Source organism: Pararge aegeria, chromosome 20 (assembly GCF_905163445.1).
Source record: "Pararge aegeria chromosome 20, ilParAegt1.1, whole genome shotgun sequence".
Taxonomy (NCBI): Eukaryota; Metazoa; Arthropoda; class Insecta; order Lepidoptera; family Nymphalidae; genus Pararge; species Pararge aegeria.
The window spans coordinates 2,935,495-3,051,397 of record NC_053199.1 but is presented as its reverse complement, the minus strand read 5'-3'; the positions used below and the strand labels follow the sequence as shown (position 1 = coordinate 3,051,397).

General features: G+C 36.0%; 7 protein-coding genes across 15 annotated transcripts; 3 read left to right on the top strand and 4 right to left on the bottom strand.

Moving 5' to 3' along the window:
* Positions 1–1,075: 1,075 nt before the first annotated feature.
* On the bottom strand, positions 1,076–11,820 carry LOC120632726 (histone H4 transcription factor). 2 transcript variants are annotated; one of them, XM_039902710.1, is made up of 7 exons: positions 11,370–11,820; positions 10,174–10,318; positions 9,379–9,620; positions 8,616–8,819; positions 7,533–7,753; positions 2,000–2,254; positions 1,076–1,506 (listed from the first exon to the last, which is right to left on the bottom strand). In XM_039902710.1, the coding sequence occupies exons 1-7, from the start codon at positions 11,610–11,612 to the stop codon at positions 1,149–1,151; spliced, it is 1,668 nt and encodes a 555-aa protein (XP_039758644.1). In that variant the 5' UTR covers positions 11,613–11,820; the 3' UTR covers positions 1,076–1,148. The 2 variants fall into 2 exon arrangements, with proteins under 2 accessions (XP_039758644.1, XP_039758645.1); XM_039902711.1 differs by having other exon boundaries at positions 9,379–9,617.
* Positions 11,821–14,392: 2,572 nt separating this feature from the next.
* Positions 14,393–67,321, bottom strand: LOC120632778 (spermine oxidase-like). Of its 3 annotated transcripts, none has more exons than XM_039902782.1 (7): positions 67,194–67,321; positions 17,075–17,245; positions 16,675–16,887; positions 16,276–16,483; positions 15,974–16,170; positions 15,150–15,524; positions 14,393–14,967 (listed from the first exon to the last, which is right to left on the bottom strand). In XM_039902782.1, exons 2-7 carry the CDS (start codon positions 17,236–17,238, stop codon positions 14,721–14,723), a joined length of 1,404 nt encoding a protein of 467 aa, XP_039758716.1. In that variant the 5' UTR covers positions 17,239–17,245; positions 67,194–67,321; the 3' UTR covers positions 14,393–14,720. The 3 variants fall into 3 exon arrangements, with proteins under 3 accessions (XP_039758716.1, XP_039758714.1, XP_039758715.1); XM_039902780.1 differs by lacking the exon at positions 67,194–67,321 and adding an exon at positions 18,028–18,082; XM_039902781.1 differs by lacking the exon at positions 67,194–67,321 and adding an exon at positions 17,353–17,561.
* Positions 22,494–25,126, top strand: LOC120632779 (protein ALP1-like). The gene is made up of 2 exons (XM_039902784.1): positions 22,494–23,024; positions 23,934–25,126. Exons 1-2 carry the CDS (start codon positions 22,720–22,722, stop codon positions 24,805–24,807), a joined length of 1,179 nt encoding a protein of 392 aa, XP_039758718.1. The 5' UTR covers positions 22,494–22,719; the 3' UTR covers positions 24,808–25,126.
* Positions 23,018–25,570, bottom strand: LOC120632781. Its single transcript, XM_039902786.1, has 2 exons — positions 25,170–25,570; positions 23,018–23,757 (listed from the first exon to the last, which is right to left on the bottom strand). The coding sequence occupies exons 1-2, from the start codon at positions 25,336–25,338 to the stop codon at positions 23,087–23,089; spliced, it is 840 nt and encodes a 279-aa protein (XP_039758720.1). The 5' UTR covers positions 25,339–25,570; the 3' UTR covers positions 23,018–23,086.
* LOC120632780 lies at positions 31,193–73,321 on the top strand. Its single transcript, XM_039902785.1, has 4 exons — positions 31,193–32,015; positions 69,326–69,411; positions 70,967–71,306; positions 73,111–73,321. The coding sequence occupies exons 1-4, from the start codon at positions 31,462–31,464 to the stop codon at positions 73,214–73,216; spliced, it is 1,086 nt and encodes a 361-aa protein (XP_039758719.1). The 5' UTR covers positions 31,193–31,461; the 3' UTR covers positions 73,217–73,321.
* A 3,729-nt stretch (positions 73,322–77,050) lies between these two features.
* LOC120632776 (survival motor neuron protein) lies at positions 77,051–83,560 on the bottom strand. Of its 3 annotated transcripts, none has more exons than XM_039902777.1 (7): positions 83,368–83,560; positions 82,020–82,161; positions 81,145–81,324; positions 80,542–80,721; positions 79,839–79,948; positions 78,057–78,208; positions 77,051–77,134 (listed from the first exon to the last, which is right to left on the bottom strand). In XM_039902777.1, the coding sequence occupies exons 1-7, from the start codon at positions 83,407–83,409 to the stop codon at positions 77,104–77,106; spliced, it is 837 nt and encodes a 278-aa protein (XP_039758711.1). In that variant the 5' UTR covers positions 83,410–83,560; the 3' UTR covers positions 77,051–77,103. The 3 variants fall into 3 exon arrangements, with proteins under 3 accessions (XP_039758711.1, XP_039758712.1, XP_039758713.1); XM_039902778.1 differs by lacking the exon at positions 83,368–83,560 and adding an exon at positions 82,942–83,204; XM_039902779.1 differs by lacking the exon at positions 83,368–83,560 and adding an exon at positions 83,013–83,198.
* An 880-nt stretch (positions 83,561–84,440) lies between these two features.
* On the top strand, positions 84,441–93,821 carry LOC120632825. 4 transcript variants are annotated; one of them, XM_039902850.1, is made up of 9 exons: positions 84,441–84,535; positions 84,813–85,185; positions 87,745–87,895; positions 88,738–88,801; positions 88,959–89,106; positions 89,905–90,030; positions 90,775–91,647; positions 92,481–92,616; positions 93,763–93,821. In XM_039902850.1, the coding sequence occupies exons 2-9, from the start codon at positions 84,997–84,999 to the stop codon at positions 93,786–93,788; spliced, it is 1,713 nt and encodes a 570-aa protein (XP_039758784.1). In that variant the 5' UTR covers positions 84,441–84,535; positions 84,813–84,996; the 3' UTR covers positions 93,789–93,821. The 4 variants fall into 4 exon arrangements, with proteins under 4 accessions (XP_039758784.1, XP_039758782.1, XP_039758783.1 ...); XM_039902848.1 differs by having other exon boundaries at positions 84,441–84,712; XM_039902849.1 differs by lacking the exon at positions 84,441–84,535 and adding an exon at positions 84,633–84,654.
* The last annotated feature ends 22,082 nt before the right edge of the window (positions 93,822–115,903 follow it).

Genomic DNA, 115,903 nt, shown 5'->3' with positions numbered 1-115,903 from the left:
ACCATTTATTTTCCGCAGAAAAAACAAAGTCTACATCACCCGCAGCCTTTCAATTAACGTTCCACTGTTTGGCAAAGGCCTTCTCTCTCATAGGACGGCTTTAGAGGATAGACTTCTCCAATGCAGGTTGGTGGGCTTTAACTTGCAATACCTAAGTTAATACAGTTTTAATCTCTTATCTTATCTTTAGGGAAAATTAACAGAAATTGTCCATCCAAAAGTGTCCATAATATAAAGAGAGTTTTTTGTTTCAAGGCAAACCACACCATTTCCGGTTGTATAATGTTGCCATCTTTCGTTAAAGCCTAATTACCCTACTCACAAGAGACTACTCCTAAGTAAGGCCATCATTTTCTTTCAAATAAATTACCCATCCATCCGGGAATTTAGCCTGCAATGGCTTGCTTGTTAAGGTGTCTTCATACGCTTGGCAAAAAATTTCAAACAGCGAACACCAAACAACATGCACGAACGTGTGGGACCTTGTTTGTGTTTGCGTGTTCGGCGTCGTTAGCAGTTTTTGTGCACAAATAAAAGGAAGTTCGGCAAACACGTTTGCGATGTATCCACACGGCTTTAAAATGTTGTAGAGAATACTTACCTCTTGCTTTTTAATTTTTTGTCGTTGTTTTGATGTCAAAAATAAGAGATCTATTTATGTTTGAGGAGTCCTCCCGGTCCTTCCCCATGTGCTCCTTTATTATGATGAGCGTGAAATGCTTACCAACCATGTACCGAAATCGAATTGCAACCCATGTATTGTGTAGTTCCAGTGGCCATCCGGGGTCTTCATCATTAGCGACTTTTTTTAAATCATTTTTTTCATAATACTTGTAGGTCAACCAGCAAGTAATTGCTTCCACAAACTCGTCCGCCATTTTTGCCCATCTGCAATAAACCTACGTGTTCACCAAGCATGTGAATGCCATTTTAGTGTTTGTTGATTTTGACAAACAGCAAGCATGTGGATGGGCTATTATATATAACGCACACGTATTTGTCACACAATAAAACAAATATCTTAAAAATTTGCGGGCAGTTTATAGGTTTAATAATATAAAAATAAAACTAGTAGTCAGTAAAAATAAAATATAATGTAAAAATATTTATTTCATTTAATATAATATCATCGTACATGTATATTTCACTTATAATAACAATGGGTACGATTGTATAGTCTCCGTATTTATAATGTTTCCGTCATCGTCGACGTCGCACATCATAATTTCCACTGCATTTTGATCTATTTCATGGTCTTCTTTCTCATTTTTCACGTTTTCCCCCCCTGTTTTAATATCTCTCTGTAAATCGTTATTTTTAAGTGATATTTCGAAACGCTTCGGCGTTGTCTTAGTGGCTTCGGCTATTGCTGTGACGTCGAATTCTAATGTGTTATTTAAAGATTCCTTCGGGCCGCTGTAACCGTCTACAATTTTTTTTGAAATGTCTTCGTATTCAAATCTGGTTGTTGTCAATCTGTACATACCATCTTCGCTTATTTGGTATCTGAAAATGAAAAATTGGTGCTGTGAAAAATTGTGTGTGTTTGTGCAAGTGCTTTAGTTTTTAGCCCATTCCCATATAACTAAACCTAACACAAACTTTAATGTTTAAACAAGGACTAAGAACTGGTCTGTGTACGTAAAAAACTTCTTAGCGTGCATACAGTACACGTCAGCCTGAGTACTTTTTTTTATGGTAGTCACTTTTTTTAAGCCTTCAAATATTGTAATATTTTTTTATCTGTGTAAGACAATAGGCGACTTTAGAAACTACAAATAACAATGCAAAGGAGGCCCGCACAGTTTAATTATGCACAATTCTGTGTAATTAATTAATTTTGCTTCACTTATATGAATCTCTGACGAAATTCAGCTGTCATTAACTCAACTATTAGAAAAATTTCAGGCTGATCTGCATTTTATGAGGCTCCAAAAGAAATAAGCGGGAAACTTCAATAACGTCAAGGGATTGTGACACCCAAAATTTATTTTCTCACCTAAATCTACTATGGCCAAAAGGCCACCGGGCTCCATGCACTTTGACCAAATGAGTGGTCAAACGACCACCTCTTGAGAAAACTTTTACTTCTTTTTCTGGACACATGTGACAGGCATACTTCTTTTTAACTACTTTCTTCTTTTTTTTAACTTCTTCCTCTGAACTATCTTCATCGGAGATTTTGTTTTTTTCCTTCTTTCTCTTTTTTTTGTGAATGGGTATGTGTTTTCGGAGATCGCTCTTTGTGACAGCCCTGTAAAAATTATAAAAGAATGAATAATGTTTTTCCATTGGTGAAAAATAAATACCATCCCTTTTGCAAACAAAAATGTACCTTTTTATGAAAGCACCTCAGTAGTACTTAGAAGGCATAAGAAATAATGAATTTCCTTTCCTTGCCTGGTTCTACTGATTATGTAGTATAACCAAGACAGCTTGGCCAAAATAAAAAAGACCCTTCTTTTAGACCTCAGTACCAAACTCGCATAAGAGACACTTTTAAATCACATGCGATATATACAGAATTCACATAAAAGACACATTCAAATCACATGCAACACAGACAGAACTCTCATGAAAGACTCTTGCAACTCATATGCGAAACATACAGAACTAGCATGGAAGACACTTGCAACTCACATGCAAGACATACAGAAATCGCAAAAAAGACACTTGTAATTCATTCATGCCAGAGATACAGATCATAAAAGACACTCGCAACATAAATGCAAAGCATACCGAACTCTCATTAAAGACACTTGCAACTCACATAGAATGCATACAGAACTCGCATAAAAGACACTTGCAACTGACATGCAATACATACAGAAGTGGCATAAAAGACACTTGCAACTCGCATGCAATGCATACAGAAGTTGCATAGAAGACACTTGCAACTCATATGCAATGCATACTGAACTCTAATAAAAGAAACTTGCAACTCACATGGAATGCATACCGAACTCGCATATAAGACACTTGAAACTGACATGCAATACATTCAGAAGTGGCATAAAAGACACTTGCAACTGGCATGCAATGCATACAGAAGTGGCATATAAGACACTTGCAACTCACATGCAATGCATACCGAACTCTAATAATAGACATTTGCAACTCACATGGAAAGCATACCGAACTCGCATATAAGACACTTGAAACTGACATGCAATAATATTCAGAAGTGGCATAAAAGACACTTGCAACTGGCATGCAATGCATACAGAAGTGGCATATAAGACACTTGCAACTCACATGCAATGCATACCGAACTCTAATAAAAGACATTTGCAACTCACATGGAAAGCATACCAAACTCGCATATAAGACACTTGAAACTCACATGCAATGCATACCGAACTCTAATAAAACACACTTGCAACTCACATGGAATGTATACAGTACTCGCATATAAGAGACTTGCAACCACATGCAATGCATACCGAACTCTAATAAATGACAGTTTCAACTCACATGGAATGTATACAGAACTCGCATATAAGAGAATTGCAACCACTTGCAATGCATACAGTAGTGGCATATAAGACACTTGCAACTCACATGCAATGCATACCGAACTCTAATAAATGACAGTTTCAACTCACATGGAATGCATACCGAACTCGCATATAAGAGACTTGCAACTCACACGCAATGCATACAGTAGTAGCATATAAGACACTTGCAACTCACATGCAATGCATACCGAACTCTAATAAATTAGTTTCAACTCACATGGAATGCATACCGAACTCGCATATAAGAGACTTGCAACTCACATGCAATGCATACAGTAGTGGCATATAAGACACTTGCAACTCAGATGCAATGCATACCTACCTCTAATAAATGACAGTTTCAACTCACATGGAATGTATACAGAACTCGCATATGAGACACTTGCAACTCACATGCAATGTATACATAACTCATGAGAGTTATGTATACTCGCATAAAAGACACTTGCAACTCACATGGAATGCATACAGAACTCGTATAAAAGACACTTGCAACTCACATGGAATGCATACAGAACTCGTATAAAAGACACTTGCAACTCAAATGCAATGTATTCCTAACTCTAATAAAAGAAACTTGCAACTCACATGGAATGCATACCGAACTCGCATATAAGACACTTGCAACTGACATGCAATACATTCAGAAGTGGCATAAAAGACACTTGCAACTCGCATGCAATGCATACAGAAGTGGCATAAAAGACACTTGCAACTCAAATGCAATGCATACCGAACTCTAATTAAGACACTTGCAACTCACATGGAATGCATACCGAACTCGCATATAAGACACTTGCAACTCACATGCAATGCATACCGAACTCTAATAAAACACACTTGCAACTCACATGGAATGTATACAGAACTCGCATATAAGAGACTTGCAACCACATGCAATGCATACCGAACTCTAATAAATGACAGTTTCAACTCACATGGAATGTATACAGAACTCGCATATAAGAGACTTGCAACCACATGCAATGCATACAGTAGTGGCATATAAGACACTTGCAACTCACATGGAATGCATACCTACCTCTAATAAATGACAGTTTCAACTCACATGGAATGTATACAGAACTCGCATATGAGACACTTGCAACTCACATGCAATGTATACATAACTCTCATAAAAGACACTTGCAACACACATGGAATGCATACAGAACTCGTATAAAAGACACTTGCAACTCAAATGCAATGTATTCCTAACTCTAATAAAAGAAACTTGCAACTCACATGGAATGCATACCGAACTCGCATATAAGACACTTGCAACTGACATGCAATACATTCAGAAGTGGCATAAAAGACACTTGCAACTCGCATGCAATGCATACAGAAGTGGCATAAAAGACACTTGCAACTCAAATGCAATGCATACCGAACTCTAATTAAGACACTTGCAACTCAAATGGAATGCATACCGAACTCGCATATAAGACACTTGCAACTCACATGGAATGCATACCGAACTCGCATATAAGAGACTTGCAACTCACATGCAATGCATACAGTAGTGGCATATAAGACACTTGCAACTCAGATGCAATGCATACCTACCTCTAATAAATGACAGTTTCAACTCACATGGAATGTATACAGAACTCGCATATGAGACACTTGCAACTCACATGGAATGCATACAGAACTCGTATAAAAGACACTTGCAACTCAAATGCAATGTATTCCTAACTCTAATAAAAGAAACTTGCAACTCACATGGAATGCATACCGAACTCGCATATAAGACACTTGCAACTGACATGCAATACATTCAGAAGTGGCATAAAAGACACTTGCAACTCGCATGCAATGCATACAGAAGTGGCATAAAAGACACTTGCAACTCAAATGCAATGCATACCGAACTCTAATTAAGACACTTGCAACTCACATGGAATGCATACCGAACTCGCATATAAGACACTTGCAACTCACATGCAATGCATACCGAACTCTAATAAAACACACTTGCAACTCACATGGAATGTATACAGAACTCGCATATAAGAGACTTGCAACCACATGCAATGCATACCGAACTCTAATAAATGACAGTTTCAACTCACATGGAATGTATACAGAACTCGCATATAAGAGACTTGCAACCACATGCAATGCATACAGTAGTGGCATATAAGACACTTGCAACTCACATGGAATGCATACCTACCTCTAATAAATGACAGTTTCAACTCACATGGAATGTATACAGAACTCGCATATGAGACACTTGCAACTCACATGCAATGTATACATAACTCTCATAAAAGACACTTGCAACACACATGGAATGCATACAGAACTCGTATAAAAGACACTTGCAACTCAAATGCAATGTATTCCTAACTCTAATAAAAGAAACTTGCAACTCACATGGAATGCATACCGAACTCGCATATAAGACACTTGCAACTGACATGCAATACATTCAGAAGTGGCATAAAAGACACTTGCAACTCGCATGCAATGCATACAGAAGTGGCATAAAAGACACTTGCAACTCAAATGCAATGCATACCGAACTCTAATTAAGACACTTGCAACTCAAATGGAATGCATACCGAACTCGCATATAAGACACTTGCAACTCACATGGAATGCATACCGAACTCGCATATAAGAGACTTGCAACTCACATGCAATGCATACAGTAGTGGCATATAAGACACTTGCAACTCAGATGCAATGCATACCTACCTCTAATAAATGACAGTTTCAACTCACATGGAATGTATACAGAACTCGCATATGAGACACTTGCAACTCACATGGAATGCATACAGAACTCGTATAAAAGACACTTGCAACTCAAATGCAATGTATTCCTAACTCTAATAAAAGAAACTTGCAACTCACATGGAATGCATACCGAACTCGCATATAAGACACTTGCAACTGACATGCAATACATTCAGAAGTGGCATAAAAGACACTTGCAACTCGCATGCAATGCATACAGAAGTGGCATAAAAGACACTTGCAACTCAAATGCAATGCATACCGAACTCTAATTAAGACACTTGCAACTCACATGGAATGCATACCGAACTCGCATATAAGACACTTGCAACTCACATGCAATGCATACCGAACTCTAATAAAACACACTTGCAACTCACATGGAATGTATACAGAACTCGCATATAAGAGACTTGCAACCACATGCAATGCATACCGAACTCTAATAAATGACAGTTTCAACTCACATGGAATGTATACAGAACTCGGATATAAGAGACTTGCAACCACATGCAATGCATACAGTAGTGGCATATAAGACACTTGCAACTCACATGCAATGCATACCTACCTCTAATAAATGACAGTTTCAACTCACATGGAATGTATACAGAACTCGCATATGAGACACTTGCAACTCACATGCAATGTATACAGAACTCGTATAAAAGACACTTGCAACTCACATGCAATGTATACAGAACTCTCATAAAAGACACTTGCAACTCACATGGAATGCATACCGAACTCGCATATAAGACACTTGCAACTCACATGCAATGCATACCGAACTCTTATAAAAGACACTTGCAACTCACATGGAATGCATACCGAACTCGCATATAAGACACTTGCAACTCACATGCAATGCATACCGAACTCTAATTAATGACACTTGCAACTCACATGGAATGCATACCGAACTTGCATATAAGACACTTGCAACTCACATGCAATGCATACAAAAGTTGCATAGAAGACACTTTTCATGGTAGGAGCATGCCTAACGGTTCCCTATCTGTATTCTAGAAGGACGCCAACTGATTTATTTTCTGACTTGGCTATCGCAGATACATAATATACTATCAAAAAATAAATAAAAGAGCTTGTTGAACAATTTGTACACGTGTGGCATCTCATGCAGCTAAAAGATAAATATCTACACTACAAAGGTAGCATGCTTGAGATTTTCCAAGCTGTATTCCGTATCGGCTTGACTCCCGCAGATACATACTAGGGCATCAAAACGATAAAAGAGCTTACTTATATGAACACTGTGGACACGCGTGGGTCCTCGTGCCACTGGAGGACAGATGTCTATAGCGCATGTGATACGCAAGCGCGGCCGGGGACGGAGCGGACATATCGCACATGGCGCATGCATATGCGGAGATGTGCTGTCTTTCGTGTTCACGCTTGAGATACTCCGAGGCGCAGAGTATGCCGCACATCCCGCATGGTATTCCCGTGTCTGGATCGACGTTCTAAAACAATTTAACTTTTTTTTTTTTTTTTTGATAGACTAAAAAGTATAAGTTTGAACCTATTTTTGCCTTAATATTAGGAATATATAAGGTAATTTTAAAAGAGGGATACGTATGGATATTTATGGCTTTTATGTTATAAAAGTGAAAGCCGTGACTACATTTTTGATCTCAAATGTAAACTAATCATGGTATGGTTGTCACCGCGTATGTAATACAAAAACTGTTTAAAATATATATTTTTTAAAGAACGTGCTAGCCACTAGTGTCTAGTGACTAGACCAATGAGCCCATACTAAATAAAAATAAATAAAATAGTACATACCTATTCTTTAGAACTAGAACAGCGATGATAGCTTTGTGGCTAAGGCTTTGGTACTATTTTATTGTTATGTATTACTTTTCGGAGTTATGTGCGTTTTAAGCAATAAAAATATCACTTGCTTCAACAGTGATTGAAAACATCGCGAGGAAACCTGCATGCCTGAGAGTTCTCCATAATGTTCTCAAGCCACCCAATCCGAATTGGGTCAGCGTGGTGGACAGTCTAAACCATTCTCATTATAAGAGACCCAAGCCTGTAATGGGCCCGTAATGGGTCTATAATGATAATGAGTACTAGGATTCCATGAAGCGGTGATGGCCTTCACGGGGGCCGACTACGTAATCCGGCAGGAATCTCGAAGCCATGTGCGTTTTTACGGACAAGAGAAACATGGTGAAGTAACATGCATGCCTGAGAGTTCTACATAATTTTCTTATAGATGTGTGAATGTTGGACTCTTCTTATTCTGAGAGGAAACCCGTCCTGGTAATAATGATAAGTACTAGGAATCCATAAGGCCATAGGATAAACACAAACCTGCCTCATAAGATGATCGCTGAGCTTCCTGTTGCAGGCGAAGTGCTGCCCGCAGTGGTAGCAGGCGATGAGACGTTCTTGTGTGTGCGAGCGCACATGCATGGTGAGCAGCGGGCGGCGAGGGAAAATGGCGCCACAGCCGGCCCAAGAGCACAGATACCTGTCCGAGTATATTATGTGCTGCTTCACGTGATCGAAGAACGACTGGAAGAAAAAACAAAGTAGTGAACATTTTGTAGTCGGTTTACAGAGTGAAACTGGGTAAATGACTGAAACACGTTGGAATTTTTTATCAAGTCCCGACTTACTCTCAAGGACAATAACTATGTTGAGAGCTTCTGCAGGACTATGTTTGCGACACTGTAATATTTATCAAAAGAGGTTACTTATCCATATATATATACTAGCTGACCCCAGCGCTATCTGTCGGGCTGATTTGTGAATCTAAACCATCCAGGGTGCCACCCAAACGCATACGGAAAAATTAATTCAAATCGGTCCAGCCGTTTAGGAGGAGTTCAGTGACATATACACGCACACAATATATATATAAAGATATATATAACAGAGAGTTGTGTTAGTTAGACCATTTATAACTCAAGAATAGCTGGACCAATTTTTAGGATATTTGATTTTTTGGATTTATCTTAGTCCGGTATAGGATAATAAGTATTAAAATATAACAATCATAAAAAAAAAAAAAAAATCGGGTCAGGCCAGGACAGCTAGTAATGTATAAATACAAGTGGACACAAAATCTTACCTGTATAGAATTATAGCTCTGTGAACATTCCACCCACATGCAACAGTGTTTATGCTTTAATGGCGGCAGCTGGTTTCGTTTGCTAGAGTCTTTTCTGCATTGTTCCAACTTCAACGTAGCCCTGGCGTTTAAGCCAATGGCCAAAAGTCGAGCATGGTACGCGTGGTAGTTTATATGGCGTACCATTTCAGACAAATCTGTTGTGCTATGCCCGCAAACATCCCATAGACAGATGTAATCCACTGAAAACAAATGTATAATATGGACTGTATTTTTGAGGATAAAAAGCTGTATATGACTATAAATGTCTTTATAAACTAAAAGTGGATATAAATAATCAACTTACTAGAAACGGTAATAAACTAGTGACAACTGCGCATTGTCTTTGATAGGTACAGATTTGTTTTCATAACTTGATTCCCAGGGTAATTTTGGACCTACCAATGCAAATACAAGTGATGAATTTAACAAGAGAAAAAACAAAAAGGTTGCTAGAAACAAACCGCTGTTTTCAACTCTTGCGAATCAGAATAATTACTGTTAAAATGATTAACTTGAAAAAAGAGCAACTAGTGAGTTTCTTGCCTGCTTAGTCTCAAGAATTTTGCCTTCGGAACTGGTGGCAGTCACAGATTTTAAAAGTCCTTATACTTGGAATAAGTAAATTTTGAATTGTGACAAATTTTAAGCTGCCATTTGTATGAGTAAAGCAATTCATGAGCGATTAAGAGAGATCAGTGAAAAAAATGCATAACATCTACAACATATTTATTTTCCTACTTATGTTTTACTTACCATTTGCCTTCTTATCAAGGGTGTGAAGCTCGGAACAATGATTTGTGATATGTTGTTGAAAAAGTTCATAATCTGAGAAATGACTCCTGCACAATTGCCATTCGCATTGCATATCCAGATCCTTCACACGTAAGTATCTTAAAGGCTGTAATAAATAGAATTGTTAGGAAACTTTGAGGATTCATCAGTCTATACCAGCAGTAAGCAATAGGCAGACCAGTGTCCACATCTGTGTTGCTCCTTTGTTGAAATATATTCAGTTAATGATATTACTTTATAACCAGCCCAACTGGTAAATATATGCAAAAACATTTAAAAAACAAAATTAAACACAAATGAGATCTTTTGAGAACTAAACTAACTAACAATTGATTAGTTATGTTAATGTTTAAGAAGTAATACATAAAGCAGATGTAATGTAGTTATGCAAACAAGGTACAACCCATAAAATGATCGCTATGTAGCGATAAGGCCGCCAAATTGTATACCTTTTGTTAAATTTTTACTGTTAATTTGTTATGTTTATGTGGTGTACAATAAAAGTGTATTCATTCATTCATTCATTCAATGATGTTTGACACAATGATTATAATCTCATTAACACTATAAAGGAAAGTTTTAAGGTGAGTGTGTACATTTTGTAACCCTTCTGAAGGATCTACTGAACCATTTTGACTGGAATGCTAGGTATATTTTACGGTTTATTCTTAAGCAAATTTGTCACACAATAAATAGAAATAATTTTTAACTATTTCATATAATTTTTGAAAAAGTAAATCATGCATTTGTAAAATAATGTTGTTTTCTCAGATTTAAGAAACTCATCTATACTAACTAAATAAAGCTAAAGACTTCACTTGTGTTTATATGTGTCAACTATACCTAGTTCTCTCAGGAAAAAAAAATTGTTACAGCATGGAAATTTATTTAGAAAAACCAACCAATATATTGGTTGTGTTTTAGAGTTCATAAAACAATCACAATGTTTTAGAGTCTACGTTATATTACACATACGTCTTAGCTTGAAAGATATATTTGGAGTAATGAACAGAGTGAGTCTACATAATATCTCAACATCGTTAATAAGAATCCACGACGTAAGAAATCGCGAGCCTCGTCTTCGCCAGCGAAAAGACTGCAGAGATTGAACAAATGTGTACCCTATTGGGGATAAAATAATGAATGAAGATATTTACCACAGCCTTTGGTTCAATAGCAAGTTCATCCACCCCAGCTAGCACCGTCGTGTCATCGTCTCCACTACATAATATGATTTTTTTAAGGGAATTCGAGTCTGTAGTTAACGAGATATCGTCTTTATTGTACTTCGAAACCTTCGTCAGTTCATTTTGGGTTTGCAGCCATTCCATACAACGAAGCAGATTCGTTTTTGGAACAGTTTCCACTGGATTTTCAACGCATTCTATCGACTCTTCCATTGTTCAGTTTAATTTGTGTTTTAAGTGATAAATACTCATAATAATTCCGCTAGGTTAATCGTTACAGTAACATTCAGAGTAAATGTTATGCATTATAGGTCAATATTTTAGGTATATTGTTGCGAAATTACAATAAAACAATATAAAATTTAAATAATCCCACGTCCTGTAGTCCATAAATTTGACATAAAGATAAACTTTCAACTTTTTGACAGGAGTTTACTTTGTTTCTAATATGGAGGGTAGAGGTAAGGAGGATCATCTGTGTATATGAAAAAGTGTCGTCAAAATGTATTAAATTAGGATGGCGCCACATTTGCATCAAGGTAACTATTAAAAGAAGCGCGAAATATAAATATTGTTAGAGTAGGCTTGAAAAATAAACAAGGAAGTAAGGTTATATTTACCACAATATTTTGTACAACGTAAGTTGTTGAAATTCTCAATAATTAACTACTTTAGTCGATAATGACATCAAATTTTTTAACTCGGCATACTTCAATTCATCTACGATTGCTACATTCATACCATACCCTGTGCATCCACCAGCGCCATTGTGGAGGATTTTTGAACTGTTATTTAGCGCATACAACTGGACACTTTTTCAACTTTTCTCCCATATAAGATGACTCTCCTTACCTCTACCCTCCATAGTTTCTAAGCTTTGATTTAACTGTGGAGGGTAGAGGTAAGGAGAGTCATCTTATATGGGAGAAAAGTTGAAAAAGTGTCCAGTGTATGCGCTAAATAACAGTTCAAAAATCCTCCACAATGGCGCTGGTGGATGCACAGGGTATGGTATGAATGTAGCAATCGAATTGAAGTAGGCCGAGTTAAAAAATTTAATGTCATTATCGACTAAAGTAGTTAATTATTGAGAATTTCAACAACTTACGTTGTACAAAATATTGTGGTAAATATAACCTTACTTCCTTGTATCTCCATACTTCCTTGTTTATTTTTCAAGCCTACTCTAACAATATTTATATTTGGCGCTTCTTTTAAGAGTTACCCTGATGCAAATGTGGCGCCATCCTAATTTAATACATTTTGACGACACTTTTTCATATACACAGATGACTCTCCTTACCTCTACCCTCCATAGATTTAACAAATGAAAATTGACATATGTCTTCCACAGATTAGAAAATGATTCTTGATTTAATTATACTCTTTATTTCCCTGTAAAATGTTTTAGAAACTACTCATTTTTAGGGTTCCGTATAAAAAAGGTAAAAAGGGAACCTAAAGGACTTCACACACGCCAGCTATAATATAAAGATGTATATTATAGCACAATACATCACAACTTTCCATAGAAATCGTCAGGAGTCCACACGCGACAACTATAATGTATATTTTTACATCTTCGTATCTTAAGATCCAGAACGATACGAAAATATACATTTATATTTCGATAGATCTTAATACATCTCAATAAATTTCCGTTTATTACTAAACATCTCTCTTCGAAAAGGGTGTTCAAAGTGTTTATGTGATAGACAGAGACACGAATAGGACAGTCCTTAGTTACAGCCATTCAATCTTTTGTTGTGTTCATTAGACCATGAATTTTAGAAAACGTTGATATTAACTCCCGGAAATAATCACAAAATTTTTCCTCTGATAATTCATCATATGATTTAATTTAGTAATAAGTATCTCGACAGATCCATATTATTATTACATTGGACAACCGAATGGAACAGTGGGCAGCGAACCTGCTTTCAGAGTCCAAGGCCGTGGGTTCGATTCCCAAAACTGGAAAATGATTTTTTGATGAACATGAATGTTTTTCAGTGGCTGGGTGTTTATCTGTAAATTATAAGTATTAATGTATATTATTCATAAATATAATCGTCAGTCATCTTAGTACCCATAACACAAGCACCTCTTACTTTGGGTCTAGATGGCGATGTGTGTATTGTCGTAGTATATTTATTTATTTATTAAAAATACCAACACCTGTATAACACCTTTGCATCTGGACAGTGCGCCAATCGAGACGTATACCAATGGAATGAAGGGAAAGATACATTACATTACCTGTTGTCTGTGAGATACGTTAATTTAAAGCTATACATCCCAGGATTAATCATTAATCATTAATATACATTATAGCTGCCGTGTGTGAAGTCCTTAAGACTCAGCTGTCTGTCCTTCCGTCACCAGGCTGACATACAACAATTATTAACGTTTTTGCTCGATATTGATAACGGCAACAGGTGGTTTAAAGCGCCTTTAAATATTCGCAGAATCTTAGATATATATTCACCTTAAAAATACAAAAATAAATTAAAATGTCACAAATGGGTTAGGAGACACCTTATACAACAGACATGACTTGTGCGCGAGTCCATCTCGCACTTGTCTAGTTTATTAAAGTTGTATTACAAAGACCAAACATTAAGATTTTAGATTAGAATACAAAAACTAACCTTAGGACGTAGCCTCGATACACATCATTCACTCACACTCACCTATCAAAGTTGATGTAAATCTAAAGCAATCGAATTCGAAAGTGTTTGTATGTCCTTACTTCACGACCTAACTGAGCAACCAATAGACTGGGATTTTTGGCAGAGGTAGTTGAATAGAAGTAGAGTATCATAGGCTACATAATATAACAATTAAAAACATTCTCCATGCCACTGGCTTTGTAGAAAACTGCAGTGGAAGAACCAGGGTAACATCTATAAAACAGACCACCTCAGACATTTTTGGATAGGAATAACCAGTAATTGCTTAATAACAAGGGGAAATTGAATTAAAGACATAAAAAAACAAAGAATGAAAAATATTTATTTTTATTCATATAATTTTAGTAAACTATAATTATTCCTAATTGACGATTTAGCAGGAAATTGTAAAAGAAAGCTAGAAACAGACAATAATTAGTGCTTGTATTTTATATATACTATGTATTTACCTTCTTATTAACAAGTTTTTAGTTTACCTGCATGACATATCAAGAAATAACGTTAATGTGTTCCATCATCAATAGCATTGCAGCATTAAGTGCTTTTATTTCAACTGTTATTATAATAAAAAATGTAATAAACTGTGACAAAAGACCAGATAAGATTATTATTTTAATCCTTATAAACATTATTTTGTCCCTTTTTTGAAGCTGTCAATAAATCTATCTGCTTCCCTAAATCCCGCTTCAACTGCACCATGGACACCATTGTGCCTGTGATATGATGTGGCTTCACCTGCAAAGCCAACCACAGGGAAACTATCACCGTGATATAAAGGCTCGCTTAATGCTTTTGCACTAGCATCATTTTCTTCAGTGTAAACACTACGGTAGGAGTATGATCCTCTAATGAGAGGATTAGATGCCCACTGTGACCTGAAATAATTAAAAAGATAACTTGACTTTAGATTAAACAAACTATAACTTTACTTAATGTTATCATATAATGCAATCCAAAAAGTGCAATTTGAGCACCTCTTGTTATATTTTAGTCGAATTTATTTTCTGACTGAATGAATATATTTTTCTTTGGAAGCATAATAACCATTAAAAATTACCTTAAAATAGATTTCACAGGATTCAGTTTAAATTGTTTACTAAACAAAACTTGCAACAGTTTCTCAATACCAGCTTTGACTTGTTCATAGCTGGCTCTCTCCATTTCCATAGCCCCTGCTCCATAAATCCATGCAACAAGCGAATTTGGGTGATATTCTACAGTATTAAATCCAAAAATTTCTGTAATCCATGTCTCCTGTTCATTAAACCTTGCTTTGTCTTCATCTTTCCATAAAATAGTAAAATTTGATGGGAATTCAGGCCACCAGGGTTGGGTAAATTCGATGTAAATTTTATCGAGAACACAGAATTGGAGGTTGTTTATTGAGTTGATTTTCTCTGTAGGTAGCGGTGGGCTGAACAACTGGCTATGTCTGAAAAGATAAGAGATTAGTAACAACCCCATACCAGGCTAATATACAGAATTCTCCTCACAGTATGAGAAGAGTTTCGGCAGGGGTCTACCAAGTGCCAGTGACTTTCACACCTTTTAGAATATTATGGATAACCCTCTTGTATGCAAGTTTCCTCACAATGTTTTCCTTTTCCATTAAAACAAAATATGATTTTTAGTTTATATTAAAAAATGCACATTACTCCAAAAAGTTACAGGTGCATCGAACTCTGTCATCCCTAAAGCGGAATACTATTCACTTGACGATCACCGCTATCTAATAAAAATATCTTATAAAACAGTTACTTTGAGAGTTAAGGAACAAAATAATTTCACCCAAGTTTCTTATCATGTCTTATAATGTAGTATCTTATACAGGGTGTAAAAAGTACTTACAATAATTTGGAAAGAAGAATTATAAGTAGTTACCTTTCTTTCAACACTCCAAGAGAAAGGGTAATGATAACGCTTTTAGCTGTATATAAGCTTCCATCTTTGCACTTTATCTGCACCAGAGGATTACCACGTTCTAAGCCTGGTTTACTCGTGCACCACTTTATATTCTCCACTTCCTTGTTTAAATGGATGGGAATTGGAAGTCCTTTCGAGGCATCAGGGTATCTATTCTGGAATTAATTTTTCTTTATGTCTTCTAGATCTTTAAAACTGGAATTATCACCAATCTTATTTTTTTTATATACCTAGGTACTTGTAATGCACCTCTATCTTACCAGTAAAATATCCAAGACAGTCTTATATCCTTTTCCTTTCCAATTGATAAAGGGCTCTCCTTCACATACCCACCATTCCTCTAATCCTTTTAGCGATTTTCCCATCTTAGGATCGCCCTGACCTCCTAAATGATTGTTTCTTTCATACCATTCAGCAAGAGATTTCACTAGTTCTTCATCAAATTGAAGATCTGGATTCGTTTTTATCCTTAAATGCCAATATTAAATTACGTTAGGTACCTCATAGAAGTATTTAGAATCTAAAAAACTATTTTTCTATTATAATTCATTATAAACTTCAGATATTATTTAATTCTTTTTACTTAGGTTGATGGACTTGACTTGACACTTAATATAAATTCTGAAACATTACTTATGTAATTACAAGTAGGTACTTACGCATTACGTACACATTCAGATATTGATCTAGTATTATTCTTTTCAGCCTTTCCCACTTCTTCATCTAAAATCTGGAGAATCTTATCACCTGTCTCGTTTGATATTAATTTGCCATCAGACATTAGGAAATATTTATGATCAGGTTTTGGTTTGGCAAGGAGACCAAGTGGATTGGCCATATCATATACTATGTTGTCCTTTTCGCCATGGCACCTGTAAACATATCATAATAATAGTGATTAAATTATAAAGAGGAGATCTGTAGAAGTAACAGAGTTCAACTTGCTCAATAGGTTGGACAATGGTGCTGGACGACCCACCACCAGTGACCAGTAAGTTGGCTCGAGTTAGCTACATCGCACAGCTCTGGTGGAAGGGCGCTATAAGAGGCAGAACTTACCATGCACCTCCTAAATCAAGATAGCAATCCCCATACTCCACACTGCATATCCTCCCACCAATTCTGTCCGCAGCTTCTAGACCGATAACTTTCAGACCAGCGTCATAAAGGCGTCTTAAGGCAGCGATACCGGATGCACCGCACCCGATAACTATAACATCCATTGCTGGTCTGTAAATAAAATAAATGGTCACAGTAATGGGTATCAGGAAAAAAGTACGTTACACCATATTATATTCGGAAAGATGAGTGTTATAAAATCGTTAAAGCCTGCTAACCTGCAATGGAGTAACTTTGGTTCTGCTTCTGCATGCTACTTTAATACTAAGTTTATTATCAGCCGTCCGCATGATGATAATGATTTGGATGATGTACGTATGTACGTAACATATACATCGATATTCTTAATAATACTTCGTTGTGGTTTATAAATAAATACAAGTAATTCAATGTATTAGACATTCGAATAGGTATACACATTAAAATTTTCCGAGACGTAAAACTAAAAGTATTAGTAGAACTAAAAGTATGAGTAACTATTTACTATAAAGGTATCAAACTCAAAATTTTAAAAATACGCCGTGCAGCTAGAATAGAACTACAATACACTTGTATTGTCTTTGCCGTGCAGTTTTAATCTGTGGTCTGCAATATTCAACAGTGACGGACCACAGATTAAAACCGAGAACGTCGTGTCAGTCGTCATACAACAAAATAATTAAATTTTCAAGATCACTTTTACAAGCCAACGAAGTTCAAGGTGAACAATTTTGATCAAAATATTATAATTCACTAACTGCAAATACTAGAAGTAGTGACTGCCTAAACTAGAAGTAGTGACCCCTTGTGGAGGATACCGTTTTGTTTGCCTGAATTAAGAATATATATCGACATAAACACAAAACAGAAATTTAAAATTTTCTTAGTAATATTATAAAATCATTGATACTTACGCAACCATTTTGAGCTAACTGAAACGACTAAATGGACTCGGTCACTCGGGTGAACGGGTCCGAGAACATCCACTTAGCAGGAATTCCAAACCTTTTTATAATACTCGTTTTTTTTTTTTAATGTTTGATCCTAGTCGGTGTAGTGGTTTTGAAAAATAATATAGACATTTAATTACTAATAATAACGCTATGTATAATAATAATAATATACGCCATGTTTTATAAAAATTTCAAACTTATCAAGAGATAACTATGTCATGTTTAATCTAAAGCGTGTCTTTTCCACCCCATGAAACATTGGCAAATTAAATTGTAAACAGTAGATACAAACGCAAGTCAAAAAACTAAAATTGAAATGCAACGGTTGTACTAGCAAGAATGAGAGGAAACGGCCGGTAAGGAAGCATTGGTATGCACTCAACCTTTTATTTCTGTAGAGTATAGAGATCAGTTTAAGTGAACGGTGGAATTAACGAGTCCCAAATAAGGTTTCGGGATGCGTAAATGAATTTCCCAACACACGAAAAAGCGTCTAGAATAAAAGCTTAAGGTGTGACGCCAGTTATGGTTCTGTGTGCCACAGGTTCGCCACCCCTGACAGGGTTTATCTGCAGTTGTGACCTCTCTTTTATACCCAATACTATTATTGATTATACTGGAATTGATACACACTGTCATCATCTTGGGTGCGGGCTTCCTCTTTGATTGACGGGTTTTTTTATAGTACCACGCTGCTCTTATGACAGTTGACGGGCTTTAGAAGGGATTGCCAACAATTGCCAACTACTCGCTTGGCATTTTTACGCAGCAACTTTCGCAGCAGTAAGTACCATATTTTTTCGCGTACTTAAGTACCCTTCTGTTTGCACTAAGCTCTACAGTCCCCTAATTTTATCAAGGCTATACCTACTTATTATTGTTTTAACTTTCACCCCTTAAATAGGCGATGAAAGTTCCTTCCCTATTTAAAGGGGGATTGCGATGAAAATTAGTATATAGATTGATAAATAAAATAGTAAAATGCATTCTAAAAAATCTTCCTAAGCTAAATTCAGATATAATTTTGTTTCATAAAATCTTTTTTGCATTTCATAGCCCAATCCTTGAAAAAGTCAGGCGGACAGTACGATCAGAAATTTATAATTTCTCTTTATAATTTCAGAATTTTCTCTGGTCTGGTCTGGTGGGCGGCTTCTGCCGTGGCTAGTTACCACCTTACCGACAAAGACGTGCCGCTAAGCGATTAAGGGATATGAGCTTAATATAACTGCCACACCCCTAGGTTACTAACTGGTTAGCCCGTTACCATCTTAGACTGCATCATCACTTACCAGCAGGTGAGATTGCAGTCAAGAGCTAACTGTTAAAGCTAAAAATTAAATCCCCCTTGACAAGGGATAAAATTAACGTGCCCACTTCTTAAACACGGTAACAGGGAATTTGAGAAGTGTATCTCCGTTTATTACACGTATATTATTTAGATAATATTTCCACTTGTGCGCTGAGAGTTGATAAAGCTGTGGAGGAAGATACAATTTTATCCTTTCTCGCGGAGAGAAATGTTACCGGCCCATGTTAGCAATGGCCTTTTTTACTCTTCCTCCTTTCAACCAACTCTATGCCAAAAATCTGAATGGTCGCTTAGTTAGGACGTAAAGAGAGAACAGATAAACAAACAAAAGGATTACCGGCGCGGCACGGGTCTCAGAATGAAAATAGTTTAGGCTGAAGTGCAAACGCAGTGCAGTTTAGTAGACTTTTCAAAGTTGAGACTGCAACTTGAGAATGCATGCAGGTTTCCCACGTTTTTCGTGACTGTTAAAGCAAGTAATAACCCCGAAAAGTTAGAGGTGAGTGCGTGATCTAATTCGGTTCCCCGTAAGGAAGCCAGAAGCCCACACATAGAGGGTATGCAGATAAATATTCTACTATACTACTACGACAATACACACATGACCATCTAGCCCCAAAGTAAGCGTAGCTTGTATTATGGGTACTAAGATGACTAATAAATATTTTTGTGAATAATATACATAAATACTTATAATATACAGATAAACACCCAGACACTGAAAAACATTTATGTTCATCACACAAACATGTAACAGTTGTGGGAATCGAACCCACGGCCATGGACTCAGAAAGCAGGGTCGCTGCCCACCGCGCCAGTCGGCCGTCAATGATGTCAAGATGGTATGAAATGAAGAAAATCTCCAGAACGACTTATAAATACTTAAGGGCAGTGGCGTGCACAGGGTTTTTGACCAGGGTATGCATAAAGAAGGAAGATGGCATAAAATTGAAGAATCCTTCCCCTATATGAGTTATACAAAAACTTTAGGGTATGCAGTGCTTTTGTGCATGTATGAAGTGCACGCCACTGAAGTGGATGTATTAACTAGCAGTCCCCGCTGCTTCGCTCTACTATTCTGCCGAGCTAATGAAAAAGGCGACTTTTTGACATTTTGCTCAAACTGAGTTTTAGACTTTTCGGTTGACGGTAGAGTTACTTTTGGAGATGCAGATCTCCAAAAATAACTCCCTACTTTATAAACTTAAAATGCATATAAAAACTTTCTGAACCGACAGGATTTGAACCTGCGACTTTCTGGCAATCGCGGACTGATGTAAAAGGCTACTAGGATACTTATTTTCGGCATCGACGGTAGGAGAGCCGTAGCTTTATTGGTTAAGGCGCTCAGGCTGCGATTGCCAGAGAGTCGCAGGTTCAAATCCTTTCAGTTCCGAATTTTTTATATAATTGAAAATTACTCCTCCTTCAATTTTAAAACCCTAATAAGCAATATAAAACGCCACCTACGTGTCTAACCCGCCGTATTTCCGTTTCCGATTTGCGAAAAACAAAGTTAGAAAAATCAATGCTGTCGGACTAGGTATTTAGGAAGTAGAGAGTGAATTAGAGCTTTAACCCACCACGCTACTCCATATCGGGCTTTACCGTCCATTTACCATTTTACAATAATTGTAGCGTACTTCCGAGGCAAGAGTGTAATGAACGCCCATTAAGTTAAGGGTAGACTTTTCATAACTCTTACAATGCCTATCCTTAAGTTTTTTTACAACTCGTACTGGAGATTTTTTCAATTTCATACCATCTGCATACCCTGTGCATACCCTCTACGCACGCCACTGCAACTAAGCTATCAACCTCATTTTGTAGTACTTAGTAATTAAGTGTTTATTACACTACTCAATATAAAAACTTATAAGAGATAGAGAAAACATATAAGAGGAGTGTGGACTAGTCTCAGACCTCAGTATGTAGTCGCTGCGGCGTGAACTAGACAAGCAGCATTCTTTGACATCCCGCCAGCCAGTCCTGTGACATGCGACGGCAACCTACGAACTCCATGGTTTATATCTTCTGCGGACATAGCGACATATGTACTTTTTAGCTTCACCTGTATGTATGTTTGTATGTAACCGACCCCTTTGAGCTCGATTTTGTCCCACTTTGAACGGTAAGATTTCTTTCAAACTTTGTAGACATATCGAGGACCGATGACAATACACTAATCTGAGATTATTCCAATTTTCAATATAAAAAATTTATCACATGACATTTTCAGTTAGAAGTTAGGATAGAAGGTAGGAGCTTAACTATACCTTGTCACATAAACCTGTGTGGTTTGAGACGAGGTGAGTTACTTTGTTGTCGTTAATACTCTGAAGTTAATACTCACTACAAAAAAAAAAAACTAGTAAGGGGGTGAGACGACCGCAATCTCAGAATAAGAATGGTTTGGGTCCACCACGCTGGCCAGGTACGTTTGGTAGATTTTACACGACCTTGAGAGAATTATGGAGATCTCTCAGGCATGCAGGTTTCCTCTCGGTGTTTTTCCTGCACTGTTAAAGCAAGTGATATTTTAATGCTAAAATTAAAAACGCCCGTAACTCCAAAAAGGTTAGAGGTTTTTTCAAATACCAATAGGTGTTTGAAAAAAGGTTAAATAAAATTGCTAATTACAACGTCATTTACTGAAGTCTGAGAGAAGGGAAGCAATCTAGAGTAAGGCAGAGAATTATGTGGAGGTATTGTTTTTTTTTTTAATTATGGGAACGACGCGGCCTAGGCTGACGCGTGATAGAGATAGGTACATGGAAATTAATGTATAAGGCCTTCGTCCAAAATGCGGCGTACTGAAAGCGAGAAAATGTAATCTAATACTAATAAAATGATATAAAACTGAAGAGTTTGTTTGTTTTTTTACTTGAACGCGATGATCTCAGTAACTACTGGTCAGGTTTGAAAAAACTTTCAGAGTTGGATAGCACATTTATCGAGGAAGGCTATAGGCGCTAAGACTAATAGGTGTATAGAGCCAATGACGAATGTTTCAAAAACTGGGTTTTTTCCTTTTGAGAGCTTTCGCCACGTGCGCTGCGTAAACGGTTAAAGTTTCGGTAAAATCATGTATGACAAAAAGATTGACTTAGGGCGCTTGTACACGCTAAGAAAATTTGCCGTTCCTGCGACAGACAAGACAAATTTTTCGTGTAGACGACAAGAATTTTGTCTGTTCCACACACGAAAACTTTTCGTGTCTTCCGCAGACAAGACCAATGGAAACGTGTACACGACACGATTCTTTTCGTGCAGTCGACAGTCGGGCGTAGGGCGCGCAAGTAATAACAAGTGTAATCAGTGAGTTTCGTTTATTTATATAAATGTTAACTACAAAGCAAAAAAGAATGATAATTGCATATTATTATTATAACAAAATAAAAAAGGAAACAAAAAACAAGAGACTTTACTGGGTTCATCCAATTATACAAGAGAAAAATGGGTTTGGCGGGTTCATTACCCTTTACCGTGTCATGCGACAACATGAGGAAAAATTTGTGGATTATTTTCGCATGAAAATGTCTACGTTTGACAAGCTTTTGACAACAATAGAAAATAATATACGACATGAAAATACCAAAATGCGAGAAAGTATTCCTCCATACATTAGATTGGCCGTAACATTAAGGTAAGTAATTTTTTTAAGCATATTGATTTGAACGTTATACAATAATAAATGTCTTTGAAGTGTTACATGTTTCCAAATTCAACAGACTCCACATGTTCATATTCTTCAGAAAAGTCAAAGTGAAATTCATCTGTATGCGATGTTTCCACACTACTAATAGTTTCGGTGTCAAATTCAATGGATGTAGATTTTTGAGTACTGTAACCTGGTCGAGTCGAGTATGATGGGCCGGGTACGTTAAATGACGACGTAGAAGGCTGCGTTGTTTTGTAATACTCAGTACTCCATTGATGCTGAACATCACTTCCCTTTCGTTGTTGCGTAGAACGCACAAGTTTTAAAACTTCAAACTGGAAATCCACCATTTCCTCATCACTGAACTTATCAACACTCGGAGCTATACTTTTAAAAAATGACATGGCACGGCTCTCTTCTTCTTTGGTAACAGCCTTTATAAATTCTGCCATATTTTTGTCCACCTCGCTAACATCCTGTTTCTTTTTTTTCGCGATCGGTGTATGTTCTACGGGACTTTTTTCCACGTTTGTTGTTTCGGGTATATTTGACTCAGTGTCTCGGCGTGTTACAATTTTTGTCAAAAATAACATTTCGTCGTAAAAATCACATTTACGAATCTTCTTAGCACCCGATCCCGATTTCATTTCTTTAAGTCTTCTGTGACATTTCATCCACCTATCTCGCAAACTTGTCCATTTTTTTGCTGTAGACTTTGCTGAAACAAAAAACGAACTACCGTTAGAAAGTAGGTACCATCTATTGCAAGTAGACATAAACTTCATATAAAAAAGGAAATGACCTCATTGTAAGAGTAAGAACACACTTGCAATTAATCGCACTGCAAGTTGCAAGTGTGTTCTTGCTCTAAGACATTGTTACAATTTTTTACAGATACATGGCAACTGGAGATACCTTCGCACGTCTTCATTTCGATTTTCGAATCGGAATAAAAACAATAGCGAACATTGTACGTGAAGTTACTCATCATATTTGGTCAGAATTATCTACAGTTTATATGCGGATGCCAACACAAGAAGAATGGTTGAATATAGCACAAAGATATGAAATAAATGCCAATTTTCCACACTGTCTTGGAGCACTGGACGGGAAACATATTAGAATAATTAAACCCGAAGAAAGTGGATCAATGTTTTTAAATTATAAACATTTCTTTTCTATTGTTCTCATGGCTATTGTGGATTCCAACTACAATTACATTTTTATTGATGTAGGGTCGTATGGTAAAGAATGTGATTCAAATGTTTTCAAAGAAACACAGTTTTGGAAAAAACTTGTTGACAATACGTTAAACATACCATCCCCATGCTCTATAATAAATACTAACTATATATTACCATATGTTTTTGTAGCTGATGAAGCTTTCGCACTTCATGCTAACGTACTTCGACCCTACGGTGGTAACGAACTCACAAAAGAACAAAAGATATTTAATTATCGCTTGACAAGGGCAAGAAGATACGTCGAGTGTGCATTTGGAATAATGGCCAACAAATGGAGAATTCTGCACCGATCTTTAAACTTAAGTCTCGATTTAACAGTTGCTATTGTAAAAACTACTTGCGTTTTGCAAAATTTTATTCATACAGAAGAAGGTCACGTTGAGCCTTTAATCAATCGAGACCGATTAAATAGTCCATTGCATTTAGAAGGCAATAATCTCACAGCAGACGAAATTCGTCAAAAATATACTGAATATTTTTCCTCTGATGAAGGATCACTGCCATGGCAAGATAAATACACATAAAAAATAAGTTCTAAAACTAAAACCCGACTACTAAATTTTAATCCAAAAAGTGTGAAACAAGGAATTATTCTTACCTGCCATATTGTTTAAATAAACAATTACATGTTATATTTTTTTTCATGTTTATACGTATTTTATTATAAGTATTAGTCATTATCGTTTTTAGCAAAGCCGTGTCCGTATGCTACTTAGCGCTATTGAACTTATGATTGCTTGCAACTTAAATCTTTTATTGTAGATGTATTTAATGTGGGTAACGACAATGATTAATATTTATAATAATATATAGCTATATAGAATATATCTAGTAATCTGTATTTTTGAAAATTGTAAAAAGATAGTAATATGTTGTATGTACTTACCATATTCATTTTTTTTGACATTTGTCATTTCGTCGAAGTCTTTGTTTAAGATAGTAAATATTTCTCTCCATGCTTCGTATGTGAGTCTTTTATCTTTATATATGTCTAAAGTTTTGTCCCACAATACCGGTCGTCCTTCTACTAAAGTTATAAGTAACTCATCAGCCATTTTGTACTCTACGCTGCAATACACGTCCACACCAAACGCACAACGCACAACAAAAACTGGGCTGGCTCAACCCTACTACACCGCCCCCCCGCCGCTCCGCAACAACGTTCGCCGCGTCGTGTCTTGCGCAGACAAGATTTTTTTTCGTGCACCGCTGCGAGCAGTGTACACAGTTATTTTCTAGTTACGACACGAATTCTTAGGTACGCCCGGCGTTTTTTCTTAGCGTGTACAAGCGCCCTTACACGCGGACGAAGTCGAGAGGGACTAGTATTAAATTAGACTTCAGTAAACGACGTTGTAATTTTATTTATATTATAATTTTATAATTATACTAGCGCACCCGTATTTTGCTATTTTGCTTTATTTTATTTAAACAATAAACTTACATCATTAAATTTTTAATTTAAGTCTATTTAAAAACTAAATAAAATCTAAAACGTCCTCGAAACCACCGCAGCGAGGCACAGTTCCTAAGATGCTGGCAGCATTTCCCCTCTGGATGGCCAAACTAATTCGTTGGCCAAAGTAACTGCCCGCTCTAGGATCACCGGTAGACTCGATAACCCTTTTCGATAATTCTTTGAAAAGGGCTCTTGCCTCCGGACCCCACGGTCCCAAAGTCTACACCAAAAGGCACAAAAATGAAGCTGCTATCCAGGTTTTTTTTTTTTTTTTTTCTCGCCAGGTCAATCCGGAGATTCCCTGAAAGTTTCATTGAAATCCGTCCAGCCGTTTCGGAGCCCATACGGAACATACCCACACACTTTCTCTTTGATATATATATAAATAGATTATATAACCTTTTCAATAGGTATTTGATTTCTGTCGATTCAGTATTAAATTAAATTGTTTCTGTTTATCAAATGTAAAGGTTAAGTGAAATTGTAAACGGTATATGTACTTGGTTTAAAAGTAAGTTTGAATATTTATGTTTTAAAGGTTTTCAGTAATAAAGAGCTTTATTGCTATTATTATTATTATTATATTAATCGAGTCCGGTCGTCTTAATTATTAAGAACCTATCTTCTTTAACTGAAAATTATAGTCATCTCAGCGAAGATGCAACCTAATACTGATGCCGTTTGTTCAATGATGGCTTATGTATAGTTTTTTAGGTTCACTGCGAGCGGAAGTGTTCGGTAGCGCAAGTTACAGCACTTTATAAATCATAACTTTTAGTTATCTTAGGATAAGGTGAGTATGGTCATAAAAATTGATTAGTCCTATCTGACTCCCAGCTCAGTCCCCTTGGGCGGACAGATAGGAATAAAAAGTGTGGTCTGTCCCCCACTGTTTTCTTAGGGCGTTGGCTGTTTAAGTTTGACCGCTTCGTCTACTTTTGTGTTTCTGTCCTCATTACTCTTATGTTTGTGTTCTCAGGTATTTTTAAATAATTTTCAGTTCGTTTTATTGGGATGGAAAGTGTGTTTATATGCTTGTCCTGCTTCAACGCCTTAACTAAGCCAGCAATCAAGTAATTTATTTGCATAGAATCGCAGGAAACATAAGGTTCGCATGGGATTCGTAAAAAACGGTAATAAACGCAGACGAATCTGCCGGGCAACTTATCCCGCAGTAGATAGACCTCGAATCTGACGAGTCAGGAATCTGTCCATCATCAAAAGAAAACTGTTCATCAACAAATAAGAAGGAAAGAGGGTCGGTCAAAATAACGTGTACCTATATATATTTTAACGTCTTAATCTTTTTATTTTATTCCACAACCTAACCTGTTATGGCAGTTATATCAAACCAATACCCCTAGTCGGTTTCTGCGCTGCATCGTACTGAAACGTTAAATTACTTGGAGGTACGGCTATGTCGGGAAGGTAGTAACTAGTCTGCCGAAGCCTCCCACCATACCAGAACAGAAAAAAACAGTAATTATATATATTACCAAATTTACTGTCGGGGATCGAACACGGGACATTCCACTTATAAGACCACAGCGGACCCTTAAGAAACTGACCCACCTTATCCCATTTTTTTAACGTTTTTATATCGATACCACAGAATTAAGAAAAATACAGAACCCTCAGACAGTACCTATTATTGCGTGCACTGCATTATGTCCAAAAACAGTGAAAACGTCCTGCGTACGTCTCAATTCACACCCGCGGAATGTTGCTAGATCACAAACTTTATCCCATTTTCCCATCTTATACTACTACTACTGCGGGTTAAGGTTTTGAACATCTTTACTTCATACCATTTAGTAGTCGCCACCTGACTAACCACCTGTTCGAGAAACACTACTGAAGTGGAGTGATATCTGATGCTTCCATATTAATCGTGTACATGGTTTCTGTACGTTCTTAATTCTGTGATCAAAACATCTGCCAGACAGGTGGCAAAGTCTGCACGCGTGGCCAACCTAAATGTAAGAGTACAGGTAGGTGGTAACTGGTAACACGTGAATGGACATATATTGGTGTAAGGTTACTAACTTCCACTTAATACATTTTTTGTATAGTACCTAATTAATTTAGCGATGCTCGAAGTGTATTTCTATGTGATCAAATCAGAAATAAAATATTCTACAACAATACAGAAATCGCCATCTAGACCCAAAGTAAGCGTAGCATTGATATAAATTTAAACTATTGAAGTCGTTGAAGCGTAGCTTGTGTTATGGGTACAAAGATGACTGATGAATAGTTTAAGAATTATGTACATAAACACCCAAACACTGAGAAACATTCATGTTCATCACACAAACATTTTCCAGTTGTCGGAATCGAACCCACAGCCTTGGACTAAGAAAGCAGGGTCGTTGCCCACTGCGCCAATCGGCCGTCTAAAAAAGAACGACATAAGTAAGTACAAATTAAGGGTATATAATGTTAGTATAAGATTATAACTAAATAATTGTTAAAACTGCTATAACTAAAGAATAAATAAAATAAAAATTAAAAATCACTGCATCTTACCGGCTACATTTTAGTCATACTATTCCTACTACAATATTTTGAGTACTTTATTTTAAGATTTTACTGAGTGTTGCTTAGATGTCGGACACAATTTTATTTCTACAGTTTATTTGGACACTCCTGAATGTTCTGGACACTAATGTATCCAGATCGCCGCTTATTTATCAGGACCCCATTAAGGGAAGTCCTATGTTCTTAATAACAAATAAATTACAAGTTTTATTTGAAAAAAAAAGGCTAAGTGCGACCAGTGCACTGTAATGGTTCCGTTGTAGAGCAGAGACCGCGACCAAGTATAATGAACTGTTATAAATTACTCGTTAATTTGTCACTACTTTCGGTCAGTTAATTTTCTTTGTCAATGGTCGTGTAATTTTTTTTATATGAATAAATAAATATACTACGACAATAAACACATCGCCCTTAAGTGAGCGTAGTTTGTGTTATGGGTACTAAGATGACTGATGAATATTTTATAAATAACATAATATATAAATACTTATAATATACAGATAGACACCCAGCCACTAAAAAACATTCATGTTCATCACACAAACATTTTCCAGTTGTGTAAATCGAACCCACAGCTTGGGCTAGCTCAACATTAACTAGACTGTGAGATGGTGATAACAAAAAAAAACCTGGCAAAGTTTGTTGTGTAGCTTTAGGTTTAAGTTAACGAATCCCGATATCACCATCACTAACATTAGTGTAACATGTTAAATGTATAGTGCCTTTAATAAAGGTCTACATGATTTTTTTTTTAATTTGAATTTGAATTGACTCCGAAAGGTGGGTCACTGCTCACTGCGCTAATCGGCCTTCAAAAATGAATAGTTTCTCTAAAGGTAAAGTTTCTCTAAATAGTTTCTCGTTTCTAGAAAACAAAGGTTTTAACAGTGTAAAAAAACATCGTGAGGAAACCTCCATGGCTGTTCTCCATTATGCGAACGCAAAAAAGGCTTGTAAAGTCTACCAATACGCACTTGGTCAGCGCGGTGAGTCCATCTCATTCTAATGATATACCACCCAACTGCAATCGCACATGATGGCTGATGACGTGTTGAAGTGATAACTGATGACGCAGCCGAAGGTTGAGATTCCAGCAAGTTTGCCTAGGAATATAAACTGCTTAATTTAAATATAGCTAATTGTGACACCTGCCGACCTGATGTGTATTTAGCTATACTATTCATTTATATTTCTATGAATGTGATAAGAATCAAAATCATTTTAGGAGTGTGGCACGCAAAAAATCTAATAAAAGCCCACGAAATTAATTTAAGCTACCTTAGGTAGTTGTTGGCCTCTTGGAATTATTTGGAATTGAAAAAGCACACCTTGACCTTTTTCAAAACACACTTACTTATTGAGTTATTTAAATTTAGTATTAGAGTAATCGGCTGTCATATCGTGAGGTTCACTAAAGGTAGGTTAGGACACTGGTAGGTTTCAGGGGTAGAAGCTGCCGGGACACCAGTACACCTGTGTCTCAAACATGGGGAATAGGGTGGAATAGTCATTACAGAGGACTGATCACCCGTGTGGCAATGGCAGGCGTCCACTCTTTATATATATATATATATAAATATATATTCATATATATTCAGGTGTCATCTAAATAACGCTGGTAAAGATAAAGTACAGAAGCTTTTCTTTACCTCGCTTTTGTTTTTCCTTTAGTAATAATGCGCAAGATGCGCGTACTGCGGTACTTAATTTCTTTTATCGTATATAGTCGTATGGGCTCACAAGTTTGTAATACAATATGTATATAAAATTCTCGATTTTAGAAGAATCTTGGACCTATAAGGATAAATATTACATTATGAGATTTTTTTATGACTGCATCCTAAAATACTTTTTCTTAAACTTTGGGTTTTTAAAAAAAATATTTTAGGATGCTGTCATAAAAAAACACGTGCTGTCGAAGTCGCGGGCAACAACTAGTATATATTTGATTAAACCCTTTTAGTTATAATTATTTCCTACTGGCTCTTTTCTATTAGTGTCGCTGTCGTATTATTTCAATGTTGACGTTCGTGGTTGTGAACGTCAACATTACAATGTTGACGTTCTTGGTTAAGAATTATAATACGTAGTAACGTAAAGGTATGCTAAGCACCTTGGAAGTTTAATGTCGCAAAATTTCAGCGATGCTTTTTGCTTGGCAAGATACCCTTACAGCATTGGCTAATAATTTTATCTGTTAGACCAAGAGCAATATTGCCTCAATTATACCTTTTACACAATTGGTAGCAGATCCTGTAAAGCAGAAAGCTAACAATGACCTAACCTACGACATCGTACCGAATCCTTAATCAAGCATAAAAGCATAAAAATAAATAAAATAAAAATGACCATATCATAGTTTCGTAAGATACACAAAGTTCTTATTTTGGTTTTTAGCTTTTAGGTGTACCAATATATAAAGTCAAGAGTCAGTTAGACAGTCCTTTTAGATATCCTCTAGGCTCTTGCTATTATCATCATTTCAACCATCTTCAACCAGGTCTTTCGTAGGAAGTTCCACAGTCCACGGTCCTGGGCCGCTTGCCTCCAGCGGCTACCAGCGACTCGCCTGATGTCATCCGTCCACTTGCTATTATATATTATTATGTATATGACATATATTGTTATAAATAGCAAGAATATTCAAAACATTTATTACTAAAATTAGCAAGAGCCTAGAGGATATCTACAAGGATTATCCAATATGTTATCCGAACAGGAATCTCATCAAAAGTCCATTATATGGCGAACCTATTCATTATAATATTATGCTTAGAGGGCCATTATTAGAATACTTTTAATGAGTTTATACTTTGACCTATGCAAAGTTTACAAGCAACACTCACTCAGCCACGTGCCCTACATAAACAGAGTATTGTCTATGCAAATGGCTGCTACATATTTAACAGGATGATTAGTGACAATTGTGTTTTGAATTCATTGTTAGGGAAGGTTTTGTAGTCCTGAGCCGGGTGGGTGAAGGCAGTGTGCACCCTGCACCGGTTTGATTGACATAATAACGTGGGCAACTGGGCAGGTACTGGCGAGGGGGACGAAGAGCTCAGTTAAGTCAGTAGTGTCGCGTCCGCTATACGCTGCAGACGCGTGTTTGAACCGTAAGAGAGCCGAATGCCGGTCCTTTCGGCGCGATGGCGGCCCTCGGCTTGAAAGCTGCGTGATGTTGAAGCATGCTCAGCGGCCGCCGGCGGCGAACGATGCAGACCACCGCTACCAGAACATGCCGCGGCGGCCGCACCACCACCTACCGCTCAACGTCTCCACCCTAGACTCCTCAAAGCATTCCGTTGGAGGAACGTCTGCGAGCGTCAGCCCAGGTGCCCAGCCCGCGACCACGGCTCCCATCCCTGTCGTAACCCCAATACCAGTCATCTCACCGCCGAAACTCGCGAATGGAAACGCTACAGGCGTTCCAATCTCCCGACCAGTGCCGTCGAGGAGTCGGAGTACGAGAGCGGCCACAGAAGAGGCCCTCACATCCTTAGCATTACTGTGCCTTGTTAGTTTACTGCTAGCTTTACTAGCCCTGTTGTTTCTCCTGAAGATATCTGCGCCGGCGACTAGTTCGCCCGAGGAATTCGCTGTGGTGTACGAAGTGACGTTAGCTCTATGTGCGTTGACATTATCGTTGAACCTCTGTTGCTTACTAGTGTGTGCTATCCAGTTCTTGTTCGCTGTGAAGCTAGTGCACTCCCCATCAGCACCTAACGGCCGGTGAGTTGAAACTGTTTACTGTTTGCACATCAATCAATCTGGTCGCGGGACACGGCTCTGGGACTATTATCCGTTAAGAATACCACAGAACCGGTTTCGCTGAATTCTTATTGCGTTCCAGAATGTTAGGATACAATAAAATGACACCGCTCGTGGAATTCAGTATATTTTACTTATTTGAACTCAATTTGTGTTGAGCTTTATTTTGGTTGATATCTCGATCACGCAAGCTTTGCTCCGTGGTCCTTAACCTAAGCTAAAAAATTACAGTTTCATGACATATCTTAAAATAACTTAAATAAGAATTATTACTCTGCAACAAGAATATCAACAGTATTTAAAAAATACTGTTTTTAGTAGTAATAGTAAGCTAAGTTACAAATGATTACACAACGCTTTATATGGTATAACTGTGAGTTCAGTTTTTTTCGTCAAACCATTATGGAACTCCTCATTATTAACAGTTATTAGAGATAGCAGACTTGCAGTCGATGAATATGAATATCAAATTCGAAATTACCGGTTTCGATTTAGTTAATCCACCACATTTTTTTCATATGGCTGTTGAATCGATACGTAGATACCGGTGATGTGTTTATAGGTAGGTACGTAGTAGGCAGGTGCTAACGGTCCCTTGTGGCGGTTATATCTGAATGGCACGGTAAAAAATGAACAACGCTCAACCGTTGATAACTCTCATGCTTTTTTTATACAGTAATTTGTTATCTTTTTGCAAAAAATACACGGAAAACTATATACCTATGTGATGTACCTACTTAATAGGTAGGTTAAGTTTAATATCAGATACATATAAGGATCTAATCGACAGGTTAAATACAATTTGACTTTAATTAAATAAATGAAGAAAAAGTCACTGGAATTATGTTTATTTGCTTAAATTTAATCAATTTATATATCATTTGCTTTAATGGTGAAGGAAAACATCGGATGGAATCCTGCATACCTACCTGAGAATTTTCCATATCATTCTCAAAGAAGTGTAAAGCCTTCTCAGTCCATGTCCTGTATTGCACCAATAATGGGTTGATAATAAAGATGAAATGGCTTTCCCTGACAAAATGTTGACATGCTAGATAGCTAAATAACTACATATGATAGTTTAGACAACACAATTATATTTAACAAGTAGCTAACTATAAATAAAATAAGTAGTTATACAATAAAATATTGATAAGTACACAGTTTTAGTTTATTATTTATTTCGCAAACAAGGATCAGTCTTTGCTTTACTAATTGCTTGGCCATCCTAGCATGCATTCAATTTATAGTGTTAAATCCTCTAAAGAAGTAATGAAATTGAAATCACACGAAAAGATTCCTAACTGCAAAGTAAACTTAAATCCTAGTATCGTAGTAGACTTAACATTTTATATGCGAAACAAAACAGCTCTGAATATCGCGTTAGTATAAAGAAAAAGATAAAAAAAACCGAGGTAGGGAGTTACCTATATTATTCCACTACGATTTTAGTCTGCCTGGTATTAGAGTCACTACAAACAGACAGACTTTACTTTCAAAAGCGCCTATAATAGTGCGTTAGATACCTAACTACACTTGAAATAAATTAATTTTGAAATTTAATTTGATAACTTGATCGTAAACACCACACTGAGAAAGTCCTCTTTTTATTTCATTTTATTTATTTATTAAGGACACTAACAATATACATATTTACCATATACAGTAATATACTTGTACAATATTCTACACATTCCCTTATATGTACATCGATAACAAGTGACCATGACATTCACAAAAAAAAGTAATAATGACATGTAAACACAGCAAAAGTAATCATAAAGATACGAAGGAATAGGTGTTACTAAAACACGGAGTTATAATGTACTCCTAAAGATATACGGGAGGTGATTTTGGTTTTTTGTTTCCGGTAAACCAATACTAAAGAGACCTGCATGAGCAGGAGACATTTTTCTCCCCGAGGAAAACATGTTATCGCAGCAGCTTTATGTACTCTTCATACAACAAGAGGAAAAAATATCCAAATAAAGTGTAATAATGTATGTGGATATACTGCTCCTATTTGACGGGTAATATCCAGATAAACCCCCAGACACTGAAAAACATTCATGTTCAGCACGCAAACATTTTTCCAGATTTGGAAATCGAACCCTTAGTTTTGCACTCAGGAAGCAGGGTCGCAGGGTCGCCTTTTTTAGTCTGCTTCTTTTTTACTTCATGTGGTGTACAAATAAAGAGTAATATTAGTTATGGGCTGGAGAATTATATCCCCGGGGAAAGAATAAAAAATTATCTTCTCGCACAGCTTTATCAGCTCTCAGAGCATTGGCGCACAAGGGAAAATAACATCCAAATAATTTATGTGCCATAATAAAGGGGGGTAAACTTCTCCTATTCCGCGTTCCTGTGCTTTAGCAGGCACGTTAAATATATCCCTCGTCAGCACGGCTAGGATGGCCAGGTGACAATTATATCCCCAGCAGGGCTAGCACGGGTAGGAGTCAAAAATTATATCCCCTGATTATATCCCCTGACAAGGTATATAATTAACGTGTGCACTTGCCAAACACGGGAACAAGGAATTGGAAAGTTTACCCCCGTTTATAAAAACATGTTATTTGGATATTATTTCCACTTGTGCGCCAGTGCTGTGAGAGTTGATGAAGCCGTGGCAGAAGATAATTTTTTTATCCTTTCCCCGGGAGTATAATTGTCCCCTCCCTGTTCTAGCCTTGCAGGGAAAGGATAAAATTGTATGTGCTCCCTCAGATTCATCAACTCCCAGAGCACTGGCAAAGAAGTGACTGCAATAATTTGAACGTTAGAAGCAAAAATAAACTTGCAGTGCAGTACACTAGACTACACAAAATAAGCAATTCATTTAAAGGAAATTGTATACAATTTTACAATAAATTACCGGTTGATATCTTGGGGATGTCACTAAAGAAGTTCAAAGTTTGTATTAAGCGATAGCTTATAGAAAAGTCCTATTATAGTATAAAGAATTACGTAAACGATAAAAAAGCTTGGGTGTAAACAATTGCTCTAACCAGGTTGCTTCTTAAATATTTGTTAATGACAATGTGAGATGGTGATAACAAAAAGAACACACGGCTAAGTTTGTTGTGGGCTTCTTCTTAGACCAGGGCGCGATTGGAACCCTCGTAGCTTTAGTTTTAAGTTTCTTCTCTTCTTCTTCTCTTTTGATTTGTTTGACGATTGTAGTTATCGCCATCACTACTCACTGCTATGTACACATTTTGTATATAATAACGCATCAAAAGTGCCATCTATGTGCCTATTTGAATAAAGAAATATTTGACTTTGACTTTGACTTTGAAGTGCAAATAATATCCCAATAATATATGTGTAATAATAAACGGGGGTAAACTTCTCCTATTCCACGTTCCTGTGCTTTAGCACGTTAATTAAATCCGAGGGATTCAATCGGGGATAGAATCGGGGATATACTTTTTATCTCCTGCCTGTGCTAGCCCTGCTGCAACGATTACTGTATATACACAACACACACAACTACCTACACTACCTACCAACTATAATGGCAGTGTCGGAACAGCGGTACTTGCCGTAGTAGATACCCACTGATTAAATGTAGCTGTACCGGGTACTTAGATCTACCTATAGCGAAGGGAACGCTGGAATAGTTCAAACCAGACCGCTCTACCTTATTTGTGAGACTAACAGTTGCCGGCGACTAGTTCCGGGTTAAAGAATCATTTATATCTCTTTAAGAAACATTTTACTTATTCACTTACACAGAAATCAAACAAAACATATAAATGATTATAAAATCTTCGATATCCGTAGGTTGCGAAATACGAAGGCGTTGCCATATTAAAATTTTAAACGGTGTTACAACTATTGAGAAAGTATGCGATTTTTTAGTTTGCGTTTAAAACTTTTAAACGACTTCGCATTTTTCACTACCATGGGTAATTGTTTGTAGATTTGCAGCCATTCAAATTTGCCATTTCTTCGCGCGAGGTAGTTTCTAGACGTGGAAGTTTTTTTTTTTATTATTTATTGTTCAAAATAAATTGTAACAAACATAATTAGCCATCCCCTTAGAAACTATGCGTTTATGGTGAGGATGGCGGGTTCGCAAGTATATATATCTTTATGAATATTCTTACTTAATACTTACTTAATCTAAATGTAAATTTAACTTAATCTTTATGTATATCATTTAGACAATCTTAATCGAACAGTGGTATTTTTGCACTGTTAGCCAAAAAAAATATTTAAATACTCTACAAGTGATTCGACTCTGCACTTGGTGTATTTCTGTTAATATAATGTAATTTCTAATAAAGTTACTACCGTAGAATTTAACCTACCTAGGTGCCTAGGTAATTAGGTATTTTATATAAAATCCATAAACTAATTTTAAAAATTCCCCCGTTCGTCGGCATATCTTTACTTATAATAAAACTGTAACTGGAAGATTTCTGTACATTTAATTTATTTTGAAAATTTTAACCGGGGGATGCTTTATAATCGATACTGAGTCCTAATCAGATTTTTATTTAATTTTACTCTGTCTGTCTGTCCGGGCATTACGTGTAAACTACTGAACGTATTTAAATAAAATTTGGCATAGTGGTAGCTGGTATTCCAGGTCAACAAATAGTTTACTTTTATCCCGATAAACAATAAGTTTCCTCCGAGACACGGGATGAAATTTTTTATAAATTTTACTCTCCGTTCAATTTAAAACGATTTTAATATTTTTTTTTTATTTGAAAGTGTATACTATCAAGCAAGGATTGTCTAATTTTAATGGAGGCCTGATAAATATTGTCGGAGATAAAGGACATAACTCTTCACAGATAATAACAAGTCGCAAGGCATATGGGACTACGAATGCATGCGTACCATCGTAATATATAAATGTATCGTAATATTATAAATGCGAAAGAAATAAAATAATATAAATATAAAGTTTGATTATATACCTGCAAATTTATTTTTAAATTATACTTATTGAATCTGTCGCAACCGCCGAACAACACGTACGGCGACGACAGGCCGCGAATAACATAGTTTGGAAATAAAACTGGACCTGGTAGGTAGCGCTGCAATTAGTTCCTAGGTTTTTTTTAAGATATTAAAACGATTTGGTGCAGACGAAGTTGCGCGGGTCAGCTAGTTCAAAATAAATATATGAACTTATTGAAGTACAACAAACCCTTCTCATTGTAGGAGGAAACCCGTGGCCTGTAGTTGGCAGGTAAAGAGTTCATAATATGATGACGAAGTGACAACACCAAAAACAAATAAAATGTGTATTATCAATTAAATTGGAAGTTGAAAAGGCATGTTGCGACTTGTGGAGGCCCACACATGCCCAATTTGAGACATAATCTTAACTACATAGCATCTATAATGATAACAAGTTTATAAGGTCACCACGCAGGCGTTTGCGGAAGGCGACCGGTTCCAACCTGTCGCTCTGACTGAGCTCACTGCTCACAGAGAGCCGCGACTGGATTCCTACGAACATTCGTTCACAAGGTAACGAAAACTACGTCAAACAATCATCAATGTATATCAAGTTCAAATTTATTAAGCACGTGTTGAGTGGTGACGGCAGAAAAATATACAGCCTTATTTATTTATTTATTTAACTCCTTAATTGTAAACCTCAACATTAACATACACCAACATAAAATAAAAACAGAAACATCAAGAAAGAAGTAGAATACAAGAGGCCTTATCGCTCAATAACGATCTCTGCCAGGCAACCTTTGATATAGCAAGAAAGAAGAGGAGAATAGACAGCTGGTGGTACAAATTTTTAAAATACATACATGCGAATAACTACCTACATACTAATAAATAAACATAGTTTACACAAATACATCAAACATAATATAATTAATAAATATAATAATAACACAAACCTAAATATTTTAACAATACAATAGATATTTATGTGAGAGTGAATACAATATACTGAAATATTAATAGTCCACAATGTAATGGCCCATTATATTGTCGACGACTATATGTGAACAATTTATGGGCTGCATTTTTAAATATCGCCCACGCCTTAATAATATATCGATATTATTTTTCGCCCCTAGCCCAGTAGGACTACGGGCTATACACCCGTATAGTATACCGTGGTCCAAGTAGTACGTGAAATCGGGGGTACCACTGGCCCTTAACGTTGTCACCACCCCTTCTCTTCCCGCGGGTGATGTAAGAGGCTAAGTGTACATAACGGAGAACGGACAGCAACCTCGGTGCTACAACTACGATCTACTGCGATCACCGACCCGTCTGCTCAGATTATGGGCGAACCCTCCAGTTGGGAAAGGCCTTTAGTTTTCAGTGGACTGGTAAAGGTTGATGAAGCTATGGCGATAATCTAACACTCCTATACTGTCTTTTTTTTGTTGTTGTTGTTTGCGGCAGTCATATTGAATTTAAGATCGTTTTCTACTCGGCTTTGTAGGCTGTAACTAGCCAGGGCCTTTCCCCATATTAGACCAGGGAAATTTGAAATTAATTCCCAAATTGCTATTCATCTATACATTTTATAGTATTGCAGGTATTCAGTTTTAAATTTTGCTTTATTTGATGAGCTTTTAGATTATCTAAATTAAGCATGCTGTGGTCATTTCTAGAAGGTTTCAATCTCCTGTCTCTTGTATTTATGTTATTTTCATGATAACGTCATTGGTTGTTACCAGTTTAATGATCCAATAAAAAAAAATAAAAAAAATTGCCCACGCTGTGAACTAACCTAGGACTTCCCACTTATAAGATCAAAGGGCCAGAGAGGTCGTAGTTAATCGACTGAAATAATAAAACCCAATTCAATCTCACACTTCACAAAAAATCCTATTATAATGTTTAGGTTTACTTAAACGATAAAAAAGGTTGGGTGTGAATTGCTCAAACTTCATAGCTTAATATTAATTTACCGTAAGATGGTGATAACAAAAAAAATATCTGGCAAAGTTTGTTGTGGGCTCTTCTTAGACCAGGGCGTCTGAACCCTCGTAGCTGTAGGTTTAAGTTGGCGAACAAAGTTATAACCATCCCCTTACAATTATGTAAACATATATGTATGAACATTCTATAAGTGCCTGTGATAGGCCTACATGAATAAAGGAATTTTGAATTAGAATTTTGATTCCTGTGCTTTAGAGAAGAATAAAAAAACCAGTAAACAACAACAAAATACTACCTACCTACCGATCTACAAAAATGGAGTTAAATGAAATTAACGGATAATTTTACGCCCATCGCCCGCTGAGTGACTGAGTTTTCTTATGGAACCCATAGTACGGAGGTTGGACGTGGGTTTGACCGGGCGTAAAAAGTCCGTTGAGAAAATATTATGTATATAATATATATTATATAATATATATAGATTCATAAGACAGGTAAGATAAAACGGCTAGTCTGTTTAACCTGCACCTTTAAAATTTTTACTTTTACCTTTTACATTTTTGCTCGGAAAGTAGAAGTCAATGATTGTGGTTCAACTTTCAAAATATGAGTACCACTAGCCTGAAATATATCCATAGAACGGTTATGCTTTCTGGATCGATTGGCATAGGAAAAGACGGCCGGACAGCCAACAAAACTTCAAATACCTCTTGTGTGATTATGTAAACATTAAAAAGTGCATAGCTCTAACATCATTAGCGTGGGAAAATCAAAACTATTTATTTCTGTTACTAAAAAGGCGCCATCAACTTGTTTTTAATTGGAAAACTCAAACACGTTGCAAGTACGTAGAACTTGTTCAACAAGAATTAATATAAAGTATATGCCATGGCATGGCAAGAAGCCGCTCGCCTGCATTCAGATATGCAATGGATAGAGAAAAACCTTTATGATGTAATTCATTGCTTTCTTACATAAAGACCCCGCAAGGTGACTGCCCTTATAACGATTCAATGTAGCTTATAATATTATCGCACTGTAACCTACTGAAATTCCATGTATACTGCATCTTTTTAAAAGAAGAAATGATATAAATATGAACCTACCTCTATACCAATTAATAAAAAATCATATGAATGTAATACAGTCGATACTATATTTTACACTCCTAATAAAACATTTTTTTAAATTTAATGTTAAAATAAATTATTAAATAAATAGCCCCAAAGTAAGCGTAGCTAGTGCTTTGGTACTAAGATAGCTGATAAATATTTTTATGAATATAATTCACATAAATACTTATAATATAGATAAACACCCAGACACTGAAATACATTCATGTTCATCACACAAACATTTTCCAGTTGTGGGAGTAGAACCCTCGGCCTTGGACTCAGAAAGCAGGGTCGCTACCCACTGCGCCAACCAGCTGTCAAATTATTGTGAGGTTTTGGAATTTACAGTCCCAGCCCGCAATCCCGGAGTAAGGAAATGGGCGTTCATTACACTCTTGCCTCGGAAGTACGCTACAATTATTGTAAAATGGTAAATGGACGGTAAAGCCCGATATGGATTAGCGTGGTGGGTTAAAGCTCTAATTCACTCTCTACTTCCTAAATACCTAGTCCTCTAATAGACAGCATTGATTTTTCTAACTTTGTTTTTCGCAAATCGGAAACGGAAATACGGCGGGTTAGACACGTAGGTGGCGTTTTATATTGCTTATTAGGGTTTTAAAATTGAAGGAGGAGTAATTTTCAATTTTATAAACTTAAAATGCATATAAAAAATTCGGAACTGAAAGGATTTGAACCTGCGACTCTCTGGCAATCGCAGCCTGAGCGCCTTAACCAATAAAGCTACGGCTCTCCTCCTCCGTCGATGCCGAAAATAAGTATCCTAGTAGCCTTTTACATCAGTCCGCGATTGCCAGAAAGTCGCAGGTTCAAATCCTGTCGGTTCAGAAAGTTTTTATATGCATTTTAAGTTTATAAAGTAGGGAGTTATTTTTGGAGATCTGCATCTCCAAAAGTAACTCTACCGTCAACCGAAAAGTCTGAAACTCAGTTTGAGCAAAATGTCAAAAAGTCGCCTTTTTCATTAGCTCGGCAGAATAGTAGAGCGAAGCAGCGGGGACTGCTAGTTAATACATCCACTTCAGTGGCGTGCACTTCATACATGCACAAAAGCACTGCATACCCTAAAGTTTTTGTATAACTCATATAGGGGAAGGATTCTTCAATTTTATGCCATCTTCCTTCTTTATGCATACCCTGGTCAAAAACCCTGTGCACGCCACTGATCCACTTCTAAGATGTCCGGACCGCACAAGCGTGTATTAAAATAAAACACATGAATTCCATTAGTGTACAATGTAGAAGTCTTTACAGCTCACACAGTTTGTAAACGTGAGCAGAATATTTGTATGTAAGTATTTTGTATGGAAATAGCGTAAAGTCAGTGCATCGAGTGCATTTTGAGTGGTAATTTAGGACAGGACGTTTCTTAGTATTGTAACGCGGTTATTCATTGTTATTTATTTTTTGTAAAGCTCGGAATCAAAGTGATAGGCTTGATTAATTTTATATGGAAAAAAATAGACATTTATGTGATTTGCAATTTATTTTTAGGCATAAAATATTAATCCTTACAAAAAGTCAATTTATTATCAACAACATTTTATGCAAATTTTATTTGGTAGCTTGTGTTATGGGCACTTAGATGACTAACTGACTAATTTAATAGATCAACAATATCGCAACCTTTAGTAATTAAGTGAACTCGACCAAGTAATTTCGCTACTTAGCTTGTAACTAATCGACTTAAATATTGCATTCTAAATATATCTTCTGCTAATCGCATGCTAATCGATAGTATACCGATCTGCTACTAAGTCGTTAAGCGTTATAAGTATGTAAACTTTCAAAGACGTTTTTTATTCGTGACGGCCGATTGGCGCAGTACGACCCTGCATTCGGAGTCCAAGGCTGTGGGTTCGAATACCAAAACTGAAAAATGTTTGTGGGATGAACATGCATGGTTTTCAGTGCCTGAGTATTTATTATTCATAAAAATATTCTTCAGTCATCTTAGTACCCATAACACAAGCTACGCTTACTTTGGGGCTAGATGGCGATGTGTGTATAGTCGAACTATATTTACTTAATATTTATTACTCAGTTACAAGTAAGCCGCCGTTGACTGAAATTTCACTTGATGGTATATAATGATGTAGTCTCAGATGGTAAAGGGGTAACATGTACGGGTTGAGAGAGGGCCCTCTATAATCAATACTGATTCTTTAATTTTTGTCTGTCTCGCCGTAATTTTTTTAAGTGTTCATACATTTTCTTCGAGATTTCCAGGGGAGGCAGCTGCCCTCCCCTGCCCCCCTGGGGACGCCAGCGGATGTAGTGTGAATAACTCTCGGGAGGGTGTGCCCATAATCACCACGCTGACCAAACAGGGTTTGTGATCGCAGTAGATGCTAGTTGTAACAAGACGGTGCTGTCCGTTCTCAGTTATATTCACTTAGTCACCTCGTACCACACTCGCGGGATGTGGTGTGGTGACAACTGTATACTGATCTGCCGCCACCACAGGTCAACCTTAATTATTAATAATAATAATAAACTTTATCTAGGCCAAAAATAGTTTGTACGCAGAGTTCTAGATTAAGTATATAAAAAAACATTGCATTTAAGATTTATCAATAAACAAATCTTCTTAAAACATAAAATAGTCACCGGGCATATTTAAAAATGCTGTTAAGGCTCATTATCTCTCTCGCTCTGTAAAGACGACTTTTATTATTTATTTATCTACTCAAACTCATATTTCAGTATTGATGGTATGTTAAAATATGAATTAGTATATTTATTTTTTATATTTATCAATAGTATTATTGTATTTGTGCAGTCTGGTTTATGCATTAGTATGTAGATATTCGTATGTATGGAATAGTGTACCCCACCTATTTGTTTTCTTTTTAGTTTTCCTAATCCTAAGGTTGCCTGGCAGAGATCGCTACTTAGCGATTAGCCCGCCTTTTGTATCCTGCTTCATTCTTCATGTGTTTGTTCTTTTTTTTGTCTCGTTTTTCTGAGTGGTGTACAAATAAAGAGTATAAATAAATAAATAAAAAATTGGTTACTGGTGCCTTTATCAGGTTTCGCAGTTTTATAAGTACCAACGGCATTTGAACCAAAAATTAATTCCTGCTTACATAATAAATGAGGTTGGTCATAGCAAATATATAGGAATGTACAAATGTGTGTTTGTAAGACCAGGTTCCAGTTACGCCAACTCCTGTACTAGTGTGTGTCACAGTGAGTTGCCATTCCTCGTGCCTCGTTTATTCTATATTATGAAATAGGTAAACAATATGTATGCAGTTTTAAGATAAAATAATAGCGGGTAGGTGGCTAAAATTTTATGAGAATTATGATCGGTTTATTTACAGTACCTAATTGACCTTTGCTTAGTAATTTTTAATCAATTATGTCGTCGTAGGTAAAAAGCCTTAGTAAGTTTAAGCCTAAATAGCTAAGCGATTCAGGGGCGGATAAAAAAATTGTCATCATTATTGTCCTCAATCAGTTGCGTGAACACGAATGTAGTCAGAGTAGGCATAAAACATTAAGATGGCCTAAAATGGAAATAATCCTCTTTCTATAGAGCAGAATAATTATTTTTGGGTAGGCAGTGCTTTTGTGCACGCATGATGTGTACGCCACTTTTAAAATCTTTTAATATTTAAATCAACATACGTCTAAATGGTATATTTACAGAAGCGGTGAAAAATCACTACAGTTTACATTAAAATAAAATCAATCTTTTAATTGTTTCTCGTAGTCTCGTACAATTTGTTTTACTGTAAACTTCTTGCTGTCTCTTTTCCTTTATGTTTTGAGGCCAATAAAGAGTTACTTTTTATTTTCTTTGGGTATATAAATAAATAATATTTAGACTTCTTTCATAACAACAATATCGGCTCGTGTTTTAGCGAAGAAGTTTTGATTGACATTAAATTAAATCGGCGGCACGAAATGAGCTATTTATAGACATTTCATTGACAGTTCCACGTGAAAACGTGCCTGAGTTTCGAGTATTTTGATGAAAGTATATAAAAGATAAGTATATCCTTAGATTTACTTATAAACTTCTGAAGTCGATGTATACTTATATCGAATTTCATCGTGTAAACGACTGACACTTGTATTGCAAAAGCACGTACGTTCGGTGGAAAACCAACCAATCCAGATACAAAAACACAATCTATCAAAATATAAGTCCAAGCAAAACGAGTGAACGGTGACTTTTGCAAAATAAACATTGACCTAATTATAATAATAATAATAATAATAATCCTTTTATTGCCATACACTATTGTTAATACAAGACTAATGTTTACCAATTTATATTAACAATATGGCAAATGGCCGCAAACTCAGCCTTATGCTGTGCATTAGCAACAATGCTCAGCGCTGATTTTCAGCCTGCTCCAGTATCAAACTGAGCAAACAACCGCGTCGCCCAACAAGAGTTAATTTTTAATAAAAAATGCAAGAAAAAAAATGAAATAAATTGTAAAAAAGAACAGATAACGCTAACACGAACAGTACATATTTAACAATATAAAGTAAAAAAGTATGATTATAAAAAAAAAAAAGTCAAAAATAAATAAAACAACAAATATATATAACTGATTAAATGACTTACTATTTATTATTTATTTCAAACCGAACTCATTTATATAGGGATTATATTTATTATTGCTGTAGTTTTTTTACGTTTTATGAATCAATGAACTTAATTTCTATATGGATGAAGGAAGTTTTGAAATGTAAGTCAGACTTGCCGCCGATTTTGATGGCCGTTTGGCGCAGTGGGCAGCGACCCTGCTTTGTGAGTCCATGGCCGTGGGTTCGATTCTCACATGTTTGTGTGATAAACATGAATGGTTTTCAGTGCCCGGATCTGTATATTATAAGTATTTCTGGATAATATTCATAAAAATATTCATCAGTCATCTTAGTACCCATCACACGAGCTACGCTTACTTTGGGGCTAGATGGCGATGTATGTATTGTCGTAATATATTTTAAAAAAAAATCTTCTGATGTACCTACTATCTTTATTCATAATAGTTAATCAGGTCAGTAGTATTAAATGTATTCTTTCGTAACAGAATATTGCCGACATTTCTCAAAAACTTCCCTATCTCGCGAACCGGCTTGCGTAAACACGATAATGTAAACTTTCATAGGTGAAACTGTGTCGGACGGATGTTTGGGATAAAGATAATGTAGATTAACCGCATTTTACGTTATGCGTTAAGCTTTATGGTTATACTGGGATTTACTATCAAATTCATCTTCAGCACCGATTGCACGTTTGTGAATAGTTGAAGCGATGGATCGGTATCATCTGCGTACAATCGATCGCTGCGACGGATTGCCTGCGATTGAGGACCTTTACCGACACACTCATTATGCGCTCGCGAGTTGAGTTTACTAGCGCAAGACGCTGCTTGCACCATTTTGTTTCCAAAGTGTAGCAGGACTAAGATATTTCCATATTTTACCTGCTTATTAGTAACACGTAGTTCCCATGCACACACTAGACGTATAAAAGGCCTAAAAGTAATTACAGTGAAACAATACAAACCGTGGGAGAGTTTTTATGGAGTATTGTTAGCATGTAAGCTGTTAAACGATATATTGGTTAGTGATAATGATAAAACGGTTTTGATATAATTTAAAGGAAACAAAATTACTATTATAGAACCCCTGATTTAAAATAAAGTCTGAGTCTACTCTAGTTACGTCTACAACAATATTTAATATGAATTACTAGCTGTTGCCCGCGACTTCGTGTGCGTTTGGTTTTGGTTTTTGATGTGGCATTCAATTTAGTTGTAGTTCTAAAAAAAAAAGTATTCAGTATCGTATAGCCTTAAATGAGGGGTTTGCTGCTGTTCGCTGAGGAGTTCTGTCCTCTATATCCAACCACATTCATCAGATCTACACAAAGTTTGGGCAAAATTAAACACATATACCTATATAGTACAAAAATAATTGTTTAAATCGGTTATAATTTGTCGGAGTTATGGTGTAAAATCTTCAAACACTTTCATCCCTTCTCCCAGAGGAACCGAGCTTAATGTCGGGATAAAAAGTATTCTATACTACTTCTGACACTTCCAAGAATATGTGTACAAAGTTTCATGAGGATCGCTTAAGCAGTTTTTGCGTGAAAGCGTAACAAACAAACTTACATTGATATTTATAATATTAGTAGGGATAGGGATAGTAGGGATTGGGATTTAAAGAGATCCGTATTTAAATAGTAACTAAGTTTGGCGAAAAATTAAAAAAAATACAGATTTAGTTGGTTCTTGCTGATTATAAAAATTCAAAAAATACAGATTTAGTTTGTTCTTGCTGATTATATGATTGTAGCATTTTCATGGACATTTTTAGTATTTGTTATTAAAGCGGCAAAAGAAACATGGCTGACCGGATACTTGGTGAAAATCATCGCCTATAAACCACACTTCCCAAGGCATGCAAGAAACATGCAAACCGGCTACCACGCCCTCCAGACCGAACCACTGCAATGCTGGTACACAGGAATGCTTCCTCGAACAAGATCCGTCCGGTTAATTATTGGTGTTTAGGATATAAAGTTCCAACATATTCTGTTAATACATTAACATGCAAAATTTAGACATTAAGATTTGGTTTAGACATTAAGTCATATTAATAAAGGTTCATGATATACTGACAGACGGACAACTGAGGCTTAATAATGGGGTAAAGAGGAAGCGTTTGGGTACGGAACCCCGAAAAGATCAGATGTTATCTAAACTTGTTTGTTACAAATAAAAAGCTTCGCAAGTCGTCAGCCCCATTTCTCACGGAACGCATCCGACAACCCTCAATTCTATTGACACCTAATAATTTATCTCTTTATGGGTTAACCTGTGGCCTTAGTACAATAAATGCCCGCGCGCAATCTGGGTGTCCGGAAACTCTGTATGTTCATCGTAAAATTGCCCTTTATCTGACTCGTTTTAGAGTCGCAAATCCCGTACTTATTTTTATATTACAAACGTTCTGTCGGAAACTCGGGCTTAATATTTGTACGCAAATTTGAGCTTTAATGTAGAGGCAATAAGATTCAATTTACTCCGACGTTCATGTATTTCCGTATTCGATAACTACTTTTTCGGTTGCGAGCGAGAAAACTTGTACTAAGGCTAGAGTAACCCGTATTAATTCACACCGTTCGATAGTAAACATATTGAGCAGAATTCTTATCAGGGGATGACGTTTTTATATTCAAAAAGTGTTCAAATCTTAAATAGGGTTGTTTCAAGGGTCATAACTTTCATAAGAAACATGATTTAACTTTATCTGTAATACAATTTAACATGATGCAACTACTGAATTATATTAAACTAGATATTGCGCGCGACTCTACTTTCTACTACTATATAAAAGATCCTATGTCCGTTCTCCAGAACACAAACTATGTAAAATTAGTTCTATTTCGGTTTAGCCAAGTTAAATTTTGATAACAATAACACAAAGTTTTTGTTGCAGTTTTAATATCGCCAACCGCCCTGCCCCCGCTTTTTAAATCGCTGATATCCTCGAAGATATTCATTTTAATGAAATGCTGTAAAGGACAATTCTTATATGTAAAAAATGCACTACGTATCTAATGAGTTTATTGGACAAGGAATAATTTATTTATTTAAACAGGAAGGCAACGTACTGTATTACATAATACTGTATTGTTTAAAATAGTTTTTAAATAACCCCTTTTTTTTATAAAATGTTAAAGATACAAATGGTTATCCTTTGTAGATAAACATATACAACATATGTAATGTGTAAATGTACACATATTTCATCTATCTCATAGGGTTGAGCCAGCGTTTGCAAAGTAAGCGAAAAAAATGTTTATCTTTTTACGGCATCACATTAGAAACCTCTGAAGTTGCAAGTGTTTCTGTACAATATAATGCATGTAATAAACATATAAACCTTCCTCTTAAATCAATCTACGGCATTAAAATCTAAGCATACATAGGGACAGACAGACAGCGGCAAGCAACTTTGTTTTATACCATGTAGTGAAAAGTAAGGTGTTCGGGTGGAAAATAATGATATACGGTTACAATCGCAAGTAACAGCTAGCTAGTACTAAAATTATAATTATGGTTATAATGTTAGGCATCCCAAATACCTTTATTAGGAGCCCACTATTAGTGAAGTTCTTCTACGAAACGGCTGGGAGGTGTCCACCGGAAATGATTGGAATTTTCGTGCACGGCCTTGTCCAAGGTTTCATTCTCCGCTCTTTGCTTTTTACTATAACCTGTTTTGAACTCTAGCCATTGGTCAGTCGAAGGGACTTGCGTTCATCGTTATACTCGACGGAATCGTACCTTTTAATTCTTACTACGAACCCAAGACGTCCAGTCTAAGCATTATATTCCGTATTTTCCACATTATACGGACACAATGGAATTTTGGATTTTCATATAAACATAATTTACTTAAATTCCTTATATTATCAGTATCACTAACATCTAGCTAGTAATAATACGGGACGAGTCGGCCTCCTCTCTCTTAAGCGACCTGAGACCAGTAGTAAAGTTAGTAGGCTGGTGATCTAATTGTTTTTATCCCATCTAACTGTTGATTGTAATTTGTGGCAGAAAAGTTTTATTTTACAAACTCAATCAAAACAACTCGAATCAAGTTTGTATCCTCATAGACTGAAAGACACTAGACCGCTCTTTGGAAAGTCTGTGGTTGATGGTTTTAGTTGTAGCCTCGTTATACTTTATTTCCGCCCTCCGGTCAGAATGTAACATATGAAATCAATGCTGCCGGTAGTATTTTAAATTAAATTGTTCCAAAATTATAAGTTACTAGCTGTTGCCCGCGACTTCGTCTGCGATTGAATTTGTTTTTTCATTTCAAAAAAATTAAAGTATTCAGTATCGCTAAGCCTTAAATGAGGGGTTTGCCGCTGTCCGCTGAGGAGTTCTGTTCTCTATCTCCAACCACAGTTTGGGCAAAATTAAACACCGCTATAGTACAAAAATTATTTATATCGGTTATCATTTGTCGTAGTTATGGTGTAAAATCGTCAAACACTTTCATCCCCTCTGCCAAAGGAACCGAGCTTAATGTCGGGATAAAAAGTATCCTATATTACTTCTAACACTTCCAAGAATATGTATACAAAGTTTCATGAGGATCGGTTTAGTAGTTTTTGCGTGAAAGCGTAAACTTGCATTGACATTTATAATTAGTAAGTATATATAAGTATAATATAAATAGTACAATATAATCCTTATATATATGTATAGTATATATATATATAAAGATTGATATTCTCAAATTCAATTCCATTAGTCCAGTCTCAGATACAACAGACTGAAAGGCGTACGTGACGCAATTGATTCTACACATCTCGCTTATTCGTCGGATGAATGACACAAAAAATTACTAAGTACCATTTAATATATTTGAAGATTTATTTTTCTCGATATTGTTATCCAATTGAATATTAATTTGAAATTACAAAGTCATCCATTACGTCGGTAACGTCGTTCGATATGAAGTTGTTTTATTGCATTCAAAGTGACGCTTGGGTGAACCACTCCAGTCCTCACTTAGCTTTATCAAAACAACTCGAAGCTAATGTTTCAAGCATTCAACTCCCACATTGTCTAATGAACTGTCTCATTAACAAAGTGTGTCAATGAACTTACTTTTAACCACGTGGGTAATTCATTTTTCAACATGTAATATGATCGGTTTACGTTTGCTAAAATACTTAAGACTCCCAGCAATGCTAACACAGGCAGCAGGGCTAGCACTTGCGGGAGATAAAAATTATATCCCCCGATTATATCCCTTAAGGGATATAATTACCATTTGCTAGATTCAAATTTTTCAAATTAAAAATTTCTTTATTCATGTAGGCCTATCACAGGCACTTATGAAGCGTTCATACATATTTGTTTACATAATTGTAAGGGGATGGTGATAACTTCGTTCGCCAACTTAAATCTAAAGCTGCGAGGGTTCCAAACGCGGCCTGGTCTAAGAAGAGCCCACAACAAACTTAGCCGGGTAATTTTTTTTTTTTGTTATCACCATCTTCCATCAATTTATATTAAATCACTGGAACATGGATTAGGAGAAGTTTACCCTCGTTTATTAATACACATATATTATTTGGATATTATATCCACTTGTGCGCCAGTGCTCTAAGAGTTTATAAAGCTGTGGGGGAAGATAAATTTATATCCCTTCCCCGGGGATATACCTAATTGTCTCCTGCCCATGCTAGCAAAATTAGGTTTATCCCCTGCCGAGGGATAAAGTTAACGACCTGCCAAAGCACGACCACAGGAAATGTGATTAGTTAATCTTTTATTTTATTATTTGGATAATTAATATGAAGTTGAAATAATATTATATATGTCTGTATAATATGTCTCGCAATATAGGAAAATGAATGTAAAATTGCAAATTGTTAGTATTGGTAAAGAGCAATTGTTGAGTTTCTTGCCGGCTTTTTTTAGACTAAGTCTTCCGAACCGGTGGTAGTAAAAACATACTGACATGACGTTTCGATTCGCTTATGGACTACCTAAGCCTACATGAATTGAAGGTTTTTTTTTTTTTTTAATTAAATGTTCTTCGTGGGACACAGAGAAGTGGTGTGTGCAATCCAGTGGGTGCAATCCCCACATAATTTCTAAGTTTTCTAGAGCGGAGACTATTTGTATATTTAATTTAGGCTTAGAAGTTAAATTAATAAAGTCGATGTTATAAATAATGAATAAAATTGTTCATTAAAATAATATATCCATCTTAAATGATATAGGTACCTAAAGTAAATCAATTAGCCAATGAATAACATAATAATAAATAACAATAAATAACATCACACTTACATCAGTCCTTAAATTATAAAAAAAATCGTGTGTCGTATACGTAAGGCATTCTCTCTGTTGGTGTAAAACACAGGCCGAAGTTCTAGCAACTAGGCTATCGCCGCTTTTCAATTCGGGAAGATATAAAAAACGTGTAGGTTAGTGAACTTTTCACTAAGAATGACAATGTTTTCTTTAAATGGTCTCGCACATTAATACAATGTTAGTATGATAGGGTTACTCTCAGAGTCAGAGCGGAACGATTATACAATACAACCTCGACACGGTCTGTATGCAGAACCGAGATTAGGTTACTTGTTTACCTAAACTGTTAGTTACATCAGACGTTTAACTTTAGAATATTTACCGCTGCAATTTTGCATAGAAATAGTTTGATACATTTTTCGACGACCTTCTTGGTGCAGCGGTGAGCGCTGTGGTTTTAAGAGCGAGATCCCGGGTTCAATCCCCAGCAAACCCGCCAATCTCCCTACCAGCTACCGCCCGATTAGTCTACTCAACTCCTTAGCAAAGGTTTATGAGAGAATTATACTGGCCCGACTCAAAGCCATCGTAGAAGCAAAAAAGCTTCTCAACGACGAGCAATTCGGCTTTCGAGCCAAACACTCTAGCATCCACCAAGTGCACCGCCTGACGGAGCACATATCCAGAGGTCTCTTTGAAAAAAGATACCCGCTGCTCACAGGAGCAGTATTCTTCGACGTAGCCAAAGCTTTCGACAAGGTTTGGCATGCGGGCTTAATATATAAGCTTCACGACCAGGGCATCCCAGATAGAATCTTGCAACTGCTAAGAGACTACCTGAGCGATCGCACCTTCCGTTACCGGATAGATGGCACTCTGTCATCTACCAGACCCATACGAGCCGGAGTCCCTCAGGGCTCTGTTCTATCACCCCTCCTATACGCGCTTTACACTAGCGACATACCAAAGAGCCCCTACGTAGAGCTAGCCCAATTTGCGGATGACACCGCCCTCTATACAACATACCGAACCATACCTCGCATCATATCCCGCCTCCAAAAGGCCATCGAGCGCTTAGGCGCTTGGTTTCGCCAATGGAGGATAGAGGTGAATCCGGATAAAAGCACAGCAGTGCTTTTCACTGGACGAGCCCGCCCTGACCTCAGGGACAAAAGGGACCTTAACTTATTCAACCGTCCTATACCGTGGCAAAAGACAGCCAAGTACTTGGGTGTAACTTTTGACAGTCGCTTTAACTTCGCAGATCACATTAGCGCAGCCCGTAACAAAGCTGCCTTCGTTCTCGGTAGACTCTACCCCATGTTAAACAGACGTAGCAAGTTGTCACTTCGTCATAAAGTGACACTCTATAAAACCTGTGTCCGCCCCATCATGTCATATGCGAGCGTCGCCTTCGCGTTTCGCCCTCCCTCCGCATATAAGAGATTCCAGACTCTCCAAAACCGCTTCATGCGCAACGCTACTGGGTGCCCCTGGTTCGTACGCAACGTCGATCTCCATAGAGATCTCAAACTCCCCACTATTGCTCAATACTTTAAAAAACTCTCGAAAATCTACTTTGAGAAGTCTATCCGACATCCCAACCCTCTCATAGTTGCGGCTTCTTTTTACTCACCCAACCTTAGCGCCACTCTCAACAAGAGGAGGCCTAAACATATCCTTCACGACCCTGACGATCAGATTACTACTGACAATGCTCCCTATCAGAACACACAATCAACCTATGCACAGCGTCTTCGCCGGCGAAGACGAGGTCCCCGACTTCTAACGTCAACCGGACGTGGGCTCGCACCACGTTCTCGGAAGCGTGCGGATTAATCACCGTCCGTAACCCTTTCACTCCAATCGTCGCCTGAGCCGAGGTTCGGCCTCACATGAGGCGCCCTCAGGCCGACGATCCCTTCGCTTCTTCGAGCCCTAGGGTTCAAACTCTTCCTGGCAGAGCCCCATTCCGAGGCTCGCCAACAAGCCCGCGTTACGCTGTTAAAATCATTAGGGTTAATCAGCTACACACAATCCGAAAAAAAAAAAAAAAAAAAAAAAAAAAAAAAAAAAAAATCCCCAGCAGGGGCAATCGGAGATTTTCTAATATTTAATTTTCTCTGGTCTGGTGGGACGCTTCGGCCGTGGCTAGTTACACGTTTCCAATAACGATGTGCGTTTAAGCGATTTAACGTCTTGGTAAGAACGAGTATGTCGCGTAGGAACCTATTGGTTTAATATAACTGTATTAGCTGTTGCCCGCGACTTCGTCCGCTTCGTCCTTTTTTGTTTTTCGAAAGACATGTGCCTCATAAATGTGGCAGCATTTTATGTATTTAGGATTGCTAAGCCTGGTGTAAAACCGTCAAACACTTTCGTCCCCTCTCCCAAGATAACTGAGTTTAATTTCGGGATAAAAAGCATCCTATATTACATCTGATACCTTCAGAAATATGTGTACAAAATTTCGTGATGATCGGTTTAGTAGTTTTTGCGTGAAAGCGTAACAAACAAACTTACATTCACATTTATAATATCAGTAGGGATAGGGATACCGGATAATGATAATTAAATATAACTATCAGCCGTTACCGTCTTAGACTGTATTTTCACTTACCAGCAGGTGAGGTTGCAGTTAAGGCCGACTTTTAGTTGACTGAGAAAAAAAAAGTTTTAAAAAACCCAAACTAAACGCGGGCAAAGTCCCGCCGACAGCTAGAATTCTAGACACAATAGTTTCAACGTTTCACATAGTACCAGTAGGTAAACCTAATCAATATAGATTTTCGAAAATATACGTACATAACTAAATACACAAGAAAACCTATGGGCGCGGAAATGCGTGGTCAGCTGTAACCTTAAGCCTGTTTTAAGGCTTCAAGGCGGAATTCCAGCGGCTCGGATGTCATATCAGGTATGACTGTGACACGTGTTATGCGACATATGCTGATCTTTTTAGTTTAATGCCTATCATTTAAAATTATAAATAAAATCGAACTTTCTGTTTTTATTTGTGAACTTTCTGTTGTTTGACGGCCGATTGGCGCAGTTTGCAGCGACCCTGCTTTCTGATTCCAAAATCGTGGGTTCGATTCCCACTACTGGAAAATATTTGTGTGATGTGCATGAATGTTTTTCAGTTTCTGGGTGTTTATATGTATATGAATGAATAATATTTAGAATATTTTAATGAATAATATACATAAATACTTAGTATTTATGTATATTATTCATTAAAATATTCATCAGTCATCTTAGTACCCATAACACAAGCTACGCTTACTTTGGGGCTAGATGGCGATGTGTGTATTTTCGTAGTATATTTATTTATTTTTTTATTGTCAAAATATAAAAGTTTGGTACCCACTTCGGTACTTAAAAAAAACATCTTTACATTTTCGTCTGTCGGTCCGTTCGTTCTCTCCAAATTAATCTCAGAAACATCTTGACCAATTTCGATAGAACTTTCACATGAAAATAGAGAACTACTTTATATTACTTTCCGTGTTGTGCTAGTAACATAGATGGAAGAATCTTCTTTCTTTCTTTCACATTAGACATGTATTATTTGGATTATATTTCCACTCTTGCACCCTTTCTCGGAGAGTGGATAAAGTTCAAATTCAAATACTTTTTTAGCGGCTACTTAAATGTTCAATTTTTTTTAAATTCAAATTCAACATGAAATTCAAAATTCATTTATTTCAAGTAGGCACTTTTAAAAGTCTGTCTGTCAAGTCAGTCTATTTTAGTGACTCTACCACGGTTCGGAAGGTAGATTCCACCGAGAAGAGCCGGCAAGAAACTCAGCAGATTGCTCTTTTTCAACATCATTTTACAGTTTACAATCTTTAAAATTTTCTATCTGGTGAGAGATGAGAGCGGAGCCTGCTTCCAAGCAGCTTTGTCGTTAGGAAATTCATCAATCGTATAGTAACCACGATTTATTAAAGGTGTTTTAACACAAAATATGGGATGGAAGGTAAGCGGTGATAGCGCAATGTTGGTTGGAGCTCGACTGCGAGAGAGAGAGAGAAAGAGAGAGAGATTGCTTGCAGCAATAAGGCCGCCTTTGCATGTCTACATTGTATACTGTACCGTATACTCCTTACTGGTTCTTTTCCTGTATGTTATACGTGCAATAAATTGCTTCTTCTTCTTCTTTGAAACTCTGTTTGGTCTTTCCAAACAGATTTTACTCTACGCAATTTACCCATGACTCTACGCAATTTTCGCTCCGCTCAGGAGATGTTGACTTTAAAATCTTGATAATTATTCATTGCAAAGTCAACATCTCCTGAGGATGCTCCGGTGTCGGTGCGAAACATGCGTAGAGGGTACATTGCCGAAAATCTGTTTGATCTTTGGATACATCATACAGATTAACCTGCTTTTCGCGGAGTGTGGCAAATTAAACTTAATTTTCATAACATAACCTGTACTATAACATATATCTTCCCGCGGGTGTCGTACGAAGCGACTAAGGGACTGTAACAGCGAACGGACGGCAGGCTCTCTATACTACATCTAGCAGTGGCGTGCACACGAATTTGGACCAGGTTCCATTCTCATGTGTTGACAGTTATATGAAAATGTTAAGGTAGGCAGCGCTTTTGTGCATGTATGAAGTGCAGGCCACTGCCATCTACCTATTCCGATCCCCAATCCGTCTGATAATGTTATTATGGGCATAACCTCCCATTTATGCCTTTAGTAGACAGTAACAGGCTATTGATGATGGCAACAAAAGTAATGCATTCATACATTCAAAACTTATCTAAAAAATTTGTTGTCTGTAAAGTCGGCTTACTGACGATAGTTGAACGTGACAACGTCGTAAGAAAATACTGATGGAATGGTTGCATTTTTCAAAAGAAAATTTTAATTTCATTTGTTTGATAGATATTATCGTTGCTATAAACAATTGACAACACATTCACTTTTCACTGCACTTCATCCTTGCCGAAAACATGTAAATGTATTATTGTATAGAAGCTGTCCACGCGGATGCATCGCTCACTCAAGTAGGAGAGAGACATATGTCGAACGCGGAGGCCGACTGTGCGTCTTTGTCGCTCGTTCCGCGCTCTCGCTTGCACTTCAAGCCTTGAATGGAACGCCTCAGAGCGAGGTAACGCCGCAAACGTCATGTTTTTTCGTGCGTGCAGCCGGCTCTATCGAATTATAAGACGTTGTCACGTCAAATAATCTTATCTATTATAGATAAAATTACTGATTTATGTGACCTATAGATAAATATTTAAGAAGAAGAAGAAATACTTTATTGCACGTAAACACACAGGAAAAGAGACAGTGTCGAGTATACAGTAAACAATGTAGACATGCAAAGGCGGCCTTATTGCTGTAAGCAATCTCTTACAGGTACCCTTTGTAGAAAGGACTATATTTATTTCATATCGAATCGAACCGTCAAAAATGTATCTGTTTATTTCAAAAATTTGTCAAGTTCAAGCTTAATTGGTATCTTACAGCTGTAATTTCAAAATCACTTTTCATTTCTTTTCATATCCCATAATTCACTTAAAAATAGCCATAAAGCCAAAAAATAATAATAAAAATATCCGCTTAAGCCGGCACTATTGCGTGTTGACCTCTGTAGAATTCTAGCATGCCTCGAAACCCACCACCCACGTTAACCAGTTTGCGGGGTCAAAGTTCGGATACCTATCCGTGACTAATCCTCAAAATCTATTTACAGTGGAATTAATAATCTGTTAAATTTTATTTATCGTTTATTTAAATAAAACATACATTCCGGTTAAATTTATTTTTAAATTCCAATGGGGTGATGACAAATTTTACTCCGCAGACCCGTAAGTAGGTTCTAATGATTCTAATCTTCTAATTTGTCTGGTGGGAGGCTTTGGCCGTGGCTAGTTACCACCCTACCGACAAAGAGGTGTCGCTAAGCGATTTAGTGTTCCGGTGCGATGTGGTGTAGAAACCGAATAAACGGTATGACTACCGTACCGTACAGGTTAGCCCGCTAGCATCTTAGACAGCATCATAACCTACCACCAGGTGAAATTGCAGTCAAAAGTAGTGAAATCCCTACTAATATTATAAATGTGAATTTACGCTTAATACGCTTTCACGCAAAAACTACTTAACCGATCCTCATAAAACTTTTTACACATATTTTGGAAGTGTTAGAAGTAATATGGGATACTTTTTATCCCGACATTAAGCTCGGTTCCTTTGAAAGTGGGGATGAAAGTGTTTGAGTTACGGTATAAAACTCCGACAAATTATAACCGATTTAAATAATTATTTTTGTACTATAGAGGTTATAATATGTGTTTAATTTTGTCCAAACTGTGGTTGGAGATAGAGGACAGAACTCCTCAGCGGACAGCAGCAAACCCCTCATTCAAGGCTTAGCGATACTGAGTACTTTACATTTTTTTAGAACTTCAACTAAATTTAATGCCAAATCAAAAAACAAAATCAAACGCACGAAGTCGCGGGCAACAGCTAGTAAAAAAATAAAGATATAGACTATCTTTGCGGTAATATTTTAATAAAGATAGTTTGCATCCTGAATACTAACTTTAAACGGATCAAACATCCCGAGAAAACTAACAGATCCCGCGCGTTTAAAAAAAAAAAAAAAACTGCATAAACAGCTTATTATTAATAAACATTTATTTATTAATTTAAACATCTTAATTTCGTACCTGTACTACGAAATTAAACATGTCCATAAAAAAATTTAATGGCAAAAGGCGACCTTAGCACTAAAAGTGATCTCTTCCAGGTAACCTAAACGATAGGAATATACATGAGAGACGGGAAATCGCAATGACAATAAAACAATACATAAATTTACACATTATACAAAAACCCCTTTAAATAAATAAGAAAAAAAAATACACATTAAAGTACTACTACTAATAACTAATATAATTATTATTAAGAGGGAAAAATAAAATAAGATATATACGAATATCGTCAGAGAGTGCACGCCTGAGAAATCTTCGGTTTTCAAAGACGAGTGATGTTTACCAATCTGCGCTTGGCCAGCGTCGTAAACTAAGGCCTATTCTGAGAGGAGACCCGTGCCCTGTGGCGTGCACTTCATACATGCGCAAAATGGGTTTTATGCAATTTTCCTGCTGTATGCATACCCTGGTAGGAAACGTAGTGCGCGCTACTGCCCGTGCCCTGTAGATCTGTAATGGATTGATAATAACGCTAATGATAATTTGGTAGCAATGCATAATATAGTAAACGGTAAAGGGCTGGCTAAGTAGGTACATAATAGAATCAAGCCGTTAACTTTTTACTTTCTACTGGTTAAATAGGCTAATCTCCGACTACCACAGATAACGAAGACCTACAAACGATAAAAGGCCTTCTTTGACACATTGTAATAAATAAAAATACCATAAATTATAGACGATGGTAGAGTAAGACAAGTTACGGTATATTGAAACTTGTGATAGTTAAGCGATTATTCTATTAGGGGAAGTACGTACAAAATGACATACACGGACAAAATGACACAGGCATCATATTTCAAATTCTGCCGCTTCTAGCCCGCCATAGATAACTACATCACGCGACTCTACTGTCTCGCACCAACCTGTCGAAATCTGAACTCGCGCCAGTCTTTCGTTGGGGTCTCACGGCCGACGACAGATATTGTTAAGATACGAGTTTTTCTTTTACTGCAGGGAGTTTTGTGTTAATATTATATTTTTTCATAGTTATATCTTGCGTGTACATTTGTTGCATACCTTAAGTACTTATTGTTTCATCTGAATAGTTATTCCCGTGAATAATATTTATTTTACATTTATTGTTGAATTTTGCATTTTTATTACCCTATATGGTCAAAATGACATACATAGGTAATGGACAAATTGACATAGGTATAGCAGCGACAAAAAATGAGTCTAAAGCTCCTTCAGAAAAGAGGAGACGAAACGTTACCAAAACCTTATTCGACGAAGACAGTGAAGAAGAAAATTGCCAAATAACGCTCAAGATAACGAAGAGGATTGCGCTTGCTTATATTGCAACGATCTTTTTTCCCGATCCAAGCCTGGAGAAGACTGGTTGCGGTGTTTAAAATGTTCGCATTGGGCCCACGCCTCTTGCGCGGATGTTTCTAAGCAAACTAAGCGATTAATTTGTGAGCTTTGCTTTTAGTTTTGTAAGGTTTGTCGTGTATGTCATTTAGTCCATGTGTGGTATACCATTTTGTCCATAGCCTATGGACAACATGGATTTTGTGGATCTAACTTTAATAGATTTTTTTTTCTTTTTCTAGTTTATTTATCTTTTAAATATGTTTTAGACTTCAAAGGTATAAAACCAAAGATTACTGGAGTGCAATATAAGTGTGCTGTGATTTACGAATAAAGAGTTATGACACAAAAACAAAACTGTATGTCATTTTGTACGTACTTCCCATACATTTTTTATACTTTGTCTAATTTTGGATGATAATTTCGGCCTGACTAGTTTCGTGTACATAATACTGAATACGTACAACTGAAAGACGAGGCTATAAGTTAGAAACTTCTTGTCTACAACTTTTTCCTGAGACCTCACTTTCAGTGAACTAACTGAACAAAGTTGTCATTAAAAATACGCAGTGACAACCAAAACATCCGCTGTGTTTACATTTAAGGCGAAATGGCGCCACTGAATACTGTGGCATCAGAAACAAATCCTCTATTGAAAGAAGATTCTATATTGCTTTATGCTTACAATTCTGTCGTTACGACTATTTGCCTGTAAATAGGTACGTGGATTTTATGAATCATCAATAAACTCATTCCTCCCACAATGAGACGGGGCCGTAGTCCACCAAGCTGGACCAAGGCGAATTGGTGGACTACCAATTCGCCCAGGTCGTGGATGGTGGAACTGACGGCCGCCTGGTGAAGTGCGCAGCGACCATGTTTGCTGAGTCCAAGGCTGTGGGATCGATGACACAACTGGCAAATGATTGTGTGATGGATATGAATGTTTTTCAGTGTCGGAGAGTTTATCTGAATATTTTAAGTATTTATGTTAATATTTGTCAGTCATCTTACTACCCATAACACAAGCTACGCTTACTTTGGGAACTAGATGACGATGTGTGTTTTGTCGTAGTATATTTATTATAATAAATATAACTCCTTATAAAAGACCTATCTCCAGCGGTGGACGTCAATCGGTTGAATTGATGATAACGTTGATGTGCTGGGAACGGGACGCAGACATATATATTTGAATATTATTAATAATATCTTAGGTAAGTACCTACTTGACCTTGATAAAACTTGTTCAAGCACTAACTTGAGTAGTAATCAAGTCTCTATATTATACAACTTTTAATACCATGATAATAATTAATCAGTATCATAACATATTAAACCTTATTATGAAAGTATCAAAGACACATATTGATTAATACTTTCCAACTTCCATAGCCCTATATCGTGGGCCCTTTGGTTTAAGTTTATTTTCAATGAATTATAAACTCTATGTTAGTTATTATAGAGTCCAAATAAATATATTTAAATGAGTAAAAGTATTTAGTACCTTTGTAAAATTACAACATCTCTATAGCCTTGTGAATATTGCAGGTAGAATTCCTTCGAAAATTACGACAACTACCTACAGGGTTAGGGTTGTCAACTTTTATTTGAAAATAATAATACAGTTACAAGTAAGCGTAGTTCTAAAATTCCCGAGCGGCTCACGTGAACCTATTCGAATTTCGAAATAGTAAAATAAATCTCCCTTCCTAATAAATTGTAATCTATTCAAACCTGGTCGGGCCAATGAAAAAAAATATACTATAATATAAAATATATTATGCAACGCAATATATTATGTAAAGCATTCGGTTCTTCTGTTTAAAAAAATCCTTCGACATAATCGTAAAAGCCCACTAGCCTGCACTGGACCAGCGCGGTGGTTCTATGCTCTAAAACTCTCTCTAGGCACATGAAAACTAATTACTTATTTAACTAAAAATCTTTGTTGACAACCCTAATTTTACTTTAACAGAAAACGCAAATTATCAATGGCGCTCCATTTTAACTTTCAATACATTCAATTTAAAGTATATTTTGGCACGAAAATAAATACAACACTCGTGTGTATCTAATAATGTAGGTACTGTTGACTGGTCAAATAATAACGATTACATTTTCGTGTGAAACCTTCTGCGAGTCGATTAGCGTGTAAATAAATAATTATGGTCACTTCTGTACATGTAATGCTGTAAAAATAAATATTGCGGATTCACACCTCAAAATATTAAGGTTCAAATTTTTTGAGAATAAATTTTTATTTGGTATAAAATATTTACGAACATATCAGTGACTAGCTACTTAGTCTAGTGTGTGTAGCATCTTCGACTATTATTTTATGGTCCTAGGTTCTATTTCCCGTTCGTACGACAAACAATTTTCGGCATTAGGTTTTCTGTCAAGTGCACGGAAAGTAAGAACCGGTCAAAAGTTAGAAAATGAAGCCGATGCCTACCACTTCAACTAGAGAAAATTCAGAAATTTTTAAATTGCCTCAAAGCCTGACTGAACCCGGGAACTTCCACTTATTAGAATACAGCGCTTATTTCTGCGCCAGCACGGCTAGCATGGGCAACAATTATATCCCCGGGGAAATGATAAAAATGTATCTTCTCCCATAGCTTTATCAACCCTTAGAGCACAAGTTTTAATGATATTCGAATAACTTATTTATTTATTATTTTTTACGACAATAGCCCCAAAGTAAACGTAGCTTGTGTTATGGGTACTAAGATCACTGAAAAATATTTTTCTTGAATAATATATACATAAATACTTATACATAATAAACAGACAGACACACACTGAAAAACAGTCATGTTCATCACACAAACATTTTACAGTTGTGGGAATCGAAATCACGGCCTCAGAAAGCAGGCGCTGCGCCGATCAGCCATCAATAATATATGTGTAATAATAAACAGGGGCAAAATTCTCCTGTTCCTTGTTCCACTTCTTTAGCATGTGGACACGTTAATTATATCCCGTAATAGCCCTGCTGGGGGTGTATCTAATTTACCACTACGATTGCGCATACAGACGGACATAGGTACGGACAAAGATGCGTCTGTCAAGCGATATAAAACACGGGCCAATACGTCGAAGCGTTATCGCAAATCTTATCCAAAACCTCAGGATTTTTAAATTTTCAATATAATACAGCTTGAACTGTAGACACCGTTAGTCGGTTTCTTTAAAACTTTGTTTGCCTTCAAAGTCAAAGTCAAATATTTCTTTATTCGAATAGGCACATAGATGGCACTTTTGATGCGTACATTACATGTAAAATATGACATAGGAGTGAGTTGATGGCGATAAATAAATTCGTCAACTTAAAACTAAAGCTACGAGGGTTCAAAACGCGCCCCTGGTCTAAGAAGATGCCCACAACAAACTTAGCCGGTTGTTATTTTTTTTTTTTTTTTTTTTTATTATCACCATCTCACATTGTCCTTTAAAAACTATTAATTATTTATTTCTGGGCTTTAACTGAAATTATATTATGTAAGTAGACAAATACGCATTATCTCTGGTAATCGTTAAATACGCATTGTCTTGAAAACTGGCCACAGCGCATTAAGCATTACATCCAAATCTTAGGATTTTTCAATGGACATCAGACCTTATCTCTGGAACGTTGATTTTTCATCTGGTAACCCCACGCGGGCAGCTATGGAGCGAGAAATAAAAACGTTTTGCGTGCAATAGATTACTGCAAAATATCCGATATCGCCCTTGAATGGGGCCCTAAGCGAACACCTCTCTTCTTTGTGTTTAAACACTTATCTATAAACTCGTAAAATTTAACAGTTAACTTACTTGGTTATACAAGCATGCCATAAACTGAGGAATTTCGTGATATTACCGAATTTTACGCAGTACCCTAGTACGAGTTTTCGAGAACCAAAACACTATGACGGAAAATATAAAAAAGAACTTTGAATTCTTGACGTCAAATAAACCGTATCCATTCTACTATTATGTGTCGGTTTGTATATTTGTTTGTTTTGACGACCTCCCTGGCGCAACGGTGAGCGCTGTGAATTTAAGCAGGGGGTCCCGGTTTCGATTTCCGGCAGGGGTAATTTAGGAATTTATAATTTCTGAACTTTCTCAGCTCTGGTCTGACCGTCTGGTGGGAGGCTTTGGCCGTGGCTAGTTACCAAAATACTGACAAAGACGTGCCGCTAAGCGATTTAGTATGCGATGTCGCGTAGAAACCGACAAGGGGTATGATTAACATAATCCTTACATTTTTTAAACTCGCGATTATTTAATATCCACTTTAACAAGAAAAAATTCTGAAATTTTTAAATTGCCTTATTGCTTCTGCCAGTGACTGAACCCGGGAACTTCCTCTTATAAGAATACAACGCTTATTTCTGCGTCATCAGTGTGACTCACGATAACTTCAACATTAATTAATCAAAAAGTATTATACTGCTATATAAATACCATTGATAATATGAATGAATGAAATTAAATACACTTTAATTTAACAAAAACAGCTTATGAAAACCGTGGTAGTTCCAATCCCCAAAAACAAAACAGGTGACCTTTCCAGCCTAAAAAACTACAGACCGATTTCGCTAGGTACTGTGTTAGGAAAAATACTGGAAAGGTTAATACATCCGAGCTTAAAGAATAACATCAAGCTGAATGATGCACAGTTTGGTTTCCGTCCCGGTCTTTCAACAGACTCGGCGATTTTCAGCTTAAAAGCAACCGTGAGCCATTATGTGAACAGAGACACATCAGTTTACGCGTGCTTTCTCGACTTAAGTCGTGCTTTCGATCTCGTAAATTATAATTTACTTTGGGAGAAATTACACGACTCTAAAGTCCCTCTAAAAACGATTAATCTGTTGAAGTACTGGTATGGTAACCAAGCAAGCTATGTAAGATGGGGCGACGCGACTTCTAGTGAATATAAGCTAGAATGCGGTGTTCGTCAAGGAGGATTGACCTCTCCTGACCTTTTTAGCCTATACGTGAACGACCTGATTGAGAGACTGAGAAGCACCAAGATCGGTTGTCATATAGGGTCCACTTGTATGAACAACTTTAGCTACGCGGATGATATGGTTCTTCTCAGCCCCTCTATTAGAGGACTTCGTAAACTAGTAGCAATCTGCGAGAGTTATGCTGCAGAACACGGTCTTAATTATAACGTTAAGAAGACAGTTACGATGGTGTTCCGATCTGGCAGAGGTCCGGGGACTATTCCGGGGGTTTTCCTTGATGGAGATTTGCTCGAGAGAGTTGAGCGGTTCAGATACCTTGGACATATTGTGACTGAAGGCCTTGTCGATGATGAAGATGTAGAGAGGGAACGACGTGCTCTGGCTGTTAGATGTAATATGCTCGCACGTCGCTTTGCGAAATGCAGTGACCAAGTTAAGGTGACATTGTTTAGAGCATACTGTTTATGTTTCTATACATGTCAACTTTGGGTAAAGTCCACCAGACGCGCTGTCAACAATATCAGGGTGCAATACAATAATGCTTATCGTATCTTGATGAAGTTGCCAAGGTACTGCAGCGCGTTGGACATGTTCGCTAGGTCCAGAGTACCGGATTTCTTTGCGATCATAAGATCGCGAATAGCAACATTTTGGAGTCGTTTGCGAGCCTCCGATAATGAAATCCTAAGCACGTTGGCAGAGGGTCTGGACTGCTCGATTTTCAAGCACTGGCTTTCGGTGCACCGTGAGGCAAATAGAAAATAAACTGTAGTGATTTTTGTAAAGGTTAGGTATAAGAAAACCCATAAAATATGACAAACTATGTAATTAATGATTATTATTATGACGGACGTGAGTTTGCAATATTTTTATATTGCAATACTGTTACTTATTATTATTATTTTGTTATTTAATTTATCTTTTTATATTCTTATAACTGGGTTTATACCTTTCAATAAAGATTATTATTATTATTATTATTATTATTATTATTTTATTTAATAAAAAGCTAAAGATAAAGCTAAAGCTATTTATTTGAATAATAAATACTGCAGGACTAATATTTACGAGCTTTTGTTTATACCCTCAGCGATCTTACAAAATTTTAGGACACAAAAGATGCCATTGCGACTTAACGATGATACGAGTAGATACATATTATATTCCCTCGCGGACTTTTTTGAAGGTAATGATAATACTCCAATCATATGGTACATATTTTTTAATAGTTCTCTCAGATCACGCCAAGTAACAAAATTTGCCGCTTTAGGTTACATTATTGCAATTTTCTTAAATTATAGACTATTTAGCTTTATCTTTTGGTGAACAAACAACCAAAAAAATCTTTCATCTTTTTAATATTAGTATAGATATACGTTAAAGTAGTGCGTCTCTTATTTCTATTGGCTTGCGTAATACGGTCTCAATATAATTGGATTACGTTACGTTGGTGTCGATACTCGAAATAGTGTGTTTTGTGCTAAGCCTTACATTTTTGCTAAGCAATTGGTCACGGATGCGTAACCTTTTTATTAATGTTTATTTTGCACCTCTGCACCATTTAGTGTCAATTGCTTCCGATGTCATGTCAGGGGTGTCAGGTAATAGATAAGTGTCAAGTTTATTTTTCGTACCTTTGAACAGGTAGGTTTGGTTTTTGTACATTTCATAAATGAGTATTGGGTATACAATGTTGGCGTTGCGTGATTTTTTTAAGCCTAAAGAACCAATAGAATTGTAATCTAGCTTAATACATTGCTAAACAATAATAATGGTATTTAACCTATTCTTCTAAAAAAATATTGGTGTAGATGTTTAAAAAAATTCAAGTATATTTAATAGCAGGCTTCTACTGGATTGCGATTTGCGTTGATCAAATGAGAAGTAATTAAAAAAATAGTAAAGTGTGAGATGAGGGACTGTTTTTGATATTCATTTATTGAATTACTTTAAAACCCGCGGGGCGGTAATAAGGGGGCTTACACCCGCAGATAAAGAACGGTAATTTTCCGAACATGAGATGTGAAATTTACTATTCCACATTGATTTGAGATGTGAAATTTACTATTCCACATTGATTTAATATGTTACGAACATCTATTCAACGTTTATTTATTAGGGCTTATGTGTACATACTTTGCTTAGGCTTTAGATAGGTAGTATGTAATTATTTCCGTACCAACTGTACAATCTGCGCAAGCGCATGCTTTAGCGCCAAGCCCCTTTGCCGCCATTTCGCCCGCCGAGCCGTAACATTCACAAACAACAAAACCAAAAATAAAGCCCCACAAGTGAGGAATGCTCACGATTACTCTGCCGCGTATTGTATAGGTACCTACATATAGTCTGATCGCTAAGACGAGTCTAATGTAAACAGTAGCCTTGGCCTTAGTACGAGATTTGCTCGCTCGCAATCAAGGAGTCCTTTTCGAGAATGGAAATACTTGAACATCGGAGCGAAATGGAAGATTTATTCCAATTTGCTTATTATATTACTGAAATGTATTAAATAGACTTTCTTTATGACTTTTCATCTCCAATAAAAGTTGGAACTGTTTTATAATGAAAATATGCTTCTTTAAGAATCGCGTCTTTCATTTCTTAGGATTGTTCTTTTAATTTCTTTAATATTGCTGCACATTCGAAAAGAAACTGACCCCCAAAACACGATATATCCTAGTTGGGTGGTTAATTTAAATAATTGTGGGTACTTTTGATCAAATAAAACGATTAATGTTACTTATAATTGAAGTGAAACTTGTTTAGAGTCGTTGTTATTTGAAACTCGATGAAAAGAAAATGCGTCACGATAAGAGAAACAATCACATAAATGTACCTATAGGTTTAAGTCAGCGAAAGAATGAAAAATAATTCATAACACATTTAGACACGTAAAGATTGAAGAAATTATAAATAGCACCACACAGATTCTCCTGCTTTTCGCGGAGTATACCAAATTAAGTTTATTTTTCATAAATAATTTTTTAAGCTTGGTAAAATATATTTTATCCTAATTTCACTACTGCCGTGTGTGATTTTAAATATAATATTACCTACCTAATCATACGACATACCTACGTGCATACAACTTAAAAAGACATCAGCTTACACACGATCTTACATGGACGGCCTGATGATTGTACAATTACACCATGCTTGTAAACTTTATCTGCGCAACAATTCGTGACTTAAGTCAGACCGACCAACTCAGATCGTGCGAACTGTATGTTATAGAACATTTGTGGAAGTATCTAAACGTTCAGGGCTTACGTACCTGTTAGTTGGAATTTGCTGTAGGTTGTGTAGATACACGGAACCGGTCCAGTCAGCTGACAGAACTGAATTACAAGAGTAGGTACCTATGTTTATCTGAATTACAACATGGCGGCCGTTTTAGGCGCGAACTCCATTGGTACTTACTGATAACATAATCTGTTTGCACTGGGCTGATGCTGATTAACTTTAATGTCTTGATAAACATCTGCCTGATTAAATAATATGTTGAACAGATAAGGTAGGTTTTTATCTATGTATATGCGTGATAAGGAAGCTCAGTCAAAGATTACAATAGTATACTGTAGCCTTAGTACAAACTTTGCAAATTTGAGCTTTAAATAAATTGGCATAAAATCCATTTTACTCTGATGTTCAATTTTTCGATACTCGAAGACCACTTCTCGATTGCAAATCTTGAAGTCTATTTTTCTTACCTGTCTTTTTCCACAACTTTTTATTGTAAAGTTTAGTTTTAAATTATTCAGAAAAAAAATAAAAGCCCACTTATGTACCTACCTACGTAATTCAAACGCAACCTTTTATTTTTAAAATCGAATGACAAAATGTATTACACTCCCCACTTGTCCACTTAGCGAAGCGTATCGACCACATGCAATTGGTGAAACCGTTATCAAGTGCACATGTTGATAAAACGGCCCTTTACAGCCGTTAGCCACCCCTACAATGGACGATCCGTCGTTTCAGATTTATCGAAACGAAGCGCCACGAACCGATAGTTGTATGCTAAGATCGTTGCATCTTGATTGATGGTTGTATGTTAATAAATCGAGATGCGCCGAATAGTGGTAACACCGAATACCGAATTTTATTCAATTAAACCTTTACGGAACCGGATATTAGGCCGAATTATTTTGTTTTGCCGCGTAAACAGGTTCTAACATGTACGCTATGTGTCGTTGATAGCTAGATGACGAACGAGACATACCAAAGCACCCACAACCTGCTCGTACACGGCGCTGGTACATTATTCAACTAAAAAAACAAAGTTGCTAAAACTTAACAGCGAAACTTAGCAACAAAACCGAATAATTTGGTTGAATATAAATCGTAAAAAAAGATGCCGAATACGATGAACAACGAATACCAAACGGTCAACGAATCTGCTATCGGAAGATTTGGGATAAGATTGATTATTTTCGGGCGACTATCGAAAACGGCATTGAAGAGCGCAAGGAAAGTTGTCATCTTGGATATCGTAACGCACTTCAGTACAACGTTCCATTAACTGATACTTATAATGGTTATTAGGACACAAGGTGTTTTAATGTTGGCAACTGTTTCAGAATCTTTTATAAAGGATTTAAAGCATGAGAGTTAATAAATGAAAATAATTACCCTATAAAGTTGGTAGATTAAATTAAATTGATAAAGAAGATTGGTAAAGAAAAAGATTATATCGCAACTAGTATTTAAAAGCTCACCGATAACCGCCACAGACAAGCCCAAAACAGTATGCTAATGAGGCTGTCTAGGACATTACCTTACACGTTGAAAAAAATGTTAGGTGTGAGACACTTTACAACACCAACTTAGAAATAACTTCTTAGGCATAATCAAATAAAGATAAAAAAAAATTTTACTTTTTGCTTTGACTCAAGCACTACACAATGAATACAAACTCAACTTTAGAGTTATAATTAGTCAAAGAAGCACAAGGCAAAGCGTATTTTTTTACTAAGTAATTGAAAGTATTGACAGTATTTTAAAGTTTAAAGTTACCTCCCCCTGCCCCAATTGCCGTAACCTATTGTGGGAAATTTGATGATTCTAGTTTATTAAATAAAACGACTACAGGCTAGTAACCACATAAATATTAAAATATTAAAGGCTTCAAGAAGGCTCAAGATTGTAGACATATTGTAAAAGACAGACAGAAATTCTGGAGGCAGAAATTCTGATTTGTAACTATTTTGTTTATTAATAAGTAATGTAATTTTTTGACTATTACCGTATTCCGTTCTATAATAGTGTAGATACCTATCCTCATTGGATCATAGATACCTACCCTAGGTATCAGTAATTAATCTCTTATAATCGCGTCAAAAAGTTCTAAACAATTAAAATTAATAAGATCGAATATAGGTATTTCAATTTTTTTTTTCATTCCAGATCCAACAAATATTTGCAAAAGTCGGCCATCACAAGAGTCTGTGCCGTAGGAGGCTTTTTTATCTCAATTCCGGTCTTTTTAACGGGTAAGTTCATAAACTGAATTAATCTTAGGTAGGTTGAAACGTGGTTGCTTACTATGAACCACATTAGAAGGCTCAGTCACTCAGCGGACGATGGCAAGTTAGGAGTATCGCTACGTGATCAAATGATGAGATCCGTAGAAGAACTAGAGTTACCGACTTCGCTCAACGATTCGTGAAGCTGAAGTGGCAATGGGCGGGGCACATAGCTCGGAGCACCGATGGACGTTGTGATCCCAAGGTGCTAGAATGGCGACTACGCACCGGTAAACGACGCGTTGGTCGACCACGAACCAGGTGGACAGACGACATCAAACGAGTCGCTGGTAACAAGCAGTTCGGGGTCGTGGATATTGGAACGCCCTACAAGAGACCTATCTTCAGCAGTGGACATCAGAAGTGGTGAATTAGGTGTCATGCCAGTGTCAGGAGATTGATACATGTTTTCTTATGTTAATTTCTGTGTTAAATAATACCAAATAACTCTTGGTTTTGTCTTTATATCGATTTATTTAATACAGAAATTAACAAAAGAAATCATGTACTAATCTCATGACACTGACCTGACAATAACACTGACATTCTTTATTTGAATTCTATGACAGTAGGTTAGATTCCTAGTAGTAGATTCATCATCATCAACATATCATTATCAGCCGGCCCGATGGCACGAGTTTCCTCCCACAATGAGAAGGGTTTAGACTGTAGTCCATCACGCTGGCTCAGTGCAGATTGGTGGACTTCACACGCCATTAAGAATGTTATGGAGAACTCTCAGGCATGCACGTATCCTCACGATGTTTTCCTACACCGTTGAAGCATGTGATTTTTTTGTTGCTTAAAACGCACATAACTTAGAAATGTTAGAGGAGCGTGCTGGGATTTAAACTCGGCCCACCAAAAGTGAAACCGAATCCTAACCGCTGAGCTATCACCGGTTCGCACATTTCAAAGCTTACTACAAATTAGAAAAGAGGGATGCGAACCAGAAAGTGTAGTGAATTCCTTTTTATGGAAAAATAAATATCCTTCTTTTAATTTAATATTTCATCATTATTTCTTAATACGGTTACACGTTGTATAAATAAATTTGGAGATGTCTCTTAAAAAGTTCAAAGTTTGTATTAAACGTAAGCTTATAGAAAAGTCCTATTATAGTATAAAGGACTACGTGAACGATAAAAAAGCTTCGGTGTAAATTATTGCTCTAATCAGGTTGCTCTTCTAATAATTTAAAATGACATTGTGAGATGGTGATAACAAAAAAAAAAAAACACCCGGCTAAGTTTGTTGTGGGCTTCTTCGTAGACCAGGACGCGTTTGGAACCCTCGTAGCTTTAGTTTTAAGTTTACGAATGTGGTTATCGCCATCATCTCACTACCGTGTGGTTCTTATGTACGCATCAAAAGTGCCACCTGTGTGCCTACTTGAATAAAGATATTTTTGACTTTGACTTTTGACTTTAAATTTATTTTGAATATAATATCTTCCTAGGCTATCACCGCTTCACATAACTAGCTTTCTATAACATACATAATATATCCGTTCTCATTTCAGGTATAATCCTATACACGTTCATCCAGTTCCACTCAACGCCAGCCATCGTGACCTCAGTCTTCATAGGCGTTGGCATAATCTTCTGCGGCTGTGCGATGGTACACAACGTGTTCGTATGGCAGAAGGAAAAGACGAACTTAGTCAAAGCATTCCGCAGCCCCGACTTGAGCACAACGAATAACATGAGCACCACTAATATGAACACGTCTAACGGAGTGATCATGGGCAATGGGCACCTGAATAACACAGGCGTGGGCGGCAACTTGAGCTTCCACAGCATGACTGCCCCGTATACGCATCCGATCACATTGCTTCAGCAAGGAGGCCCATATATAATTAGGTGAGTTTTAAAATGATTGCGTCTAATAACGTCACATTTTTCAATGGTTTATCACGATGGCCGTGGTGAAGATCAGTGAAGGGTTCGATTCCTGAAATTTAGTGTTTTTCAGTGTCCGGGTGTTTATTTGTATATTATAAGTATTTATGTATATAATTCATAAAAATATTCATTAATTTTCTTAGTACCCATAACACATGCTACGCTTACTTTGGGGCTAGATGGCGATGTGTGTATTGTCGTGTCATATTTATTTATTTATATCATTTAAGCGGCCCAGGACCGTGGATTGTGGAACTCCAATTGTGTGACCGTCAATTGGTTGAAATGATGATGATGATACCCAACTACCTTCGTGGTTAGTTCAAAGATTTAAGTGAATTATTTCTGTATCCCGCGTTCTTCGTATGCGTTTATTACGGTTATGCTCTAATCCCGTTGGAACAAAAAGCCTACGTTACTCTCCGTCCTTTCAACTAACTCTATGCCAAAAATGACGGTGATTGGTTGCTTAGTTGGGGCGTAAAGGGAGGACAAACAAACAAACATACTTTCGCATATATAATACTATAGTAAAGTAGGTGTAGTTTGTTAAAGATACAGATTTACCCATTTAGTAATATTTTAAGCATGTCTTTCACTCTGGTTATTGGCCTTTTATTTTTAATATTGCGAAACATGACCTTAATCAAGTATCAATTTACACACTTCACAGCATACGTAACCAGTTATAGGTAAATGCGTACGTATACATATAGGTGCCAACTGTCGCCGATGTTAACCGCATAATTTTTTTTTTTTTTAATTAGGCCATAGGGCGCCTACACTGAGTTAATATTATTGAAAATATAAAAATTGACAATATTTTTTACCAATACTTCAACTCTTCGATACAGCAATATATTTATCAAGAGAAATATTAATTTACCTATTTCAAGTAGGTCTACTTTATAAGCACTTTTGAAACGTCAAGTCAGTCTGTTTGTAGTGACTACCACCGGTTCGAAAGACAGATTCTACAGAGAAGAGCCGGCAAGAAACTCAGGAGATTTCCCATTTTCAACATAATTTTACAGTTTACAATCTCCACATTTTTTCTATCTTGTGAGACATGAGAGCGGGTTATTATTTTGACCTCATTTTGTCAAATACAATTACTTTTCAAAATCAAGGAACAACAGTACATTTTAGCTAGTGTTTGAAGTAAAACTTCTTTAGGCGCAACTAGGGAGTAACTCCGATTTTTTTTCTTACGGAAGTAAAGCTTACGTCAGACGTCTGTGTAGTTTCCGCTATTTAAAAATAATAATTTGGATTGGTCGTATGTATATGTCATATACTCCACGCTTCTTGACATATCATAATCAATTAGGATTATTTATTTACAATATGTTCAAACGGATCAATTGTGAATAGCAAAGTGCACTAAAGTTCAACAGTTTGAAAAAAATTAAATTGCGAAGTTTATTGAAAGTTTCTTAATATACTTGTTTATTGATTACTTTTGTAATAAATAACTTTTTTATAAAAAGCTTTCTATTTGCCTCTTCGGAATTTAAATCAAAAACCTTTGATAAGTTACTTTCTTGGTTGCAATGTTTCAGCGTAAAAGATAGTTCCATTTATAAAATACACGACAGATATGAGTTTAATATGTAATTTTTTGAAAATTTTTGTCGGTTGCTGGTCGCATGTATTTGGCCAGTACAACAATTATCTCAATTCTCGAAAAAAGATTTCAAATTATTCTCAAATTTCGAAGCATCTTTTAGATAGAGTACTTACTTATTTCTTTTATTTGCAGGCCTCCCACAAGCACGCCGCCGGGTGAAGGCGCTGTCACACCGGGCGTACCCGCAGCTACCATCGACCTCAGCCACGACGCGCACGAACTGAGCACTCTAGTCTGAACACCGCTTTATGATCTACACTCTATTGGTGAGAGCTGTGGTTTAATTGGGCGGTCCGGGTTCGATCCCGGCATGTGCCATTTGGGAATTTATAATTTCTTAATTTTCTCTGGTCTGGTTTGGCTGGACGCTTCGACCATGTCTAGTTACCACCCTATCGACAAAGACGCCGCTACGCGATTTAGCGTTCCAACGACAACACAACAACAATTTAGGGGTATGGTTCTAAACAATCAATGATAAGTCTAAGATGGTAAGATTACAGTCAAGGGCTAACTTGTAAAAAACAAAAAAAAAAACATAGTTTGGTCTTAGGAGCTTTTTTGTCACAGAGCTCGTCCGGTGACGAACTATCGAACACTTTATCGCGGGCGGCACGTCCTTTTCGGTACGGTGGTAACTAGCGACGGCCGAAGTTTCCCACAAGAACAGACATGTCTAAGTAAATGAGTCCCAAATTAGCACAGCGTTTAAGGGTTTTCGAGAGTGTCACAAATCGGGTATTAGTGATTCCATTATCCGAATAATGGCCCACTATTAAATGTTATCAAGAATCAAGTGCCTACCCAAAACTGAAAACATAGCAAGTGTTCTACAGTGACAAAATAGTGTAAATACAAAACACTAATGTGACATATACAGAAAAATGTAAACGTCAGATATTTCCGTCATTATTGTGAGGTATGGTGTTACCTACATTCGTTAACTTAAAACTTAATTTATAAGGGGTTCAAACGAGCCGCAGTCTAAGAACCTGTCAACAAACTTAGCCAGTTTTTTTATTTGATCACCATCTCATAGTCAACATATACCTATGAAGTTAGTCATATGAAAATGCAGGCCAAAATAAGTGATCTATGGAGCGATACACTGCCAGTCGATTGTGTTAGGACAACGATAAGATATATGTATGTATGTATGTATGAATGTGTTACAATAATGGGTAGATACCCATTATTGTAACACATCATGGGATATTTCATAAACATTGGTATGCAAAGGCGGTCTTATTGCTTGGACGATATGACGATCGCAACGCTTTATATTAAAATGGTGGCAATTCTGTTGTCAAATCCAAATCTGATTCTCTAAATTGACAGGTCTTAAAGTAGTGCTGCCATTTTGACATTTAAAAATAAAATTAAAAATATTGCCATTGAAAAAACTACACTATTTTAAGATCCGTCAAATTAGTTTATTTCAAGAGATTTGTGTACAACGGAACTGCCATTAACGTGTATTTTTATAAAAGTAAAAAAAATGCCTTATTCTCTAGAAAAATACTCAAGAATTGCGCTTGTATAGTACAAGTAAATAAAGGTCGAATAAAACCTTAATACGATGCCACTAAAAGCATTATTTTAATTTATAACATGTCTATAGACAATAACGGCACGCGTAAAAGTTTTTGAGCTGAGTTAATGAAAAATTATCGGTCGAAATTTCTTCAAAGTATGATGTGAAATTTAATTATTAGTGCGAACATAATGCACGCCAAGCATATTCCATAAAAATATTAAAGAAAACAGATTATGTACTAATCTAGATTATAATCGGATTTTACAATCATTAAATAAAAATTTAAAAAAACGTCGAATTTTTTCTCAGGTTTATTAAATGATTTAAATTAAACAGTGACATTATTTGACATTTGGAAGTAATGATATTCATTATTAATACTCTAAAATAACAAATATTAATATTATAAATCTCCGTAAAATTCGCGAAAGATTAGCAATGCAATTGCAGTATTATTAGGAAAAAAAATATTTCTTTTTCCCAAAGTAACAAAATACAATTTAAAAAAAAAACTTAATAACGCTAAACTTTGGATTGCTAAGGCACGAGCTTTAGCCATTACAAGTGCACATTCTAATTATTTATTGAGGTGAGTCATAAGAGTGTGACACTACCCTAAAGAAAATGTTATATGTAAATTGTGGTATTTAATGTAAATAATATTGTTTCTAATTATTATTTTTATTAATATATAAGAAATACTTTGCCATGCCCTATTATTTAAGTAGGATTAAGTATCTATATAATTATTATTTGCTTAGTTACAGACAGTAGCTAAAATGTAAATTTAAATATAAATTTCAGGTCAAAAACTTCTAAAACTCAATTGACAGTTAACTATTTTCAAGTTTTGGTATCTTCATTCCGCTCCACTCTAATCAATCTCGGAAAAAAGAACACAAGCTGTCAATTTTGTTTAGGATTAGAGTACAATCTAATTCTCTAAACTAAATTGACAAGCGCGTGCGTTATCACTATGTACCCTGTGCAAAAGGAGGTTTGTCTACATCAAATTTATATACTTGATCGATTAAGGTCGGTAGAGTTTTGTAATTTGTCTATTAGATAAAAATGTAGTAAACTCTTTGCCACAGATATAAAATCCATGCTATACCATGTCACAGGGACCATTGTGTATACAACAGTATTACTGAAGACCTGTCACCTGTCAATTTTAGTGTACTTAGAGTTTTGTGTACGAGCAAATAAGTTAAGTGGCGAAATGTTTGCAGTTGCCCTAGTATATGTCTCATGGCTAAAAACACGTACAGGTATGGGTTGTCAAATCATTAGATTTGAATGTCAATATAAAATGTCGAGATCGCTACTAAGCGATAAGGCCGCCTTTGCATTCTACTTCCGTCTTCGTATTTCTATTCTTCTTTAATTTCTCTAACTTCATAGTGGTGTAGAAATAAAGAGTTAAATGAATAAATAATAAATAAAATGTTGAAGAGGAAACGTCGACGTGAAGTCTGAAAATTAGAGACCAGTAAATTTGTCATTTTATATAGAAACTCAAACGTTGGGATTTGACAGCACTTAACAAATTTAACAGTTAAAAGTTTCAAACCTGTCACGTTTTTTCACTTGAAGACTAACGCTAGATGTAGAGGGTCAAAAAAACTTTATATAAGATTCATATTGTCAAAAATGTATATTTTGTAAATAGTTTGAACAGATATTATAATTTACTGGAGGCATAATGTTACATTAATTTATTTTTTAATCGGTAACACAGCATTTCTATTTTTAATCCTTAGTTTGTTTTTTATGTTAGGTGAATTAAAAAATAAAGTTTTATTAAAAAAAATTAAATGTTATTTCATTTATTGCATTGTTATTTTACCCTCGTATTCACAAAACTAAGAAACTTCATAGTGTATCGGAACGTAAAGTGGGAAGGTTCAAATCAGATATTTTAAAAGCAGTTATGTCATGACTACATCTTAGCGTTCCGCAGGGGATTACGTATCTCACAACAGGCCTGGTGAAAGGCGTAAATCTCGCGATGTGCCGTTTGACGGCAAAGATCGCAAGATTTACGTCTTTCGCAAGCCTGCAACGAAATATTTAATCACTGTAGGTACGATACCGCGTCGAAACTGATTATTCCTAAACCCATGTTTAATGTAACTTTGGGCCTTTTAAACAATTTAGTAGGTCTGAATTATCATCATCAACATATAAATCCATTACCGGCCACGGGACTCCTTCTGCAATGAAGAAGGTAGTCCACCACGCTGGCCAATTGCGTATTGGTGGACTTCACACGCCTTCGAGATCATTTTAGCGAACTCTCATGCAGGATTCCTCACGATGTTTTCCTTCGCCGCTAAAGCCATTTAATTGTTCAAAACGTACATAACATTGAAGAGGTGCGTGCTGGGTTTCGAACTCGGCCTCCGAAAGGGAAGCCGGGGTCCTAACCACTAGGTTACTAGCGTTACTGCAGGCAAGCTGATGATGACGATGAAATTCATCATACAACTATTAAATTCTACACATTTGGTATGAATGTGAATTCAAATGCACTTTTACACTTCATAGTTATATTTGTGAATACAATTGCTAGTTACATTAAAATTTCAATTCTTTGATGATTTTTGTTCCCGTTCACTGTAAAGAAATAATAATTTTATTAGTATACAATGCCCTTCTGTTATATCTGATATCTTACGTTTTAGAAGATTTAAGATTTTAATACAATTCTTATTTACATTGGGTCATAAGCTTTTCCAGCGATATTCTGCTTATATATTGTTATTACTTTATAATTTGTCAGTTTGTTTGTTGTGTGGTTACTGTTCTTTTGATTCGTGTTGTAATAATAATGGAAGGGAAATCAGAACCGTTGTGATTTTAAACTCGATGTAACGCAATGCTTCACGATCATGCAAGAGACCGATTTATAGATGACACATGTATGGGATGGAATGAGATAGAATACATTACACATTTTGTTTCGTATTTAAGTTACCAAGGAAACCGAATAATATCTCGATAAAGAAACAAACACATAAATGTATAGGACAGAGTGAGATAGAAGACATTATACATTTTTTTAACTATTCTAATTATCATGGAAACTAAATAATAAACATTACATTCATCCTAATAGTTCTGATACTCTACATCCACCTCAATCTCTCGTAGGCTACTTTTCAGAAGTTACACTTCTGCCGTGATTTTTTTTTATTCCACTACAATTTAGCCCTTGACTGCAATCTCACCTGGTAGTAAGTGATGATGCAGTCTAAGATGGCGGAAGGCGGGCTAATCTGTTAGGGACTATGGTTGTCACACCCCTAATCATTTTCTACGCGACATCGCACCGGAACGCAAAGTCGCTTAGCGGCACGTCTTTGTCGGTAGGATGGTAACAATCACGGCCAAAGCCTCCAACCAGACAAAAATGTTGCATATAAAAGACTGATAGTAAGTCAGGGAGACACTGGTGTATTCTTATGAGATCCAAACACATTTACAGGTTATTGAAGGAAGTAGGATCTGCGTTACAAAAAAAAAAAAAAAATATTACCGTTTCATCCCTTGATAGAGGCCAGTGTAATATCCACTCATGTACCAGCTGAGTAACATCGATGAAATAGCTTGGTCTTCAGATGCATTGTTTGAACCGTTCGAGAAGCCCAAGGGAGGTGGTGGCGGAATGGGCATGTCCATTGAAACTATCTGAAATCAAAAGTTTAATCAATTTGGAACCCTCGTATCTTTAGTTTTAATTCGACGAATTAAATTATCAACACCAACTCACTTCTATGTTATATTTTACATGTAATGAACACATAAAAGTGCCATATATGTGCCCATTTGAATAAAGAAATATTTGACGTTGACTTTGAATCAAAATTCTAATTTTGACGTGACAACGTCTTATAAATTGGTTTGCCGGGTGACACTTCAAGAAACTGCGTTACGCTCCGCTCACGTTATGCGCTCACAATGAGAGCGAGTGAGAGGCACGCGCCCGCCTAAGAGCGAGAGAGACAGACATAAAAAGTGAAAGGCACGCGTCCCTTTGTAGTAAACGCTGTTTCATTGTACGCAAATGTATTGCAAGTTATTGTATGTATATTTGTATATAAATACGTATGTATGTGTAAAGGTAAAAATAAAATTTTGTTAATATGAAATTCAGTGCGAGATTCTTTGTATAAATTAATGTTTTAAATATAATTCTTTGTATAAATAAATGTTTTAAATTGTTACTATTATTTCATCCTTCTTCCTACTATACGAATGAATATTCACATTAAAATTATTTTACCACTCAAAGTCGTTGTCACGTAAAACTTTCGCCCGTATACCGACTTTACAGGCAACCAATTTTTTTTAACTTAAAATTCTAAAATTCTACAACGTGTAACGGAATCAAGTAATACTGTTGAAGTTTACATAAGTATATTTCATAAGGAGTGATGATTTCATGTTAACATATTTAATCAAAAGAAGCATATTTATTTTTCCATACAAACTAATTCAAATCATTGTCCAAGTGTCTTATGACAACCCTATTGAAGATAAAAGACCGACACGTGCATAGTACAAAGGCTACGCGACGCGTACCTAATAAAGCGACGGGAGTCACTTGATTTTACTTCTGCATGTGATTTTAGCGCTGTATCTGATTTCTTACAGTAGAAACTATGGAAATTGTTTACTGAAAAACTATTAGCGCTTCGGTTTCACAGATAAGTTTTAGAGACAGTAAATAGTGTATCTGTAAAGGCTCTGAAGTATTATTTCGATTTTCATTTACACATTGTATTTTCATTTAGGCCTATCATAGTCAACTTTTTTTAAAAATTTCCGTAGTCCAGGTCCAATTTGTGTTAGACCTAGAAACCAATCTCTATTGCTGGTAATAGATAATTTAGGGGTATGTTAGTTATATTAAACCCATACCCTTTAATTGGGCAAGTCTTTGTCGTTAGGGTGACTAGCCCCGGCTGAAGCCATAACAGCCAAAGCAGCCATAAGCCTGGTGACTGTGTAATAAATACATTCATTAACTTATAACTAGAGCTAGGAGGCTTCCAAACATGCTGTGGTTTAAGAGAAACCCACAATGAAATTAACCAGGTCTTATTTTTATTATCACCATCTCACAGCACAGATAGATAGATCTTGTGTGTTACACATTCGTCTATCAATGCCTTTTATGCTGCCTGCTGTAATGATAATTTCACCCCTCATTTTTATATTTCATCTGTCATTTCTTGCTTGTGCCCATTTGGGTATTAGGTTTAAGTTCTTTCTCAAGGTTTTGTCTTTTGGATGTCTTGTGGATGGTCCTACTTACATTTTTGAATTGACCAATATTTGGCATTGGCATTGGTGGTAGTTCTGGAAGGATGAACTCATTTTTTTGCTTCGGTTTACTTTTCTTTGACTTTTTTCTTTGCAAGGATGCTGGAATAACGAAAATCAGTAGCATAATTCTCTATTTTTTCTAAACACTAGCGACTCGCCCCAGCATTCCATGGGTGCAATGTATATTCTAATGTGATACATTAGAAATCTTTGTGTTGGATTGCTTTTCTATATATATAAACCTTCCTTTTGAATCCCTCTTATCTTTAGCTAAAACTACTTTAAATCTGTTGCAAAACTTTAAAAGATTTATACGTACGGCAGGCGTGATTTTGTTTAATATTTAAATTATTGAAGCGGTGATAGCATAGTGGGTAGGAGCTCGACTTCATTTCCGGGGGCCTAGTTCGAATCACAGCATGCACCTTTTCTAAGTTGTGCGTTTTAAGTAAATAAAAATATCACTTGCTTCGACGGTGAAGGAAAACATCGTGACGTAACCTGCATGCCTGAGAGTTCTACATAATGTTCTCAAAGGTATGTGGAGTCCAACAATCCTCACTGGGTTGGCATGGTGGACTACGGCCTTAACCCCTTCTCATTGTGGGAGAACCTGTAGTGGGCCTGTGATGGGTTGATATGATGAAAGAAGAAGAAATCTATGAAAAGCATATAGACATATGAAATCATACCCAAGCTTCCTGTACTCTGTGGTCTATCACTGACGTCCATTTCCTCAGCAGTTTGAGAGTGGCTGCTCAAGCATTCCTCGAAATTCTCCTCCAAAGCTTCCGCTATCTGTTTGTTCCTTTGACTTTTACCAAGCGATGGTTTTAGAGAGTTTAGCGGTACTATCTCTGTATTTTCATAGCCTGGAAATAAACTTGTGTAAACTTTATTCGGTTATACACTTTCTCAACAACTTGTGGTTAGCCTTGCCTCTTAAGAAATAACAGATTACTTGCGTTTGTGATGTTTAATCAATATGAATAGTCCATAGAAATTTAAATGAAGAATAAAATAGGTTTTTTGACTAAGTTGTACATAATATACTATAATTTTCACATAATAGAGGCCTAAATTTTAGTCTTTATTTTATGTGTTTGGAAATATTTAGGAGGAAGCATGCATTTGTGTGGTTAACCTTACTGCAAAACGCATTTTCAAACCAGTAGTCTTAAGTTCGCTGAAACCTGCGGTATGCACCTAATATCTATTCCCAGTTTGGTATTGACTTTCTAAAACTATTAATTAAGTACATGTAGTGGTACCTAGAAAGTTGTCAAAACATATACCTATAAAGCGCACAACACACTCCTTCTCATTGAAGATTCGCATGAGGAATGCTTCATACTCTACTCCATCTACTTCGTACACAGCACGGCAATGCATGCCAGCTCTCCATTTCTGCCTTTTCTTCTGACTTTTAGAAGGTGCGGAATTTGGTGCTGCTTTCTTGGGTTTTGATCCTGGAACTATGAAGAAACAACTATGAAGACAAAATCCTATAAAAGTAGGTTACATTTGAAAGCCCAGATAAGTAAAGTCTGTCTGTAAGTAGTGATACTAACACTGGTTCACAATGACTTCAACCGTGCATTGTATTGACAAACAAAAACATTGTATATCTAATCTGTCATTTTAAATGAACAACAACACATCATGACAAACAGACAAATATAGTAATGACAAGGTTAAAATTGACCTGCCATATGATATATGACTGTTAAGTATTAGTGTGAATAATTTATCAAATGTAACATATACATTGAAGAAAAAGAATAAACAAAACAAGAAAAATTTGTCAAATGTTTGTCTTCTTTCCAATTTTTTCTATATGCATTAGAGAAAACTCGAGAGCACCTGACCAAAGGAAAGTAAACAGTTTGGCGCGATACCTCTTTTAGGAATAATATGGCGATGAAAGCTTAATATAGACCAGATACTGCACTGGTCCAAATGCTTTGGCCACATTACAAGGAAGTTGCGTTGAAGCTAGACTTTCTGCATGGTAGATCCTAGCACATCATAGAGCGATGAATCAGATCTGCAACGTGTTCCTGATTTACAGAATATTCTTGCAATAGCACCAAGTCAAAAATGAACATCTTAGAAGAAAATGACTTATGTAAAAAAAACTGGTGAACAATACAAATATGTATATTCATACCATCTTTAGCTGTTTGAGTATTGGTGGACATGGCAAGTCGTTTGGCGACCTCCACATTAGCTATATTCAGGGCCTTGTCATACGCCTTGTTTAGCTTACTATCGTCCCAGATGTCAATAACTTCCTCATCTTCTGTTTCAGACTGAAAGAGATTTGTATTACCATTATGTATAATTAATGACCAACTGTGAAAATCAGTTATTTTAGTAAAAATAAAGAAAAATGCAAATGCAGACCAGAAAATGCAGTGATGGTAGACTCCCTGTTGCTTGTCATTGATTGAACCAGTATGTGGTTGTCCACCGTGCGGTTATGGCAGATCAGAATTAAACGTAAGCTTATAGAAAAGTCCTATTATAGTATAAAGGACTACATAATCGATAAAAAAGCTTGGGTGTAAATTATTGCTCTAACCAGGTTGCTCTTCTAATAATTTTAAATGACATTGTGAGATGGTGATAACAAAAAAACACCCGGCTAAGTTTGTTGTGCCTTGTAGCTTTAGTTTTAACTTTACAAATGTTGTTATCACTAACATCTCACTACCCCTTTTCTTTCCTAGGGAGAATGGGCAGCGTCCTCTGTGCTACTACTACCATCTATATATATACATATAATCACCAGCGTGCAGATTATAGGCAAACTCTCCCATTGGGAGAGGCCTTTTGATTTCATTTAATTGTTTTATAACAAAGTATAACTAATAAATGTTATATACCTGTATCTATATCTATATCTTTAACAAATAATTGCATGATAAATTAATTATTGCAAGTAACTTTATTATTTATAAAATATCATATAGTTATAGATATTTGTGTTAATTTAATGTTTGATTCATTTTATTTCAATAGCAACTTTTGATAGTCTGTGAGTGTTTGTTATGCATTGTAGGCACTAATGATACTTCATTGATACTTACCATGAAGTATGAAATTATCTGAATTAATTTTACTGGAAAAAATACAAATCTCGACGCGCATGCCTTATTACCTTATCATTCTAAATAAGACAAAGCATGGATATTTTAGATTCAAAGACGTATTTACACAAACTGTCTGTTTATATTATGCGGTGGCGTGCAAGTTTGTCATGTGCGCGACCAATCAAAAGACAGGGCAGAGGCACGTATTATGATAATTGCACGCAAACTTTACATTAAGGGTAGGTACTGTTCGCAAAAATCCGTGATAAGAAAACAAGCGATTTGTGAGATTTTCGTACGCCGTACAGATACAACCACTCGTATGGTTTGCGTGTGGCTAATTTCTGCACTTGCGCACTCTGTTTAAGTAGCGGGATTAAGGTGATTGCTTGAAATTACCACAAACACAATAATAATACTTACTGCATTAACGTTCCTTACATAGAGCAAATCAGTTTTCGACATTTTTAACAGGTTAGCGCTTTAACACTGTTTATTTGAGTAGTTTTTTATTAATTTTTGAAATATTTTGTACTTTTAATTTTACAATGACAAGAAAAGATAATTTTATATATTTTTTTTTCGGCCTTGGGTTCGAGAATCTAATGTGATCGATGAATGAATGCAGATGGCAGTCCTGTTGGGCCACTGACCTCTATTCTATTATATATATAGGTATAATATATATATAGGTATAATAGATTAATATTTTAAGGTATATTATACCTATAGAGTATGGAGGGTAGAGGTACCTCCATACTACCCTCCATACTATAGAGGTATAATAGAGTTCAGTGTGATGCAGATGAATAACATAGAGTATAAGGGCTTTAATTTGATGGCAACGTTTCAGAGTTCACAACTTCATTTTATATCACCGAGATAGTAAATATTCAGCTACTGCCCGATTTTTAATATACTACGACAATAAATCGCCATCTAGCCCCAAAGTAAGCGTAGCTTGTGCTATGGGTACTAAGATAGCTGATGATTTTTTTTTATGAATATTCATGTTCATCACACAAACATTTTCCAGTTGTGTGGATCGAACCGACGACCTTAGACTCAGAAAGCAGGGTCGGTGCCCACGGTCGCTGCACACGGTCACTTCGGCCGATTTCCTTACTTTTCGAACAAGTGAGTTGGGAAACTCACTCGTCTTCATACAAAACGCATTATTTGATCGAGCCAAACAAGTCACAAAATACATATACTAAGTGGTTTTTAAATTTTTCCATTCTGAAACCTAAGTTTCTAACTAAGTTCATTTCAACTCTATTGGCAGATTTATCAAACTACAGTAACTTTCCACAGTGGCTATAATAGCTAAATTTGGTATCAACTAAGACACAGTAGCCGTACACAATCGGCCTGCAGTTCATAAGGGAAGATCCCTCATCCCGGAGCCCCAAATCAATTAATAGAAAAAGTGACTTTGACAAGTGACATTTTGCGGGGACAAATTATATTTTGTGGCTGTGGGTATTGTTTGGAATTTTGCCGATAAATATTTTTCTTTTAGAAAACAAAAGGCAGAATTACAAAAATACGTACAATTATAACTCATTAATAAGTAGGGCTTTTAGTAGTGGTCCGTAATAATATTTTGGTTGTAACGTGAACCTAAACATTAGTGTTAATATTACAAATAATTTTTTTTGCGTTCAATATTGCGAACTAAAATATATGTTTTGTCGCACACCATTTCAGGTAATTTGTATTGATTAGTGATTATTTCGTGACTATAGCATGGGCTTAAATTAAAGAAGTAATGATAGTCTTTCCATGCCGGTTTTGGATTCTAAATATCAAATTATTGCGTTCAATATTGCGAACTGAAATAAATGTTTTGATGTATACCATTTCAGATAATTCGTAGGTATTGATTATTTCGTGTCTATAGCATGGACTCAAATGAAAGAAGTAATGATAGTCTTTCCATGCCGGTTTTGGATTCTACAGATGTGCGAAGGACACCATTCATTTAAAATTTGAATAAATCAATCGTGTCATTTAAAAAATCAGAGGACAAAAGTGCCCGAAGGTTCCGGTATGAATATGGAGAAAGACATGCAAAATTCTAAAGAAAATCGGAAAAAAAGTATGGATACTGACACTGAAAAGAAGACCATATCAAATAATTCGCAAAGTACAGACGTAAGGGAGGCGTACTCGTTGTCCATAACAAACTCACCAGGAGAATGGACTTTGCAGGAAGTCGTAAAGTTTGTAAAAAATGATGTTAGTTTTCCAATGCCTTAGTTACAGTTTCCTTGTCCTAGTTATAATAATATTTAGTTGACAGTGTAGTTGGTGGTGTGTCCAGAGTACACAAGGTACTATTGTGCAGCCCAGCCTCAGGGAAAATTTTATATGCGCTACGTATATCATCAGTCAATAGCTTATAACAGTCCATTGCGGGACTAAATGGCTCTCCTAACCACAGGGATTGTCCAAAATCATCACATTTGGCAAAGTTGGTTATTGCAGTAGATGGTAGTTGTAGCACAGCAGATGCTCCTGCCTGTTGAGCTCATTATTCCCTCAGTCAACTCGCACAACATTCATGGGAAGATTAGGGGTGGTGACAACTGTATTTTCATATTCCATACCACAATTCAAAATTCATTTATTTCAAGCAGGCCTAATTAATAAGTACTTATGAAATGTCAAGTCTGTTTGTAGTGACTCTACCACCGGTTCGGAAGGCAGATTCCACTGAGAAGAGCCGGCAAGAAACTCAGCAGATTGCTCTTTTCCAACATCATTTTAAAGTTTTTTAGAATTTTTCCGTTTTGTGGGAGATGAGAGCGGAGTGGCCTGCTTCCAAGCAGCCTTAGGAATTTAGGAATTCATCAATTGTGTAGTAACCACGATTAATTAAATGTGTTTTAATATATTGTTTAAACTTAGGTAAAGGTAGATCTAATATTACCATCAGTATCATGTTATAAAAAAAGCATATACCCATGCACAAAGAATGCAACAATGCAACTTATTAGCCTAAAAATATCCTACTGCCTCTTCTCAAAGGAGACATGGTAGTAAATTTTAACCCCCCTGCATTTGTAAAATCTTGCATCGGTTTAAGAGACCCTCTACTATATTAACAACATTTAATAAATAAATGAGTATAAATTACAACAATACCATCTACACATTGCCATCTAGCCCCTAAGTAAGAGTAGCTTGTGTTATGGGTTTTAATATAACTGATGAGTAGTTATGAATAATATACGTAAATACTTATAATATACAGATAAACACGTAGATACTGAAAAACACCAATATTTTCCAGTTGTCGAAAACGAAACCAACAGCTTTCGACTCAGAAAGCAGGGTCTCTGCCCACCAGTGGCGTGCATAGGGATTTTAACCAGGATAATCTGTTGTTAAGTTTGTAGTTGAATTATAATGAAATTAAGAACCTAATAATAAGTCCATCACCTCTAGAACTTATAACCCATGCACAATTGAGGCATTTTTCCCCTCAATGGGTGTTTGTAGTATGATTTTTACCACTCTACTAATACTAGTATTCTATCCTGTTAAAGCTAGTTTATTCACTAGTTTCATAGTAGATATTTAGCAGTGGCGTGCATAGTGGGTATGCACAAGGTATGCAGATGAAATAAAATGAAGAAAATCTCCAGTACAAGTTATAAATACTTAAGTTTATTTTAAATAGGCTTTATATAACTCTTCCAATGCCTATTCTTGTTTTATATAACTCGTACTAGAGATTTTCTTCATTTTATTTCATCTGCATACCCTGTTCATACCCACTATGCACACCGCTAATATTTAGTTTTATATGCAATAATCCCACAATATGCATTCCAATAAATTTTTGCCCTATATGTATAGTTTGATCAATGGGTTTGCAGATGTCTTTCTTTCATCATCATCCTATTGATATCAACTTCTAGAATTTTGTAGGGAGTTTTAAACTACATGGGCTTGTGCCGCTTGTGTCCCATATATCATTTGATCCTGCAGATGGATACTTATGCAAATAGGATACTTTTTATTCTAGAAATACAAGGATAGAATTCCTTGGGGATTTGAGAAATAGCCTTTGTTACCGTTAGTAACGTTTCTCAGAAGTAATAGTTTCTCAGAAGACCAATCTTGGTGAAATTATGCATAAAGATGCCTGCAAGATACTTTTAATCCAGGGTATAGGCATGATGTCAGTAACAAAGAATTGAAAATATTGTATTTATCTCAAAATATATTTTTATTCTATAATATTTATGTATTATAGAAAAAAATATTTTTAATTATATATTATTAAGTGAAATGGAAAAACATTTCAATAACTGAAACTGTAAAATGTAGCGATCTGCTATGACAGGTAAAAATGCTGAATTCAAAATTATTATGTCACATCAATATAGACATTATTTTGTACCTCTTGAAATTCAAGTGTAAATCAAATATTTTGTGATCACAAACTATATTGCTAAGATTTTGGTTATCACCAAATTATATACCAAAATCCAAAATCTTTAGAAGGATGGAAGTGCAACTCGTTCAGTGTTTTTCGGGAAATCATTTTTTTAAAATATACTTTGTAATTTTTATAAACAAAGTCTCTAATTTCTGCAAAAATAAGATTTTTTTTTGGTAAAATACTTACTTCCGAACATCATATGGTAGTTTTTCAAAATAAGTCATCACACCTATCGTAATGGTTTCTGTGGAAAACTAAAGAAACAGACACAAACAGGCACTAAAGCCCAATCAACAGCTAGTTTCTAATAATTTTTTTAAATGGTTTTCATGATATTATTTTAGTGTGGAATTGAAATAGCATATATTACTGACAGTATGGATGAGGAATTTAAAGTTTATCTCAGCTTGGACCCAAAGAATGATTCACACCAAAAAGCATTGGCTATGCTGAACGCAAAGAATGTTGAAGGAAAACTGAGTATTCATTTAAAAGGTAAGATTATGTAGTTAATTGCTGCTGTAGTTGCTTTATACAAGAACTCTTATTTTAAACAATAGAAATACTAGCCGTGTCCATGTTATGTTAGTGAGAATTAAAATTCATTAACATAAAATATGAAAAATAAACTTTTCATATTCTTTTCAGCAAACCCATAAACATATAAAATTAATGTCATTGGGGTGCATAGATATAATTAGGCGAAATAATATTGGATATATTATGTCACTTACGAGGGCAGCATTTCATAATTTCCAGCAAAATTTAGCTCAATCATATACGGATATCTATAAAATTCTGTTGTAAGATTGAAATAAAACCTGTTAGAATGACCTATTTCAATCCTCAATATGAAGGCTAAATTATTCAAATCTAAATAAACTGATTTTATGAAGTTTAACAGTTTATTTTGTTTTGAACTCAGTAATCAAATCAAATCAAATGTTACATTTCATTTAGTACAGTAGTACCATTTTTGAATGTTACACAAATATGTAATTATTTCAGTAATAATTGTTAAATAAATTAGTTGAAACATTAGTAATAAAGTTTAAAAAAAAATGGAAAATTCATTACTAACCAGATTTGTTTGGTTGACTTCCCACATGTGTAGAATAGAATATAATATATCTTTATTTGCAAATTACATGTTTTAAAGCTGTTACATATTTTAAAAAATAGGTTATGGTGAATTGCCATAGAGTGCAAAATCTAAGCATCATGCAAAGAATATGATGATATTTGTTATGTATATACTGTGCATTATATACAGTGCACCACTACCATATATTTTTTATACGTACAAAAACTGAAAGTGTGTTATTTCTTTTTTATAGACAATTTAAAAGAAGGATCAGAGATTGATTCAGAATCTGGAAATAATGAAAATGTAGAAGAAACGTATGTATGGATTTTTTATACTGTTTTTTTTATTGTATTATACTTATTTACATGCATCGTGCATAGGTACGTCAAAAAGTACCTCATGAATCATAAAGTTATAATATAAAATTTAAGTTTCAAAAATGTCTATAAATTATTTTAATTTTTCTTCCAGCAAGGTGAAACAAGACAAAGACTTTGCGGGCCCTTCGAAGGCTAGCCAAGATGTGAGCCCAGAATCAAATAGTTACTACATACGTGAGAGTTACCTTGAGTCATTGGGTATCAAACCGCCCATAAGTAACTGGGTTATCGTTACTAACGTAAGTATTCTTTTTAATTCCAGAAGGTTAGCCATTAAATGCCATCGATCCTGCAACTGCACGGACGGGAGACATTTTTCTCCCAGGAAAAGGAAAAAAATGTTCTCCCACAGCTTTATCAACTCTCTGAGGATATGACTGCCGATTGGCGCAGTGGGCAGCGACCCTGAATATATTTTATTCCAAGTTTGCCCTGAGTGCAATCTAACCTGGTAATAAGTGACGATGAAGTCTAAGATGGTAGCGGGCTTACCTGTTGGTGATTATGGAAGTCATACCTCTAGCCACGGCCAAAGCCTCCCACCAGACCAAAGAATTTAGAAATCATTTATTCCCAAATTGTCCCTGCCAGGAATCGAACCCGACCCTCCTACTTAAATTTACAGCGCTCACCAATGCGCCTGGGAGGTAACCGCTGGTATAGTGTGAATACTTTTTATGAAGCGGTGATAGCTCAGTGGGTAGGACTTCGACTTCACTTTCGGGGGCTCGAATCCCAGCTCGCGTCTGTAACTTTTTTAAGTTATTTGCGTTTCAAGCAATTGAAATATCACTTGATTAAACGGTGAGGGGAAACAGTGTGAGGAAACCTGCATGCCTGTGAGTTCTCCATAATGTTCTCAAAGATGTGTGGAGTCCACCATTACGCACTGCGCCAGCGTGGTGGACTACGGCCTAAACCCCCTTTCACTGTGGTAGGAGACCCTCTGGTAGGCCGGTAATAGGTCGATACTTGGCATGCAGACTTTTTATGTCTGCTACGTTGACGTTTATCTTTTTTTTTATTTAATCTAACAGTTTCGGTGCGATAAGAGTGAGCTCAAGGAGGTGTTGGAACTAGCGGGGAGGGTCTCGGTATGCTCGCTTTGCAGCAACACCAAACTCGCCAAAGTGAGGTATAGCCACGCGCTAGAAGCGGTGCAGGTAAATATGATTTTCACACCACACGCTTGACAATGCGTTATTACATTCATAGTCTAGTATCTTCATTTAAACCTAATTATAACTTACTGATCATAGAGTACAGATCATAGTTCTATTCCGTTCCGTTCTGTTCCGTTCCGTTCCGTTCCGTTCCTTTCCTTACCGTTCCGTTTCGTTCCGTTTCGTTCTGTTCTCTTCTGCTATCCGCGAAAAGCAAGAGTATGTGTATTTATATATTGGTATCTTTATGGTGTAGTTTATAATTTCTTCAATCTTTGTACTCAAAAGCAGGAGTATGTGTATTTATATATTGGTATCTGTATGGTGTAATTTATAATTTCTTCAGTCATTATACTCAAAAGCAGGAGTATGTGTATTTATATATTGGTATCTTTATGGTGTAATTAATAATTTCTTCAATCTTTGTACTCAAAAGCAGAAGTATGTCTATTTATATATTGGTATCTGTATGGTGTAATTTATAATTTCTTTAATCTTTATACTCAAAAGCAGGAGTATGTTTATTTATATATTGGTATCTTTATGGTGTAATTTATAATTTCTTCAATCTATATACTCAAAAGCAGGAGTATGTGTATCTATATATTGGTATCTGTATGGTGTAATTTATAATTTATTTAATCTTTATACTCCACACTAAACGAATCTTATATAAATACATCATGAAATTCCGCAAAGTAACGCCTGCTTCTATCCAATATTATATTTTTAAATTATTTTCAGGCAGTGTCAATGCTTAACGGACAGCAGTATTACGGCAATAAACTCCAAGTGACAATGTGCGACTTGAACGAACCGAAAGGACTACTGCCCAAGGGTTTAGTAGACGTCGGTCCGGGGTTGGGCAAATACGGCAAATCATTACCCGACGTCGGCGAGCAGTACAAACTAATCCTCAAAGGGAAACCATCGGAATTGGACTCGTGCATTTTTAAAATGGATTTATTGGAAAAAACTGGTAGACCCATACAAACCGTTCAGAGCATTTGCGCTAAAAACATAGAAAGCAAGAGCAATCAAAATGAAACCGACGATGTGAACAACGAATCTCCAATAGAGAAGGCCAATCAAAAATTCGAAGGGAGGAATTTCGGACCTGTAGGTCAAAAACCCGCTAGCGTCTCAGTATCAAGGCCACCGGTCTGTCAATCTATAAACAATGTGACCCATAGATCTATGGCACCGTTCCCAAATAAGATGCAACCGATGACAGGTCCCTTGAGGGGTCCGATTCAAACCCCTAGGGGGCCGGTACTGAGAACTATGGGGGGGCAAATAACCTTCCCGATGGTGAACCCGAGAATGATGGCCACGGGTCTTAATTCCGGTAACGATCCCAATGTGAGCGGGATGATGCATCCACCCAGACTGAGGGGGATGATACCAGGTCCAATGGCTGGATCATCCCCCAGGGGGCCGATGGTCGGCCGCAATCGTTTTCCAGCACCCCGTGCGATAATGGGGCCACGGCCGGGGCCCGGTGTGGCCCCTCGTGGCCCCTTAACACCAAATGAACCAGGCAGGCCGATATTTCAGCTCGGACCTAATGTGGGAATATTCGCAGGGCCCGATCCTACGATACTACAAATAACTAATGTGAGTTTCATTCAATAAAATAATCATAATATAAATTATTAACGCCTAATCAAAGAAGTGTCTAGGAAATGAAATGAATGAATTTCACCAATCGATTTTCACTAGGCAACTCATATAACCCAACTTGTCTATGGTTCTTGGCACAAGGTGTGGTATTTTGTGTTTGTGTTATCATATTTATCATTTTTCGTTTGGATGTTAGGTTATAAAAAACCGAATTTATATATTTTTTTCACTTGTCAGTTGAAGAGTCCCCTTTACGATCCGACGAATCGGTGTTTTAACGTTTCGTAGCTTGTTTTCTTTTGGAATCACCTAAATCACTAGGCATTCGAAGGCGATTCCTAGGTTTAGCAAAAACTGCATAAGTTTGTAATTAGAAAAAGTTGCATTTTGGGTCGCGTTTTAGTTGTAGTTAGATGCTCGGAAAAAAGTCTCTGATTTGGACGTGCGACATTTTAGGTCGCGTTTTAGTTCTAGTTAGATTTTCGGAGGAAACCCTTCGGATTTGGATGCGTGACATTTTAGGTCGCGTTATAGTTGTAGTTTGTTTTTTGTAGGAGACTCCTCGGATTTGGAAAAGTGACATTTTAGGTCGCGTTTCAGTTCTAGTTAGATTCTCGGGGAAAATCCTTCAGATTTGGACGCTTGACATTTTAGGTCGCTTTTTAGGTCTAGTCAGTTTTCTAGACTCTTCGGATTAGGACAAGTGATATTTTAGGTCGCGTTTTAGTTTGCAACGTTCTCCAATACAAACCGGTCAAGTCTATTCAGATTCTCCCTGTGACCCACCTAAGAGTCTTTTTCAAGAATTCCTACCATTCCTTTTACAGTTACCACCCAGTACGACCTTGGTGAGTCTTGGAAAAATATTGGGAGAGTTCGGCATCGTTGTATTCCTCGAGCTGACGACCCCAGGATGTGCCAACGTACGATTCAGCAGCACCGTCGATGTTGAGCGATGTTTACGTATCCTTTTTAAATTAAATAAATAAATAAAACAACACACAAATCGCCATCTAGCCCCCAATTAAGCGTAGCTTGTGTTATGGGTACTAAGATAGCTGATGAATATTTTTATGAATATAATACACATAAACACTTACAATATACAGATAAACACCCAGACAAAAAAACATCCATGTTCATCACACAAACATTTTCCAGTTGTGAGAATCGAACCCATTGCCTTGGACTAAGAAAGCAGGGTCGCTGTCCTCTGCGCCAGCCGGCTGTCAAAATTGTTTCGATAAAAGCCTTTTTTTTCCACTACAAGTTAGCCCTTCACCGCAACGGTAAGGTACCCTTTAACCCTTTTCCCTTTGCACGCCACTGTACATGAGTGTCGATCGTAATGCAGTATCAGTACTTTCACCAAAAAGTGTTCCCGAAAGGGAATCCGAAGCCTCACCAACTCCGCCGCCCGGCTTTTAAGGAATTTATTTAACCACCTGTTTAATAACCCTAGATTGTGTTTTTGAGGAAACACATAAGATGGGAGATTGTTCAATAATTTGCAAGTGCGCGGTAGGCCCTGGGTGGGTCTAGGCTATGACCAGTAAAATTCTCTCAACTTCATCACTCCATCGACTCCCCGACGTCCTCGGCTTCTACGCCCCTCCACTTTGCCCTCCATCAACCTCTTTGGGGCTCTCGTGCCTTCCATGCCTTGCACATGTCTCACCCATTAGATTTTTAACAGTTTAAATGGTTTTGACGACATTCGTTTCTTTAAAAAGTTCGTACAGTTCGTGGTTGTACCGAATGCGCCATAAACCATTATCCTATAAGCTTTACAGGATAATGGTAAACACTCGCTTTCTCCTTCGTTCGAAAATGGTTTACTGTGTTATCACCATCACCGAATATATATTCTGTATTATTTTCACCCGGCTTAATTTTCTTTCTGACTTCTTAGACCAGTGCGCGTTTGGAACCCTCGTAGATTTAGTTTTAAGTTTACGAATGTAGTTATCGCTATCACTACTCACTGCTACGTACACATTTTGTATGTAATCAACACATCAAAAGTGCCATCTACGTGCCTATTTGAATAGAGAAATATTTGACTTTGACTTTGACTTTTGACTTAATTTTCTTTACATCACTGCACAGTGGCTTACCGCCAGGCGAACGGATGAGAAAGGCCCAAACAGCGACGGTGTCGTCGCAGAGTAAGTACTTAGTGATTTGTTTACAGGGTTTAAAAAAAAATAGTAGAAAGCTCTCGGTCATGTAGTTCTTATCATTAAAACAGCAACTTTTGATCTACGACTTTTCGAAATTCAATATTAATTTATTTCATAAAAAAAAAAAACATGTTGTCTCTGTAAAGTGACATTACACTGTGTAACCAAATACATGTGATTCGACAACGTCGCGTAGTCAGGTCAGTGGCCGCACGATAGACTTATGGTTGCAGATGTAACATTACAGAGTAGTAACAAGTGAACTATCTATTTAAAATCTATACTGAGATTATAAATACGAAAGTGTGTTTGTTTGTCCATACTTTACGTCCTATTTAAGCACCCAATCAACTTGATTTTTGGCATAATGTTGAGTTGAAAGGACGAAGAGTAACATCGAATTTTTATTCGTGGAAAGATAGATAGATATTCGATCAAGATATGTACTACGACAATACACACATCGCCATCTAGTTCCAAAGTAAGCGTAGCTTGTGTTATGGGTACTAAGATGACTGATGAATAATTTTATGAATCATATACATAAATACTTATAAAATACAGATAAACACCCAGACACTGAAAAACATTCGTGTTCGCCACACAAACATTTTCCGGTTGTGGGACTCTTACCCACGGCCTTCGACTCAGAAAGCAGGGTAGCTGCCCACTGCGCTAATCGACCGTCAAAATACAGAAGAATAAAAAAAAACACAGACAGAAGCAGAATACAAAAGGCCTTATCGCTTAGTAGCGATCTCTGCAAGGCAACCTTACCTTACAAGGAAACCTTAGAAGGAAAACTAAAGGATAACAGACTGCAGGTTGTGCATAATAAAAAAAAAATGTACTAATAACTACATACTAATACTTGAACTAGATTACACAAATGAAATACATAATATAATAATAATTAAAAAACAAACTGAAATATACTTGAACAGGTGGACACGTTAATTATATCCATTGTCATAGAATATAATCGGGGGATATAATTTTTATCTCCCGCCCGTGCTAGCCCTGCAGGCCGAGAGATTTTTGGTATTTTTTATGTGTTATCATTTTAGACTGTTCCTCCTCATTGCGGAAGAAGACCCATTACCGACCCACTACGGGCACATTTAACAAATCGCTGTTACTACACGATTGATGAATTCCTTTACGACAAGGCTGCTTGGAAGCAGGCCACTCCGCTCTCATCTCTCACAAAACAGTAAAATTCTAAAGATTGTTAAACTATAAAATCATGTTGGAAAAGAGCAATCTGCTGAGTTTCTTGCCGGCTCTTCTCAGTGGAATCTGCCTTCCGAACCAGTGGTAGAGTCACTACAAACAGACTGACTTGACGTTTCAAAAGTGCTTATAAATTAGGCCTACTTGCAATAAATGAGTTTTGAATTTGAATTTAAGTTTGCACGGTAATATGATGATGGTGATGAATTTGTTGCGCTACTTGATTGAGGTAGACGGGAAGTCCCACGATACGTTTGTTTCAGAAAAATCAACGGAATGTATCCGAATCAGAGAGCAATGCCAATACCAACAATAGATATGGCCCACCATCATGGCAGAACAACCGAATGCAGTAAGGAAGCGGACCTAATTTTGAGGCCGATTAATTCGGTGCTTCTCGCCTCATTTCTATATCTCGTGGTGAGACAAGACTGCATTTAAAGAAACAGTTTAAAACTGAGTGTTTTAGTAAATAAGCTACTTTGTTACGAATTAAAACTGCCCAATTCTAAAATAGGATAGCATTACAAGACTTTATATTGCTGTTTGGAAACAGGATGTTTTTACACTCATTTCGTATATAATGTATTACCACTCAATCCACAACACTATCTTTATAATATAACATTAAGTTTAATAAATTAGCTATTATAGCAAGTTCATGTAAAACTTGCTGATTTCTTATAAAGAAGAAAAAACAATGATATATAAATTTAAAAAATAATCATGCTTTAATATAAAGATAAAACATATGTTATTAATTTAAAACAATACTCTAGAATTATGCGAGTATTTTAATGAGCTTTAAGGTTTTTTAAGTATATTTTTTGTAAGTAAGGGTACTTCACACTATCACTATTTCTCATTTTAGAATAATGATTATGCAACACTTACTAATTGTCTTGTTATAGAAATTACGTGTGTATTTATTGTTTTAATATTATGTAGTACCTTTCCGCTGTCGACACAGTTAACGCGGCTATTGTTATGGTTGACTCAGCGTAATTTTTAGATAGATAGATAAAGTCTGTATTGCACACGAGACTACACAAAAAAAGAAGACTACAAAAATTAAAAATGCGCTAAGGTAATCTGGTCTTATCGCTCTAAGCGATCTCCTTCAGGCAACCCATAATGTAAGAATCTAATTTAAGAAAACGGCATAATGCAATCAATCAATCAGTTTTAACACAAACAACATTTTAATTTTTAAATATACTAATACATAAAATACTCATACAAAAGAATGAATACACTTTTTTGTACACCACATAAAAATACAGTAAAAATTATAAAGTAACTAGTTTACACGATTTATACAATTAGGTGGCCTTATCGCTACATAGCTATCTCTTCCAGGCAACCGATAGCAAAAAACACAGCTCAAGACGAGAGGTAGGTGGTGCACATAATTATATTTATTAAATACTATATATATAATAAACTTCTACATAATATTATATATACATACCAATAATTAATATATACCCATACTATATGGAAATATATATGTATATCTCTATGTAAAGAGAACCGCTTTACGCATATACGAGCGCTTTTGTCGAGTTTGCGTATTCGACGAACCTTTTTAAAGTCACTTATTTAAGTGGCATTTATTTTATTTCGAAATATCAAAAAGATCTGATATAATGGCTTTAAATTGTCTTAATTTCACTACTCCTTAATATAATTACTAGGTATAAATTTATACACATTCATGTAAACAAATATATTGAAAAAGATTATGAAGAAACACGTGTGTTTTTTTTTTTTAATGTCAATTTTGTACTGTGATTTCTATAAACGTATTGATCTCAGGATTATAAAGTTGTATACTTTTTTATGACACCTTTGTACAGTTTTTTTTTTAATGTAAGTATGGATCTCGGGAAAAGGTTGTGGAATAAAACATACTATATACATACATACTATTATGAATATTGTAAAACCTTAACGAGTACCGTCTAAAGTGGCCTTGTATATAACGCTATGTTTATGATCTCGTTAATTAATGTCAGTAGATTCGTGCTAATTTGGTTTACCAGCTTGATGCATGGGATAAGATTGACCGCTTTGCAATGAGGTAGAGAGGTAGGTCGATTTCGACTACTACACCAGGAGCTGTAGCACAATCGGGGAGAGTTTTTTCGTTTTCGAGTTGAACGTCAGAGTAAAATGGATCTTATTAGTATTTTGTAAAATCTCAAATTTGTCTACATTAGAGCTACAGAGCTCTGACTATAAGCAAAAATAGTTGCAGAAGTACAGGATTTGCGACTTTAAAACGAGTGACATTAGATCCATTATACTTTGCGAGACAGAGTTTGTGCGAAAACAACTCCTCGACTGCGAGCAAATCTTATACTAAGTATACCAAGTAATAGTTATTACTTCATACTAAAGTAAAAAATGTTTAAAAAAATTAAATACAATGTAAATTTCAATAATATTCATAAATGAAATCTCCTTTTATTTTAGTTGAATTTTTATATTTAAAAAAATATTTTACTTTAGAAAGTTAAAAAAACTTTGTTATTTTGTTAATAAGACGTAAGAATTTTTCTTTCATTTTTACTATTTTGTAATAACTTAATACCTAATTAATAGTTATTTAATTGATTGATTTATTTGGGAACCCAAATTTATTTATTTGTTTTTTTTTTATAAGAGTTCACGACTTAAGATTCGGTATATTTTTGTAAGTAATTTAACATATAAATAAAAATAAAATACTATGTGTAATACTAAAATAGTTGAACAAAGTTTTATCGCAATGACGATTACTAAATGTTACCTATTAGGACGAAAGGGTATAAACCTTATAAGGATTTATGTAAAGGGATGAAATTTATAGTGTACTTTATCCCTCTAAGGATTAATGTTTTCTGAAAACAGTGCTCATAAATTATTTCTTTGTGGTTAATTTAAATTAATGGATCTACCAACTCGTATTATTTATTGGGTGCAAGTAATCATAATGTGTATGAAAACTAGGATATATTTATTTTATTTTTATAATTTTACTATTATCTTTCAGATTAATATAATAAACTCAAAATAAAATAAATACTACAATTAAATTACTGTGTCGGGATTTTCAGAACGTAGATCTTGACACATATTCTTCTAATTCATAATTCTTGACTTTTGTTTTAAGTTGACGAATTTATTTATCGCCATCAACTCCTATGTCATATTTTACATGTAATGTAAGCATCAAAAGTGCCATCTCTGTGCCTATTTGAATAAAGAAATATTTGACTTTGACTTTGACTATTTGTCTATTTCATTGTAATAACTTAGCTGAACGCTGAATATATTCGGTGCGATAAAACATCTTAATATTGCTTATTTCTCAGTTACTTAAAGTAGAATCTTTTTTCGGACATAACTATAGGAAACACTTACACATAAGTTTTTTTTTCTTTGGATTCAGATTATGGGCATTTACTACTCTCGTCAACAAATTTTTTGTTCACATTCATTCCGGTTTTATAGTGATCTACGTTAGTTACTCATATATATATATCCTGCCGTACTTTTCAAAAAATAGAAAATAGACAAATATCTAGAAAATGTATACTTTTTTGACATATGTTTTAAACGCTATTTTACGTTATTAAGTTTCGAGCCTTCTTTATGAAAACTAAACCTGCATTTATTTATAATAAATTGATTATAGACTGAGTAAATTTAAAATGGAAACCTAAGATTGCACAAAATTTTTACCTTTTAGAATATGTATATAATATTATGTAAGTATATATATATATATATTCATATATTTTGTTTATTTATTTTTAAAGCGTATCATATAAGTTAGAAACTTGATAAGTATGTCATTATTGTGAAAATGTATACTAATTAAGTAATTTCATTTTATACATGTATATGTATATGAGTCCATATGATGATAAAAATATATATATGTGTGTCAGGGTAAAATTGTAAGTACTATCTTAATCTTTCTCGCTATATTGCAAACAATCAAAAGTTTCTAAACCTTTATTACCTAGTCTTATTCTTTAACCTTTGAGGATTACTTATAAGGTTAAAATTGAATGATAAAATATTTTAGTATGGTTATATAATCAAACTAAATGTCTATAAAACTCTTTAGTCATTAGGTATATACATATATAAATATTAAATAAACATATAAGGAACTCAAGTTTTTTGAATAAATTTTTCAGCATACCGTTATGGCCTAACAAATAACGTAGCATAACGTCGGAGTAGGTATACAGTGCTTTTTCAGGCAGTTTTCTGTCAGTTGAAGTGTGGCAAAACGTGCCTCGTTTATTGGTGAGGCCCTTAAGGTTTGCTTTTAAGGTTATGACCATGTTGTAAGTCAGGTATTTAAATTGATGTCATCAAATGTTTGATGTTAGTTATATAAGTGTCTCTATTACATTATAGCCATGTATTATAGATATAAGTATTGTATGAATACAAAGAAATGGAATTAAATACAGAAGAAAAATGACGTTATTTCTCTCATTTATTTATGTAGTTTTATTATAAAAGCCATTCGAATTTTCTGAATAACTTATTAAGTAGGTAACCTACGGTTGTGGTTTATTCCAAATTATCTATACTACTCTATAAACTCTAAATGGAAGATTTCTGTACATTTAATATATTTTGAAAATTTTGACCGGAGGATGATTTAAAATCGATACTGAGTCCAAAACAGATTTTTATTTAATTTTTGTCTGTCTGTTTGTCTGGGCATCACGTGAAAACTACTGAACGGATTTAAATAAAATTTGGTATAGTGGTAACTGATATTCCGGGTCAACATATAGGATACTTTTTGTCCCGATAAACAATAAGTTTCCTCCGGGATGGAATGAGAATTTTTATCAATTTTGCTTCATAGCTCCGTTAAATTTGAACCGATTTTAATAATCTTTTTTTATTTGAAAGTGTATACTATCAAGCATGTATTGTCTGATTTTAATATCTCATAAATATTGTCGGAGATAAAGGGCATAACTCTTCACTGATAACAGCAAGTAGCAAGGCATATGGGACAACGAATGCATCGTGTCGTCCTACTAATATTATAAATGCGAAAGCTTGTGAGGATGGATGGATTTATGTTTGTATGTATCAACTAACATAATGACAACTTACTAACTCGGTATACCACGTAAAATAATACCTAGTAGGTTCGTAGCTAGCCACGATGATTACGATGTTAGCATCAGATTTATCGATTGACTCATACGCGGACGAAGTCGCGAGGGTCCGCTAGTAAGGTAATAAAATGTTTGATGTTTTACAGAAGCAAACGGTGTGTTGATACCCTAATGGTTAGAACTTTGGCTTCAATTTCTTGGGGTGGAGTTTGAATCCCAGCACGCAGCTCTTGCTTTTCTAAGTTATGTGCGTTACCGGCCCACTACAAAGTACGGAGCTCATCTCCGAAGCTTGCTAATAATGGGGATTGGTAGTCTTTACACGACGTTGAAATCATTATGGAGAACCCCCAGGCACGTAGGTTTTGACGACGTTTTCCTAAATTAAAGCAAGTGATATTAAATAGCTTTAATAAAAAACGCACATAACTCCTTATATTTAGATACTTACCTCTTCTTGAGCTGTTTGTAACGCTTTTGGTTGCCTGGAAGAGATCGCTATGTAGCGATAAGGCCGCCAAATTCCGCACAGGGTTTTCGGCCAGGGTATGCATAAAGCAGATATATAGCGTAAAATAGAAATATTCCTCTCCAATACGAGCTATATAAAATAATTTTGGTATGCAGTGCTTTTTTGCATGTATGAAATGCACGCCACTGGCCAAATTGTATACTTTTGTTAAATTTTTACTTATAATTTGTTATGTTTATGTGGTGTACAATAAAAGTGTATTCATTCATTCATTCATACATAGAGTTAGTCGCCTACTAAAATATATATTTATAAAATATGCGTGTATTTTGGTGACGTGGCTGTATTTTGGCTCTTATCAGCCACGTACATAAAGTGGTCGATAGAATGTTTTATATACTTTGATTTAAAGAGTTTCCTTTATTTCAGAGAATTAAAAAAAAGCTTTAGAAGCATGCATAGAGTTTTTGACAAGGGCATGCATAAAAAAGGAAGAACGCATAAAATGGAAAAATCCTTCGCATTTAAGAGTTAAACAAAAATTTGAGGCCGTGCTTTTGTGCACGTATGAAGTGCACGCCACTGCTATTAATGAAATAGATCCACAAAAGTTTGTGGAACATAGCCCGCAGGTTGTAGTCCTGCGATGTCCGCAGCTTTGATTTATATTACATTTTACAATTGCATTAGTTTATCTAGACATCCCTTAGTTATGTCTAGACGTTGTCTAGACTGAGAACATGTTTCTGTTTTTTAGTAAACTTATCAAGTTTCGATACAACATAAATACAATAGTCTGGATACAAAACAATAGATAAATTGGAAGACCACCAAATTAAAGTTAACAACTAACTAGTTTCGTCGGGATAAACCACAAAGTAACGAAACCTTCCTTTCGAGTATGAGCTACGATCGATAACTTCTTTCTCTACCAAAGTACTTGATCATTCGGTCGTATTGAAGTATTGACTGCTGAAATTCTTAATTATTTCTGTTCATTTATGAGAATAGATTTGAAAAGAAATAAAAGGACGTTAAATCATTCGATTCATCATAAATTTATTTAAGTAAAACTTTTTTAGGCTCGACTAGGGAGTTTATCAGTTTTTTTTTTCTACGAAACTACACAGACATCTGACGTAAACGTTACTTTCGTCTGATGTCTGTGTAGTTTCCGCTATTTTGGATTGGTCGTAAGTATATGTCATATGCTCCACGCTTCTTGTACTTATACGCCATCTAGTGGCAAATATCATAATTAATTAGGATTATTTATTTGCTACATTTTTTTTTTAGGATTATTTATTTACAAGTGAATAAAAATTCAATAGTTTAAAAAAAAAACTTTTAATTGCAAAGTTTTTTGAAAATCTCTAAATATAGTTGTTTATTTATTAATAAATTTTCTGACAATTGCGACATTCTATAATATTCAATGACAATAATAAAACTGTTATTGACATGTGCTGATCTAACATTCAATTTTCTACTCTCACCTATTCTATTCAACAAATGAAAATATTTATAAAATGTGAAAGTGATATTAATGAATTTTAAATATACCTGTGATATAAAATGAAATAGTTAATATTAAATGAAATGGCGGAGTCCCAGGAACATTTTACTCTTTCATCAATAAATAATAATAAAAGTTTTACTTCAATCGCGCGTAAGAGTTACACGCACAAACTTTTTTTTAAAGATGGGTTTATGTTTGTATGAGAAAATAGTAAAAGCTTTTTGCATGCCGGCGACCTTTCTCGTAATAATCTTTCGCGGAATTGGCAAATAACGAAAAAAAACCCGGCTTCGGTTTTCAAATTAAATATACCTATTTCCTACTTATAATTACTAAAAATTCTAAATCTGTCACCTGAAGATTTTGGATTAGATTGCTCATTAAATTCAAGTGTAAGTAGATATTTTGTTGGTGCATTTTAAGTCGAAGAAACTTACAATACAAAGCGTTTTGAATTTCGTTTACTTAACTCGGCACTAAAAAAGAATTTTGGACTTTTAGATCGCAAGGGAGCTCCGACTTGTCTTAGGCGGGCTGGTTGATGTATCTACAAAACTAATTAATTCAGTCTGGTTCAATTCGTACAGTTCATTATCGAAGTGACTAGGAACATTGTCGTTCGACGTGACCACCTCGTCGCCCACTCGGTAACACCTCTTTGTCCGAGTTAAGTTTAGCTTTTCTTTTTCGATGTCAAGCAAGCCTATTTTTTTTTTTTTTTTTTTTTTTTTTTTTTTTTTTTTTTTTTTTCTTATATTTATAGACGAGCGCTTGACTGCAATCACACCTGATGGTAAGCGATGATGCAGCCTAAGGTAGAGCGCGTAAAGTAAAGATACTTTCATATAATACCTGTATGGGTTTCTTATTGTTGCTTTGCTGGGTTCTAACCCCTTATGGGTAATAACAACTTACTGATGATATTATTTCATGTTGTAATTTAAGCTATTGTTGCAATTTTGGTTAGAATTATTTGATGAAAATTGCAATTTGATGGATGTCTTGTCGCTTAATGAGTAGTGTACCTACGCTACTCGACATAGTTGTGAGTAGTGATGGCGATAACTGCATTCGTAAACTTAAAACTAAAGCTACGAGGGTTCCAAACGCGCCCTGGTCAAACAAGAAGCCCACAACAAACTAAGCCGGGTGTTGCTTTTGTTATCACCATCTCACACTGTGATTTGAAAATATTTAAGAAGCAACCTGGTTAGAGCAATTCACACCCAAGCTTTTTATCCTCAAGTAGTCCTTAGAGGTTGATGTGTAAGTAAAGGCAGTCTGCCGAGTGTGTGATTTTCTACCTACGTCTACTTATTCGATTGCGTTAAAGTTTAACTACGATTTATATGGGATCAAAACAGCGCCATCTAGCGATTATACTATTTCCCAGTATTGTCATTAGATGATATTAATAATTTTATATCATCTAACGCACTGACGTAATATTAGGTCAGTGTTCTAATGACTTCACTTCACTTCACTGTAGTGTGGGAGTTTCTAAGTTTCGATCCCTGGCAATTTGGGAATCTATGAACTCTGAATATGTATGGTACTCTTAGGCCTTGGCTTTTTACCACCCTACCGACAAAGACGTGTGGAAACTGATTTTAAGCCCGTTACCATCTAAGACTGCATTAACACTTACAATCAGCTAAGATTGCAGTTAAGGGCTAACTTGGAGCGGAATGAAAAAAAAACCTGTATGTTCTTATGTACACTCCGTTTGGCGTAGCAAGTGTAAAATTAAAAATCTTTTCAACAATTTCATCTTTCGCCTTATTCTAGGTTTGTAGAAAAAGATAGATAGATAGATACATAAAGTCTTTATTGCACAAATTAAAAGTGAAAACAAGAAACAAAAACAATATATATATATATATTATATATAAGATATATATATATTATATATAAGATATATATATATATAAGATGCGCTTTATTATAACGCATTATCAGTTAGTTATTTAGCTAGTTAAATAAACTTTATTTAAATATCACAAAAAATATATTTCTTTATAATTAAAGAAATTGACATGATAAACATAAATAAATTTGGAATACTAATAGACTCATTATCGGACAAGCAAAATTAAAATTTGAGATTTCACTGTCAAACCTTGTAGCTAACTTCGGGGTGTCGGTTTTTTGTAACGGTGTGCGCGCGCATCGTAAAAATTTACTCTCTCAATTTTTCTCTAACGCGCCAAAAGAATATGGCATAATTGGGAATTACGAGCAATGGTAGGGCCTACATTTACAACGCCCGTTGACAAATAGATCCCATCGAAATCGCGTCGCGTCATGAAACGAGGTCGGTGGCGCTTAATGAACTCCTCACCGCAGTTATTGTGGGCCTACGTTGATTACTATTTCAGAACGTAATCGCTTACTATGGGCAGTGGCGTGCAAGAAGATTGCATCAAATAACAAAAATGCTCATCCTGTATGAGTTATACATAAATTTTAGGGTAGGCAGTGCTTATGTGCATGTATGAAGTGCACGCCACTGTATGGGCCTCATAAGAAGGCTTAGAGTCTAGTAGGAGTATCTTTACGTGATCAATTCAGAAATAAGGAGATCCGTTTAAATAAATATACTACGACAATACGCACATCACGTAACCGCGAATTAAGCGTAGCTTGTGTTAGGCACTAAGGTAACTGATGAATATTTTTATGAATAATATACATAAAACTTATAATATACACATAAACAATTATGTTTATCACACAAAACTTTTCAGATGCGGGAATCGAATCCACAGCCTTGGACTCAGAAAGCAGGGTCGCTGCCCACTGCGACAATCTGCCGTCTAATAATAGATTTGTGCAATGTAAAATAAAGTTTTACACAGTAATTTTCGTTATTAAACTAACATTACGATGAATTAGGGCAATGACGCACACAAGGTTTTTGACAGGATTATGGCATAAAAAAACTTAGGATAGGCAGTGCTTTCGCGCATGCATGAAGTGCACACAACCTAAGCAGGGATATTGTATACGCGGGCCAAGCCTCGGGTAATGCTAGTATTTTAATAATACATATTATCTAGAGCGATACGCAGCCATATTGTACGTCCTAGTTCCATGGAGTCGATAGTGCTCATCGATGCTTTCTCTTTATCGTGTCGACACTTCCTTTTGTATTTTCCTTTGACATCACTAATGGCTTTTGAATTCCGCTGGAATGAAAAATCCTTATCATATTGAAAGTATAAAATTTATTTATTTCATGTAGACGTGCTTTTTATTTATTTTAGAAATGGCAGGTCTTTTATTATTATTAGTTATACTTAATAGGTTACTTAATGACACCATAAATAATAAATAACTACGAACATATAGTTAAGAACATACAGAACCCTCATTCAGCCATTATTGTATGAAATGCATTGTTGTGAAAACGCCCGGCACACGTCTGACGTCACGTTGCTTATTGATAAACTTTTTTAATTTTCCCCATTTTATGGTAAACGTTTAGAACATCAGAGGTAAAATAATTACTGTTAACTGCTAAATGAAATGAAGCGACTACCCGCCTGTTCGAGCAAAAGCCACTCCGGCTTTTGCTTCAATATTAGTAGTCTACACGGTTTCTGTATGTTCTTAATTCTGTGACTACAACAATACACACCCTCATCTAGCCTCAAATTAAGCGTAGCTTGTGTAATGGGTACTATATTTTTTTAAATAAGACACATTAATACTTAGAATATAATAATAATAAATAAATAAATATACTACGACAATACACACATCGCCACCTAACCCCGAATCAAGCGTAGCTTGTGTAATGTGTACTAAGATGACTGATGAATAATTTTAGGAACAATATACATAAATACTTATAAAATACAGATAAACACCAATACACTTAAAAACATTCATGTGCATCATAAAAACATTTTCCAGATGTGGGAATCGAACCCACGGCCTGGGTCTCAGAAAGCAGGCTGGGTCGCTGCTCACTGCGCCTATATATATATACAACCCTATCTGTTTCCACGCGGCACGCCTTTGTCAGTAGGGTGGTAACTAGCCACGACCAAAGCCACCAGATCAAAGGAAAAGAGATATTCTAACCCATTACCGGCCCGCTACAAGGCACGCTTCACTTAGAATTAGAAGGGGTTAAGAACATAATGGAGAACTCTCAGGCATGTAAGTTTCCCAATGATATTTTCTTTCCCCGTAAAAGCAGCTGGTGTTCAAATTGCTGAAATCAAAACCCCCATAACTACAATTTCGATCCCCTCGAAAGCCTAGCCACTGGGCTCGACAACCTAGCCATTAAGCTAGGCTTTCTTATGCGTGTCAAAGTTGCATGCGACCGCGATCCTTTGACGCCCCAACTTGGGCGCAGGCGGCTCCGCTGGGTTTTAGTGGGTATTCTGGCTGATGTTTTACCAGCCAGTGAGTCCCACATACCCTGCTGGAGGCTGCGCAGTTCGGTCTGCGCAGCCTCCGGCAGGGATGCCTAAAGGCATTTCCCAGCGAAAAAAAAAAAAATGTGATTCTTATGCGTGACTGTTAAAGTAAATCGCGCATTGGAATGGTTCGCTAGCCACAGTCGCAGATAAATAGCAATCGCTCAGAATTGGTGATGAATTAACAAATTTCAAATAGCATACCACAACCGGGCCCGCACCAAGTTTTATTAACGTACAAAGTTTACTCGGCGGTATGGGAATCGTTCTAGGTCTCTACTATTTGCTCTTGGATAGTGCGAAAATACAGTACCTTATTTATAAATGTTAACTATTAAGACGTAGGTTATTCTCAATAGCTGGGCCATCGGAGAAAGATATTGTGACATAGCGATATGCATCTATTTTCTTTTTAGAACGCCCTTTCGAGTTCTGTAGCATATCCTATGAAGAAGACTCGCGCAGAAAGCCGTAAAATCCAATGATCTAGGCATCATTGGATTTTACGGCTTTCTGCGCCATGAAATTCATCTCAGCAGCCACGACCACTCTGCCAAGAGTGCACGACTAAGAAGAGCATATCCTAATGTTTACAATTTGGATATCTTTAAAACTAGAGTGTGTTGGCATCTTCTAGGTTAGGCCCATCTTAGGCGACATCGATTCTTTCTATCAGGTGAATTGTTATCATGGACTCCATAAAAAAAGCTATTAAATACTTAAGAATTATTCATTGAAAAGTCAACATATCTTGAGGATGTTCCGGTTTCGGAGCGAAACGTGCGTAGAGGGTACATTGCCGAAGATCTGTTTGGTGTGGAGTATAAGGATTGAAGAAATTATAAATTACACCCACATGAAATTAAGCTTGATTTTCATAATATATATGGATCTCCACAAAGTAACGCCTGCTTTTATCCAATATTCAAGAGAACAAGATGATCTGGCAATGGGCGATAGACGTTAAGGTGTCAAAGGTGGAATCGCGACCTCGCACCGGTTAGCAGTGTTGATACATCTCCGATTAGTTGGACATACGACATCAAAAGAGTCGCAGGGAGCAAGCAGCATAAGACCGTGGAATTCGGAACTTCCTAAAAAGACAGATATTTTGTAGGAAGCTCGAAACTAAGACAGGTCTTTTGAAGAAAGTTTCAAATTCCATGGTCTTATACTGCTTGTATACAGCGGTTCTCTTATGTCAAACCGACGGACGCCCACATTTGCACGGCTAGCATGGGCAGAAGACAATTATATCCTTGGGGAAAGGATAAAACGGCTGACTGGCGCAGTGGGCAGCGACCCTGCTTTCTGAGTCCATGGCCGTGGGTTCGATTCCCACAACTGGAACATGTTTGTGTGATGAATATGAATGTTTTTCAGTGTCTGGGTGTTTATCTGTATATTATAAGTATTTATGTATATTATTCATAAAAATATTCATCAGTCATCTTAGTTCCCATAACACAAGCTACGCTTACTTTGGGGCTAGATGGAGATGTGTATATTGTCAAAGTATAAAAAAAAAATACCTTCTCCCACAGCTCTATCCACTTTCAGAGCACTGGCGCACATATGGAAATAATATCCAACTAAAATATGTGTAATAATAAACGAGGATAAACTTTTCGTATTCCCTGTTTCCGTGCTTTAGCAGGTACCTAGATACGTTAATTATATCGCCTGTCAGGAGATATAATCGGGGATATATTTTTTGTCTCCCGTCTGTGCTAGCCCTGCAGATGTGGGCGTCCGTCGGTTGATATGATGATGATAATGATGACATATTTCATTCACCGAGTTGGTACGAATTAAACGCGAATAAAACTGCGAGAACCAACAGTAGTATCTCCACGCTCGCATAATAGATCACTATTTGGCAATTTCTGAAATTCATTCGACGTAGTTTCCAACAAACTTTTGGGACCTTGAAACGCGCGTTTCCAATTATAACAACGTGCCTATGTATTTACTTATATAAGCTACAACTAAGGCCGTTGCCAGGAATTCGACTGACGGCCGACTGGCGCAGTGGGCAGCGACCCTGCTTTCTGAGTCCAAGGTCGTGGGTTCGATTCCCACAACTGGAAAATTTTATTGTGATGAACATGAATGTTTTTCAGTGTCTGGGTGTTTATCTGTATTTTATACATATTTATGTATACCTTTTATAAAATTATTCATTAGTCACTTAGTACCCATAACACAAGCTACGCTTACTTTGGGGCTAGATGGCGATGTATGTATTGTCGTAATATATTCATTCATTTATTCATTCGCTCGAGGGTGGGCCGAGGTCTGGGACAGAGTTAATAGGAAACTACATTATTCTTGAATGATATCTACATCACGAGGAAGCGGATCTACACCCATTGTATGATCAACTTGAGGACTGCAGGCCTTAGCACACCATATTGACTCAGCCACAGAATTAAGAATATACAGAAACCGTGTACACGACTAATATTGAAGCATCAAAAACCACTCTACTTTAGTAGTGTTTCTGGAACAGAGGGTTAGGAACTTCATATCATTTAGCAGTTGACAGCAATAATTTTACCTATTTTATTCTGAATAAAAACAAAGTTTGCGAGCTATCAATATTTCCGCGGGTGTGAAATGGAACGTGCGCGGGGCGTTTTCCCTGTTTTTGGACACCATGCAATCAGTGCCGGATTAACCACGTAGCACGAACCCCGCGCGAAAGGGGGCCCCGCCCCCTAATATTTAAACCCACTCATATCTGCCTGAGCGTAATTTTTTGAGTGAAACTTATTAAGATGTGGAAGGTATGCTGAGTTTTTTAGATGCCACAAAAACGTGAAACGTCGACTACTAAGACAATCAATCAAGAGCTCAAAGAGATATAGCTATTCGCTGCTCTATGTTTTTGAGTTCTTCGAGCTAAAAAGTCTGATAGAGATTAAATACAACACTATTTGTTGAGTTTTCAAATCACAATAACTTTTGAAGGAATCAACCGATTTTGTTTTCCAGAAATAGCATTCGACGTGGTTTTTTAAGGTTAAGGGCTGATTAGTTTTTGGAGTTGATCGATAAAGCCGTTGAAAAGCGATTCCAAAAAAACCGTTCTTCGGATTTTTATTATTGAGATTTCTCAAAATATTCTAAGAAGGCGTTTCATAACAATTATTAACTATTCAGTATTCCACAAGTCCTTCACTATTCAGGCTCTTAAGCTTTGGCATTCCTTGCCTTTATCTAAAAGAGAGGCAAAGTCTATCCAAATCTTTAAAAAACTTGTGAACGATCACTTTATGTCTCAATCATCTGATGACCCGTGATAGTTCACTGGTCCCTTCTTCTCTTTTTTCATTTATTATTTATGTTTGAGGATACTTATTTATTTTATTTATTGTGTTTCTATTTAATTTTTTATATTATATTTATATTGATTACTTATTTGTCTTTAGTTATAAATATTGTTTTATGTATATTTGTTTTGTTATAAGTACTTTTCTTTTTTTATGTACTTTTTGTGGTGTGCAATAAAAGTATATTCATCCATTCATTGAATTCTTTTTTCAAATTCAAATTACAGTTTTGAATGAGAATATGATGTTTCTCGAATGTAATTTGAATAGGTCCTGTATTTTCTCGCATGTTTGAGTAAAATACTAAACTGTTTACCAAGTTCACCTATTCGTGGCGTAAAGTAAATAAATAGCGTTCCCACATTCACATAACAAGCTATTATTCGGCAATATCACGAATTCATTCGGCGTAGTTTGAAACCAACTTTGGGTCCCTATAAAGGCGCGGTTTCAATTATTGATAGGGTTGCCAACTTTTAACTTGTGTTTAATACACAAGTTTCAATGCATCTAGATTTTTTTTGTTTTTTATAGCAAAAATTGATGGAAGCAGATGGCCTAACTGATGGAAAACCATCGCTTATAAACAGAGCAATGCTTCGCAAGCCATAGGGGTGACTGGGTGCAGTTGAAACAGAGGACGGTTGAAACCAAGCAAATATCTCGCGGACCGTGCGTTATCAGGTGATGAGTACAAGGGAAGAACGAAGCGGACGACGAAGTCGAAATACAAATTTTAATGTTTCGTGGATCTAACCGTGCTAGAGTGTAGGAGGCCCCATTGTGTTTTATGACGACGAAGAAAGTATTATTTTTCTTTAATTTTTTAAATTATTATTGTTTTGATTAAAGTTAGACTTTCTTAACATTTCTTTAGTCGTTAAACATGTTAATTTATTGTATTTTACAGTATTACAGTGTATTGTATTTTATTTTTACATGCAAATACCTTGTGCGATTTGCATGTAAAAATAAAATACAATACACTGATCTCAAATATCATTGCAAATTAGTAGACATTTGTTAAATATACTTCATACGTCACATGCTTAACTAATCCCAATGCTTTGGACGATGAACGCCTAAATGTTTCAATCGTACCCAGTCTCCCCTACTAGGAACACGTCGTACAAAATGCCGCCTTGTGCCCATTGAACTGAGGCGTAGGTGTCGAGCCTTACCTTCCTGTAATTACTTACGCTAGCTAGTATTGGGGCATATCTCTTAATATATTCAAGAAGCGTTTGGAAAACCATTTCTTATCTATGTAATATTATAGTATGTAGTATACTGCATAAATATGTATATACTTATTTATATTATGTATAATATGTGTGCAGTATTAGAATTTATGAGTAGTTTATTATAATTATTTTGTAAATATATAAATATATATTTTTAAATATAAATTGCTGCACCAACCCATTCCTTCGTTTTTCCTTACGTCAAAGGATGTCTGGAAGAGATCGCTTTAGTGATAAGACCGCTTTTGCACGCTCTATTTATTTTTCTAAGTTTCTTCTGTATTTGTGTTTAATTTGTATAGAATGTGACACAAATACAGACGACTTCAAACAAACATACAAACAACCACGTCCTGCACAAAAAACATGGAACAAACAATGAAATGGATTGGAACAAAGCCGTGCTGCTTGGCGGCAGAAGTAAGCATGTCGGTAGTACTTCCCTGGACGAGCTTTGGCACATAAAGCTACATTAATTCCATAAAAATCAATACAAAAAAAATACTTGTCAAGCAGCAAGATTAGTTTGCTCTCCGCTTAAACTAGACCGATCTTTCTTGTTTATTTTTTTATAGGCAATACCTTTTGTTATTAGCTCTATACAGCACATGTTTTGATCCAATACCCATCGGTAAAATGTGATTGTATTGTCATCCGAAGCACAGATGTCACACGTTGTAACATAAACTACTTCATATAAAATTTGATAATTTGAAAAGCATATACAAATTTTCGAAACCGACAGGATTTGAACCTGCTACTCTCTGGCAATCGCGGCCTGAGCGCTTTTTCCAATTAAGCTACGGCTCTCCTACCATCGATGCCGAGATTAGTATATGCCTTTTTACCTGTCTTATAGCGACTGTAGCGTCATCTAGTAGGAAACGTTGCAGTTTTGATCTACGTTTTCAAAGGTCCATATTACAATGAGACACGTTTGAAACAAGAGATAACACATTGCTTTTTATATGCTTTTTAAATTTATAACATTGATAATTCCTCCAAGTGTTGGTAAAAACACTAATAAAAATTCATATAAAATATTTGTGATGTTTAGGATTCGCGTCTCTCCCTTGACTTTCCCATAATCACCATGATGGGAGTTGATGATCATAGTACATGGTAGGTAGAGGACGCTGCTTCCCGTTCTCCGTTATATTCGTTATATCTCCGTTATATTTCCCTCATATGACATCCAGGGGAAGAGGAAGGGTGGTGACAAGGGCGCAGTTATTTACAAAACTAAAATGTATTTTTGCACGTTATGATAATGGTGTGAAAACTAGATTTGTGCAAAGTACAAAAATAAATTAGCATAAGATAAACAGAGGTGAAATACTGTATACTAACTTCTTATAGAGCAGGTTATGAATTTCAGACAAGCGTTATGATAATAGTGATCACGCATAAGGCTTTATGCGCTAACGCAATGCATAACGCTTGTCTGAAATTCATAACCTGCTCTATAAGAAGTGAGTATACAGTATTTCACCTCTGTTTATCTTATGCTTCTTTATTTTTGTACTTTGCACAAATCTAGTAGTTAAATTTAAGCGTTTCTGGCAACCCTAATTTTGTCGTTATTTGCTTGTCTGTGAAAATCTACTGCGGTGTTTTATGTTTGATTTTCACTAACAATTAATATTCCATTTGACTTGTACAAAGCTGCGTGAAAGAAAAATAATTCGTTGTTGCCAGATTTTTGATATTTAGTTGTTCAAACATTTGGAACGTTTAAATATAGACTGAGTTCTAACTATTTGAATGCGAATCTCACATTTCACTATTTTTGAACCTCGATTACTGCGAACCCAGTATTCCTCATTCATAAACCTTACTTACTGCTAATCGGAACGATTCATTTTTATTGAACGACAACCGTCGCCTTCCCCATACCTACCAGCATTGAGTTAAGATCATACAGTATCCTTATTCAGTCATTATTATATGCAGTGCATTGTAAACAAATATAGTGAAAACGCCCCGCGCACGTCTCACTTTACAACCGCGTGTGTTGCTTTTTTCCCATTTTCCCATTTTATGTTAAAGGCTTACAACATTAGAGGTAAAATAATTACTGGCAATTGCTAATCGGTATGAAGTGACTTTCCGTTTGTACGAGAAACTATTCTAAAGTGGAGTGGTTTCCGGTGCTTCAGTATTAGTCGTGTACACGGTTTCTGTATGTTCTTATATTTGTGCCTACCAGTGATATAGATATGGTATGGTAGTGAAAATATAATAAGTAGTTTGATGAATAAAACCTAGTGTTGGTTAGTTATAACTCTATTTCATACAATACCTTGTACGATAACACAATACAATGGCAAAGCTCTTATCATAAAACCCTACACCATCATCTTTCCGCCTTCCATCCTCTATTCTACTTTTAATTTTTCTATATTCCCGGGAAGCATTCTGATTGGCCAGAGACATCGCGGGAAAACAGTAATTTTACATTGACCAATAAGATACGAGTTGGTATTTTTCGGCCAACCGACTTTGGGCAACCTCCTGGTGCACACTAATAATTACAATAATTCTCTCTCTCTTGAAAATAAGTTTATACCAATCAATACTTTAGTCTCGTTTTTGTCTTAAGGACGTCTACGAACAGAGAATTAATGTAAGACCATTTTAAAACACACTTTGAATCTCATTACAATAATTACTTACATTAGAATAAAATTATCAACATACATTTTTATTCTACTAAAATCATGACATTATTTATATTTTTAGTATTAAGTAGATAATAAAACGAATCCACACACGGAAGAATTGATAGAAGATATATATTATTACGATAATTGTAAAGTCTTACCAAGCTGAAAAATTATTTTATTTAACTAAAAGTTAGCCCTTGACTGCAATCTCACCTGGTGGTAAGTGATGATGCAGTCTAATATGGTAGCGGGCCAACCTGTTAGGGAGTACGGAAGCCATACCCCTAATCGGTTTCTACGCGACATCGCACCGGAACACTTAATTGCTTAGCGGCACGTCTTTGTCGGTAGGGTGGTAACTAGCCACGGCCAAAGCCTACCACCAAACAGAAATGTTAATGATGCAGTGAATAATATTACATGTTATTCAGTCTCCATGGTAACTAAAATAGGAAACAAAATGTGTCACGTATTCTATCTCATTCTCATACATTTATGTGTTCGTTTCTTTACCTACGAATCTATTACTCAGTTTCCATGTTAACAAGGTTGGGAAAATAAAATGTAACCTGCGGGTAGTTTTATTAAGCTGACTAAAATTTTTCAGATTTTTCTTCAAAAGCAAAATTTATATCCCCCAATGATATCCTCTGACAATATATATATATAATTAACGTATCCACCTGCTTAAAGCACAGAAACATGGAATAGGAGAAGTTCACCCCCGTTTTACACATATTATTTGGATATTATTTCCACTTATGCTCTGTGAGTTGATAAAGCTGTGGAAGAAGATACATTTTTATCCTTTCCCCGGGGAAATAATTGCTTTCTGCCCACGCTAGCCGCGTAGGATGATATAACACAACAACGATTATTCAAAATTTACCGAATATTTAGCATTCATTATAGCCACATAAAGTGTTAAGGGCCGAAGCCTTTCATCTATTCTTTTTTCTTCTGTGTATCTTTAAAAGCTTACAGTATTTTTTCGCTTTTCCCATTTCCCTGTGTTCAGCGATCAAGATCAAACTCTTTAAATTAAAAGGCGGCGAGGAAACTCGGCAAAGGAGTTGGGCCTTCAATTTATGTCAAAAAATAATAATTGCAAGGGGAATAAAAAGAAACTGTATCAAGAAAAAAATACCTCGTTATTTCTTGATACTGTTTTATGAATTGAAAGTCGTTTGAAAAAATATATTGCTTTGTATAATCTCTCAATAGCGTTTGCCGCGACTTCGCTTACTTACTCGTATTTCCCGTGAGACGAATGAATGACATTATCCAATTTCGGCTAAGCCAAATGCCAAGCTTTTATTTAAACTATGTAGTAACATAAACCAACGCAATCAACACACTCGGAGCTATGGTTTAAAACAAAAGATTGCAGGAACACGAAGGAGGTCTTACTAGACCTCAACTCACGATTATCAACCAAATCAGGTTAAACTAAGGACAGTTGTAGGTATGATAACAGGACACTGCTTTCTAAACAAACACCTTTCCGTTTTAGGTATAACTGACAGTCCTCTCTGCAGAGCATGCATGGAGACGGATGAAAGACCGATACACGTAATGCTCCAATGCAATGGAGTAGCAGAACAACGCGCAACACACCTTGGCTCCTCAGCAACACTCCATGAAGCACTCAAATTCATAATTCAAAAATTCAAATTCAGAAATGTTTTATTCATTCATGACCTTATTACAGGCACTTATGAAGCGTTCATACATTAAACATGTTACACTAATGTTAGTGATGGTGATAACTGCATTCGTCAACTTAAAACTAAAGCTACGAGGATTCCAAACGCGCCCTGGTCTAAGAAGAGCCCACAACAAACTTAACCAGGTTTTTTTTTTCTTGTCACCATCTCACAGTCTAGTTAATGTTGAGCTATAAAGTAAGATCAATTCATACCCAAGCTTTTTTATCATACATGTGATCCTTAAAATTATAATAGGATTAAACTCACTCACACACTCGGTGACCTGGGCGGACTGCTAAGCTTCTGGAGTGA

What these genes read in the sequence shown, in the direction of transcription:
- LOC120632779 (XM_039902784.1), top strand. Translation starts at nt 22,720, where the DNA reads ATGTTAACTACAAAGCAAAAAAGAATGATAATTGCATATTATTATTAT. An exon ending in AGATTGGCCGTAACATTAAG is followed by an intron (nt 23,025 to 23,933) that starts GTAAGTAATTTT and finishes AATTTTTTACAG; the next exon opens with ATACATGGCAACTGGAGATA.
- LOC120632726 (XM_039902710.1), bottom strand. Translation starts at nt 11,612, where the DNA reads ATGGAAGAGTCGATAGAATGCGTTGAAAATCCAGTGGAAACTGTTCCA. An exon ending in CTATTGAACCAAAGGCTGTG is followed by an intron (nt 10,319 to 11,369) that starts GTAAATATCTTC and finishes TATTTATTACAG; the next exon opens with CCTTTAAGATACTTACGTGT. An exon ending in GCGATCATCTTATGAGGCAG is followed by an intron (nt 7,754 to 8,615) that starts GTTTGTGTTTAT and finishes AAATTGTTTTAG; the next exon opens with AACGTCGATCCAGACACGGG.
- LOC120632776 (XM_039902777.1), bottom strand. Translation starts at nt 83,409, where the DNA reads ATGTCGAAAACTGATTTGCTCTATGTAAGGAACGTTAATGCA. An exon ending in ATGTAAGGAACGTTAATGCA is followed by an intron (nt 82,162 to 83,367) that starts GTAAGTATTATT and finishes AATCTCTTTCAG; the next exon opens with TCTGAAACAGAAGATGAGGA. An exon ending in CTCTATCAAGGGATGAAACG is followed by an intron (nt 77,135 to 78,056) that starts GTAATATTTTTT and finishes ATTTCTTTACAG; the next exon opens with TGAACGGGAACAAAAATCAT.
- LOC120632778 (XM_039902780.1), bottom strand. An exon ending in CTTGATTTAGGAGGTGCATG is followed by an intron (nt 16,888 to 17,074) that starts GTAAGTTCTGCC and finishes ATATGTTTACAG; the next exon opens with GTGCCATGGCGAAAAGGACA. An exon ending in CTTGGAGTGTTGAAAGAAAG is followed by an intron (nt 15,525 to 15,973) that starts GTAACTACTTAT and finishes TTATCTTTTCAG; the next exon opens with ACATAGCCAGTTGTTCAGCC.
- LOC120632780 (XM_039902785.1), top strand. Translation starts at nt 31,462, where the DNA reads ATGTTGAAGCATGCTCAGCGGCCGCCGGCGGCGAACGATGCAGACCAC. An exon ending in AATTCCGGTCTTTTTAACGG is followed by an intron (nt 69,412 to 70,966) that starts GTAAGTTCATAA and finishes TTCTCATTTCAG; the next exon opens with GTATAATCCTATACACGTTC. An exon ending in GGAGGCCCATATATAATTAG is followed by an intron (nt 71,307 to 73,110) that starts GTGAGTTTTAAA and finishes TTTTATTTGCAG; the next exon opens with GCCTCCCACAAGCACGCCGC.
- LOC120632781 (XM_039902786.1), bottom strand. Translation starts at nt 25,338, where the DNA reads ATGGCTGATGAGTTACTTATAACTTTAGTAGAAGGACGACCGGTATTG. An exon ending in TGTCAAAAAAAATGAATATG is followed by an intron (nt 23,758 to 25,169) that starts GTAAGTACATAC and finishes TTTTTGTTTCAG; the next exon opens with CAAAGTCTACAGCAAAAAAA.
- LOC120632825 (XM_039902850.1), top strand. Translation starts at nt 84,997, where the DNA reads ATGAATATGGAGAAAGACATGCAAAATTCTAAAGAAAATCGGAAAAAA. An exon ending in ACTGGGTTATCGTTACTAAC is followed by an intron (nt 89,107 to 89,904) that starts GTAAGTATTCTT and finishes TTAATCTAACAG; the next exon opens with TTTCGGTGCGATAAGAGTGA. An exon ending in ACGCGCTAGAAGCGGTGCAG is followed by an intron (nt 90,031 to 90,774) that starts GTAAATATGATT and finishes AATTATTTTCAG; the next exon opens with GCAGTGTCAATGCTTAACGG.